At 32.5% G+C, this 110300-nt stretch overlaps 5 protein-coding genes across 19 annotated transcripts; all 5 read right to left on the reverse strand.

The window, feature by feature from the left end:
• Positions 1 to 12387: 12387 nt before the first annotated feature.
• Positions 12388 to 15974, reverse strand: LOC117927579. 2 transcript variants are annotated; one of them, XM_034847172.1, is made up of 2 exons: positions 15877 to 15974; positions 12388 to 15251 (listed from the first exon to the last, which is right to left on the reverse strand). In XM_034847172.1, the coding sequence occupies exon 2, from the start codon at positions 14261 to 14263 to the stop codon at positions 12746 to 12748; it is 1518 nt and encodes a 505-aa protein (XP_034703063.1). In that variant the 5' UTR covers positions 14264 to 15251; positions 15877 to 15974; the 3' UTR covers positions 12388 to 12745. The 2 variants fall into 2 exon arrangements, with proteins under 2 accessions (XP_034703063.1, XP_034703064.1); XM_034847173.1 differs by having other exon boundaries at positions 12388 to 15246; positions 15877 to 15961.
• LOC117927926 lies at positions 14418 to 14994 on the reverse strand. The gene is made up of 2 exons (XM_034847657.1): positions 14546 to 14994; positions 14418 to 14484 (listed from the first exon to the last, which is right to left on the reverse strand). The coding sequence occupies exons 1-2, from the start codon at positions 14992 to 14994 to the stop codon at positions 14418 to 14420; spliced, it is 516 nt and encodes a 171-aa protein (XP_034703548.1).
• Positions 15975 to 18747: 2773 nt separating the features above from the next.
• LOC117928689 (putative disease resistance RPP13-like protein 1) lies at positions 18748 to 46869 on the reverse strand. 5 transcript variants are annotated; one of them, XR_004653633.1, is made up of 8 exons: positions 43503 to 46869; positions 25469 to 26198; positions 23573 to 23813; positions 21508 to 21706; positions 20869 to 20927; positions 20263 to 20388; positions 19423 to 19555; positions 18748 to 19286 (listed from the first exon to the last, which is right to left on the reverse strand). XR_004653633.1 is itself a non-coding variant. In XM_034848668.1 (3 exons), the coding sequence occupies exons 1-2, from the start codon at positions 46846 to 46848 to the stop codon at positions 25516 to 25518; spliced, it is 4029 nt and encodes a 1342-aa protein (XP_034704559.1). In that variant the 5' UTR covers positions 46849 to 46869; the 3' UTR covers positions 22015 to 22209; positions 25469 to 25515. The 5 variants fall into 5 exon arrangements, 2 of the variants coding, with proteins under 2 accessions (XP_034704559.1, XP_034704560.1); XR_004653634.1 differs by lacking the exon at positions 20263 to 20388; XR_004653635.1 differs by lacking the exons at positions 20263 to 20388; positions 20869 to 20927.
• Positions 33114 to 60466, reverse strand: LOC117928690 (putative disease resistance RPP13-like protein 1). Its single transcript, XM_034848670.1, has 12 exons — positions 56353 to 60466; positions 54300 to 54752; positions 39342 to 39566; positions 38709 to 38926; positions 38349 to 38603; positions 37004 to 37160; positions 34537 to 34937; positions 34357 to 34428; positions 34151 to 34227; positions 33965 to 34056; positions 33731 to 33837; positions 33114 to 33625 (listed from the first exon to the last, which is right to left on the reverse strand). The coding sequence occupies exon 1, from the start codon at positions 60381 to 60383 to the stop codon at positions 56400 to 56402; it is 3984 nt and encodes a 1327-aa protein (XP_034704561.1). The 5' UTR covers positions 60384 to 60466; the 3' UTR covers positions 33114 to 33625; positions 33731 to 33837; positions 33965 to 34056; positions 34151 to 34227; positions 34357 to 34428; positions 34537 to 34937; positions 37004 to 37160; positions 38349 to 38603; positions 38709 to 38926; positions 39342 to 39566; positions 54300 to 54752; positions 56353 to 56399.
• LOC117928688 (putative disease resistance RPP13-like protein 1) lies at positions 50674 to 99291 on the reverse strand. 10 transcript variants are annotated; one of them, XR_004653630.1, is made up of 14 exons: positions 95157 to 99289; positions 93112 to 93563; positions 91689 to 91909; positions 91056 to 91273; positions 90909 to 90958; positions 90703 to 90835; positions 89679 to 89908; positions 89357 to 89513; positions 87015 to 87415; positions 86832 to 86903; positions 86626 to 86702; positions 86444 to 86531; positions 86206 to 86312; positions 85576 to 86100 (listed from the first exon to the last, which is right to left on the reverse strand). XR_004653630.1 is itself a non-coding variant. In XM_034848667.1 (3 exons), the coding sequence occupies exons 1-2, from the start codon at positions 99183 to 99185 to the stop codon at positions 78161 to 78163; spliced, it is 4044 nt and encodes a 1347-aa protein (XP_034704558.1). In that variant the 5' UTR covers positions 99186 to 99291; the 3' UTR covers positions 74723 to 74824; positions 78114 to 78160. The 10 variants fall into 10 exon arrangements, 1 of the variants encoding a protein (XP_034704558.1); XR_004653628.1 differs by having other exon boundaries at positions 86440 to 86531; XR_004653629.1 differs by having other exon boundaries at positions 86206 to 86336; positions 86440 to 86531.
• Between the last annotated feature and the right edge of the window lie 11009 nt (positions 99292 to 110300).

Consider the following 110300-nt stretch of genomic DNA (forward strand, 5'->3'; position numbering starts at 1 on the left):
TATTCCATCACCAAAAAAATATTACATAAAAAATCAAATACAATTATTAAGTTTTTGAAACATTTTATATTTCTTCGCTTCTTATACTTACACCCTGAATCACAAGTCTCTTACTCCATTGGATGTTCCTCATTTTTTCTCATTTTTTTATTCATTTTGTAGCCTTTACCAATTCATCTTCATCTCATAATTTTTTTCTTCGTAAGCTAGAATATTTATTGGTAACTTTTTGTCATAGGGTTTGACTTCATGAATTGAAACGGAAATCCGCTCCACACCTAACATATATACCATTTGATTTTCAAAAGATTGACTTAAAACAAAAAGGTAGGGGTGGTTACTGGTGAAGGTGCAACAAAACAAAAATGGGTTTAGATTGTACATAATTCTTTTCAGGATAAGTAGAAGTTAAAAGACACATGTACTAAGTACTAGGTTGATCTTTTTCTTGCTCTAGGTGAGAATTGTGAATGCTTGAGAATCTAAATTTAATTTCTAACAAAAACATTTAATCTTTATATCAAAAAGTTAGAATTGGTAAAATGAATTTGAAATAATATATAAAATTAATTTTTTAATTTTAAATATAATTTTATTTTTACTTGTTTTTTTCTTTTTACTTTTTACCTATTTTATTTTTCTCATATCTTTTCTTAAATTTTCTTAAAACCAAACATAACTTAAGTTATATTTGGTTTTCAGGAAATTTTAAATCAAATATAAGAAAAAAGATAGAGAGAAAAAATAAAATAAAATACCACCGGTAAGTTAAGATCTACTTGAAGGGGATGATAGCTTAACCTCAAAAGAGTAAATAAAATATCTTTGCTCAATTTGGTCATTTCTCTATTCTGCCAATCATATTTTTTCCCAGGAGAATTTTAATTTTGCATACAAACAAACAAACAAGAGTACTAGACCAAGATTAATTTCACGGGAAAAACCCTTCAGTGTGAAGGGAAACTAGGAGCTCAAAGAAATCTCCACTATGTGGAAATGTTAGAAATACAACAGCTTCCCCTCTAAATAAAAAAAAATAGAGGAATTTGTCTTTCATGAGAAACATCTCTTCCAAAATACAAGCATGAAGCATCTCTTCAATAAAGAGACAGTGGCTTAAGAATATGGGGACGGATGCTTGCACAAAACCCTGTGCTCTTAAGTCTGAAACAAAATATGTTCTGCCTCACCCTCCTTACCCAGAAGAACCCATTCTGAGGTTAGTGCGTGAATAAATTCCTCTGAAGTATAAAAGATACTTGGGCTGGAAGGTTGAGAAAATGGCTCAAAATTGTCATGTACTCCATAGGGCATCCCATTGAGGGGATTGTTGCAAGCTTCAGGGAAGACTTGAACCGATGCATTGATCTGATATGGTGCAGATGAAGTAACTTCAACATCCACATCTTCTTCTTGCCACAAAACCCAAATTCCATAAGTCAAGCCGGCAGGGTCTGCAGAGAAGCTAATTTCCTTGATAATACCATATGCATCAGCACCACAAGCTTTTGTGTCGATAAGTACTACGATGGAGGGCTTGTGCAGTTGGATGAGACCTTTCATTGCTTGCATGAACTTGAGGTCGCCTGCTCCTCCACAATCCCAACTCAGAAACTTCTTTGTATGAGATGCGGGGTTGGTCTTCAAGTTTTGATGGGCAGTCATGTGATTGGTCACAGTAGGAATGATGCTTATACTGGAAAACTATGGGATATTGTTCACCCTGATTTGAATGTTTGAAATAGTTGGTTCAATGTTGAAGACCACTGGAGTGCGTTTAATGCTGAAGACCATTCGACTGTCTTCACTAGTGCCCAGCTCCATTTTGCGGTCTGGGCTGCTTTTTATATCTTGCAGTTCTGTTGCGTGTTGCATCGCCTGAGAATATAGACTGAAGTTGGGAGGAGCAGCAGCCTGTTTTGGGCCTTGGTGTAAGTTCCAATTGAATGATGTGTTTACTGCTAAATCATTGTTTGGTTTTTGTGAAGAGGCAACGAAAGGGCCTTGTTGAGGTGAAGAAAAAACAAGGTCTTGTCTTGGTGCTGGATTCTTGTTGATAGTTGTCGGGGTCGGGGAAAGAGATGGGGGAGACGCCTGCCGTTGTCGTGGTTCTGAAGGTGTCCTCGAGCAACCAGAAAGGGTTTCCTCGGCTGGGGTAAATGACGTTTTTATATTCATTGCAGACGAGGATGTGCCTTCTCCGGGCTGGAGATGTTGCTTTCTCCCTATTGACTTATTGGGTCTGGAATTCTTCCCAATATGATCTGGGGACCTTGAATTCTTCCCAATATGATCTGGGAAGCTTGAATTAATCCCAATATGATCTGGGAAGCTTGAATTCATCCCAATATGATCTGGGAAGCTTGAATTCATCCCAATATGATCTGGGAAGGTTATACTGGCAGATGTAGTGGCTGGAGATTCTAATTTTGTAGCCTTGGATTCAGCTGATGGATCAAGAGGAGTCTCTTGTTCAAAGACTATAAAACCTGAACCAGATGGTGCTAGTTCATTTCCAAGGGAGCCTTTCTGATATGGTCCTGACTTTCTTTTGGTTTGGGCATGGAGTTGGCACTGGGGACAAGGGTTCTGAGGTGAAAGGTCCTGCTGCAGGTGCCCAACATGACCCTTGTATTGGATTTGCTGCTGGAGTTGGCCAATCTTTATCTAGGAAAGAAATGGACGCTTTAGATCTATTTCAACGCACAACCGGGCAAATCTAACCCTTTCACGTCTTTCAGTGATGGGGTGGATCTTGACAGGTCTACCAATAGCTGCTCCGATCCTTAACAGTGTTTCCTTATCGTAGTATTCGATGGGGAGTTCCAGGAGGTCAACCAAAACCTTTAAATGGGTGGTGGTGGCCTCTGAGGCTTGAAGTCAGGAGTCCATTGAGGAAGGGTGATATAGTGTTGATGGATCAACCAGGGACCCCCTTCAAGTATACTTTTTCACAATCCATAGGAAGTGAAAAGTTTAGCAAGAAAAAATCAGACCCAAGTTCAAAAATTTCTAGTGTTCCCTCAGGAGACCAAAGGCTAAGAAGACGATCGTAGTAGTATTGCAACCGGACCCTTTTGCCAAGGACTTTGGCAATAAGGCAGTGCTCCCATGGTGCCCTTAGAGAAGCCAATTCGGTTGAGGGAATCTTGATGTTTGGGACAGTGGAATCAGTACCATCGTCACCATTAGGACCCGAGGGGTCTGAATTACGCATGAGGGAGGTCCCATGAATGGCAGTTTTTTCACTGGTTGGCTTGGGAATAGAGACTGCAGATGAAGGTTGGGTGGTGAAGGGCTGTGGGGAAGGAGCTTCCCTGTTATGGTTGTTGTAGGGGATGGAGCTTCCATGGTCGCCTATGGAGGTGTTCTTGTGTTTTTCCATGGGGGTTTGCTAGCAAGAAAGCATAGAGAACCATCTATAATCTTAAATATTTATGGCTGACGTGACAACTTCCTTTCTAATTTAATATAAGAATCAATTAATACACCTTTTGAATGATAAGAATTAATTAATTGATTAACAAGGTCTATTCATTAATTTCATGCCAATGAGTTGGTTGTTGCATTTTGTCAATTAAGTCATGAGGAAACAACAAAGAATTTACGGATTATGGACGAGAGAATAGTCATAGTCTACATAACACCCCCACCCCCACCCTCTATAATTCAAATTTAATGGAAGTAGCGGTTGTTTTGGGGATGTTTGGGAGTTTGTTGAGTTTGGAATGATAGAATTTTAGGTCTGTGAACTTAGAAATTTGAGAGGGTTGTTTACATCAGTTGATTGTCAAAAGTTGGAGAGGAGAATGCAACAATGTGAGAGGTGAGAGAGAAATAGGATGAGCTATCTTAAAAGGAGATAATTCTAGGAGAGTGATGAAGGCTTGTGGTGAAAGAGGTTGACTGGTATGGCAGTTATGGTGGATGAAGCTTCCATGCATGGTGGCGGATGGGGGTGGTGTTGTGTTTTTCCATGGTGGATTGCTGGCAAGAGAGTGGAGAAACCAATTAATACATATATATATAGCTATCTTGATTTTAAATATTCCTGGCTGATGTCACAAAAGCTTTCTTCCCTAATGAAATGTGAGCTTGTATGATAGGCACATCATTTTTTTTTAATTATCCAAGGAAAGAACGTAGAATTTACCCATTATGCTAGAGAGAACATGTCATTGGTTTGGAACTTTGGATTTGAAGACTTTTGGGACTCGAAGAATTTTTGGGCTTGTCAGAAATTTGAAATGGTTGCTTATCTTAATCTCATCTCAATGGGCCTTCAACATTGCATATTAAACAAAGATCTTCAAAACCATTTCAAAGGTACTTACATTGGGAGGGGATTTCATCGGCAAGATACCTTAGGGTTATATTTGGTTTCCAATAAATTTGAGAGAAAATATTAAAGAAAGAAAATAGTGAAGAAAAATTGAAGGAAAAGAAAAAATGAAAAAATAAATAAATAAATAAATTTATAGTTAATGAATTATTTTTATATTATATTTTAAACCTCATTTTGCTTATTTTAACTATGATATATAAAGATCAAATAATTTGAAAATATATAAATTTTAAATTATATTTGATTTTTTTTTCATACCATAACCAAATATGAAAATATTATTTTTCTTTAACATTTTTTTTTTATTAAAACTTTCCCAAAACCATACAAAACCTATATCTATTTTAGATTGGACAAAGAGTTTAACCTCTCACTTGGAAGAACCGTTGATATTAAAATCTTGTATCAAGGGTTAAAAAATGGAAAGAAAAGAGTCCATTTCTCATTATAATTTTGACCGTCTATGATCGTTTGCATATTGTAATTAATAGAAATAAAAAATAATTATACTCAATAAGATATTATACATCATACAATAAAAAGTGAGAAAAAAAATAATATACAAAATCTTAGTGTTCGATAATTTAAAAAAAAAAAAAGAAAAAAAAGAAAATTGGAAGTCATTCTACCATCTATAATTTGGCAAGTGTTTGCTTTCTTTTTTAATCATATGAATGATTAAATTATTCAAATTTTATAAAACAAAAAATATTATTGTTAAATATGCATAATCATTTTATATATATGTATATATATAGGCTTAATCGGACGAGAATTGTACCATAAAAAAAGCAAGGAGACCAACCTCTCATCACAACATAGATTCTAATAATGCAATGTAGTTGGACTCTTGTATCTATACGAATGAATCATCTTTTTAATGAAGATAATATCTACTAGATTAGAGGATAGCAAGTTACAAATTCTGCCTCGAAAGGAACTTATCCATTTTTTTGGATCTCAAAGGGTATCAATGAATGGAGGTTTAGTTGATAGGGATGGTTACATTTTTCCAAAGAAGTTATAAGTTAAGGTACATGAATCAAACTACCAATACTCTATTAAAGAATGATTTTATACCCACTGGATGAGTTTTCTTGATTTCAATCTGTGTTTTAATAAATCAATTAATTACACATATTTTATTTTAAATTTTATTTAATTGATTACTAAAAGTAATAAAACCATCATTTATATGATAATTGAATATTAAAAATATAAATAGTATAAAAAATCATCTATAATTTTGAATGTTTTTATTTTAAAAAATTAAAAATATAAACTTAGTCAAATTTTGCTAAAATATGAAAATAATAATAATAATAATAATAATAATAATGAAGTTATAATATTTTATATGTAAATTAAAATTAATTTGCTAAGAAAAACTATTAATATAATTTTTAATTATTTAAATAAATTAATATTAATAGAAAAAATTATCCCCATATATTTGTAATAAAACTTTAGAAATCAAATTTTAAATAAAATATTTCATATAAATCAATTATAATTTTTTTATTTAAAATGTAATAAAACATGTTTTAATAAAAGTATTTTTAGATTTTTAAAATAAATAAATATAAATATATTAAAGGAATTTAAGCAATTTTTTTTTTTATAAAAATTTGATAAATAATATCTTTAATCATACTTACATCAATTACACTTATAAAATAATTTTAATATATGTATTCTTCCTTATTTTATCTTTTTTTTTTTTAAGTTTTCTAAGCAATTTTGAACCATTTCTATTCGATCAATATTTTTGTCAAAATATCCACCGATATTTCTTTGATTTATCATGAGATGGAAAACACTGTTGCCCCCGTCCTGGCTCCCCAAAACATAGAAAATCTATGGATGGAGATGGGATTCTATATTTCTAAGTCCTACATCATCCCCAGAAAGTGGGCGTACCCTTTTCAAGGTTGGTGGGCAAAGAGGCTCCTCTGGATTATAAAAATAATTTGGGCCTCAAAGTTGAGCAGATGTATGTGCACAGTGCATCATGTTGCAGTGACCGGTAAAACCAACTTCATAAAACATCCAGGCCTTAGAGAAGACTTCTACTGCTGCTTCAACCTGATCTGGTGTAGAAATGAAGTAATTTCATTTCCATATCATCATCCTAGGAGAATTTTACTTTTGCGGGAAAACAAACAAACAAGGCACCACACCAAGATTTCACGTGGAAACCCTTCTGTGAAGGGAAACCACAAAATCAAAGCAATCTGCACTACGTGAAAACAGTTCACATACAACACTTTCCCCTCTAAATCAAAAATAGAGGGACGTCCTTAACATCAAACTTCTCTCTCAAAGCACAAGTATGCTTTTCGACGGGCTTTCACCATCTAACCTCAAAACCAATCAGACCATGTTTGAAACCTGGAATAGAAAATGGGAATGTCATTCCCGCGTACCAAATACACCTTGATGTCTAGTGAGGTATGGTATTTGACCTCACATCCATGATAGGGCTATTTTTAGAGCTATCACTCTGGGGGAGCAGAGACTACATGGTTGCACCCATCTTTTGTCTCTGAAATAGAAAATCTAGTAATGGGGCGGGGATTCTGTGTTGTACCTCGTTCTCAGAAAGGGAGAATTCGCTTTCCGGGGATGATGAGTAAAGCGGCTCATTTGGATTGTAAAAATAGCCTGCTGCCCCCCAAGGTTGAGCACATGTATCTCCATAGAGCATCCAGTTCTGGGCCTTGGGGATTTCTTCAACTGCTATGTGAACCTGAGCTGATGTAGATGAAGAAACTTCAACATGGACATCCTCTTCTTTCCACAGAATCCAAATTCCATGAGCCAAACCATCAGGGACCAAGAGGTGTGACCCAGAGAAGCCAATGTCCTTGATGACCTGATTTGCATCAGCACCGGAAATCCTTGGCTCAAGAAGAAGTATGATGGAGGGTTTGTGCATTTGGATTAGCTCCTTCATTGCTGGCACGAAATTGAGGTTGCCTGCTTCAGCATGGTTCCAAACTAGGACTTTCTTTAGATAAGATGCAGGGATGGTCGCCCAAGTGTGATGCATAGTGCTACTGGTTTCTGGCTGGATGAATCTTATCTTGTGCTGATGTGCAGTTCTTGAGAAATTCACCCTGATTCCAAAGTTGGGAGTGTTTGGTTCAGTTCTGAAGACCCGTGGAGTTCTTTGAATGCTGAAGTCGTTTGGATGGTTCTCAGAGCTCAGCTCCATTTCTTCTCCTCTTTTCCTTTCTGCATCTTCTGGTTCTGAAAAGTCTTTTATTTCCAGGGAATGGAAATTGAAGTTGAGCATAGGAGAAGGTTGAGGAGAGGCAGTCTGTTTTGATGCATTAATGGCGGTAGGGAAAGAAGTGGGGAAGCAAGAGGCTTTCTGTAGTGGAGAAGCCACAAGGCCTTGTGTTGGTCTTGGATTATTGGTGACAGATGAAGTTACAATATGGTCCAAATTGGGTGAAGCTTTGGAGGTGGAGGAAGTGGGGAAGCAAGAGGCTTTCTGCTCTGGAAAAACCACTAGGCCTTGTGTTGGTCTTTGAGTGTTGCTGACAGGTGAAGCTACAATACAGTTCAAATTGGGTGAAGCTTTGGAGGTGGAAGAAGTGGGGAAGCAAGAGGCTTTCTGCGGTGGAGAAACCACAAGGCCTTGTGTTGGTCTTGGATTGTTGGTGACAGATGAAGTTACAATATGGTCCAAATTGAGTGAAGCTTTGGAGGTGGAGGAAGTGGGGAAGCAAGAGGCTTTCTGCGGTGGAGAAACCACTAGGCCTTTTGTTGGTCTTGGATTGTTGGTGACAGGTGAAGATGCAATATTGGAACAGGATTCTGTTGGGGAAGGAGGCAGGGGATAAGCCTGGTGATTCTGTGGTTGCTGCAAGGAATCTTGTGGCAATTTGGCCGACTTAGCAGACAATTTAGATGACATCTTAGGCTCTAAAGATGGAGGCAAATGACCGGTAGGAGTCTCCATGGGGCTTGGCAACTTCCCCACAGCAAGTGGCACATCCTCAGCTCTGACATATGAGGATGTACCTTCGCCAGGTTGGAGATGCCGTTTTTTCCCCAACAACTTGTTGGATTCTAAATTCATCTCAATAGAAGGAGAGGTTATACTCACAGAAGTAATTGCAGATTTCCCTCTTGGTTCTTTGAGTACTGTTGCTGGAAAAAGAGGATTTACTTGTTCAAGGCCCTTGGCCCTTAAACCTGACCTTGATCCACTGTTGGCTCTGTGACTTGGAGCCTGTGAAGATTGTGGTGAAGGAAGCTGCTGCAGTTGCCCAACATGACCCTCGTATTCAATCTTCTGCTGGAGCCCAGCAAGATCTACATGGGCAATAAGCGGGCGCCTTAGATCTACTTCAATGCATATTCTCGCAAATCTACCTTTTTCCTGTCTTTCAGTGATGGGATCAATCTTGATTGGTCTGCCAATAGCTGCTCCGATTTCAAACAGCACCTCCTTGTCGTAATATTCTATTGGGAGTTCTGGGAGGCGAGCCCAGACCCATGTGTGGGTGATGGTGGCCTCTGAAGGCTTGAAATTCTCAGACCAGGGACGAATAGCAATATAGTACCCATGGATCAACCATGGAACCCCTTTACGTACCTTCTCATAATCCAGAAATTCCGAAAATTTTAGCACGAAAAACTCACACCCAAGTTCAATGATTTTCAGACTTCCCTCAGCGGACCAAAGGCGAAGAAGATGATCACGATAGTATTGCAGCTGGAGCTTTTTTCCAAGGACCTTGGCGATGAGGCTATACTTCCATTGCTCCCTCAGACGTGCCAATTCAGTTGGGGAATACCTCAATTTGGGGCCATCACCAAGGTCTGAATTAGGACTCTGGGAGGTCCCATCAGTGGGAGCATCTTCACTGGTTGTTGGATTGGAGGGAGAGGTTGACGAAGCCATGACTCTGGTGGTGTTTCTGGTTTCAGTGGTGACTGTGGCGGTGGGGGAAGCTGTTTTTCTGGTTTCAGTGGTGAATGAGGTGGCGCTTGAACGCGTTTAGTGGTTTCGATGGTGGCTGCGGTTGTGGATGAACGCGGTTTTGACAAAAGCAAACTTAAGCACTAATTCCTAAATAATTGATTAAAAAATCAATATTTTTTTTAACTATCAGCAATTCTAAACCAACCAAAATCTTTGATAAACTTGAATATATTTTTCATTAACTTTATGGAAATGGGCTGCTTGTTTCATTTTGTCACTGAAAACTTTGAGGAAATCACAGAGGAATATGAACAAAAGAAATAATCATAGTCTAAATATTTTTGGTATGACATGGGAGACTGATAAATCTAGATAAGCAGGATTGAACTCCCATGCTTATCAGCCTAACTTACAATGAGGAAGAAAAAGAATTGAACAAAAAGAATAGTTCCACCAAGCTCATCAATCATCATTTGAGAGACTCCCGACAAAGGTATGCAAAGAATTTTAGAGTCCGTTTGGTAATGTTTTCATTTGAATTATTAGTGGTGAAAGTGTTTTATCTAAAAATGATTTTAGGAGAATCATCGATAAAGTATTTATTCAAAAAACATTATAAATAATTTTCTAATAATACAAGCAATTTTTAAAATTTTTAAAAATGTTTTTTAAATTTTATCAAACACTTATTTATTCAAGGAAACGTAGCCAAACAAACACTTACAACTGAGGAAATATTTTTGGTATGACATGGGAGACTGATAAATCCAAATAAGCAGGATTGAACTCTCATACTTATCAGCATAACTTACAACTGAGAAAGAAAAAGAATTGAACAAAAAGAATAGTTCCACCAAGCTCACCAATCCTCATTTGAAAGACTCTTGATAAAGATATGCAAAGAATTTTAGAGTCTGTTTGATAATGTTTCTATTTGAATTATTTATGGTGAAAATGTTTTCTCTAAAAGTAATTTTAGGAGAATTATCGATAAAGTATTTTTTCAAAAAACATTACAAATGATTTTCTAATAATACAAGTAATTTTTTAGATTTTTAAAAGTATTTTTAAAATTTTATCAAACACTTATTTATTCAAAGAAACATATCCAAACAAACACTTCGATTTTTGGATTGAATCGATAGTTTGTGATGATTTATTTATGTAAATCTCATTTATTAAGTTGTTGACATGCAAGTTAAAAAGGAGATTGAACATTAAATAACATTCTAGATATTTAATGTTATCCACCATCAATATCCAAATACTTTTGGTAGTTATACTCAAATTAGTGAATATTTATTCAATCCAAATATACATATACATTGATGTTTGGATAGATCTCCCTCTTTTATGATACGATAAATCCACAATGAAAGATGATTAGTTCTTGAACTTTTCCTTTTTGTTTTTTACATAGACCACAAATGGGTCTCCTTTTTTGTACTTCCTTCTTGCGAATTGCATTTTCCCCCCTCCAAATTGAAAGGTTGAGTTTGTTTTTTATTCATCGGTAAAATAAAAAAATAAAAAAAGAAAAAGAAAAAAGAAATAGGCTTTATTTAAGAAGATTTTTGAATCAGTGTAGATGATCGTTCTTTGATAAAAAATTATTATTATTAATCTACTATATAATCAAATAATTTGTTTTATTTTGAAAATTTATTATATCATGACAATGTTTATTTATTAATTTATTTTTAAAAAAAATATTTTTCAAAATTTTCTTGTAATAATAAAAATAATTATTTTAATTTTTTTAACATTATAAATATTTATATATTTTTTAAACACAAATGTTTATATATATATATATATATATATATAATTTTTTAATAAAATTTTTTGATTTATTATAATAATTTATTATAATTAAATTATGTCTTTTTGGTAATTTCTCAATATTAAAAGTATTTTTACACTTACGTCACATGACCTAAAACATTATTAAAATCATTTTTTCATATTCTAATAAAAGTATTTTTCACATAAGCACTATAAAAGAAAACACGTTCAGTAAAAATACTTCAGCTAAAAACACTATCAAACAAATTTTTAATTAATTAGGCATTGATTGGAATGTATGTCTATTTTCATTTTTATAATAAAAAAATAGTCATAACTTTCATTCAAGATAATAATTTTTTTAAACATTTTTAAAAAATTATTATGTTTTAAAAACAAGTTTTTAAAATCACTATTGAAATTTATTAAATATTATACAATAGATGATTCTCTTAAAAAATACTATCAAATCAATTTTTTTTTTTTTTATATCCGAATATTAAGCGATCGCTTTTAAAGTGTTTTTAATAAAAGCACCGCTAACAAAAACACTTTAATCATAATCAATCCCGATTTGGGATAAATGCCAGCTTTGGGGTGGATCCAGTAAACAAATGCACACTAAAGAACGTTTAAATCATCCCTTTATTGAAAACAAAGGGATTTTCACCATATACAAAGAATGCAAACCAAGCAACCAGCTTCATGAGCATCCAGAAATGGAAGCTTTGAATTTGAAGTATATTTTCAGACTAACCAAGAAGAGTCACCACTCAGTCAGGAGATGAAAAGATCCATAAACTAGTAACCAAATTCTCATTCTATTGATGATAGCCTCTCACCCACAAGCTCCAGCAATTCTCTCAGTTCATAACCCAGTAACAAAGTATGCCATCTTTTCTGTATATGATAAGAATTCTGATTATTTGAGTATGAAATGGATGGGTACTGTAGTTGCTTTGGAACTTACAAGGAATCTGGTAACTTAGAATCAAGCAATCACTTAGAAATAGCACTACTGAGAATCTTACTTTTGACTGAAAATCATGGGGGAACCTAATTATTTTTGTGAAACCATCAATGGATCGACAAATGTGTTTGCATACAGTAGGAAAACTAAAACCCGAACAGAAAAACTAATAGATCAACTTCATAGTCCTTGGGAAAAAGTTGAGTGATAGGCCAAGCATGAAGTCTAATCCATTAGGAGGGTGATGGCAGTTTAATCTTACGAATCAGGTGAATGTTTTATCTGCTAATCATATATTCTCTGAGAAGAAATTTATTCTAGCAAACAAACGACAAGACAGCAAACACGAAAATTTAACGTGGAACCCTTCAGTGTGAAGGGAAACCACAAACTCAAAGCAATCTCCATTATGCATTATGTTCCAAATACAACACTTTCCCCCCTAAAACATAAGAAAGGAAATTTAGCATGGAACCCTCGAGTGCAAAGGGTAACCACAAACTCAAAACAATATTCCATTATGCGTACATATTCGGAATACAACACTTTCCCCTCTAAATCATAACAGAGGAACTCCCTTCTTGAGAAACAATTCTTCTAAAATGCAAGCATGAAGCTTCTTCTCAATTAATTGAGAGAATGACTATGAATATGGATGGAAACTTGCAAAGCTCCAGGCAAATGGCAATGAGAAAACATAGAGCTCTTAAGCCCAAGATGAAATCTGTCCTACCTCAACTTCCTTTGAGAAAGGAACCCATTCTGAGGTTGGTGGGTACATCAGGCTCTCTGAAGTATAAAAGAAACTTGAGTCCCAATGTTGAGTAAATGGCTCAAGATTGTCATCTACTTCATATGGAATCCCATTGAGGGCATCAGTATCAGCACCAACTCCACAAAGCATACCATCGAAGGCCTCAGAGAGGACTTGAACTGACAAGTGAATCTGATGTGGGGTAGATGAAGTAACTTCAGCACGGACATCCTCTGTCTGCCACAAAATCCAAATTCCATGAGCAAAGCCCTCAGGGTCAATACGGTATTGGCCAGAGAAGCCAATTTCCTTGATGACCTGGTCTGCATCACCACCAGAAATCTTTGGTTCAAGAAGAACTACTATGGATGGCTCGTGTAGTTTGATTAGATCCTTTATAGCTCGCATGAACTTGAGCTCACCTGCTCCACGACAATTCCAACATAGAAGTTTCTTTGGATGAGGTTCAGGGATGGCTTTTGAGACGTTCTGGTATGTTCCTGCCTGTCCTTTTGGCAAAGGGTGCATATTGTGATTGGTTTTGGAGGGACTGAAGCTTATGCTGTGATGATTTGCCTTTCCAGTAGGCAAGGGTGAGATGCTCACGCTAATTTCAATGTCTGAAATAGCTGAATCAATGCTGAAGACTGTTGGACTGCTTTCAGTGCTCAGCTCCTGAAATAGTTGAACCAATCCTGGTATGCTCTTTATTTTTCGCTGTTTTGTTGAGCGCTGCATCACTTCAGAATGGAACTGGATGGTGGCATCTGGCATAGGAGAAAGCTGAGGAATGGCACTCTGTTTTGAGGGTTGTGGCTGGTTCAAACTGAGTGATGTAGGGGCTGTGCAGGATGCATTCTTCATAACTAAATTACTGCACCGGGGGGACCAGATTTCAGTGGGTGTAGAAGTGGTGCGGAAAGAAGCTGGTAGTGGCAGATAAACCTCATCATCTTGTGTTGGTTGCTGGCCCTTGCTGAAAGAGGAAGCTACAACTTTGGATGAAGATAATGTTGAGGAAAGAAGTGGGGAAGAGGTGTGGGGTTTCTGCACTTGCTTCAACGAGTCTTGTGGCTGCTTGACTGACATAGGATTACACAATCTAGACAACACTTTAGGTTCTACAGATGCCTCCACATGGTTGGAAAGGGTTTCCTCCGGCATTGACAGCTTTGTTGCCGCAATTGGCAAAGCTGCAGACAAGGATTTACCCTCTCCAGCTTTGGGACATTGCTTTTGCCCCAATTTAGATCCAATGTTCTTCCCATTGTAAGAAGAGCTTGTACTCACAGAAGTGTGCTCAGATTTCCCTTTCGAAGGCTTGGGTTCAACAGCTGGATCAAGATGATTTTCTAGTTCAAGAACACTGAACCTTGAACCTGATGATGACAATCCGGTTCCAATCATAGCTTTCTCTTTTGGGACCTTAGGACCCTGTGATCCTGAATCTGTTTTGTTTTTTGCGGGCATTTGCGCTGCCAACAGGGAACTCGAAGCCAAGTGGCATCAATGGAGGTATTTCTGTTGTTGGAGGCCACATTTTGTGAAGCATTAGGGGCTCCAAGGGGATTCGGGTGTACAAACTTTGTATGTGAAGAGGAATAAGAATGGGTTGGATTGGCAATCAGGGGCGGGCATGGAGAATAATCCTGCTGCAGTTGCTCAACATAACCCTCATATTCAATCTTCTGCTGGAGTTCACCAAGCTTAATTTGGGGAAGAAGTGAGTGCTTTAAATCTACTTCAACGCACATTCGCGCAAATCTGCCTCTTGCTTGTTTTTCAGTAATGGGGTCAATCTTGATAGTTCTGCCAATAGCTGCTCCAATCTGGAACAGCACCTCCTTGTCATAATATTCTATGGGGAGTTCAGGAAGGCGAACCCAAACCTTAGCATGAGTGATGGTGGCCTCTGAAGGCTTGAAGTTAGGAACCCATGGACGAAGAGAGATATAGTAGCCGTGGATCAGCCATGGAACCCCTTTAAACACCTTGATATAATCTGTAGGGAGCGAAAATTTTAGCAAGAAAAATCCATAGCCAAGGTCAATGATGTCCACTGTTCCCTCAAGAGACCAAAGGCGATGAAGATGAGCTTGGCAGTATTGCAACCCGACCTTTCTGCCAAGGACTTTGGCAATAAGGGAGTATTTCCATGGTGCACTTAGGTTTTCCTTTTCGGTTGAAGAAAGCTTGATCATTGGGATATTGCAACTGGTATCACCACTGCAATCATCCAAGGTATCTGATTTATGGATCGTAGGGGCCTCATGAGCAGGAGTCCCTTTGCTGGGTGGCTTGGGGGTAGGGTTGATGGAGGTTGGGTGATGCTGGCATGTGCTTTTGAAACATTAGACCAAGCCAGAGCCTTACTGTTCTCCTGCATTTCATTCTGTAAGGTAAGAGCTTCATCGTATTCACTGATCATTAAGGTGTTGACCTGCGTTCCCATGCTGACCTTATCATCAGAAGAAATGAAGAACATTAAGACAGCTTAAAAACAAAATATAACAATAAAAAAGGGAATACGAGATACTTAACAAAAACATCAATCTGGGTTAACCATCCAGCAATTCTAGATTAACAAACACAAGATAGCTGCAACTTCCATCATACCAATAACAATTTTGCCTGAGCAGAACATATCATTAACCTAAACTTCAGTAATTGAAGAAAGAAAACTCTTAAAACTCCATAAAACTCCAATCATTCACCACAATAAAGAAATCCCCAATTTCATTTGGGTGTTCCTAATGGGATCTAACCATTGAGGAATTGATTTTCAAATATTGTCACCCCACTGGGCTAAACCAAGTTGCAGTGAACAAAGAAACCCATCACAGTTGTTTTCTTCATGGATTGTGTGATAATTAAGCCACAAAAACAAACAAAAAGCACTTCAAAAAGACATGACCCGGATATGATTTCCTCATCAAAGAATGTAGTCACGCACCAACCTAGGATACCATAAATGAACATGTTAACAGATCCAACATGGTTACAAGTGCATTATGGCTGCACAGGAGAAGAAAAAGCAAGCTGGGTTTCTTTCTTGGCAACCAAACAGGAGGGTATGCACTTACCTAAGATCTTGGTGCTTTCTCTGCTTCCTCCTGATTCACCTTTCTCTTCCTCCTCTCTTATGTTTTCCTCACCATTTATTGTGGTTTATTCTTCCTTTCTCGCTCTTCGCTTTTACTAGTTTAGTCTTTTCTAGTGTCCTTTGTGTCATTAAAAAAACTGACAGTTCAAATCATTGGTTGTTTTCTTCTTGATTTAATAAATAAGAAAAACATTCATAAACAACGTTTGAATATAAAAGAGAAAAGAATTCCTCACAAAGTGAATATTAAAAATTTTATTAAAATTGTAATTTTATGGATTAATTTAATCCATTTTCTTTGAGATTTTGATTAAATATATCTAATAAAAAATAAATAAAAATAATAAAATGAATATTTAATAAAATTTCAAATTTATAATAATCAGATATATTTAATCGAAACAAAAATCTTAAAAAAGATGAATGAAATTAATCCTAATTTTAATTAAATAATTATAATATAGGTATACTCATCAGGATTATTTTAATTATTTTTTATTTTTTATTTTTATATGTATATTTTTTTATGAGTTATTATTTTTAATTTTTATTTCCATTGTTTTTATTATTTTTATTTTTAAAATTTAAAAAGGAAAAAAGAGAATAAGATATATTTATTAAAAAATGGAAATATAAAAATAAATTTCATATAAAATTATAAAAAGTTATTTAAAAGAAAAGAAAGAAAAAGGGAGAAACTTGGTCAACAAGTTTTCAAAAAAATAACAAATAAAATAATAAATAAAAACAGAAGACTTTCCTCCCTCTTTCTTATGCTTCTGTCCTACCATTCTCTCTCATGCCGTCTCTCCCCACTTTTTCTTTTTTTCCTACTCTCCCGAAGCTTTTTATAAATTATATATATATATAAAATTAAATATCTTTAAAAACATTTAAAAATATTTTTTAAAGAACACTTCATATAAATATATCAATGTTAGTCGTGAAATACTATATATCAATGCAGATGATGCATTGAACAATTTATGCCACAAATTATTGTATCTTAGGATAACTAATGCGGGATTATTTTGCTCATCAAGATCATCCGATACAACAAAATTTGAATTCAATAAATAATGAGTCACACATGCATTTAACACGTGACATATATTCAAAAGATGACACATCGCTCAATCCTAAACGGGATACATATTTACCATATCAATCAAACAATGTTAGTTATCTCTTTAAATCATTTGAAGATAATCGTGATTGATGAAGTAAATCGTGAATTTGTATTATTAAAATCATAGTCAAACATATTTAGAAATGATGTTAATTATTCTCGTACATAGATAATTGAAAATGTTACACAAATATAATTTAAGGAGAATATTTAATAAATAGCATAATTAAACACATCTCAAACAAATTCTTCTATATTCATAAGCTCCATTTAATTCTACAGAAGGATCAATAATTTAGGAAAAGTGACAAGTACCATAAAAAAAAAAAACTTGCACAAGAAGGGGGAGAAAAATCAATAATTTAGGAACATAAAACTTGCACAAGAAGGTGTATCCCAATCATCACCCATAAAGTGATGAAAAGTGGAAATGCTTTTTATCATGCATGAATTTATCCATCATCATATATGAAAAGGATCAAAGATCCTTTACCTCCATTTCATTTTGATGATGGACAAATATAATTCGAGGGTTTTTCTTTTACCAAAAAGCGATGGCATTAATTTACTTTATGTTTGTTTCTCAAGAATACACGCGGAAAAAAATAGAAGGAATGAAAAAGTAAATGTAAACAAAAAAATATGATTAAAGGTAGTAAATTATATTAGAAAATTATAATTATAGTTAATAAATTATTTTTATTTATCATTTTAAATTTGTTTTAGCACTTTGGTAAAAATATTAAATAATTTAAAAAGATTATTTTTTCCCTTTCTTTTGTATCTCTATTCAATGATCCAACTTTTGTCACACGCCTTAATATTTGGATGCTAGATATGATACCAAATTAGTGCCTTCCCATTTTCCTATAACTTATTTTTATTGAAAAAGGGAATTTTTTTTTTTTTCATTCCTCAATTTAAATATCATTGCAATTAAATGTCACTTTTTTCCATAAATACAAAATTCATATCAAAATCTTATAAAAAATTATTTGTCACAAATATATGATGTGATTAAATATACTATTTTCTATGAATATAAATTTCATCTCAAAAAAAATCTTTTTTGATATAAAAATAAATTTGTTAAAAAATCTTCTTGTGGCTAAAATTATGTTCGCAAAGTAAAATTTATTGTAGTGAATGAAACAAATGTCCTTATTGATTTTGTCAAAACACAAACTCTTGGAATGATAAATCGATTTAATAACTTCATATATATGCCTTTATAAACAATAAGGATACTTCAAATATTGTAAAGCTATCTTGAGTTCGGGAAAGTATTTAGCAAAGGAAAAAATGATTTTCTCATATTTGGTTTACTATGAAAAATGGAAAAATGTGAAATATAATTAAAATTACTAAGAAACTTTTATGTTTCTAAATTATTATTATTATTATTATTAGAAGAGTTAAATAAGTTAAATGAGTCTAAATACGATATAAAAATAATTTATTGACTTTATATCAATTTTTATTATTTTTTATTTTTTTCCTCACATTTTCTCTCAAATTTTTTGGGAATCAAATATAGTGAAAAAACATTTTATTAAATAAAAAGTTGTTTCCCCACTAATTTGAGCAAGAACAACAAAGTCCTTTCCTCTCATATAAATAATTCAATAGATCAAGGAAGTATTTGTAACATCAAGTGGTAAGTAAAATAAACATATATGAATATATTTTCAACTGCATATAAGAGGAATGAACTCAATCATATCTGCTTTGAAAGTTTGAAAACAGATCACTTCTACTGAGAATGCAACAAGTTTTAAGATTTGGAATGACCTCACAAGAAGTTGAATCTCTAAGACACTGAACATCCTACCTATCATATACAAATAGCAATATCTCATCATAAAACATCTCCCAAGAGAGAATAGAAGATGCATGGTTTGTGGGAACAACATATGTGTACATGGGAAACAGTGAAAGAAACTTGCCATCAATGGAGGTTTTCAACAACTGCAGATGTTGGAGAGATGTGAAGTGGCTGCCATTTTAGTTGACATATAAATCAGTTATGATGAGAATGACTTTCTTTCATGGGCCAAGGCTAATGCTTGCCATCTTTTCATGGGAGCTTAAAAACAAAAAACAAAACTGAATAGCTTGTTCTGATGGTCAAGTCATCCAGTTAATTGGAGTGTGCGTGATATTCTGCGCCAAATTTGTAGCAACTATGAGAACCCCAATCATTGAATTGCACATCCAAGTATTCCATGAACAAGCTGCCATATATGAGGCACATTTACAACCTAAAAATAAATAAATAAAGGAATCAGAAAGACAAGATTTCGTTGCACACAATAGAATTGAATACCCACTTCTAAAAATAATTATAGCAGAAGAATGCAAGCGTGGAAACAAGTGCAATCCAATATATATTCATACCTTATGAACAGTTGAAAGGGACATCTGAGGAATTTTGAGTTCCTAGACAGCATGGAGCAAGATATAAAACCCCAGTAAAATGGGAAATGAAGGAAGGAAAGTATTTGAGAAATCCATTGAGTTGGGCAGAAGCCTGCAAGTGATGAAGTGCAATACAATGTTCATAAACCAATGCTAAAATTCAATCTTAAAGTGAAAAAACAATTGTCTTAGGATATGCACCTCCAACAAACTGCTTTTGTTAAGGACCTACTTAATATCTTACCTACTTAATATCATTACTCCGCTTTTCCAAATTTAAAAGCATTTCTCTTAATTTTTCCTGTCAAGATTACCATGTCAGGATGTGCTGCTAGAGAAACCCGATAAAATTTCCATTTATAATAGCCTCTCATTTCCTCAAGTTAGGGATTGAGAATTAAGTTATTAGAATCAACATACATTTCAGTTTGCATGTTTGTTCTCCTTTTGGAGTCCAGTGTTGGATCAGGGTACCATGTAATGGAAGTCAACAAAAAGCATTCATTTGATGATAGGCTCTTCTACAATGATAGAAAGCAGGATTGCTTACACATGGTTTTATGGGAACAGAAGATCTTAATTAAAGGTGGCAGAAATCTATCTGAATACTACTATCCCAAGACTGAAGGCAAGGGATATACAGATCATTAGCAAAATATCAATCTAAGTTCCACCTGCATATAATTTCCAAGAAATATCAGCATGGTGCCAGTATGGATGTTCATATCATCCACTTGGATTCCAGCTAATTAACGATGAACTAATTAATAAAAAAGAAGAGAATACTCTTCCCACATCTTTCCATGCAGAATGGTGTACCTAAGTCCCATGCAAGAGAGGAGAACTTGGAAGTGTATCATTTGCTTATCTCTTCCATATGATTCCACGTCTTTATGATTCTACATCACCTTCCAACAAGCTATCTCTATTGGCAAAATCTCCATCCTAGGAACAAGTAGTTGTAATTGCATTATCATATTTCACAAAATCAAGAACCAAAAACTCCAAAACAAAATTGCATGGCAGAGTTAATTTCCTGTCTGGGATAGGTTTTAGATCCAATTTGCCACCTTTTCATTGCATTGAAATTCCAAAATTAGATTACTACTGAAATTGAGTTGTTGAAATGAAAGAAATGGTTTTGTTCAGAGAAGAGATAACAAAACTCATAATCATCTAAGACACTCTTTCAGTCTTATCATAATTATCTTGACCATCAATGCGTCTAGACACCAATGGAATAGGATGCATATGATAACCTCCATACCATACTTTAAATATAAAGCAGTCTACATAAGCAAAGAAATTTCTTCAATGTGTAAGCAAAAAGACCATCTGCTTTTATCTTGATGATTCTAATAGTTTAGTATGTGAATTTTTACTATAAGGCAAAACATGTTATTTTTCATAAAGTAGAAGAGATACCTATCGAAAGCAGGGCACTTTGCGGCGGTTAGTACATTTGTCAGAGCCTTTCATTTTATCTGAAAATTTTCAGAACACAAAAATGTAACATCTCTTATGGATGGTTTCCCTACATGAGCTTTGCTAGAAAGATCTTTCCATTTTCTCTTTGACACATCATACTAGCAGAAATTAAATATTATATCAAGTAACAAAAGAATTCAAGTGCACAACCTTCCTCTGCTAATGATATTAGTTAAAGATGCTTTAGATGCTTATTTTAGTAAATTTTGATTGTGGAATCACAAATGCATGGATATGAAGCCACTATGGATGTTCATATCAGCCACTTAAATTCCAGCTACAGAACCTGACAATCAATAGGAGAATCACTTTACATGCCTGATTAAGCTCTTCCCATACAAAAGGGCATACCAAAGTCCTATGCAAGAGAGAAGAATGGGAAAGTGTATTAACATGATCAAAGTCTCCAACCTAGGAACAAGCATGTGTAAATGTATCCACATGTTTCACAAAAAAGAGAAACAAAAAATCAAAACTAAATTATATGGAAAGGTTGATATAATTTCCTCTCTGAGATAGGTTTTAATATAAAAGTGAATTTGTGGTAGGTTAATAGAAACTATCCAATTTGCTTACCTTTTCATTGCACTGGAGTTCCAAAAGTTTAGAACCTCTGATTTAATTTTGACTTCTGAAAGGCTGATTAACCATCTTTTACTTCCCCGACAGAATGCACCCCGACATGCTTCAATGGTGCCTCCTTCAAATGAACCTCTCATTGTTATGCAGGTACAAGTACTTCTTTCAAATTCTTAAATGATGCCCAATGTGGAAGCTGCATAAGATGAAGAGGAAGACATGTTTAAAGTTTAAAGAACTTTATTAAATTATAGTTTTCACATATAGAAGAAGCTGATGAAACAATTAAATCATATGTATTACCTTTTAATTTTGGAGTTAATATTACTTTTTAATTTCATAGAGTTTAGAAATAAATTGAAAAGGAAATAGACAAAAATAAAAGAAGCAAGGATGATTTAAAATATTCGGAATGTAAAGTAGAACTAAAATTCAGAAAGGATCTAAGTAGTGTTGATGAATTGAAAGAAGTGAGTATGTTGAAAGAAATGAAAAGTATAACAATAGAAAACAATATCTCAACATTAAAATGGCTACCTTGAAGGTCAAAAGCAAGCAACAACGGAACATTTGATAATCTTTGTACCATACTTTAAAAGATAGAGCAACCTCTCATTTCTTGAAAATGTTCTACTCCATAAATAGTTGGTGAAATATATTGTAGGATATGCAAATGCATTTTGAAGGTTTAACCTTGACCTAGATGCAATAGCTTTCATTAGTTCATCAAGCACATGAACCATTTCTCTTTGTTTAGAATCTCAACAATAACAATTTTTTCCCTGTTATTTGATTCATAAGCTTATTCTCAATGATTGGAAATTTGAAGTACATAAGCAAAAATATAAGTTGAATGTGTAGGCAAAAGGATCCTCTGCTTTTCTTATGATGATTCTAACAATTCAGTATGTTTCTTTGGATATAACATAATAGTTCATCCCTTTACATAATTACTCAATCTAGAACAACAAATGCACGATGACTTTGTTAACATTAATATACCTTCCAAGAAATGGGGCACTAGCAATGACAATCCTTAAGCAAAGTACTAAACTTTTGTTTGGAGCAAGATCATGGAATCAATGCAATGACAATGCCTTATGGATTCTAGACCACTAGTAGTGACCAAAGATGCCTAGGATGGAAATATTGAGCAATGAAAAAAAAATCTGAACAAGAACAATAGACTATAAGTTGTCCTAACATTATGAGATTCAAAGCATTTGGATCCACATTTAGGTGTGGGAAGCATTCCTGGAAAAAAGATTTGTTACCCCCAATTGAAGCCCATTGTATGTGAATTCTTACTACAAGGCAAAGCATAGCATTTTTTAGAAAATAGAAGACATACCTAATCGAGAGTAAAGTAATTGCAACTACTAATACTTTTTCCAAAACCCTCCATTCCATCTAAAATTTTTCAAAACATTCAAATGTAACATCTCTAGATGAAATATATGCCTACATGTCCTTCACTGGGTAGGAAAAGTTTGTTGTTTTTGTGGTACCATACTTGCAAATATCAAGAAGTGCACAACCTTCTCTACCAATGATATTAATTGGATGCTTTAGATGCATCAATTTTCGAAAAATGAGAAGTTTGTAAAAAAATCACAACATAGAACCTATAGACACTTGTTGAGAGCAAAGTCTCAAGTAATAATAGAAAAATGATTCGTAAATTTTTTGCAAAATCCATCAAAAATTTCATAGCCACTATGTTTGGTTTATGCTTGTCAAGGCCTTATCTTATCCCATTTCCCTGATTTTGAACTCTATACTAAGTCACCGTAGCTTATCCCCACATATTCCAAGCACTGCTGAAAGAAAACATCAACACCAATCAAATTTTGATGTTGCCTAAGTTAAACATCATGCTTTTCTCCAAAAATGATCTTAATGAATTTTTTTTTAGCAAATTTAGGGAGAAACATGTTTTTTTTATTAACTTTAAGGAGTGAATTGATTCTCTAGAAGGTAGAAATTATCTTGATATGTGAACTATTACCAAAGAAAATAAATTACACCTTCAAAAAGTAGAATTGTAGAAGAAGAATGGTACCTAATTGGAAATAGGCACTTTGTTGCTATGAATACGTTTGTTGAACCCTTTGCCATATTTGAAGAATCTAAAGTGGATGTCTTGGAATTAGGAATCATTTGTCTACATGAGCTTTACGAGGATGATTTTTCCATTTGCTCCCTACATTTTGATGTGCTTGCAAAAACCAAGTAGAAAATCAAGGAAGCCAACAATTCTGGTAGACAACCTTCCTCAATCAACAACAAGATAGTAGACACTCCTGCATCCAAAAATTCTTCATGGCGTGAATAGTTTTGCAATGACTTGTTATATTTACATATGCCAACATATATAGAATTAGGAAGGGACAAGTTGTTTACAAAAGCAACTTGAAAATCAATATCCCAACAAATTATAACCAAGGAACAAGCTCACCTAGTCACTAAACTACTAAAAGTTGTTTGAGTTTATTAACACCTATATTCACATATAATACTAAACTTTCCAAAAAAATGACTATTATTGGAGAGAGTTCACTATAAGAAAGTAGTAAATATATATATTGGTACAATTTTCACAAAATTATATGATTTCAAAGAAAGTATATCGGGGCTTGTGGTCGTCTTATGAATCATAGGTATAATTGATTTTTGGGTTTAAAGGAGAACACACTTAATGGGGTTTGCCTTATCCCATTTCAATGACTTAAGCTTGATGTGGAATCACCTAAACTTCTTTTAAAAGATATTAAACATTGTCCATCAAAATCAACTCACATGTCTAATGCCCCTTTTTTAATGTACATGTTTACCTTATAATATGGATTTTTGATAAAAGTACAGTCAATTTAAAATTAATTTTTTAAAATACAACACATAAGAAAATATTTCAAATTCTATAACATTTTATGTCACATTGAAAGTTGTCTATTGAAGATATATCTTCCACAATTTTCATATCGGTCACTTGTTTTTTAAAAAATTATATTAAAGATGTTTTTTGAAAAAACACTTTCCATATTAAAACTATTAAGAATTCACAACAATTTTGACAACGCTGAAAGTTATCTCTTAAAGAAACACCTTTCACAATTTTTATATTAGCACATATTAAAAATAACTGAATTTTAATAAAAGTGTCTTTTGAAAAAACATTTTTCATATTGAAAGAATTACAAATTTATACTAAAGATGACTTTTGAAAAAAAACTTTCCATATTAAAAATATTGAGGAATTTACGACAGTTTTGGTCATGTTGGAAGTTGTCACTTAAAGAAACAATTTACACAATTTCATATTAGACACACATTGAAATTAAAAAATGAATTTATATTAAAGTTGCCTCTTGAAGTAATATTTTTAGTGATACAAGTTGTTTATCTTTAGTAAAAATTATCTAAACTTAAAAGAAAAAAAGTTCTCTTAAAGTTGTTTTTTGAACAAACAACTTCTATGCATAAGAATATTCCTTTTAAAGTAACAATTTTAATGAAACACACCTAGTAAAAACAAGAGGCTAATAAACATCAAATACAATATTTCCTGATTAAAAATGAAAAACAATATAACAAATTAATGATATAGTTGGTTGCATTTTTTTTCAAGATTAAAATTTGAAAGTGACTTTGGAAATCATTTGGTAACTATTTTTAATTTTTTATAAAATAATTGATAACAAAAAAAATAAAAAAAGAAAAGCAAAATTATAAAAATAGAGAATATAAAATTATATCCAAACTACATCTAAGTGGTGCTTTGTCTTTATTCTTTATTTGAGTGATACCCCCACAAAATATATCTGGACTATCTACTGGACCCCACTTGATGTCTCAAAAATAAGAGAATTATATAAAAGGAAAAAATTAAAGTCTTAAAATATTAGCACCATTAGACGGGGAATTGGTAAATGAAAATAAAACACAAAGCATAAAGTACCTGGGCCAATAAATGCAGAGGAGAGCAAGAGCTTCGATGCAAGGGCCTCATGATAAGATCACCTCCTCATTTTTCGTATCGTCTAAGTCGAACGCTATGCAGGGGATGTGAGAAATGTTGGGCCATTCTTTCCCTTTATCCCTTTGGCACCGTTTCTTCAGCAGAGGACAGTCATCAATTTTAAGACGAGAAAGGGAGGAGGGCAGCCCCTGTTTTGGGAAGGACTTGAGGTTTCCACATTTCGAAATCCACAGAGTTTCAAGAGAGGTGAGGTGCTGAAACCCCTTATTGTCCAGGGATTTCAGATTTGGAAAACCCCCAATTTTAAGGGAGGTGAGAGTGGAGGGCAGAAATCGCTCCTCGGGAAATCTTTCTTTCTCACATCCCTCAATCGTCAGCGTTCTAAGAAAGAGAAGCGTTTGCAAGCCCCAATCCATCTGATTGGCCACGAGTTTGTTGCACTTCCTGATGTGAAGGTCAGATAGATTAGTGGGCAAACCCCCTTCTGGAAATGAATCAATTTCTGGACAATCATCTATATACAAATGTTGAAGGGATGTAAGGAGGGTGTGCATCCCTTGGGGCAGTGACTTGAGCTTTTCGCAGTTACGTATCCAATGCAGTCTTAAATTGGGAGTGGGCAATCCTCCTCGTGGAAAAGATACCAGATTAGGGCAATCAGCTATAGTTAATGACTGGAGAGATGTGAGATCCACGTGGTGAAGTCCATCTGGAATGTAAAGGGACTCCAGATTTGTACATTCCCAAAATTGAAGCATCTCAAGCTTTGTGAAGGAGGCTAATGGAAAGGACGTGAAAGAATCACAATACCATATAGAATTGGTAAGGGAAGCGTAGTGGTTGTGCGTCATATCCTCCTGGAGTGCTAACTCCAATTTCTCACCACTGATAGAAAGTGTCTTCAATGAATCAATGTCCCTGGGCAAGGACCTCAGAGAACACAACTACAATTCCAAGTATTGCAGAGTCGTATTATTTGCATCATTCCCTCTGGTAGGGACTCCAGAATGAGACAGCTCTGATTTCAAGCCTTTCAAGCATGGGTGGCAGCCCATCTCCGAAAAGACAAGACTCTACAGAACTGGATCTCAAGTCTTTAAGAGATGTAAGTTGTGAAGAATGGGTGGCATTTCCTTTAGCTCGGACAACATACACAGACAACTTTACAAGAGAATGCAGTTGCCCAATTCATCTGGTATTTTACAAACTTCCTTATATGCAAGGAAGCCAATGAGGTGAGACTGCCCGCACTCCTAACCATCACATCATCACATTCTCCAACATCAATTCACGAATGGAGGGAGCCATTGGAAGACAACACACCAGCTGCTTGCATTCACTGATCTCAAGTTTTGTTAATTTAGGAAGGTGTTTGGGTAAATCCTTTTTCAGCTTTGGACATTTCTTGATATAAAGCTCCTTCAAACAAGAGAATTCAATTCCACGACAAACCCATTCCTCCCACTCTAACATCTCTTCAAACCTCAGAATCTCTAGGGATCCCAATGGCTTAATTGAAGTTGAACTACAATAGCTATTCCCATACAACTCTACACCTACCTTTCGCACATCAGCCATCTTCACAATACAGAGATCCTTGAGAGACTGTAACTGCCCAAGTGGCGGCAAAGACAAGCAATTTTTACAATCTCTAAGTTGTAAGAAAACTAAATTCATGAACGAAGGATCTTCTAACCATTTTGGAAATTTTATGCCATAGAAGCATTCAATGCTGAGCCTTTTCACCTTGTTATGAGGCTGAAGCTTTTCGAGAACTTTGGTTTGAATCTCCAAGTCACCAACAATCGCATTTGGATCCCATGCAAACACTAAGTCGTCAAGGTCTTCCTTTTTCATCAAATTAACTTCTGTAGCATTCTCCACATTCTCCACATTCTGCAAGTTTAAAATGGAGAGTGCTCCTTGCAGGTGTGCTAGATCTCGTAACTCCCCGAGTCTTGCACCACCATGCTTGCCAACAACAAAAGTAGTCAACATTCGAAGATCTTTTAATCCATTGATTCCCATTGGCATCCCTTCTATTTTTGTTTTAGAAATATCCAAATGACGCAAGTTGATGAGCTTTCCAATCTCGGCCGGTAACTCGGTAAGCCAACGACATTCTGACAAAATCAATGATTGCAAATTCAAAAGCATACCTATTGATATAGGTAACTTCCGAATTTTAGTGTTAGAAAGGTTCAAATACCGCAAATGTTTCAAATTTCCAAATGAATCGGGCAAATAAGTGATATTATAGTAAGATAAGGATAAAACCCGCATACATCTGAATTTCGGCAATACATCGCGTAGGACTTTATCACTGAAGTAGCAAGATGAAACATAACTAGGCTTACTTAATGGTAGGAAGGTCCGTAATTTATCAATTTCATGAAGGCGATCAAATTTCTTGGAGATTTCAAATTCTTCACGATCGTATGACAAATGTCGAGCATTCTTTGAAACATTTTTTTGCTGTCCCATTTCCAATCTGAAACAAAATTCTCCAGATACAAATTGAGCCAAATCGTGAATCAAATCATGCATCACAAACATCGACTTATTATGACCGGATTGTTGAAAGAATGACCTTGATAATAGGTTCTGAAAACATATTTCACCAACATCTTCCATCATCTCCCCTCCTTTCAAGCTACCCACTAAACCTTGCGCCACCCACAACAAAATTAACTCCTCCTTTTGAAATTCATAATCCTTTGGAAAGATGGAACAATATGCAAAGCACTGCTTCACTTTTGTAGGGAGGTAATGGTAACTCAAGTGTAGAGCCGGAAGAATTCTACTTTGTTCTGTTCGTAAATCCCATATTTCGCTGTTCAGCATATCCTTCCAAGTCTTCTCATCTTGTTTACAGCGCAACAGACCTGCCAATGTATTTGCAGCCAAAGGCAAACCGTCACATTTCTTTATTATTTTCCTACCAATAGGTTCCAAGTTTCGGCGGGCATCTGGAGTTACGTTTTCGAAGGCAATGTCTGCAAATAGTGACCAACAATCTTCATCAGAGAGTTTACTAAGATGATGGGAAGAGGTGGTGCGCATAATAGATGCAACATCTTCAAGACGAGTTGTTACCATTACCACACTGCCTTGTGCTCCATTTCTAAAAGGAGCTTGTAAGGTACTCCAGCTATTGGGGTCCTCATTCCATATATCATCCAAAACAAGGAAAAACCTTTTTCCATTCAACTTTTCCTGCAAACTATCTTGTAGTGATTGCAGGGTATTAGAAGTATAAGCTGAATGCCCAGAGACCGACTCCAAAATTGCTTTCGTTATTCCTACCAAATCAAACTGATCAGATACACACACCCAAACTCTGATATCGAAATTGTCCCCTACCCTCTTGTCGTTATAGATCATTTGAGCGAGGGTTGTTTTTCCAACCCCACCCATACCAACAATCGGAATCACCTGAACCTTATCAGCAGTAGCTATTTCATCAGATAGCAACAATCCATGATCTTCTCCTTATCACCAACCCTGCCATAAAACTCAGCCTTATCTATCAAAGAAGTAGTCAACCTTTGTTCAGTCACTGATGACACCCCTCCAACACCCTGTGTCAGATGGAGACCAGACTTTCTTTCTACAATCTCATCTAATTCCCGGGTGATTATCTTGATCTTTTGACCAATCTTCTTATTGAATATCACACCGCTAGGATGAAAAGAGGGGATAAGCTTCCGTACCTTGCTGGTGCTGGTTTGGGGCCCTTGTACCCAACTGCATCGCTTAGCCTCCATGTCAAACTCGTCCAGGACATCTTCGATGTCGTAAGCTAAAGCTTTGAGATCGTCCACCCACCTCTTCACCGCTTCCTCCCGAATCTGCCTCTGCTCAGCATCATGCAGCACTGCTTTGAGATGCAACAAAGTGTTCCTCCACTTCTGGAGCACTGCTGTGTCTACTTTGATCCGGCGTGCATAATCTAACAAAGGGGTAGCCACCAGCTTGTCCAGCACCACCTCAAACAAGGAAGACAGAAACGCCTCCACCACAGCCATCTTTTCTTTGGAATTGAAGGAATCAAAGACTCACAGAGAAATACAACCAGCACGGGAAATGAAGCTTTTGTGGGAAAAGCCTCTGCTTGTGTACAGACATGAAGTAGGGAAAAGGATGAAGAATTCATCCAGCTTTAAATACTGTTTTACCCTTGTCCATTCTTAAGCTCATGCTTACTGTATGGAAGAATGAGAAAACAGAGGAGGGTATTTCAGGAAATTTGTCAAAACTTGACGTCCAAAGCAAATGCCAAAAAAAAAATGTATAAATTGATTTGATTCCCTTGCAAGTGGGGAAAAAAATATTACAAGTGGTCGTACGTAGTAGGGAAAAAAAATAATGTGCCAAATTTGATCCAACTACGAGACACCCAAGATATTTATGCTTTTTCTTTTGTTATTTTTCTATGACTTCAATAAACCAAGGTTATGTTTGGTTCCGATAAGTATTAAGGAAATATTTTAAAAATATTAAAAGAAAATTATTTACAAATCAAATCAAAATATCACCCTTCCTCACAATGAAAGTACAAAAAAAAAAAAGAAGGGTTCTTTAAGAACTTCCACAAATTATACAATTCTAAAGAACTGTTCTACACGGTTCAATATTGAGAAGAATGGTCAATTAATATTGAAATAAGGAAAGAAAATACAATGCATGCTTTTGATATATCTTGAATGAATAAAGCAATCAGGAAAAGGGAGTGTCACATGGGTGTGTCTGCACAACAAGCAACCAAATTGCTTTATTGCTGTCCACACTGATTTTAGGTTTCAAAATTACTCAGTCCAGCTGTTATGGGGCCAATTTTTTCACACATGCTTGTCTTGGTGAAGTGATATAGAAGGAATTTTTAATTGTTTAAACCAAAATTAGTAATTTAACTTTAATGCCTCTTATCATACTTGTATATAACTATGATAATGAATTAATTAATTATATAACCAAAAAAGAGGCGACCTACTTCTTTTGTTTTTGTTTTTATTTTTTTGTTTCATTGGGTGTACATAGAGAGTGACCCATATTCTCATCATATTAAATAAGATATTTTTTTGAGTTTGAAAGACAAAAGACCCGTAAAATGTATTCTAATATATTATTCATCTAGGTTTTTTGACAAATTAATAGAAACATATTTAATAGTTGGAATGGTATATAAAAACCTGTTTGAGACTCATTCTGATGGGATTATAGTACTTCTTAATACTTGTACGTATGATTAACAAAGTTATTAAAATCACTTTTTAGAATTAAAGAATCTTTTGATTCTTAAACTAGCATTTAATATGTGTTTCTTTAAAAAATTATTTTTCTTACATAATATATTACTAAAAATGTTATAAAAAAATTTATATAAGATACAAATACCTAGTGGATTCAAACTTGATTTTTTAACATAAAATCAATCAAAATATGGAAATTCAAATATTCGTAGAGATTAAAATCTCTACGCAAGCACTTAAGCACTCCAAGCAGCAATTGAGCATTCGAGGGGTTTTAGTGATCAGGTGCTAAGGAGTTTTTAAAGTTGTTTTTAAAAACATTTTTTCTAATTTAAAACATACGATTCACACCATACTTTAACTCACTCCAATTCGCCTTTTCCATATCTTTTTATAGTTACCTATGTTATCCCAATTAATTGTACAACAATCTTAAGTCTTGAATCTTCAAAAAAGGTCTAATGATAAAAAAATTAGGAACAAAATTGTCAACTCTTAATCACTTAACCTAATATATCAACAATTCTAAGTTTTTAAATTCATAGGATCTCTTCATCATGAATTCTAGAATTTCTTTTGTTATTCTCATAACATCAAATTGATCATACAAACAAACCCAAACTCTCACACCAAAATGGTTCCCCACCCTCTCATCATTGTAGATGGTCTAAGCAAGGGTTCTTTCCAATCACATCCATGCTAACAATGGAAATTACAAAGACTCTATTATTCATAGTTGTTTCATCCAACATTAGCAATCAATAATCTTCTCCTTATTAGCATCTGTACTATAAACCTAAGTCTCATCCACCAAAGAAGTAGTTTGTAACTTTTCTTTTGTGGCAAATGAAATCCCTCATAAACCTTTCCTCAATTGAAGATCATATTAAAGGAACTATCAAAGGAAACACAAAATCAAGTGCATAAAAGGTTGGAAGACACTTCCATAAATATTTTTATAAATCTAAAAATAAATTTAAGTATTTTCAATTAAAACAACAAAATTTTGTTTAAAAAAAAATAGCTTTAAGTCAAAACCGTAGTTGGTGTCTACAGTTTTGCTTGTTTAAAACAAAATTAAAACTAAAATTACCCACTACTATTTTGTCACATTAAAAAAGGTAAAAAAATTAGGCCACATAGATGCATATGTGATTGAAAAAAACCAATTGGGAATTATTTTGGCCAAAAATCTAGGATATGGACTGTTTTTTTAAATGAATTATTTTTGCTCAAAACTCCATTCAAAAGCTAAACCTTTTCTTCTTTTCTGTCATTTCCTATCTTTTCCTAGTTTCCTTCTCTTATCCTTCATTTTCCTCAATTTTTTTACACTGAAATTAAAAAGAAAAAAAATGTTACAAGGTACATCTCCAAGCTTTAGGGCATGATCTACGATAGCACCTGCCAGTGCAGCAGTGAACAGTCATGACCAAAAAAATGGAAAAGAAACTCTGTTAGGGTTTTGAATGAGTAGATGCTGAGAGATTAACCAAGAAGGTATTTTAACCCTTTCATTTGTAAAATTTACTATTTAAAAGAAAAAAGTGAATTTGTGAAGAATTTAAGTGGATGTGTTAATAAATTCTCTTTTCCATATGCTAACAATGGGTTGAACAAGTGGGTCATGGGGTAATTGAGGACTTTATTGGCATTGCCATACCCATACATCCATCAATTTCAATATATGGGTCCCCTATATTGGACCATTCACAATAATGATTCAGAATTGGTAGATTGCATGGAAGTTCTTGGCATTGTGGAGTCCACAAAGCGCGTGAATGACTTGACTAATAGAAAAGCAAGATTGATCACTGATACCTTCTTGTTACTAAATTTCAATTTCAATGAAAAAGTATTCTTCAGTTATTTTCTCTAGAATCTTAAGAGTCTGCTCCATTCAAATTAACCATTTTATGTTCAATGTGTTTTCGAGTGTTAATGTGAAAATAATATGGAAGTTCCAAGTTTTATGCTCGAGCAGTAGCAAATACCCTCATTTTTTGAATTAGCAAAATATCAATGAAAATAATTTGCTAAATTGAATTAGCAAGTAGCCCCAATGGGATAGAACAATCATTTTTTGAATCAAGCCCTACATTGTCGTGATCTTGAGGCTTCAATACCCTCAATGGGATCACCAATTCTACTCGATGATCAGTCATGAAGTGGCAAATAGTTCTAACCACCGACTTTACAACCGAACTAATTAACCATTAATTTAGATTAAGCAGGCAATTAGCTCTAATATTAGATAAAATTCCATCAAGCAAAGGAAACAATGGCAGTCATCTACTATAAAGTGATGAAACTGAAAATGGAGGTATTTCTAACCACTTACAAAAGTAAAATGGGGGGAGAGACATGGAACATAGTTAAAAGAAGATCATTACTATTCAAAATGCAATAATTCTTAAGATTTGGAATCATATCAGTAAAGCTGAATGACTAGAAGATACTGAATAGCCCCCTATCTTGCTGAACTATAGAAATAGTACAACTTCAATAATATCTCATCATAAAACACTCCCAGGGGGGAATAGAAGGAACAACATATATTGGGAAAAATGTTTCATGTATTCAAAATTAAAAGACCTAAGAACTGTTGCCATGGAGGTTTCCAACAACTGCAAATGTTGCCATTTTAGTTGATATATGAATCAATAATGAAGAAGACGATTCCTTCCTTTCCACAATTGCCCATGTTTTAATCCCATCTATTCAATGGAGAAAAAAAAATACTGAATAGCTTGTTCTGATGCCTAGTCATTCAGTTAGTCTGAGTGCTTGTGATTCTGCACCAAATTTGCAACCAATTCTCCACTCACTGCGTGATCCATACATCATATGAACAAGCATCCGAATACAGAGCCATATTTACAACCTAAAAATGGATAAAATGAAATCAGAAAGAAACAGGTTATTATAGTCAATAACACATTTCAATACCCGCTTCAAAAAGTAAAAAGGTAAAATCTAATTTCCCCACCTTAAGAGCTACTGAAAGGTGCATGGAGGACATTGTAGTTCCATTGTAGCAAGGAGCCAGCATGAAACTCCATTAACATGGAAAACTATAGTGGTTACAGTAGAAGCCTGCAAGTGACGAATTGCAATGCACTGTCCATGAATAAAAACTTGATACCGTTTTAAGTAAAAAGAACAATCCTTGAAGTGAATTTCCAAAAAATTGCTTTTGTGAAGAACATATTCAATAGCTTACCTACATCAATGACAAATCCTTGCACATTTCAGTCTACTTCAAACAACAATACTCTGTTTTTCCAAATTTAATAACTTCTCTTTTAATTTTTCCTGTCAAGATTTTTAGACGATGTCAAGATGCACTGCACTAGATTCTCTTGCATAGCTGAAGAGCCCAATAAATTTATCTCCCATTTACTATTACCTCATTTCTCATACTTGGTTGTCCACCATTTCTTCAAGTTAGGGCATGAGAATTAAGTTATTAGGATGAACATCAACCTGTAATTCACAAACTACACCGTTAGCATGACTGTTCAAATTTTGACGACCACTGTTGGATCATAAAAAGACTTCCATTTTTGAGTGACAATAAACTCATCTACAGTGATCAAAAGGAGGATTGCTTACACATGGTTATATGGTGATAGAAGACCGTAGTTGAAGGTGGCAGAAATCTGTCTGAATACTGTTAGCCGAAGACTGAAGGTAGAGATAATACAGATTATTTTGATGATAGAGTCAGAAAAAACTTCTCATTAATAGCAAAATAGTAATCTGAATATGGATGTCGTTGATTCTACATCTTACCAGGCATAATGATGTACTTGAGTCACATTCAAGTGAGCAAAATAGAGACGGGTATCAATTGCATATCCCTTCCATATCATTTCACTTATTTGTGATTCCACATCACCTTCCCACAAGCAATCTTGTTGGTCAACATCCTAGGAGCAAGCAGTTGTAAATACATCCACAAATTTCACAAAAACTCTAAAACTAAGGTGCTAGTGTGAAAGTGCATCTATTGTAGGCACAAAAACTATCCAATTTGCGTACCTTTTTATTGTGTTGAAATTCCAAAGTTTAGAACCTACCATTTAATGTTGACTTGATAAAGGCTCATTAACCATCCTGACATGCTCCAATGAAGCCTCCATCAAATGTCTTTGCAATGGCTGCTACTTTGGTTCAAGTACCTTTTTCAAATGCTACAATGGTGCCAAATGAATAAGAAACTGATAAAACAGTTAAATCTTTTTTGTCCACTAGTAAACAGTTGAATGCTTCATTGAAGGTAAACAAATTTGTTCAATTGGAGTTTATGTTACTCTTTAATTTCATGCTAACAGTCTAAAACCAATTTGGAGGAAATCAGACAAACTAACAGGAAAAAAGACTATTCAAAGTAAAAATGAAATTGATAAAGGATCCGAGCAGTATTGTTGAAATGAAAGAAGTAATTTTGTTGAGAGAAGAGATTACCAAAATGCATAATAATGGGAAACAATGTTTCAACCCTATCCTAATTATCTTGACCATCAAAAGGAAAACCAGTGAAACAGAATGCAAACGATAACCTCTGAACCATACTTTAAAGATAGAAAGCAGCCTAATATAAGCAAAGATATATTGATAATTCTAATAGTTCAGTATTTTCTCTTGGATAGGTCATCATCTTTCAGCCTTTTACATAACTACTGAATCTAGTGCAACACATGGAGAATGCTTTGCTAATATTAAAGGTTGGTCTGGCCTTGGGTTTGCTCCCCAATGGTCACCAGTTCGAGTCCCCTCAAGGCCACTAGGGGTTTACCCGATCGTTAACTTCAGGGCCCCATGGGATTAGTCGAGGTACGGGTAAGCTCGCCCGGACATCCACGGTTATAAAAATAATAATAATAATAATATAGTTTACATTTATAGAAGTAAGAAATGAAAATAGGTTGTAGGACATCAAAATAAATCTCTTCTACCTTAAAAGAGACAACCTATAGTTTTTCACAATTGCTTGTATTTAATAGTAGTAAAGAAAACTCAAGCATTTTATAGAAAAACGGGTCAATGCAAATTAAAGCTAGTAACATCATATGATGTTCAAAACTAAATAATAGAAATGAAATGCCAAAACAAAAAATCTAGGTAGAATTTCTACCTAGATTATGTCAACCAAATTAATGAGTGACAACCAAATATTATATCAACCAAAGTGTAAATTAATAAACAAAACACCAAATCACATGAGCTACAACTCTTGACAAGTAGTGCTACCTTCCAAAGAATGGAGCACTCACAATTACAATCCTTCCGCAGATGAGTAAAAAACTTTTCTTTGGAGCAAGATCATGGAATAAATGTAAATGCATGCATTTGTCTAAAGGATTCTTGACTGCTAGCAGCAACTAAAACTCCTAGGATGGCAATCTTCAGTGGTCAAAACACCAACAATAGCATAGAACAAGTTGTCTTCACAGTATGAGGTTCAAATCATTTGAATCCACCATATAGGTGCGACATTCCTAGAAATAGGATATAGATAAGGGGGACATTCCTAGAAATAGGATACAAATAAGGTTATCTCCAATTGAAATTCATTGTGTGAATTCTCAGTATGAGGCAAAACAAATTTTTTTTCAAAAAGTAAAAGACATACCTAAAATGAAAGGATATTTTGATAGTGAAAGTGAAAGTGACATTTTGATCTTGCTTATAAGACATAAATACCTCTTCCAAACTCTTCATAGCATGAATGGGAATCTAGGTCTAAGGGTAACCACATAATACAGACTTACAATACTTCACTAAAACAATGTAGATTGAATTTTTATAGATTGTAATACTCAATAACCAAACAAATGACGTAAGGATAGTCATTCCCATATTATTAAATTCAAAGCATTTAGAAAAAGTAGATATTATGTTTGATGATTATAATTTTAATACTTTTATTAAAGATGAGGGTGTAAAAGATTTAATTGAACTTTTATTAAAGGAAAAATAAAGATGTTTGTATTTTTAGGTAAATTATACTGAGAAAGTGTAAGGTCTAGTTTAATAATTCTATCTAATGTCATCAAAAGTTGAATTTGACCTTCAAATCTTGTTTTTAGCATTTAAGAAGTTTTTCCAAACATAGATTCAATAAATAAAATATTATAAAAATTACTTACAAATGATTTAGGGAAACAGAAGAGTATAAGAAGATGGCAGGAATAGGTTTGAATACTTGAATTCAAGCTTTAAACCTAATAACCAAGAGGAGAATCAGTCTGCATACCTGATTAAGCTCTTCCTATACAGAATGGCATATCCAAGACCTATTGAAGAGAGAAGAATGGGAAAGTGGATTAATTGGTTATTGTCTCTATTTAATTCCATGTCCTCATGATTCCACATTATAGTCTAACCAGCAAATCTTGACCAGAATCTCCATCCTGGGATCAGGCATGTGTAAATGCATCCACATGTTTCCAAAAATCAAAAAACAAAAAACTCAAAACTAAATTATAAGGCAGGGATTGATTTAATTTTCTCTCTTAGACAGGTTTTAGTATAAAAGTGCATTTGTGAAAGGCATAGAAGCTATCCAATTTTCGTATCTTTTTATTGCATTGAAATTCCCAATGTTTAGGACTTGTCATTTATGGTTGACATCAGTAGAATGCACCTTGACATGCTCCAATGGTGTCTCCATCAAATATCCCTCCTGTGGCAGTTATGCAAGTACAAGTACAGTACTCTTTGTAAAATGTTTCAATGATGCCCAGTGTAGAAGCAGAATAACATGAAGTGGGAGACATGTTTAAACAGCTAACACATATAGAAGAAACTGATGTAACAATTAAATCTTCTTTATCCAGCAGTACTTAGTTGAATACTTCATTAAAGTTAAACAGAGCTGTTCAATTTTGGAGTTTATATTAATCTTAAATTCATACTAGGAGTTTAAAAACAATTTCATAGGGAAACTGACAAATGTAACAGAAACGAGGATGATTTAAAATATTCGGAATGTAAAGCAATCTAAGTGTTGTTAGTGAAATGGAAGAAGTGATTCTATTGAAACAAGAGATGGCAAAATGCATAATAATAGAGAACACTATCATAGCTACCTTGAACATCAAATGCAGACAACAATGGAACAAAATGCATTTGATTAACCTCTGTACCGTACTTTAAAAAGACCGAGCAGCCTATCATTTCTCAAAGTTGTCTAATCAGGTATCATAATGTGAAATTGAAAATGTTTTATTCCATAAATAGTTGGTGAAATATACAGTAGGCTTTGCAACTATATTTTTGATGGTTTAACCCAGACCTAGGTGCAACAACTTCCTTTAGTTCATCAAGCACATGAACCATTTCTATTCACTTAGAATCTCAACAACAAGAACTTTTTTACTTGTTCTTTGATTCATTAGCTTATACTCAATGATTGGAAATTTGAAAAATATAAGCAAAAATATGTGTTGAATGCATAAGCAAAAGGATCCTTTGTTTTTTTCATGATGATTCTAACAGTTCATCATTTTTTGTTGGATATAACACAATAGTTCAGCCTTTTACATAATTATTGAGTCCAAAACAACAAATGGACAGTGCTTTTGTTTACATAAACATACCTTTCAAGGAATGGAGCAGCCACAATGGCAATCCTTAAGCAGAGTACTAAACTTTTGTTTGGAGCAAGATCATGGAATCAATGCAATGACATGCCTTCAGGATTCTGGACTGGTAGCAGTGATCAGAAATGCCTAAGATTGAAATCCTGAGCAGTGAAAAACAATCTCTTGACAAGAACAACAACAAACTAGATGTTGTCCTCACATTATGAGATTCACAGAATTTGAATCCACATTCAGGTGTGGCCATCATTCCTAATAAAAACATTAGTTATCTCTTATTAAAACTCATTGTATGTGAATTCTTACTACAAGGCAAAGTATAGAATTTTTCAGAAAATAGAAGATACAACTATATACCTAATTGAGGGCAAGGTACCTTGCAGCTGCTAATACATTTTCCAAAACACTCCATTCTATCTGAACTTTTTCAAAACATTCTCTTATGGATGATATGCCCACATGTCCTTCATCGGGTAGGAAAATTTTGCTCCCTTCATGGCATCATACATGCAGATATCAAAAATTGCACAATCTTTCTCTACCAATGATATTAGTCGGATGTTTTAGACGCATAGCTGTTTCAAAAATGAGAAGTTTGTTAAAAGGTCACACCATAAAACCTACAAATACTTGTTGAGAACAAAGTCTAAAGTAACAAAGAAAATGGTAATCATAAAAATTTTGCAAAATCCATAACAAATTTCAGTCATCATGTTTTGTTTATGTTTGTCAAGGCCCTACCTTATCCCACTTCTATGATCTTAAACTCCATGTTGAGTCACCTAAAGCTATTCCAGCAAATTTCAAGCATTGTTGAAAGCAAACATCAACATCAATCAAATTTGATGTTGTCTTAGTTAAACATCATGTATTAACATTGGGGAGTCAAATTGATTCTTTGCAAGGTAGAAATTATCTCATAATGTGAATTATTGCTAAAGAAAATAAATTATACCTTCAAAAAGCAGAACAATAGAAGAAGAATGGTACCCGATTAGAATCTATGAATACATTTGTTGAATCCTTTGACATATCTGAAGAATCTAAGTCGTAATGTCTGGGAAGGAATGATTTGTCTGCATGGGCTTTACCACCTAGATTTTTCCATTTGTTCCCCACATTTTGATGTGCTTGCAAAAACCAAGTAGTGAATCAAGTAAACTGACAATTCTGGTGGACAACCTTCCTCCATCAATAAGATGATAGTAGATACTCCTGCATCCAAAATTCTTCATGACATGAATAGTTTTGCAATGAATTGTGATATTTACATATGTGAGCATATGTAGAATTAGAAAAAGGTTAGTTGTGTACACAAGCAATTTGAAAACCAATATCCCAACAAACTATAACCAAGGATTGACTTATATGATTTCACACATAATAGTTGTTTGAGTTTATTAACACTTATATTCACACATAATACAAAACTACTCAAAAAATGGTTGTTACTGCAGAGAGTTTACAATAAGAAAGCTGTAAATATACATATTGGTACAATTTTCACAAAATTATATGATTTCAAAGTAGGCATATTGGGCTTGTGGTCGTCTTATGAATCATAGGTATAGTTGATTTTTGGGCTCAAAGGAGAACATATTTACTAAGGTTTTACTTTATCCCATTTCAATGACTTATGCTTCATGTGGAATGACTTAAACTTCCGTTAATAGATATTATGTTTTTTCCATCAAAGTCACACATGGAAATCAACAAACTCTCATGCCTAATGCCCTTTTCTTAGTGTGTTTACCTCCTAAAATTTCTTCATAGGAAAAAAAATTAGGCTATATTTGGTTGCTAAAAAGTACTAAAGAAAAATAAGGAAAATAATTTTCTCACATTTGCTTTATCATGGAAAATATGAAAAGGAAAATCATTTTTTTGCAAAGTGCATTAGTAAACAATTTAGTTTTTTCTTCACATTTTCCTCTCTAATTTCTTTCCCTAAAACTTAAGCTATTTGAGAAAGAAAATTTTAATCCATGCATATATTATTAAATGAGCAAAAAGATCTACTCCAATAGCATTGGTGAAACAAATTCAATGGGTAGAACCGTTCTTGAGGCCTCTTTGTTAAGCCCTTTCAAAAAATTTGCACTTACCATTAGCTCATGAAAAATAAAATTTCAAGTAAAAAGCATAAAAAATAAAATAAAATAAAATAAAAAAGATAAAACAGAAAATGTAGCAACAATAGAAAAAAAAATTAAATGATATGTTGTGGTAGTGGAAAAGAAATTCGAAATCACAAGAGGAAGGAGCTTTTATAGTCGTATGCAATTCTTAATTGAAAACTAAACCTACAAGATATTCACAGAGCCAAATACAATGTTTCTTGATTAAACAGGAAAAATAAAATAATATAACAAAGCATAGTTATAAATGGGAATGAAAATATGGAACACAAAGCAGAAAGTACTTGGGCTAATAAACGCAAAGAAGAGCAAGAGCTTGGATCAAAGGCCTTCATGATAAAATCACCTCATCTTCCCAATCGTATGTTATGCAGGGGATGTGAGAAATCTTGAGCCATTCTTTACCTTTATCCCTCCTCAGTAGAGGACAGTCATCAATATCAAGATGAGAAAGGGAGGAAAGCAACCCCTGTTTTGGGAAGGACTTGAGGTTTCCACATTTCGAAATCTCCAGAGTTTCAAGAGAGGTGAGGTGCTGAAGCCCCTTATTGTCCACGAATTTCAGATTTGGAAAACCCCTAATTTCAAGGGAGGTGAGAGTGGAGGGCAGAAATCGCTCCTCGGAAATCTTTCTTTCTCACATCCCTCAATCCCCGACATTCTAAGAAAGGGAAGCGTTTGCAAGCCCCACTCCATCCGATTGGCCACAGTTTGTTGCAATTCCTGATGTGAAGCTCAAATAACTTAGTGGGCAAACCCCCTTCTGGAAATGAATCAATTTCTGGACAATTATCTCACCTAGTCGCTAAACTAAACTAATAGTTGTTTGAGTTTATTAACATCTATATTCACATATGATATTAAACTTTCCAAAAAAAATGACTATTATTGTAGAGAGTTCACAATAAGAAAGTAGTAAATATATATATATATATTGGTACAATTTTCACAAAATTATATGATTTCAAAGTAACTATATCAGGGCTTGTGGTCGTCTTATGAATCATAAGTATAATTGATTTTTGGGCTCAAAGGAGAACATACTTAATGGGGTTTGCCTTATCCCATTTCAATGACTTAAGCTTGATGTGGAATCACCTGAACTTCTTTTAAAAGATATTAAGCATTGTCCATCAAAATCACATGAAAATCAACAAGCTCACATATCTAATGCCCCTGTTTTAATGTACGTGTTTACCTCATAATAAGGATTTTTGATATTCAAATTCTACGGCATTTTATGTCATATTGAAAGTTGTCTATTGAAGATATATCTTCCACGATTTTCATATTGGTTACTTATTTTTTTTAAAAATTATATGAAAGATGTTTTTTGAAAAAACACTTTCCATATTAAAACTATTAAGAATTCACAACAATTTTGACAACGCTAGAAGTTATCCCTTAAAGAGACACATTTCACAATTTTTATATTAGGCACATATTAAAAATAATTGAATTTATAATAAAAGTGTCTTTTGAAAAAACACTTTCCATATTGAAAGAAATATAAATTTATATTAAAGATGACTTTTGAAAAAAACAATTTCCATATTAAAAATATTAAGGAATTTACAACAGTTTTGGTCATGTTGGAAGTTGTCACTTAAAAAAACAATTTCCACAATTTCATATTAGACACACATTGAAATTAAAAAATGAATTTCTATTAAAGTTACCTTTTGAAGTTGTTTATCTTTAATAAAAATTATCTAAACTTAAAAGAAAAAGAAGTTCTCTTAAAGTTGTTTTTTGAACAAACAACTTCTATGCATAAGAATATTGTCTTTTAAAGTAATAATTTTAATGAAATACACCAAGTAAAAGCAAGAGGCTAATAAACATCAAATACAATATTTCCTAATTAAAAATGAAAAAACAATATAACAAATTAACGATATAGTTAATTGCATTTTTTTTCAAGATTAAAAATTTGAAAGTGACTTTGGAAATCATTTGGTAACTATTTTTAATTTTTTTTTAAAAAAATTTGATAACAAAAAGAATGAAAAAAGAAAAGCAAAGTTATAAAAATAGAGAATATAAAATTATATCCAAACTACATCTAAGTGGTGCTTTGCCTTTATTCTTTATTTGAGTGATACCCCCACAAATTATATCTGGACTATCTACTGGGCACCACTTGATGTCTCAAAAATAAAAGAATTATATAAAAGGAAAAAAATAAAGTCTTAAAATATTAGCACCATTAGGTAGCACAGTCTGGATGCTAGAGCAGTTATAAACTTGCTGACTCACGGGGAATTGGTAAATGAAAATAAAACACAAAGCATAAAGTACCTGAGCCAATAAATGCAAAGGAGAGCAAGAGCTTCGATGGAAGGGCCTCATGATAAGATCACCTCATTATCGAACGCTATGCAGGGGATGTGAGAAATGTTGGGCCATTCTTTCCCTTTATCCCTTTGGCACCGTTTTTTCAGGAGAGGACACTCTGCAATATAAAGACGTGAAAGGGAGGAGGGCAGCCCTTGTTTTGGGAAGGACTTGAGGTTTCCACATTTCCCAATCCGCAGAGTTTCAAGAGAGGTGAGGTGCCGAAACCCCTTATTGTCCAGGGATTTCAAATTTGGAAAACCCATAATTTCAAGGGAGGTGAGAGTGGAGGGCAGAAATCCCTCCTCGGGAAATCTTTCTTTCTCATATCCTTCAATCCCCAACGTTCTAAGAAAGGGAAGCGTTTGCAAGCCCCACTCCATCTGATTGGCCACGAGTTTGCTGCAATTCCCGATCTCAAGCTTAGATAGATTAGTGGGCAATCCCCCTTCTGGAAATGAATCAATTTCTGGACAATCATATATATACAAATCTTGAAGGGATGTAAGGAGGGTGTGCATCCCTTGGGGCAGTGACTTAAGCTTTTCGCAGTCATGTATCCAAAGCTGTCTTAAATTGGGAGTGGGCAATCCTCCTCGTGGAAAAGATACCAGATTAGGGCAATTACATATTTCCAATGATTGGAGAGATGTGAGATCCACGTGGTGAAGTCCATCTGGAATGTAAAGGGACTCCAGATTTCCACAATTTTCGATAAGAAGATACTCAAGCTTTGTGAAGGAGGCTAATGGAAAGGACGTGAGAGAATCACAACTATCAGTTATGCTGAATTTGGTAAGGGAAGCGTAGTGGTTGTGCGTCATATCCTCCTGGAATGCTAACTCCAATTTCTTACAGTCGAAGATTGAAAGTGTCTTCAATGAATCAATGTCCCTGGGCAAGGACCTCAGAGAATCACAATCCATGAAGAACAAGTGTTGCAGAGTCGTATTATTTTGCATCATTCCCTCTGGTAGGGACTCCAGAATGGGACAGTATCTGATTTGAAGCCTTTCAAGCATGGTTGGCAGCGCCATCTCCGGAAAAGATGCAAGACTCTCACATTGCAGGATGTTCAAGTTTTTAAGAGAGGTAAGGCTGTGAAGAATGGGTGGCATTTCCTTTAGCTCGGGACAACAACGCACAGACAACTGTACAAGAGAATGCAGTTGGCCCAATTCATCTGGTATTTTACAAACATTGCTTATATCCAAAGAAGCCAACGAGGTGAGACTGCTCGCACTCCTAACAACCACATCATCACATTCCTCCAACATCAATTCACGCATGGAGGGAGCCATTGGAAGACGACACACCAGCTGCCCGCATTTACTAATCTCAAGTTTTGTTAATTTAGGAAGGTGTTTGGGTAAATCCTTTTTCAGCTTTGGACATTTCTTGATATAAAGCTCCTTCAAACAAGGGAATTCAACTCCACGACAAACCCATTCCTCCCACTCTAACATCTCTTCAAACCTCAGAATCTCTAGGGATCCAAATGGCTTAATTGAAGTTGAACTACAATAGCTATTCCCATACAACTCTACACCTACCTTTCGCACATCAGCCATCTTCACAATACAGAGATCCTTGAGAGACTGTAAGTGCCCAAGTGGCGGCAAAGACAAGCAATTTTTACAATCTCTAAGTTGTAAGAAAACTAAATTCATGAACGAAGGATCCTCTAACCATTTTGGAAATTTTATGCCATAGAAGCATTCAATGCTGAGCCTTTTCACCTTGTTATGAGGCTGAAGCTTTTCGAGAACTTTGGTTTGAATCTCCAAGTCACCAACAATCGCATTTGGATCCCATGCAAACACTAAGTCCTGAAGGTCTTCCTTTTTCATCAAATTAACTTCTGTAGCATTCTCCACATTCTCCACATTCTGTAAGTTTAAAATGGAGAGTACTCCTTGCAGGTGTGCAAGATCTCGTAACTCCCCGAGTCTTGCACCACCATGCTTGCCAACAACAAAAGTAGTCAACATTCGAAGATCTTTTAATCCATTGATTCCCATTGGCATCCCTTCTATTTTTGTTCTAGAGATATCCAAATGACGCAAGTTGATGAGCTTTCCAATCTCGGCCGGTAACTCGGTAAGCCAACGACATTCTGACAAAATCAATGATCGCAAATTCAAAAGCATACCTATTGATTTAGGTAACTTCCGAATTTCAGTGTTAGAAAGGTTCAAATACCACAAATGTTTCAAATTTCCAAATGAATCGGGCAAATAAGTGATATTATAGTAAGATAAGGATAAAACCCGCATACATCTGAATTTCGGCAATACATCGTGTAGAATTTTATCACTTAAGTAGCAATGTAATTCATAACCAGGCTTACTTAATGGTAGGAAGGTCCGTAATTTATCAATTTCATGAAGACGATCAAATTTCTTGGAGATTTCAAATTCTTCACGATCGTATGACAAATGTCGAGCATTCTTTGAAACATTTTTTTGCTGTCCCATTTCCAATCTGAAACAAAATTCTCCGGATACAAATTGAGCCAAATCGTGAATCAAATCATGCATCACAAACATCGACTTATTATGACCGGATTGTTGAAAGAATGACCTTGATAATAGGTTCTGAAAACATATTTCACCAACATCTTCCATCATCTCCCCTCCTTTCAAGCTACCCACTAAACCTTGCGCCACCCACAACAAAATTAACTCCTCCTTTTGAAATTCATAATCCTTTGGAAAGATGGAACAATATGCAAAGCACTGCTTCACTTTTGTAGGGAGGTAATGGTAACTCAAGTGTAGAGCCGGAAGAATTCTACTTTGTTCTGTTCGTAAATCCCATATTTCGCTGTTCAGCATATCCTTCCAAGTCTTCTCATCTTGTTTACAGCGCAACAGACCTGCCAATGTATTTGCAGCCAAAGGCAAACCGTCACATTTCTTTATTATTTTCCTACCAATAGGTTCCAAGTTTTGGCGGGCATCTGGAGTTACGTTTTCGAAGGCAATGCCTGCAAATAGTGACCAACAATCTTCATCAGAGAGTTTACTAAGATGATGGGAAGAGGTGGTGCGCATAATAGATGCAACATCTTCAAGACGAGTTGTTACCATTACCACACTGCCTTGTGCTCCATTTCTAAAAGGAGCTTGTAAGGTACTCCAGCTATTGGGGTCCTCCTTCCATATATCATCCAAAACAAGGAAAAACCTTTTTCCATTCAACTTTTTCTGCAAACTATCTTGTAGTGATTGCAGTGTATTAGAAGTATCAGATGAATGCTCAGAGACCGACTCTAAAATTGCTTTCGTTATCCCTACCAAATCAAACTGATCAGATACACACACCCAAACTCTGATATCGAAATTGTCCCCAATCCTCTCGTCGTTATAGATCATTTGAGCGAGGGTTGTTTTTCCAACCCCACCCATACCAACAATCGGAATCACCTGAACCTTATCAGCAGTAGCTATTTCATCAGATAGCAACAATCCCATGATCTTCTCCTTATCACCATCCCTACCATAAAACTCAGCCTTATCTATCAAAGAAGTAGTCAACCTTTGTTCAGTCACTGATGACACCCCTCCAACACTCTGTGTCAGATGGAGATCAGACTTTCTTTTTACAATCGCATCTAATTCCTGGGTGATTATCTTGATCTTTTGACCAATCTTCTTATTGAATATCACACCGCTAGGATGAAAAGAGGGGATAAGCTTCCGTACCTTGCTGGTGCTGGTTTGGGGCCCTTGTACCCAACTGCATCGCTTAGCCTCCATGTCAAACTCGTCCAGGACATCTTCGATGTCGTAAGCTAAAGCTTTGAGATCGTCCACCCACCTCTTCACCGCTTCCTCCCGAATCTGCCTCTGCTCAGCATCATGCAGCACTGCTTGGAGATGCAACAAAGTGTTCCTCCACTCCTGGAGCACTGCTGTGTCTACTTTGATCCGGCGTGCATAATCTAACAAAGGGGTAGCCACCAGCTTGTCCAGCACCACCTCAAACAAGGAAGACAGAAACGCCTCCACCACAACCATCTTTTCTTCCGAAATGAAGCTTTTGTGGGAAAAGCGTCTGCTTGTGTACAGACATGAAGTAGGGAAAAGGATGAAGAATTCATCCAGCTTTAAATACTGTTTTACCCTTGTCCATTCTTAAGCTCATGCTTACTGTATGGAAGAATGAGAAAACAGAGGAGGGTATTTCAGGAAATTTGTCAAAACTTGACGTCCAAAGCAAATGCCAAAAAAAAAAAATTGTATAAATTGACTTGATTCCCTTGCAAGTGGTCGTACGTGGTAGGGAAAAAAAAATAATGTGCCAAATTTGATCCAACTACGAGACACCCAAGATATTTATGTTTTTTCTTTTGTTATTTTTCTATGACTTCAATAAACCAAGGTCATGTTTGGTTCCTATTAGTATTAAGGAAATATTTTATAAATATTAAAAGAAAATTATTGACAAATCAAATCAAAATATTACCCTTCCTCACAATGAAAGTACAAAAAAAAGAAGGGTTCTTTAAAAACTTCCACAAATTATACAATTCTAAAGAACTGTTCTACACGGTTCAATATTGAGAAGAATGGTCAATTAATACTGAAATAAGGAAAGAAAATACAATGCATGCTTTTGATATATCTTGAATGAATAAAGCAATCAGGAAAAGGGAGTGTCACATGGGTGTGTCTGCACAACAAGCAACCAAATTGCATTATTGCTGTCCACACTGATTTTAGGTTTGAAAATTACCCAGTCCAGCTGTTATGGGGCCAATTTTTTCAAGATCGACTCTACCTTGAGATATCTCTAACTAAAGTTTCACACATGCTTGTCTTGGTGAAGTGATATAGAAGGAATTTTTAATTGTTTAAACCAAAATTAGTAATTTAACTTTAATGCCTCTGATCATACTTGTATATAACTATGATAATGAATTAATTAATTATATAACCAAAAAAGAGGCGACCTACTTCTTTTGTTTTTATTTTTATTTTTTTGTTTCATTGGGTGTACATTGAGAGTGACCCATATTCTCATCATATTAAATAAGATAATTTTTAGAGTTTGAAAGACGAAAGACTCATAAAATGTATTCTAATATATTATTCATCTAGGTTTTTTGACAGATTAATAGAAACATATTTAATAGTTGGAATGGTATATAAAAACCTGTTTGAGACTCATTCCGATGGAATTATAGTACTTCTTACTACTTGTGAGTATGATTAACAAAGTTATTAAAATCACTTTATAGAATTAAAGAATCTTTTGACTCTTAAACTAGCATTTAATATGTGTTTCTTTAAAAAATTACTTTTCTTACATAATATATTACTAAAAATGTTATAAAAAAATTTATATATGATACAAATACCTAATGGATTCAAACTTGATTTTTTAATATAAAATCAATCAAAATATGGAAATTCAAATATTCGTAGAGATTAAAATCTCTACGCAAGCACTTAAGTACTCCAAGTAGCAATTGAGCGCTCGAGGGGTTTTAGTGATCAGGTACTAAGGAGTTTTTAAAGTTGTTTTTAAAAACATTTTTTCTAGTTTAAAACATATGATTCACACCATACTTTAACTCACTCCAATTCGCCTTTTCCAAATCTTTTTATAGTTACCTATGTTATCCCAATTAATTGTACAACAACCTTAAGTCTTGAATCTTCAATGAAAAGTAAGACAATTTAAAAAGGTCTAATGATAAAAAAAAATTAGGAACAAAATTGTCAACTCTTAATCACTTAACCTAATATATCAACAATTCTAAGTTTTTAAATTCATAGGATCTCTTCATCATGAATTCTAGAATTTCTTTTGTTATTCTCATAACATCAAATTGATCATACAACAAACCCAAACTCTCACACCAAAATGGCTCCCCACCCTCTCATCATTGTAGATGGTCTAAGCAAGGGTTCTTTCCAATCACATCCATGCTAACAATGGAAATTACAAAGACTCTATTATTCATAGTTGCTTCATCCAACATTAGCAATCAATAATTTTCTCCTTATTAGCATCTGTACTATAAACCTAGGTCTCATCCACCAAAGAAGCAGTTTGTAACTTTTCTTTTGTGGCAAATGAAATCCCTCCGATACCTTTCCTCAATTGAAGATCATATTAAAGGAACTATCAAAGGAGACACAAAATCAAGTGCATAAAAGGTTGGAAGACACTTCCATAAATATTTTTATAAATCTAAAAATAAATTTAAACATTTTCAACTAAAACAACAAAATTTTGTTTAAAAAAAAAATAGCTTTAAGTTAAAACCGTAGTTGGTGTCTACAGTTTTGCTTGTTTAAAATAAAATTAAAACTAATATTTTGTCACATTAAAAAAGGTAAAAAAAATTAGGCCACATAGATGCATATGTGGTTGAAAAAAACCAATTGGGAATTATTTTGGCCAAAAATCTAGGATATGGACTGTTTTTTAAAATGAATTATTTTTGCTCACAACTCCATTCAAAAGCTAAACATTTTCTTCTTTTCTCTTATTTCCTATCTTTTCCTAGTTTCCTTCTCTTATCCTTTATTTTCCTCAAATGTTTTACACTGAAATTAAAAGGAAAAAAAAATGTTACAAGGTGCATCTCCAAGCTTTAGGGCATGATCTATGATAGCACCTGCCAGTGCAGCAGTGAACGGTCATGACCAAAAAAATGGAAAAGAAACTCTGTTAGGGTTTTGAATGAGTAGATGCTGAGAGATTAACCAAGAAGGTATTTTAACCCTTTCATTTGTAAAATTTACTATTTAAAAGAAAAAAATGAATTTGTGAAGAATTTAAGTGGATGTGTTAATAAATTCTCTTTTCCATATGTTAACAATGGGTTGAACAAGTGGGTCATGGGGTAATTGAGGACTTTATTGGCATTGCCATACCCATACATCCATCAATTTCAATATATGGGTCCCCCTATATTGGACCACTCACAATAATGATTCAGAATTGGTAGATTGCATGGAAGTTCTTAGCATTGTGGAGTCCACAAAGCGCGTGAATGACTTGACTAATAGAAAAGCAAGATCGATCCCTGATACCTTCTTGTTACTAAATTTCAATTTCAATGAAAAAGTATTCTTCAATCATTTTCTCTAGAATCTTAAGAGTCTACTCCATTCAAATTAACCATTTTATGTTCAATGTGTTTTCAATTGTTAATGTGAAAATAATTTGGAAGTTCCAATTTTTATGGTTAAGAAGTAGCTAATACCCTCATTTTTTGAATTAGCAAAATATCAATGAAAATAATTTGCTAAATTGAATTAGCAAGTAGCCCCAATGGGATAGAACAATCATTTTTTGAATCAATCCCTACATTGTCGTGATCTTGAGGCCTCAATACCCTCAATGGGATCACCAATTCTACTCGATGATCAGTCATGAAATGGCAAATAGTTCTAACCACTGACTTTACAACCGAACTAATTAACCATTAATTTAGATTAAGCGGACAATTAGCTCTAATATTAGATAAAATTCCATCATGCAAAGGAAACAATGGCAGTCATCTACTATAAAGTGATGAAATTGAAAATGGAGGTATTTCTAACCACTTACAAAAGTAAAATGGGAGGAGAGACATGGAACATAGTTAAAAGAAGATCATTACTATTCAAAATGCAATAATTCCTAAGATTTGGAATCATATCAGTAAAGCTGAATGACTAAAAGATGCTGAATAGCCCCCTATCATGCTGAACTATAGAAATAGTACAACTTCATAATATCTCATCATAAAACACTCCTAGGGAGAAATAGAAGGAACAACATATATTGGGAAAAATGTTTCATGTATTCAAAATTAAAAGACCTAAGAACTGTTGTCATGTAGGTTTCCAACAGCTGCAAATGTTGCCATTTTCGTTGATATATGAATCAATAATGAAGAAGGCGGTTCCTTTCTTTCCACAATTGTTCATGTTTTAATTCCATCTATTCAATGGAGAAAAAAAAATACTGAATAGCTTGTTCTGATGCCTAGTCATCCAGTAGTCTGAGTGCTTGTGATTCTGCACCAAATTTGCAACAACTATGAGAACCAATTCTCCACTCGCCGCATCTATACATCATATGAACAAGCATCCATATACGGAGCCATATTTACAACCTAAAAAAGGATAAAATGAAATCAGAAAGAAACAGGTTATTATAGTCAATAACACATTTTAATACCCGCTTCTAAAAGTAAAAAGGTAAAATCTAATTTCCCCACCTTAAGAGTTACTGAAAGGTGCATGGAGGACATTATAGTTCCATTGTAGCAAGGAGCCAACATGAAACTCCATTAACATGGAAAACTATAGTCGTTACAGTAGAAGCCTGCAAGTGACGAATTGCAATGCACTGTCCATGAATAAAAACTTGATACCATTTTAAGTAAAAAGAACAATCCTTGAAGTGAATTTCCAAAAAATTGCTTTTGTGAAGAACATATTCAATAGCCTACCTACATCAATGACAAATCCTTGCACATTTCAGTCTACTTCAAACAACAATACTCTGTTTTTCCAAATTTAATAACTTCTCTTTTATTTTTTCCTGTCAAGATTTTTAGACGATGTCAAGATGCACTGCACTAGATTCTCTTGCATAGCTAAAGAGCCCAATAAATTTATCTTCCATTTACTATTACCTCATTTCTCATACTTGGTTGTCCGTCATTTCTTCAAGTTAGGGCATGAGAATTAAGTTATTAGGATGAACATCAACCTGTAATTCACAAACTACACCGTTAGCATGACTGTTCAAATTTTGACGACCACTGTTGGATCATAAAAAGACTTTCATTTTTGAGTGACAATAAACTCATCTGCAGTGATCAAAAGGAGGATTGCTTACACATGGTTATATGGTGACAGAAGACCGCAGTTGAAGGTGGCAGAAATCTGTCTGAATACTATTAGCCAAAGACTGAAGGTAGAGATAATACAGATTATTTTGATGATAGAGTCAGAAAAAACTTCTCATTAATAGCAAAATAGTAATCTGAGTATGGATGTCGTTGATTCTACATCTTACCATGCATAATGATCTACTTGAGTCACATTCAAGTGAGCAGAATAGGGACGGGTATCAATTGCATATCCCTTCCATATCATTTCACTTATTTGTGATTCCACGTCAGCTTCCAACAAGCAATCTTATTGGTCAACATCCTACGAGCAAGCAGTTGTAAATGCATCCACAAATTTCACAAAAACTCTAAAACTAAGGTGCTAGTGTGAAAGTGCATCTGCTGTAAGCACGGAAACTATCCAATTTGCCAACCTTTTTATTGTGTTGAAATTCCAAAGTTTAGAACCTACCATTTAATATTGACCTGTGAAAGGCTCATTAACCATCCTGACATGCTCCAATGAAGCCTCCATCAAATGTCTTTGCAATGGCTGCTACTTTGGTTCAACTACCTTTTTCAAATGCTACAATGGTGCCAAACAAAGAAGAAACTGATAAAACAATTAAATATTTTTTATCCACTAGTAAACAGTTGAATGCTTCATTGAAGGTAAACAAATTTGTTCAATTGGAGTTTATGTTACTCTTTAATTTCATGCTAACAGTCTAAAACCAATTTGGAGGAAAACAGACAAACTAACAGGAAAAAAAACTATTCAAAGTAAAAGTGAAATTGATAAAGGATCTGAGCAGTATTGTTGAAATGAAAGAAGTAATTTTGTTGAGAGAAGAGATTACCAAAATGCATAATAATGGGAAACAATGTTTCAGCCCTATCCTAATTATCTTGACCATCAAAATGGAAACCAGTGAAACAGAACGCATACGATAACCTCTGAACCATACTTCAAAGATAGAGAGCAGCCTAATATAAGCAAAGATATATTGATAATTCTAATAGTTCAGTATTTTCTCTTGGATAGGTCATCATCTTTCAGCCTTTTACATAACTACTGAATCTAGTGCAACACATGGAGAATGCTTTGCTAATATTAACATTTATGTTTCATTTGTACTATTAAAGATTAAGAAATAATATAGTTTACATTTATAGAAGTAAGAAATGAAAATAGGTTGTAGGACATCAAAATAAATCTCTTCTACCTTAAAAGAGACAACCTATAGTTTTTCACAATTGCTTGTATTTAATAGTAGTAAAGAAAACTCAAGCATTTTATAGAAAAGCGGGTCAATGCAAATTAAAGCTAGTAACATCATATGATGTTCAAAACTAAATAATAGAAATGAAATGCCAAAACAAAAAATCTAGGTAGAATTTCTACCTAGATTATGTCAACCAAATTAATGAGTGACAACCAAATATTATATCAACCGAAGTGTAAATTAATAAACAGAACACCAAATCACATGAGCTACAACTCTTGACAAGTAGTGCTACCTTCCAAAGAATGGAGCACTCACAATTACAATCCTTCCGCAGATGAATAAAAAACTTTTCTTTGGAGCAAGATCATGGAATAAATGTAAATGCATGCATTTGTCTAAAGGATTCTTGACTGCTAGCAGCGACTAAAACTCCTAGGATGGCAATCTTCAGTGGTCAAAACACCAACAATAGCATAGGACAAGTTGTCTTCACATTATGAGGTTCAAATCATTTGAATCCACCATATGGGTGTGACATTCCTAGAAATAGGATATAGATAAGGAGGACATTCCTAGAAATAGGATACAAATAAGGTTATCTCCAATTGAAATTCATTGTGTGAATTCTCAGTATAAGGCAAAACAAAATATTTTTTCAGAAAGTAGAAGACATACCTAAAAGAAAAGGATATTTTGATAGTGAAAGTGAAAGAGACATTTTGATCATACTTATGCGACATAAATACCTCTTCCAAACTCTTCATAGCATGAATGGGAATCTAGGTCTAAGGGTAACCACATAATCCACACTTACAGTACTTCATTAAAACAATGTAGATTGAATTTTTATAAACTGTAATCCTCAATAACCAAACAAATGACGTAGGATAGTCATTCCCATATTATTAAATTCAAAGCATTTAGCAAAAGTAGATATTATGTTTGATGATTATAATTTTAATACTTTTATTAAATATGAGGGTGTAAAAGATTTAATTGAACTTTTATTAAAGGAAAAATAAAGATGTTTGTATTTTTAGGTAAATTATACTGAGAAAGTGTAAGGTTTAGTTTAATAATTCTATCTAATGTCATCAAAAGTTGAATTTGACCTTCAAATCTTGTTTTTAGCATTTAAGAAGTTTTTCCAAACATAGATTCAATAAATAAAATATTATAAAAATTAAATGATATGTTGTGGTAGTGGAAAAGAAATTAAAAATCACAAGAGGAAGGAGCTTTTACAGTCGTATGCAATTCTTAATTGAAAACTAAACCTACAAGATATTCACAAAGCCAAATACAATGTTTCTTGATTAAACAGGAAAAATAAAATAATATAACAAAGCATAGTTATAAATGGAAATGAAAATATGGAACACAAAACAGAAAGTACCTGGGCTAATAAACGCAGAGAAGAGCAAGAGCTTGGATCGAAGGCCTTCATGATAAAATCACCTCATCTTCCCAATCGTATGTTATGCAGGGGATGTGAGAAATCTTGGGCCATTCTTTCCCTTTATCCCTTTGGCATCGTTTCCTCAGTAGAGGACAGTCATCAATATCAAGACGAGAAAGGGAGGAGGGCAGCCCCTGTTTTGGGAAGGACTTGAGGTTTCCACATTTCCAAATCTCCAGAGTTTCAAGAAAGGCGAGGTGCTGAAGCCCCTTATTGTCCAGGAATTTAAGATTTGGAAAACCCCTAATTTCAAGGGAGGTGAGAGTGGAGAACAGAAATCGCTCCTCGGGAAATCTTTCTTTCTCACATCCCTCAATCCCCAACGTTCTAAGAAAGGGAAGCGTTTGCAAGCCCCACTCCATCCGATTGGCCACAAGTTTGTTGCCATTCCTGATGTGAAGCTCAGATAAATTAGTGGGCAAACCCCCTTCTGGAAATGAATCAATTTCTGGACAATTATCTCACCTAGTCACTAAACTAAACTAATAGTTGTTTGAGTTTATTAACACCTATATTCACATATGATACTAAACTTTCCAAAAAAAATGACTATTATTGTAGAGAGTTCACAATAAGAAAGTAGTAAATATATATATATATTGATACAATTTTCACAAAATTATATGATTTCAAAGTAAGTATATCAAGGCTTGTGGTTGTCTTATGAATCATAAGTATAATTGATTTTTGTGGTTGCCTTATCCCATTTCAATGACTCAAGCTTGATGTGGAATCACCTAAACTTCTTTTAAAAGATATTAAGCATTGTCCATCAAAATCACACGAAAATCAACAAGCTCACATATCTAATACCCTTTTTTTAATGTACGTGTTTACCTCATAATACGGATTTTTGATAAAAGTACAATCAATTTAAAATTAATTTTTTAAAATACAACACATTAAAAAATATTTCAAATTCTACAGCATTTTATGTCATATTGAAAGTTGTCTATTGAAGATATATCTTCCACGATTTTCATATCGGTCACTTATTTTTAAAAAAAATTATATGAAAGATGTTTTTTGAAAAAACACTTTCCATATTAAAACTATTAAGAATTCACAACAATTTTGACAATGCTGGAAGTTATCCCTTAAAAAGACACATTTCACAATTTTTATATTAGACACATAATAAAAATAACTGAATTTATAATAAAAGTGTCTTTTGAAAAAACACTTTCCATATTGAAAGAATTACAAATTTATACTAAAGATGACTTTTGAAAAAAACCCTTTCCATATTGAAAATATTAAGGAATTTACAACAGTTTTGGTCATGTTGGAAGTTGTCACTTAAAGAAACAATTTCCACAATTTCATATTAGACACACATTGAAATTAAAAAATGAATTTACATTAAAGTTGCCTTTTGAAGTTGTTTATCTTTAGTAAAAATTAACTAAACTTAAAAGAAAAAGAAGTTCTCTTAAAGTTGTTTTTTGAACAAACAACTTCTATGCGTAAGAATGTTGTCTTTTAAAGTAACAATTTTACTGAAACACACCAAGTAAAAGCAAGAGGCTAATAAACATCGAATACAATATTTTCTGATTAAAAATGAAAAAACAATATAACAAATTAATGATATAGTTAGTTGCATTTTTTTTCAAGATTAAAAATTTGAAAGTGACTTTGGAAATCATTTGGTAACTATTTTTTATTTAAAAAAAAAAATTGATAACAAAAAAAATGAAAAAGGAAAAGCAAAATTATAAAAATAGAGAATATAAAATTATATCCAAACTACATCTAAGTGGTGCTTTGCCTTTATTCTTTATTTGAGTGATACCCCCACAAATTATATCTGGACTCTCTACTGGACCCACTTGATGTCTCAAAAATAAAAGAATTATATAAAAGGAAAAAAATAAAGTCTTAAAATATTAGCACCATTAGGTAGCAGAGTCTGGATGCTAGAGTAGTTATAAACTTGTTAATTGACGGGGAATTGGTAAATGAAAATAAAACACAAAGCATAAAGTACCTGGGCCAATAAATGCAGAGGAGAGCAAGAGCTTCAATGGAAGGGCCTCATGATAAGATCACCTCCGTATTTTTCTTATCGTATCTGTCGAACACTATGCAGGGGATGTGAGAAATGTTGGGCCATTCTTTCCCTTCATCCCTTTGGCACCGTTTCTTCAGCAGAGGACACCTTCTAATATAAAGACGAGAAAGGGAGGAGGGCAGCCCTTGTTTTGGGAAGGACTTGAGCTTTCCACATTTCCAAATCTCCAGGGTTTCAAGAGAGGTGAGGTGCTGAAGCCCCTTATTGTCCAGGGATTTCAGATTTGGAAAACCCCTAATTTGAAGGAAGGTGAGAGTGGAGGGCAGAAATCGCTCCTCGGGAAATCTTTCTTTCTCATATCCTTCAATCTCCAACGTTCTAAGAAAGGGTAGCGTTTGCAAGCCCCACTCCATCGGACAAGCCAAGAGTTTGTTGCAATTCCCGATGTGAAGGTCAGATAAATTAGTGGGCAAACCTCCTTCTGGAAATGAATCAATTTCTGGACAACTAGATATATGCAAATATTCAAGGGATGTAAGGAGGGCGTGCATCCCTTGGGGCAGTGACTTAAGTTTTTCGCAGTTACGTATACAAAGCCGTCTTAAATTGGAAGTGGGCAATCCTCCTCGTGGAAAAGATACCAGATTAGGGCAATTAGATATTTCCAATGACTGGAGAGATGTGAGATCCACGTGGTGAAGTCCATCTGGAATGTAAAGGGACTCCAGATTTCCACAATTTGTGATATGAAGATACTCAAGCTTTGTGAAGAAAGCTAAAGGAAAGGACGTGAGAGAATCACAAATTTCAAATATATTTAATTGAGTAAGGAAAGCGTAGTGGTTGTGCGTCATATCCTCAGGCAATGATAACTCCAATTTTTTACAGCACGAGATGTACAATTGTTGGAGAGTAGTATTATTTTGTATCATTCCCTCTGATAGGGACTTCAGAATGGGACAGTGAACAATTTGAAACCTTTCAAGCATTGGTGGTAGCCCCATCTCCGAACAAGACAAAAGACTGTCACAGTACCGGATATCCAAGTGTTTAAGAGATGTCAAGTTGTGAAGAATGGGTGGCATTTCCTTTAGCTCGGGACAACGATACACAGACAACTTTACAAGAGAATTCAGTTGTCCTAATTCATCTGGTATTTTACAAACATTGCGTATATCCAAGGAAGCCAATGAGGTGAGACTGCCCGCACTCCTAACGACCACATCATCACATTCCACCAACATCAATTCACGAATGGAGGGAGCCATTGGAAGACAGCACACCAGCTGCCCGCATTCTCTAATCTCAAGTTTTGTTAATTTAGGAAGGTGTTTGGGTAAATCCTTTTTCAGCTTTGGACATATCTTGATATAAAGCTCCTTCAAACAAGGGAATTCAATTTCACGACAAACCCATTCCTCCCACTCTAACATCTTTTCAAACCTCAGAATCTCTAGGGCTTCAAATGGCTTAAACGAAGAAGACCCAATATTCCCATAGAACTCTTGTCCCACCTTCTGCACTCCATCAATCCTCATAATAGAGAGCTCCTTGAGAGATCCAAGTTGCCCTAGCGATGGCAAGGATGAGCAATTTTTACAATCGTGGAGTTGCATGGACACCATATTAGTAAATGAATGTTCGCCTAACCAGTTAGGAAATTTTTCACCACAATAGTGCTCGATGGTCAGCTCTTTCAAATTGTTATGAGGTTGTAGCTTTTCAAGCACAGTTGTTTCCTTCTGCAAATCACGAGCAGTAGCATCGCCATCCCACTGCATTACTAACTCATCAAGACGCTCCTTGCCTTTCAAATTAGCCTCGAAGACATCCATAGCATCCACCACATTCTGCAACTTGGAAATGCAAAGTCTGCCACCAAGGTGTGACATGTCCCTCAACTCTTTAATTTTTGCCCCTCTATCCTCACCAACAGCAAAAGCAGTCAATGTTCGAAGACGTTTCAACCCTTCCATTCCCATTGGCATCTCCTTTAAGCTAGTGTCACTAATATCAAGATGACGCAAGTTGATTAGTTTCCCCATTTTTGTGGGCAAACGAGTAAGAGAATGACAATTTGACAACATCAATGTCTGCAAGTTGAAAAGGTTGGTTATTGATTCAGGGAGCCTTCTAATTGAAGTACGAGAAAGATCTAAGTAGCGTAGGTGTTTCAAAGTTCCAATTGAGCGAGGCAACTCCACAATATGATAATGAGCTAAAGAGAGAACCCGTAAGCATTTCAGTGTTGGCAATAAAAGATTTGAGATCTTCTTGCTTAAAAAGATACGACGAGATTGATGACCTGTATGTACAGGAAGAAAGGTCCGCAAATTATGAGCTTCATAAAATGGATTAAATTTCATGGAGAGTTCAAATTCCTTTGCAATAATATAAGAAGAATGTCTGGTCTGCTTAGAAATTTGATTTTTCTTTCCATCATCCAACCAAGAACAAAATTTCCCCGATACAAATTGTGCTAAATCATGAATTAAATCATGCATCATAAATAGTGATTCATCATCAATGGATCGTTGGAAAAAAGATCTTGAAAGTAAATTTTCAAAGCATGTGTTACCAAAATCTTCTATAATTTTCTCCCCGTTAGAGCCACCTAATAAGCCTTCTGCCATCCATAACAACACTAATTTCCTTTTTTCAAATTTATAGTCCTTGGGGAATATGGAGCAATATGCAAAACATCGTTTCAAATTTGGTGGAAGATAATGGTAACTCAAGTATAAAGCTGGAAGAATGTCACTTTGTTCAATTGGAAAATCCCATATGTCATTATTCAGTACTTCATTCCAAGCATTTTCATCTTGTTTAGTGTGTAATAGACTTCCAAGCGACTTTGCAGCCAAAGGCAAGCCTCTGCATTTTCTTACTATCTTCTCACCAATTGGTTCCAACTTTTGGCGGATGTTTGTATTCATATGTGCAAAGGCGTGTTTTGCAAATAATAGCCGACACTCTTCATAGGATAGCACATCAAGGTGATGAGAAGAGGCAGTAGTGCGCATAATCGATGCAACATCTTCATTACGAGTTGTTACTACGATCATACTGCCTTGTGCACCAGCCCTAAAAGGAGCCTTTAAGGCATCCCAGTTTTGGGGCTTCTCGTTCCACACATCATCTAGAACGAGGAAGAATCTTTTCCCATTCAATCCATTCTTCAGGCTATTTTGTAATGATTCTAAGTTCTTAGAATCAGTTGAACTATGAGTGACGGACTCTAGAATTGCTTTGGTTATCCCTGTCACATCAAATCGATCCGATACACAAACCCAAATCCTGGTATCAAAGTGGCTCTCCACCCTCTTATCATTGTAGATAATTTGAGCCAGGGTTGTTTTACCAACCCCACCCATACCTACGATGGGAACTACAGAAACTCCATTATCACCATTATCCCTGGAGGCTTTCTCGGATAAGAGAAATTGAATGATAGCCTCCTTCTTAGCATCCCTACCATAAATGCTAGACTCATCTACCAAGGAAGTGGTTTGTAACCTTTCTTCCATCTCAAACGACAACCCTCCAACACCCTCCCTTAAATGAAAGTCATGCTTTCGTTTTGCAACAGCATCCAACTCCCTTGTAATTTTCTTTATCTTTCCACCAACCTTTGCATTAAATATGACGGATGTAGGATGACAAGCAGCAAAACAAGTTGGGATGAGCTTGTGTACCTGGCTGGTGCTAGCTTGGGGTCCATGTATCAGGATCTGCCGATTAGCTTCAGTGTTGAACTCGTCCAGAACATCTTCCATGTCGTAAGCGAAAGATTTGAGATCATCCAACCAAAGCTTAACAGCTCTGTCCCTTATCTGCTTCTGCTCAGCATCAGTCAGCACAGCTTCAATATGTAACAAAATCCTCTTCCATTTTTGGAGAGTGGCCTCAACATTCTGACTGCGTGCATACTCCAACAAAGGGGCAGCCACCAACTTCTCAAGCACCACATCAAAGATGGAAGACACAGCCGCCTCCGCCACAAACATGTTTTCAGCAAAATTCAAACTCTCGAATAACCAAAGCAAATTAGCGAGAGTAGCAGTTGCTGTGAAAGCCTTTGCAGTAGTCTTTCAAGCCTTGTGAAAGCGCAGGAAAATGGTCCGTACATTGAATTGAAGTTTCAGGCATTGTGGAGCCCACAAAGCGCGTGAATGACTTGACTGATTAAAAACAAAGACCCGAGCATCAATCAACGCCATTGGGTTGCATGATTGCACCCTTCAATCCTTATTTTCATATTTGGGTAACTTCAAGTGAAATAGTTGAATATTCACAATATTTTTTTATATTTTCATTGAAATAGTCATAAGGTCATGACTTAGAGATGCTGATAATACTGAAAAGGGAACAGACCGGAAAAATAATTTCAACAATTTTTTGGGTTGGAAGATGGAAAACAACTAAAGAAATTTGTAATTACCTTTAGAAAAGATTGTAAAATGCATAATTGCATTTAGAGTTTATTTATTTAAAAAATCGGATAATAATAATTATATGAAAAAAAAAATAGAGTTGTTCTAAATCAATTTTTGTCCGTAAACTTTTAGTATTAATTGGTTCACTATTTAAGTTTTAAGTTATTTTTAAAAATTACTATACTCGTTGATGAAGTTAAGACATTTAGTCTTGTTTAATTTGGAGTCCATTTGCATAATAGAAAAAAATATAAGAAAATAATAATTCTACATAGAAAATAAAAAATAGTCATTTGAAATCAATTTTTATTTATAAATTAATGGTATTAATTAGATAATTATTTGAGTTTTAAATTTTTTTTAAAAATTATTAAATTCATTAATGAATTCAACATATAAAATCTTGATTAATTTTGAGTTTATTTGTTTAGTGAAAAAAATTATAAAAATATGTTGTATGTGAAGAAGAAACTAACCAAGTTATTTAAAATAAATTTTGACCTATGAATTTATAATATTATTGTGTTTTTACTTTTTAATACTAATTAAATTGGTTTTTGAGTTTCAAATTAATTTTAAAAATTAATAAATTTTATAGTTTTTCCAAATTTATTTACTTGATGAAAAATTTAAGAAAAGTTAAAAGAAAGCTAGAAAACCACATGCAATTAAAGAAAAATAATATTTCAAGATTTTTTTGTATTAGGATTAGATTGTGGAGAGAGAAAAAATGGTTTTTTATGTTTTTTTATTTTTAAAAATAAAAATATAACAACTTCTGTACGTTCTTTAAAAATTGTTTGAAATTTTATTTTATTTCTAAAAATTAGAAATAAATAACAATGACCCCACAATATTATGAAATTTTAAAAACAAATTTTTGTTTTTAAAAACATAAAACCGTTTTTTAACCACAAGATTGCTTGGAAGTTTTGATCGCAGGTACTTTTCTTAGTTGATTATGGGACTATGGACTTTATTGTCATTTCCATACATCAATAGTTTTCATTGTAGGCATTGGACCATTCACTCGGTGTTGACTATTGGGTGGATAAGAAGTGGTGCAGAAAAATAGTTTGGTAGGCATTGTGGAGCCCACAAAATGCGTGAATGACTTGACTAATTAAAACTTGAAACTGAGCTTTGACCCAGTACATTTAAAAAAAAATTCTAAAAAACTAAACTTGTTTCCAAAATAATATCCAATTTAGCGCGTGTGTGCCACATAGGGTATCATGTCATAAAACTATAATTGATGATTATGGTTTTATTTTTCAAAAATAGTTAGAAACCGCAATTACTAACCACGGTTTTAACTTTAAGTTTAAAGCCGTAGTTGATGACTACGATTTTGACTTTTTTTAAAAATGGTCAAAACTGTAATCATCAACTACGACTTTAACTTTATATATATATTTATATATAATTTTTAAATAAAAATATTATATTATTTTGATTTTAAATATACTTATTTCATTATTTAAAAAATAATAATATATGAAATTAAATAATTGATATTTTTAATTTGATATAAAAATATATTTTTAATTTTATTAAAACAATAGGCATTATATTTAATATAAATATAATTAGTTAATTAAAATAAAATATAATAAATTATATTTATTTAAAATAAATAAATTATAAATGCCTATTTAGAAATAAATAAATAATATAAATTATTATATTAATTAATAATTTTTTATATATTATATGTAAGAGGTATATAATATCTCACACACACACACACATATATATATATATATATATATATATATATATATATATATATAAAAGTTTAATGTAAGTTTAAAATTTATCACATTTTTATTTAAATATATAAATAAATTTTATTAAAACAATTGACACTATATTTAATATAAATATAATTAGTTAATTAAAATTAAATATAAATAAAATATAATAAATTATATTTATTTAAAATAAATAAATTATAAATGCCTATTTAGAAAAAAATATATAAATTATTATATTAATTAATATTTTATATATATTATATGTAAATGGTATATAATATCACACACACACACATATATATATATATATATATATATATATAAAAGTTTAATGTAAGTTTAAAATTTATCACATTTTTATTTAAATATATAAATAAATTATTATCATAGATATGATATTATGAACTTAAATTAAAATATGATAAATTTTAAACTTAATTGAACTTATATACATGTGATATTATATACCATATAGTATACAAAAAATTATTAATTAATATAATAATTTATATTATTTGTTTTTTAATAGGCTTTCATAATTTATTATATTTTATTTATATTTAAATATAATTAACTAAATATATTTATATTAAATATAGTGCCTATTATTGTAATAAAATTAAAAAATATATTTTTATATCAAATTAAAAATTTTAATTATTTAATTTCATATATTATTATTTTTTAAATAATGAAATAAGTATATTTAAAATCAAAATAATATAATATTTTTATTTAAAAAATTAAAATTATATATAAATATATATAAAGTTAAAGTCGCAGTTGATGACTACGGCTTTGACCATTTTAAAAAAAAGTCAAAACCGTAGTCACCAACTATCACTTTAAACTTAAAGTTAAAATTGTGGTTGGTGACTACGGTTTCAAACCATTTTAGAAAAATAAAACCGTAGTCATCAACTACAGTTTTATGACATGACAGCTTATGTGACACAGACGCACTAGATTGGACATTATTTTGTAAATAAGTTTAGTTTTTGGAATTTTTTTTTTTAAATGTACCATCTTGGGTCAAAGCTCCTTGAAACTATAAGGAAAATCCTAAATTTTATAAATTAATTTTATTTTCATTCATTTAAAAATATTTTAAAATATATATATTTTTCATAAATCAATTCATTTTTTGAAATCACATCTTATTTATTTTATTCAACAACATTAAATAAAATTATCAAATAATAAGAAAATTTTAAAATTCAAAATTAAATTAAAACAAAAAAAATTAAAATATTCACTTTCACTTCACATAAAATAAAAAATATAGATATTAAGAAAGATATATAAATATATTGAGAGTCAATATTTTTTTAAAATTTTTAATTATATTTAATTTTTAATTATTTTAGTCTTAATTGTATTTAAAAAAATTTAAATATTTTATTTTATTGTTGTTGTTCGATGATCCAATGTTTGTTTTTAGAGAGAGAAAAAATTATAATCAAGTATCACAATTAAAAAAGAAAATCATAACTAAGGTGGTGATTGTATTTTTTGCTGAATAAAAAAAACTATAACTAAAAGTAATCTATTGACATCCTCTAACATAATTAAAGTGAATCTATTAAAATGTGTTCACTTATTAATTGATGTTAATTATTATAATAAGTAAAAAAAAGTCATTTTATAAAATAATTATTTAATTATATGTATATTTTAAAAGAAAAAAGTAAAATAACTATAAGGAAAATCCTAAATTAAAAAAAATTATTTTTTTTTTAAACCGTGAATCATAACTCACTTTTTACCGCATCAACTAGTGTGATTGGGTTGTTTAAACAATTTTTCTAAGTTGAAAGATGGGAAAACAAAAGTTGTAAAGAAATTTCTCTATTTGGATAATTCGTTTGCTCTTCTTTCTCTGGTTCTAAGTTGCAACGAAGGCAACTAATTAGGAAAATTACTGGAAGTTTCATGGCAGGTACCAGACAGCTCTTCTTGGTTATGGAGTACGCACTGCCATTGCCATAAACTGGTGCAGAAAAATGGTTGGTACATTGCATTCAAGTTTCAGACATTGTGGAGCCCACAAAGCGCGTGAATGACTTGGCTAATTTAAAAGCAAGGGCTGGCTCGTGTGTTCTTATTTTTATCGGGTATTTTACTACATAGCTTTATCCAAATTTAGTATTAATAATAATCATATTAAAATCATAAATTCAAATATTATCTGATTATTAACCCATTTAACTCATTTAATAATTAGATTTTTTTTATTAATAATTAAGTTAAATTGAATCTTATAAATATCCATGTAATTAATGTCTCAATCAAACATGTTTTTGAATCAATCCACCTATTTATTTAAAAACAAATTTAAAATGAGTTAGATAATTCAAATATATAATTAGGTGAATAACGGGATTATTAAATTAGTTAACATGGGTCAGATTCGTATTATACAAGTTGACCCAAAAATTACCTATTTATTAAAAGAATTATAAAGGTAATTTAACCCAAATTGGTTGCATCCTTCAATCTTTTTTTATATTTGGGTAACTTTATTTTTACTGATAAGTGAAATAGTTGCTATCAAGGAGTTTGATGAGAATATTCACGATATTTTTTATATTTTCATTCAAATAGTTGCTATCAATGATAAGGAAAAATCATTTAAACAATTTTTCTCGATTCAAATATGAGAAACCAACTAAAGAAATTTATAATTTGCCTTTTGAAAAATATTGTAAAATTTATTTTGAATTACCTTATTTTCTTAAAGATAAGGTTTGTTTCATCATATTTTCTAATACTTATTTTTAAAAACTATTTTAAAATTAAAAAACAAAAGACACAAATAATAGAGTCATAATGAACCGAATTTAATCTATAAAGTTCTTAGATGAATGAGTTTATTATTTGAGAGTACCAAATAGTACTTTTTGGGTACCCTACTAAAAAATACCACTTGATATGTTGCACTCTAATGTGATCACAAGTATTGGTTTTGTAGCTTAGCATTTTCCAACTTAAATTAATCAAAACATTACTTGTTACATGTTATAAAGATTTTGTTTTATATCAACTTGGTATTAAAAAAAACTTTTCTAAATGGATATATTAATGAACATGCGTAATGACTTTCCAAATCCTGTCTTTAAATTAAAAAAAAAAAAAAAAAGTCTATGGTTTAAAGCAAGTTGCAAAAGCTTTGTATGAAAAATTAAAAATATATTTGGTTCTCATAAATTTTAAAAGAAAATAAAAGGAAAAGAAGACAGAGAAGAAAAATAGAAAAAAAAATTAAAATTAATAAATTAATTTTATATATTATTTTAAATTTATTTAACTTATTTTAATTTTTCTATATAAAGGTTGAATAATTTAAAAATATATAAGTTGTAGCTCCACCATTGACATCTCTTTAAATGCTATTGCAATACCAATCTCTACGGTAAAGAGAATAATAAAAAATATAAGATTTATTTGAAAACTATTTTCAAAAACTGTTTTCTATAATTAAGAATAAGAAAATATGAAAACAGTTTGATAAAAAAAAGCCGGTTTTTCAAATCTTTGAATCCACATATTCTGCTTCTTTTTAAAAATACACATAGTACTCAAAAGAAAAGAAGAAAGGAGAGTGAATGAGAGTGAGAGAGGCGCATATGAAGCTCACTTTTGTTGATCCTGTTCAATAAAAGAAAAGCAAGCCTAAATAGTTTGCAAGTTATAACAGGCCCAATTCCAAATCAAATTAACCAATCTCAAATAAACTAAATGAAAGCCCTAAGCCCAAATCAAATAACCTATATAGAAGGTCCAAATCAAATAACCAAGCCCATACCAAAACAGATTCAAAACAATTATAAAGCCCAAGCCCAAAGTAATACACAATGCCCACAATCAAACTAAAACCCAAAACAATAGACCATTCCTAAATCACAAACAAGCACAAGCACAAGCACAAGCACAAACACAAAGTCCAATTTAACAAATCAATAGGCCAAAGTGAAATAATCCGACCAGGGGCTCAAATAAGAATTAAGCAAGGTCCAAACTACATATTAAAAGTGAAGCCCAAAAGCCAATGTTAAATATTACTTCCAAATTAAGAAACAAAAAATCCAAGACCCAAAGCCAAATCAAATATCAATCCAAACCAAAGCCCAAAACAACAAATTAAATGATCAAAACTAGGCCAAATCAGAGAACCCAAAGCCAAAAATAATCTCAGCCCGTAGCCCACATCACATAATTGAAGCCTCGATCAAATGAATTATTAGTGTACCCAAATAAAATTATAAATGCCCAAAATGCAACAAGCCCAAAATCAAATGAAACAACTAAAACCCAAGATCTAATCCTAATAGCCCAAGATCCAATTAAAAAAATCAAAGTCTTTAAAAGCATAACATGATTTAACAAAGTAAAATTTCATAATAGATTTATAATATGATTTTTGTTTCCACTATTTTCCATTATTTACATTAATATTTATTTGAACATTCAGGTATACATCACTTGCATTGCATATGATTTGAGTATATTTTAGGAATTGTACGAAAGATACAAGTTATAGGTTACTTGCAAGTTGATGAATTGTTTACAACCAATTCATAAAAACTTAGACAATCAACCTAAGGTTTTAGCACACTACTTAATTTGAGGGATGACATGTTTTAGTTATCAGAATGAGTTTATATAGTGAGTGTACTCATATGTATGGTTATACATTTGATAAAACTTACAGTGAGTCGTGACATTAATTATTGGATAGTCATGACTTCACCAAGCCACTATGTTATATGAGTTCTCAACCTTCAAAGAATATTGAATTAGTGTTGAAAGCTTCAATGACTTTGACCTATAAGTAAAACTCTAAAATAGTCATATATTCCTTATAAATCGAGTCACTATTAATTAAGGCAAATGACAATAAATATTTTTAATATAGACACCATGATATCTTATTGTTTTGAGACAATATGTTTTTTTAAGTAATTATAAGGACTTATGATTATGAAATCTGTAACCCGCAATAATTCTTTTAGGGAAATTTAACATATGTTCTTAATGAATTAGAGTATATTAGTTGATCATATAGTATGAAGATCTAAGACTCAAGGATGGTAAAAATAATCTTGAAAGGTTGATAGTTTATGTCTCATTAGATTATGGACACTATTTCAAAGGGAGCCCAACATGCAATGAATACTATGTTAAAGACTTGAGAAATTGATTAAATTGAACTTAATAGATTTTATTATATTGATGTAACATCATAAGGTATTTGATTACTTTTGCAAGGAAAGCTGTGTCATGCTAGTTTAAGTTACAAAAATATGTTGCTATATACACAATACAAGTTGAATATAATTGTTACTAAAGTAACGAAGGAGACATTATGGTTAAAGATAGGGGTGACAAAATTTGATATGATTCGTTAATACGACTTGAATCCAACATGCTTTTAGTAGGTTTGAATTTAAGTTTGGGTGAAATTCGTTCAACCTGTATAACTCGTTTAATAAATAAAATAGTTTTGATCAACTTGCATAATACAAATTTGACATGAAATGACCCATTTAATAATCTCGTTGATTAACCTAATTATAAATTTAAACTATTTAACTTGACTTATTATTGAGGAATTGATTTTCAAATATTGCCACCCCAACCGGGCTTAACCAAGTTGCAGTGAACAAAGAAACCCATCACAGTTGTTTTCTTCATAGATTGTGTGATAATTAAGCCACAAAAATAAACAAAAAGCACTTCAAAAAGACATGACCCAGATATGATTTCCTCATCAAAGAATGCAGTCATGCACCAACCTAGGATACCTAAAATGAACATGTTAACAGATCCAACATGGTTACAAGTGCATTATGGCTGCACAAGAGAAGAAAAAGCAAGCTGGGTTTCTTTCTTTAGCAACCAAACAGGAGGGTAAACACTTACCTAAGATCTTGGTGCTTTGTCTGCTTCCTCCTGAATCACCTTTCTCCTCCTCCTTTCTTATGTTTTCCTCACCATTTATTGTGGTTATTCTTCCTTTCTCGCTCTTTGCTTTTACTAGTTTAGTCTTTTCCAGTGTCCTTTGTGTCATTAAAAAGACTAACAGTTCAAATCATTGGTTTTTTTTTCTTCTTGATTTAATAAATAAGAAAAACATTGATAAACAGTGTTTGAATAAAAAAGAGAAAAGAATTCCTCAGAAAGTGAATATTAAAAATTTTGTTAAAATTTTAATTTTATGGATTAATTTCATCCAAAAATAATAAAATAAAAATTTAATAAAATTTAAACTTATAAAAATTAAATGTATTTAATCGAAACAAAAACCTTAAAGAAAATAAATAAAATTAACCCTAATTTTAATTAAATCACTATAATATAGGTCTACTCATGATGATTATTTTAATTATTTTTTAATTTATATATATTTTATTTTATATGTATATTTTTTATTAGTTATTATTTTTAATTTTTATTTCCATTATTTTTATTATTTTCATTTTTAAAATTTAAAAAGGAAAGAGAGAATAAGATATTATTATTAAAAAATGGAAAAATAAAAATAAATTTCATATAAAATTACAAAAAGTATTTAAATGAAAAGAAAGAAAAAAGAGTAATTTGGTCAACAAGTTTTCAAAGCAATAACAAATAAAAAACAAAAGACTTTCCTCCCTCTTTCTCATGCTTCTGTCCCCATATTCTCTCCCATGCCCTCTCTCCCCACATTTTCTTTTTTCCTAGTCTCCCAAAGCTTTTTATAAATTATATATATATAATAAAAAAAAATTTTAAAATGCCTTTAAAAATTGAAAAAAAAATATATTTTTTTAAAGAAACACTTCATATAGATATATTAATGTTTTTAATAAAAATTTGAAATTAATATGAACTTATTTTCTATTAAAGAAAAAAAACACTTAGCCCTAAAATACCATATATCGATGCAAATGATGCATTGATCAATTTATCCAACAAATTGTTGTATCTTGGGATAACTAATGTGGGATTATTTTGCTCACCAAGATCAAAATAAACCCTGTTTATAAATTCATATGTTAGGTTTTTTGATACAACAAAATATATATTTACCACATCAATCAAACAATGTTAGTTATCTCTTTAAATCATTTAAAAATACTCATGATTGATGAAGTAAATTGTGAATTTGTATGATTAAGATCATGGTCCAACATATTTAGAAATGATGCTAACTATTCTTGTACACAAATAATTGAAAATGTTATATGAATATAATTTAAGGAAAATATTTAACAAGTAGCATAATTAAACACATCTCTCGCAAATTCTTCAATATTCATGAGCTCCGTTTAGTTCTATAGAAGGATCAATAATTTAGAAAAAGTGACAACTAGTTGTACCATAAAAAAACTTGCACAAGAAGGGGGGAGAAGAATCAGTAATTTAGGAACATAAAACGTGCACAAGAAGGGGTATACCAATCATCACCTATAAAGCGATGAAAAGTAGAAATGCTTTTTATCATGCATGAATTTATCCATCATCATATATAAAAATGATCAAAGATCCTTTACCTTCATTTCATTTTGATGATGGACTAATATAATTCGAGGATTTTTCTTTTACCAAAAAGCGATGACATTAATTTACCTTATGTTTGTTTCTCAAGAATATATGTGGGAAATAATAGAAGAAATAAAAAAGTAAATGTAAACAAAAAAAAATATGATTAAAATTAATAAATTATATTAGAAAATTATAATTATAGTTAATAAATTATTTTTATTTATCATTTTAAATTTATTTTAGCACTTTGGGATAAAGATTAAATAATTTAAAAAGATTAATTTTTTTCCCTTTCTTTTGTATCTCTATTCAATGATCCAACTTTTGTCGCATACCTTAGTATTTGGATGCTAGATATGATACCAAATTAGTGCCATCCAATTTTCCTATAACTTATTTTTATTGAAAAAGGGAATTTTTTTTTTCATTCCTCGATTTAAATATCATTGCAATTAAATGTCACTTTTTGCCATAAATACAAAATTCATATCAAAATCTTATAAAAAATTATTTGTCACAAATATATGATGTGATTTAATATACTATTTTGCTATGAATATAAATTTCATCTCAAAAAAATCTTTTTTGCTATAAAAATAAAATTTGTTCAAAAAATCTTCTTTGTGGCTAAAATTATGGTAGCAAATGTAAAATTTGTTGTAGTGAATCAAGCAAATGTCCTTATTGATTTTGCCAAAACACAAACTCTTGGAATGATAAATCAATTTAATACTTTATATATATGCCTTTATAAACAATAAGGATACTTCAACTATTGTAAGGCTATCTTGGCTTCAGGAAAGTATTTAGCAAAGGAAAAAATGTTAAGAAAAATTATTTTCTCATGTTTAATTTTACTATGAAAAATACGAAAAATGTTAAATATAATTAAAATTACTAAGAAACTTTTATGTTTTTAAATTATTATTATTATTATTTTTTTTGTAGAAGAGTTAAACAAGTTAAATGAGTCTGAAATATGATATAAAATAATTTATTGACTTTATATCAATTTTTTTTTATTTTTTTTTTCCTCACATTTTCTCTCAAATTTTTTGGGGATCAAACATAGCGAAAAAACATTTTATTAAATAAAAAGTTGTTTCCCCACTAATTTTGAGCAAGAACAACAGAGTCCCTTCCTCTCATATAAATAATTCAATAGATCAAGGAAGTATTTGTAACATCAAGTGGTAAGTAAAAATAAACATATATGAATATATTTTCAACTGCATATAAGAGTAATGAACTCAATTATATATGCTTTGAAAGTTTGAAAACAGATCACTTCTATTGAGAATGCAACAACTTTTAAGATTTGGAATGACCTCACAAGAAGTTGAATCTCTAAGACACTGAACATCCTACCTATCATATACAAATAGCAATATCTCATCATTAAACATCTCCCGAGAGAGAATAGAGGATGCATGGTTTGTGGGAACAACATATGTATACATGGGAAACACTAAAAGAAACTTGCCATCGATGGAGGTTTCCAACAGCTGCAGATGTTGAAGAGATGTTAAGTGGCTGCCATTTTAGTTGACATATAAATCAGTTATTTCTTTCATGGGCCATGGCTAATGCTTGCCATCTATTCCTGGGAACTAAAAAACAAAAAACAAAACTGAATAGCTTGCTCTGATGGTCTAGTCATCCTGTTCATTGGAGTGTGTGTGATATTCTGCACCAAATTTGTAGCAACTATGAGAACCCCAATTATTGAATTGCACATCCAAGTATTCCATGAACAAGCTTCCATATATGAGGCACATTTACAACCTAAAAAAAATAAAGGAATCAGAAAGACAAAGGATTTCGTTGCACACAATAGAATTGAATACCCATTTCTAAAAATAATTATAGCAGAAGAATGCAAGTGTGGAAATAGGTGAAATCTAGTATATATCCATACCTTATGAACAGCTAAAAGGGACATCTGAGGAATTTTGAGTTCCTTGATGGCATGGAGCAAGATATAAAACCCTAGTAAAATGGGAAAATGTGGCAGAGAAAGTATTTGAGAAATCCAATGAGTTGGGCAGACGTCTGCAAGTGATGAAGTGCAATGCAATGTTCTTAAACCAATGCTAAAATTCAATCTTAAAGTGAAAAAACAATTGTCTTAGGATATGCACCTCCAACAAACTGTTTTTGTTAAGGACCTACTCAATATCTTACCCACATTAAAGACAGACGAAAACCTCAAACATATCTGTCAACTTCAAACAGCATTACTCCGCTTTTCCAAATTTAAAAGCATTTCTCCTAATTTTTCCCGTCAAGATTTTCAGACCATGTCAGGATGTGCTGCTAGAGAAACCCGATAAAATTTCCATTTATTATTGCCTCTCATTTCCTCAAGTTAGGGATTGAGAATTAAGTTATTAGAATCAACATACATTTCAGTTTGCATGTTTGTTCTCCTTTTGGAGTCTAGTGTTAGATCAGGGTACCATGTAATGGAAGTCAACAAAAAGCATTCATTTGATGATAGGCTCTTCTGCAGTGATAGAAAGCAGGATTGCTTACACATGGTTTTATGGGAACAGAAGATCTTAATTAAAGGTGTCAGAAATCTATCTGAATACTGCTATCCCAAGACTGAAGGCAGGGGATATACAGATCATTAGCAAAATATCAATCTAAGTTCCACCCGCAGATAATTTCCAAGAAATATCATAATGGTGGCAGTATGGATGTTCATATCATCCACTTGGATTCCAGCTAATTAATAATGAACTAATTAATAAAAAAGAAGAGAATCACTCTTCCCACATCTTTCCATGCAGAATGGTGTACCTGAGTCCCATGCAAGAGAGGAGAACTTGGAAGTGTATCATTTGCTTATCTCTTCCATATGATTCCACATCTTTATGATTCCACATCACCTTCCAACAGCTATCTCTATTGCAAATCTCCATCCTAGGAACAAGTAGTTATAATTGCATTATCATATTTCACAAAATCAAGAACCAAAAAATCCAAAACAAAATTGCATGGCAGAGTTAATTTCCTGTCTGGGATAGGTTTTAGATCCAATTACCTTTTCATTGCATTGAAATTCCAAAATTAGATTACTATTGAAATTGAGTTGTTGAAATGAAAGAAATGGTTTTGTTCAGAGAAGAGATAACAAAACTCATAATCATCTAAGACACTCTTTCAGCCTTATCATAATCATCTTGACCATCAATGTAGACACCAATGGAATAGGATGCATATGATAACCTCCATACCATACTTTAAATATAAAGCAGTCTACATAAGCAAAGAAATTTCTTCAATGTGTAAGCAAAAAGACCATCTGCTTTTATCTCGATGATTCTAATAGTTTAGTATGTGAATTTTTACTATAAGGCAAAACATGTTATTTTTCATAAAGTACAAGACATACCTATCGAAAGCAGGGCACTTTGCGGCGGTTAGTACATTTGTCAGAGCCCTTCATTCTATCTGAAAATTTTCAGAACACAAAATGTAACATCTCTTATGGATGGTTTCCCTACATGAGCTTTGCTAGAAAGATCTTTCCATTTTCTCTTTGTCACATCATACTAGCAGAAATTAAATATTATATCGAGTAACAAAATAATTCAAGTGCACAACCTTCCTCTGCTAATGATATTAGTTAAAGATGCTTTAGATGCTTATTTTAGTAAATTTTGATTGTGGAATCACAAATGCATGGATATGAAGCCACTATGGATGTTCATATCAGCCACTTAAATTCCAGCTACAGAACCTGATAATCAATTAGGGAATCACTCTGCATGCTTGATTAAGCTCTTCCCATACAAAAGGGCATACCAAAGTCCTATGCAAGAGAGAAGAATGGGAAAGTGTATTAACTTGATCAAAGTCTCCAACCTAGGAACAAGCATGCATAAATGTATCCACATGTTTCACAAAAAAAGAGAAACAAAAAATCAAAACTAAATTATATGGAAAGGTTGATATAATTTCCTCTCTGAGATAGGTTTTAATATAAAAGTGAATTTGTGGTAGGTTAATAGAAACTATTCAATTTGCTTACCTTTTCATTGCACTGGAGTTCCAAAAGTTTAGAACCTCTGATTTAATTTTGACTTCTGAAAGGCTGATTAACCATCTTTTACTTCCTCGACAGAATACACCCCGACATGCTTCAATGGTGCCTCCTTCAAATGAACCTCTCATTGTTATGCAGGTACAAGTACTTCTTTCAAATTCTTAAATGATGCCTAATGTGGAAGCTGCATAAGATGAAGAGGAAGACATGTTTAAAGTTTAAAGAACTTTATTAAATTATAGTTTTCACATATAGAAGAAGCTGATGAAATAATTAAATCATATGTATTACCTTTTAATTTTGGAGTTAATATTACTTTTTAATTTCATAGAGTTTAGAAATAAATTGAAAAGGAAATAGACAAAAATAAAAGAAGCAAGGATGATTTAAAATATTTGGAATGTAAAGTAGAACTAAAATTCAAAAAGGATCTAAGTAGTGTTGTTGAACTAAAAGAAATGAGTATGTTGAAAGAAATGAAAAGTATAACAATAGAAAACAATATCTCAACATTAAAATGGCTAACACAAGCAACAACGGAACATTTGATAATCTTTGTACCATAGTTTAAAAGATAGAGCAACCTCTCATTTCTTGAAAATGTTCTACTCCATAAATAGTTGGTGAAATATATTGTAGGATATGCAAATGCATTTTGAAGGTTTAACCTTGACCTGGATGCAATAGCTTTCATTAGTTCATCAAGCAATGAACCATTTCTCTTTGTTTAGAATCTCAACAATAACAATTTTTTCCCTGTTATTTGATTCATAAGCTTATTCTCAATTATTGGAAATTTGAAGTACATAAGCAAAAATATAAGTTGAATGTGTAGGCAAAAGGATCCTCTGCTTTTCTTATGATGATTCTAACAATTCAGTATGTTTCTTTGGATATAACATAATAGTTCATCCCTTTACATAATTACTCAATCTAGAACAACAAATGCACAATGACTTTGTTAACATTAATATACCTTCCAAGAAATGGGGCACTAGCAATGACAATCCTTAAGCAAAGTACTAAACTTTTGTTTGGAGCAAGATCATGGAATCAATGCAATGACAGTGCCTTATGGATTCTAGACCACTAGTAGTGACCAAAGACGCCTAGGATGGAAATATTGAGCAATGAAAAAAAAAATCTGAACAAGAACAATAGGCTATAAGTTGTCCTAACATTATGAGATTCAAAGCATTTGGATCCACATTTAGGTGTGGGAAGCATTCCTGGAAAAAAGATTTGATACCCCCAATTGAAACCCATTGTATGTGAATTCTCACTACAAGGCAAAGCATAACATTTTTTAGAAAATAGAAGACATACCTAATCGAGAGTAAAGTAATTACAACTGCTAATACTTTTTCCAAAACCCTCCATTCCATCTAAGATTTTTCAAAACATTCAAATGTAACATCTCTAGATGGAAGATATGCCTACATGTCCTTCATTGGGTAGGAAAAGTTTGTTGTTTTTGTAGTAGCATACTTGCAAATATCAAGAAGTGCACAACCTTCTCTACCAATGATATTAATTGGATGCATCAATGTTCGAAAAATGAGAAGTTTGTAAAAAAATCACAACATAGAACCTATAGACACTTGTTGAGAGCAAAGTCTCAAGTAATAATAGAAAAAGGATTCGTAAAAATTTTGCAAAATCCATCAAAAATTTCATAGCCACTATGTTTGGTTTATGTTTCTCAAGGCCTTATCTTATCCCATTTCCATGATTTTGAACTCTATACTAAGTCACCTTAGCTTATCCCCATAGATTCCAAGCACTGCTAAAAGCAAACATCAACACCAATCAAATTTTGATGTTGCCTAAGTTAAACATCATGCTTTTCTCCAAAAATGATCTTAATGATTTTTTTTTTAGCAATTTTAGGGAGAAACATGTTTTTTTATTAACTTTAAGGAGTGAAATTGATTCTCTAGAAGGTAGAAATTATCTTGATATGTGAACTATTACCAAAGAAAATAAATTACGCCTTCAAAAAGTAGAATTGTAGAAGAAGAATGGTACCTAATTGGAAATAGGCACTTTGTTGCTATGAATACGTTTGTTAAACCCTTTGCCATATTTGAAGAATCTAAAGTGGATGTCTTGGAATTAGGATTCATTTGTCTACATGAGCTTTACGAGGTTGATTTTTCCATTTGCTCCCTACATTTTGATGTGCTTGCAAAAACCAAGTAGAAAATCAAGGAAGCCAACAATTCTAGTAGACAACCTTCCTCAATCAACAACAAGATAGTAGACGCTCCTGCATCCAAAAATTCTTCATGGCGTGAATAGTTTTGCAATGAATTGTTATATTTACATATGCCAACATATATAGAATTAGGAAGGGACAAGTTGTTTACAAAAGCAACTTGAAAATCAATATCCCAACAAATTATAACCAAGGAACAAGCTCACCTAGTCACTAAACTACTAATAGTTGTTTGAGTTTATTAACACCTATATTCACATATAATACTAAACTTTCCAAAAAAAAATGACTATTATTGGAGAGAGTTCACTATAAGAAAGTAGTAAATATATATATATTGGTACAATTTTCACAAAATTATATGATTTCAAAGTAAGTATATCGGGGCTTGTGGTCGTCTTATGAATCATAGGTATAATTGATTTTTGGGCTCAAAGGAGAACACACTTAATGGGGTTTGCCTTATCCCATTTCAATGACTTAAGCTTGATGTGGAATCACCTAAACTTCTTTTAAAAGATATTAAACATTGTCCATCAAAATCACACATGTCTAATGCCCCTTTTTTAATGTACATGTTTACCTTATAATATGGATTTTTGATAAAAGTACAATCAATTTAAAATTAATCTTTTAAAATACAACACATAAGAAAATATTTCAAATTCTACAACATTTTATGTCACATTGAAAGTTGTCTATTGAAGATATATCTTCCACGATTTTCATATCGGTCACTTATTTTTTTAAAAAAATTATATTAAAGATGTTTTTTGAAAAAAAAACTTTCCATATTAAAACTATTAAAAATTCATAACAATTTTGACAACGCTGGAAGTTATCTCTTAAAAAGACACCTTTTACAATTTTTATATTAGGCACATATTAAAAATAACTGAATTTATAATAAAAATGTCTTTTGAAAAAACATTTTCCATATTGAAAGAATTACAAATTTATACTAAAGATGACTTTTGAAAAAAACACTTTCCATATTAAAAATATTGAGGAATTTACTACAATTTTGGTCATGTTGGAAGTTGTCACTTAAAAAATAATTTCCACAATTTCATATTAGACACACATTGAAATTAAAAAATGAATTTACATTAAAGTTGCCTCTTGAAGTAATATTTTTATGTGATACAAGTTGTTTATCTTTGGTAAAAATTATCTAAACTTAAAAGAAAAAGAAGTTCTATTAAAGTTGTTTTTTGAACAAACAACTTCTATGCATAAGAATGTTGTCTTTTAAAGTAACAATTTTAATGAAACACTCCAAGTAAAAGTAAGAGGCTAATAAACATCAAATACAAGATTAAAAATGAAAAAACAATATAACAAATTAATGATATAGTTAGTTGCATTTTTTTTCAAGATTAAAAATTTGAAAGTGACTTTGGAAATCATTTGGTAATTAATTTTTTTTATAAAAAAAATTGATAACAAAAAAAAAATGAAAAAAGAAAAGCAAAATTATAAAAATAGAGAATATAAAATTATATCCAAACTACATCTAAGTGGTGCTTTGCCTTTATTCTTTATTTGAGTGATACCCCCACAAAATATATAGTTGGACTATCTACTGGACCCCCACTTGATGTCTCAAAAATAAGAGAATTATAAAATAAAGTCTTAAAAATATTAGCACCATTAGGTAGCAGAGTCTGGATGCTAGAGTAGTTATAAACTTGCTGACTCACGGGGAATTGGTAAATGAAAATAAAACACAAAGCATAAAGTACCTGGGCCAATAAATGCAGAGGAGAGCAAGAGCTTCGATGCAAGGGCCTCATGATAAGATCACCTCCTGATTTTCCGTGTATCTATCCAACGCTATGCAGGGGATGTGAGAAATATTGGGCCATTCTTTCCCTTTATCCCTTTGGCACCGTTTCTTCAGCAGAGGACACTGTTCAATATAAAGACTTGAAAGGGAGGAGGGCAGCCCCTGTTTTGGGAAGGACTTGAGGTTTCCACATCCCCAAATCCGCAGAGTTTCAAGAGAGGTGAGGTGCTGAAGCCCCTTATTGTCCAGGGATTTCAGATTTGGAAAACCCCTAATTTGAAGGGAGGTGAGAGTGGAGGGCAGAAATCGCTCCTCGGGAAATCTTTTTTTTTCACATCCACCAATCATCAGGCTTCTAAGAAAGGGAAGCGTTTGCAAGCCCCACTCCATCGGATTGGCCACGAGTTTGTTGCAACTTATGATGTAGAGCTCAGATAGATTAGTGGGCAAACCCCCTTCTGGAAATGAATCAATTTCTGGACAATCACCTATATACAAACCTTGAAGGGATGTAAGGCGGGTGTGCATCCCTTGGGGCAGTGACTTAAGTTTTTCGCAGTTACGTATACAAAGCCGTCTTAAATTGGAAGTGGGCAATCCTCCTCGTGGAAAAGATACCAGATTAGGGCAAGCACATATTTCCAATGACTGGAGAGATGTGAGATCCACGTGGTGAAGTCCATCTGTAATGTAAAGGGACTCCAGATTTCCACAATTTTTTATATCTAGATCCTCAAGCTTTGTGAAGGAGGCTAATGGAAAGGACGTGAGAGAATCACAACTACCAATTATCTTGAATTGGGTAAGGGAAGCGTAGTGGTTGTGCGTCATATCCTCCTGGAGTGCTAACTCCAATTTCTCGCACCACTGGATAGAAAGTGTCTTCAATGAATCAATGTCCCTGGGCAAGGACCTCAGAGAACTACAACTACAAATTTCCAAGTATTGCAGAGTCGTATTATTTTGCATCATTCCCTCTGGTAGGGACTCCAGAATGGGACAGTCTCTGATTTCAAGCCTTTCAAGCATGGGTGGTAGCCCCATCTCCGAACAAGACAAAAGACTGTAACAGAACTGGATCCTCAAGTCTTTAAGAGATGTCAAGTTGTGAAGAATGGGTGGCATTTCCTTTAGCTCAGGACAACCATACACAGACAACTTTACAAGAGAATGCAGTTGGCCCAATTCATCTGGTATTTTACAAACTTCCCTTATATGCAAGGAAGCCAATGAGGTGAGACTGCCCGCACTCCTAACCATCACATCATCACATTCCTCCAACATCAATTCACGAATGGAGGGAGCCATTGGAAGACAACACACCAGCTGCTTGCATTCACTGATCTCAAGTTTTGTTAATTTAGGAAGGTGTTTGGGTAAACCCTTTTTCAGCTTTGGACATTTCTTGATATAAAGCTCCTTCAAACAAGGGAATTCAATTTCACGACAAACCCATTCCTCCCACTCTAACATCTCTTTGAACCTCAGAATCTCTAGGGATCCAAATGGCTTAATTGAAGTTGAACTACAATAGCTATTCCCATACAACTCTACACCTACCTTTCGCACATCAGCCATCTTCACAATACAGAGATCCTTGAGAGACTGTAACTGCCCAAGTGGCGGCAAAGACAAGCAATTTTTACAATCTCTAAGTTGTAAGAAAACTAAATTCATGAACGAAGGATCTTCTAACCATTTTGGAAATTTTATGCCATAGAAGCATTCAATGTTGAGCCTTTTCACCTTGTTATGAGGCTGAAGCTTTTCGAGAACTTTGGTTTGAATCTCCAAGTCACCAACAATCGCATTTGGATCCCATGCAAACACAAAGTCGTCAAGGTCTTCCTTTTTCATCAAATTAACTTCTGTAGCATTCTCCACATTCTCCACATTCTGCAAGTTTAAAATGGAGAGTGCTCCTTGCAGGTGTGCAAGATCTCGTAACTCCCCGAGTCTTGCACCACCATGCTTGCCAACAACAAAAGTAGTCAACATTCGAAGATCTTTTAATCCATTGATTCCCATTGGCATCCCTTCTATTTTTGTTCTAGAAATATCCAAATGACGCAAGGTGATGAGCTTTCTAATCTCGGCCGGTAACTCGGTAAGCCAATGACATTTTGACAAAATCAATGATTGCAAATTCAAAAGCATACCTATTGATTTAGGTAACTTCCGAATGTCAGTGTTAGAAAGGTTCAAATACCGCAAATGTTTCAAATTTCCAAATGAATCGGGCAAATAAGTGATATTATAGCAAGCTAAGGATAAAACCCGCATACATCTGAATTTCGGCAATACATCGTGTAGGACTTTATCACTTAAGTAGCAAACGAAATTATAACCAGGCTTACTTAATGGTAGGAAGGTCCGTAATTTATCAATGTCATGAAGGGGATCAAATTTCTTGGAGATGTCAAATTGTTCACGATCGTATGACAAATGTCTAGCATTCTTTGAAACATTTTTTTGCTGTCCCATTTCCAATCTGAAACAAAATTCTCCAGATACAAATTGAGCCAAATCGTGAATCAAATCATGCATCACAAACATTGACTTATTATGACCGGATTGTTGAAAGAATGACCTTGATAATAGGTTCTGAAAACATATTTCACCAACATCTTCCATCGTCTCCCCTCCTTTCAAGCTACCCACTAAACCTTGCGCCACCCACAACAAAATTAACTCCTCCTTTTGAAATTCATAATCCTTTGGAAAGATGGAACAATATGCAAAGCACTGCTTCACTTTTGTAGGGAGGTAATGGTAACTCAAGTGTAGAGCCGGAAGAATTCTACTTTGTTCTGTTCGTAAATCCCATATTTCGCTGTTCAGCATATCCTTCCAAGTCTTCTCATCTTGTTTACAGCGCAACAGACCTGCCAATGTATTTGCAGCCAAAGGCAAACCGTCACATTTCTTTATTATTTTCCTACCAATAGGTTCCAAGTTTTGGCGGGCATCTGGAGTTACGTTTTCGAAGGCAATGCCTGCAAATAGTGACCAACAATCTTCATCAGAGAGTTTACTAAGATGATGGGATGAGGTGGTGCGCATAATAGATGCAACATCTTCAAGACGAGTTGTTACCATTACCACACTGCCTTGTGCTCCATTTCTAAAAGGAGCTTGTAAGGTACTCCAGCTATTGGGGTCCTCATTCCATATATCATCCAAAACAAGGAAAAACCTTTTTCCATTCAACTTTTCCTGCAAACTATCTTGTAGTGATTGCAGGGTATTAGAAGTATAAGATGAATGCCCAGAGACCGACTCCAAAATTGCTTTCGTTATTCCTACCAAATCAAACTGATCAGATACACACACCCAAACTCTGATATCGAAATTGTCCCCAACCCTCTCGTCGTTATAGATCATTTGAGCGATGGTTGTTTTTCCAACCCCACCCATACCAACAATCGGAATCACCTGAACCTTATCAGCACTAGCTATTTCATCAGATAGCAACAATCCCATGATCTTCTCCTTATCACCATCCCTACCATAAAACTCAGCCTTATCTATCAAAGAAGTAGTCAACCTTTGTTCAGTCACTGATGACACCCCTCCAACACTCTGAGTCAGATGGAGATCAGACTTTCTTTTTACAATCGCATCTAATTCCCGGGTGATTATCTTGATCTTTCGACCAATCTTCTTATTGAAAATCATACCGCTAGGATGAAAAGAGGGGATAAGCTTCCGTACCTTGCTGGTGCTGGTTTGGGGCCCTTGTACCCAACTGCATCGCTTAGCCTCCATGTCAAACTCGTCCAGGACATCTTCGATGTCGTAAGCTAAAGCTTTGAGATCGTCCACCCACCTCTTCACCGCTTCCTCCCGAATCTGCCTCTGCTCAGCATCATGCAGCACTGCTTGGAGATGCAACAAAGTGTTCCTCCACTCCTGGAGCACTGCTGTGTCTACTTTGATCCGGCGTGCATAATCTAACAAAGGGGTAGCCACCAGCTTGTCCAGCACCACCTCAAACAAGGAAGACAGAAACGCCTCCACCACAACCATCTTTTCTTCCGAAATGAAGCTTTTGTGGGAAAAGCCTCTGCTTGTGTACAGACATATGAAGTAGGGAAAAGGATGAAGAATTCATCCAGCTTTAAATACTGTTTTACCCTTGTCCATTCTTAAGCTCATGCTTACTGTATGGAAGAATGAGAAAACAGAGGAGGGTATTTCAGGAAATTTGTCAAAACTTGACGTCCAAAGCAAATGCCAAAAAAAAAAATGTATAAATTGACTTCATTCCCTTGCAAGTGGGGGAAAAAATATTACAAGTGGTCGTACGTAGTAGGGAAAAAAAATAATGTGCCAAATTTGATCCAACAACGAGACACCCAAGATATTTATGCTTTTTCTTTTGTTATTTTTCTATGACTTCAATAAACCAAGGTCTTGGTTCCGATAAGTATTAAGGAAATATTTTAAAAATATTAAAAGAAAATTATTTACAAATCAAATCAAAATATCACCCTTCCTCACAATGAAAGTACAAAAAAAAACAACAGAAGGGTTCTTTAAGAACTTCCCCAAATTATACAATTTTAAAGAATTGTTCTACACGGTTGAATATTGAGAAGAATGGTCAATTAATATTGAAATAAGGAAAGAAAATACAATGCATGCTTTTGATATATCTTGAATGAATAAAGCAATCAGGAAAAGGGAGTGTCACATGGGTGTGTCTGCACAACAAGCAACCAAATTGCTTTATTGCTGTCCACACTGATTTTAGGTTTCAAAATTACTCAGTCCAGCTGTCATGGGGCCAATTTTTTCAAGATCGACTCTACCTTGAGATATCTCTAACTAAAGTTTCACACATGCTTCTCATCATATTAAATAAGATATTTTTTAGAGTTTGAAAGACGAAAGACTCATAAAATGTATTATAATATATCATCTAGGTTTTTTGACAGATTAATAGAAACATATTTAATAATTGGAATGGTATATAAAAACCTGTTTGAGACTCATTCCAATAGGATTATAGTACTTCTTAATACCTGTAAGTATGATTAACAAAGTTATTAAAATCACTTTATAGAATTAAAGAATCTTTTGATTCTTAAACTAGCATTTAATATGTGTTTCTTTAAAAAATTACTTTTCTTACATAATATGTTACTAAAAATGTTATAAAAAAATTATATAACATACAAATACCTAGTGGATTCAAACTTGATTTTTTAACATAAAATTAATCAAAATATGGAAATTCAAATATTCGTAGAGAGTAAAATCTCTACGCAAGCACTTAAGCACTCCAAGCAGCAATTGAGCGCTCGAGGGGTTTTAGTGATTAGGTGCTAAGGAGTTTTTAAAATTGTTTTTAAAAACATTTTTTTCTAGTTTAAAATATACGATTCACACCATACTTTAATTCACTCCAATTCGCCTTTTCCATATCTTTTTATAGTTACCTATGTTATCCCAATTAATTGTACAACAACCTTAAGTCTTGAATCTTCAAAAAAGGTCTAATGATAAAAAAAATTAGGAACAAAATTGTCAACTCTTAATCACATAACCTAACATATCAACAATTCTAAGTTTTTAAATTCATAGGATCTCTTCATCATGAATTCTAGAATTTCTTTTGTTATTCTCATAACATCAAATTGATCATACAAACAAACCCAAACTCTCACACCAAAATGGTTCCCCACCCTCTCATCATTGTAGATGGTCTAAGCAAGGGTTCTTTCCAATCACATCCATGCTAACAATGGAAATTACAAAGACTCTATTATTCATAGTTGTTTCATCCAACATTAGCAATCAATAATCTTCTCCTTATTAGCATCTGTACTATAAACCTAAGTCTCATCCACCAAAGAAGTAGTTTGTAACTTTTCTTTTGTGGCAAATGAAATCCCTCCGAAACCTTTCCTCAATTGAAGATCATATTAAAGGAACTATCAAAGGAGACACAAAATCAAGTGCATAAAAGGTTGGAAGACACTTCCATAAATATTTTTATAAATCTAAAAATAAATTTATACATTTTCAACTAAAACAACAAAATTTTGTTTAAAAAAAAAAGGCTTTAAGTCAAAACCGTAGTTGGTGTCTACAGTTTTGCTTGTTTAAAACAAAATTAAAACTAAAATTACCCACTACAATTTTGTCACATTAAAAAATGTAAAAAAATTAGGCCACATAGATGCATATGTGATTGAAAAAAACGAATTGGGAATTATTTTGGCCAAAAATCTAGGATATGGACTGTTTTTTAAAATGAATTATTTTTGCTCAAAACTCCATTCAAAAGCTAAACCTTTTCTTCTTTTCTCTCATTTCCTATCTTTTCCTAGTTTCCTTCTCTTATCCTTCATTTTCCTCAATTTTTTTACACTGAAATTAAAAAGAAAAAAAATGTTACAAGGTGCATCTCCAAGCTTTAGTGCATGATCTACGATAGCACCTGCCAGTGCAGCAGTGAAAGGTCATGACCAAAAAAATGGAAAAGAAACTCTGTTAGGGTTTTGAATGAGTAGATGCTGAGAGATTAACCAAGAAGGTATTTTAACCCTTTCATTTGTAAAATTTACTATTTAAAAGAAAAAAGTGAATTTGTGAAGAATTTAAGTGGATGTGTTAATAAATTCTCTTTTCCATATGTTAACAATGGGTTGAACAAGTGGGTCATAGGGTAATTGAGGACTTAATTGGCATTGCCATACCCATACATCCATCAATTTCAATATATGGGTCCCCTATATTGGACCATTCACAATAATGATTCAGAATTGGTAGATTGCATGGAAGTTCTTAGCATTGTGGAGTCCACAAAGCGCATGAATGACTTGACTAATAGAAAAGCAAGATTGATCGCTGATACCTTCTTGTTAGTAAATTTCAATTTCAATGAAAAAGTATTCTTCAGTCCTTTTCTCTAGAATCTTAAGGAGTCTGCTCCATTCAAATTAACCATTTTATGTTAATGTGTTTTCGAGTGTTAATGTGAAAATAATTTGGAAGTTCCAATTTTTATGCTCGAGCAGTAGCAAATACCCTCATTTTTTGAATTAGCAAAATATCAATGAAAATAATTTGCTAAATTGAATTAGCAAGTAGCCCCAATGGGATAGAACAATCATTTTTTGAATCAAACCCTACATTGTCGTGATCTTGAGGCCTCAATACCCTCAATGGGATCACCAATTCTACTCGATGATCAGTCATGAAGTGGCAAATAGTTCTAACCACTGACTTTACAACTGAACTAATTAACCATTAATTTAGATTAAGCAGACAATTAGCTCTAATATTAGATAAAAAATTCCATCAAGGAAAGGAAACAATGGCAGTCATCTACTATAAAGTGATGAAACTGAAAATGGAGGTATTTCTAACCACTTACAAAAGTAAAATGGGAGGAGAGACATGGAACATAGTTAAAAGAAGATCATTACTATTCAGAATGCAATAATTCTTAAGATTTGGAATCATATCAGTAAAGCTTAATGACTAGAAGATACTGAATAGCCCCCTATCATGCTGAACTATAGAAATAGTACAACTTCAATAATATCTCATCATAAAACACTCCCAGGGGAGAATAGAAGGAACAACATATATTGGGAAAAATGTTTCATGTATTCAAAATTAAAAGACCTAAGAACTGTTGCCATGGAGGTTTCCAACAACTGCAAATGTTGCCATTTTAGTTGATATATGAATCAATAATGAAGAAGACGATTCCTTCCTTTCCACAATTGCCCATGTTTTAATCCCATCTATTCAATGGAGAAAAAAAAAATACTGAATAGCTTGTTTTGATGCCTAGTCATTCAGTTAGTCTGAGTGCTTGTGATTCTGCACCAAATTTGCAGCAACTATGAGAACCAATTCTCCACTCACTGCGTGATCCATACATCATATGAACAAGCATCCGTATACGGAGCCATATTTACCACCTAAAAATGGATAAAATGAAATCAGAAAGAAATAGGTTATTATAGTCAATAACACATTTCAATACCCACTTCAAAAAGTAAAAAGGTAAAATCTAATTTCCCCACCTTAAGAGCTACTAAAAGGTGCATGGAGGACATTGTAGTTCCATTGTAGCAAGGAGCCAACATGAAACTCCATTAACATGGAAAACTATAGTGGTTACAGTAGAAGCCTGCAAGTGACGAATTGCAATGCACTATCCATGAATAAAAACTCAATACCGTTTTAAGTAAAAATAACAATTCTTGAAGTGCATTTCCAACAAATTGCTTTTGTGAAGAACATATTCAATGGCTTACCTACATCAATGAAAAATCCTTGCACATTTCAGTCTACTTCAAACAGCAATACTCTGCTTTTCCAAATTTAATAGCTTCTCTTTTAATTTTTCCTGTCAAGATTTTTAGACCATGTCAAGATGCATTGCACTAGATTCTCTTGCACATCTAAAGAACCCAATAAATTTATCTTCCATTTACTATTACCTCATTTCTCATACTTGGTTGTCCATCATTTCTTCAAGTTAGGGCATGAGAATTAAGTTATTAGGACGAACATTAACCTATAATTCACAAACTACACCGTTAGCATGACTGTTCAAATTTTGACGAACACTGTTGGATCACAAAAAGACTTTCCTTTTTGAGTGACAATAAACTCATCTGCAGTGATCAAAAGGAGGATTGCTTACACATGGTTATATGGTGACAGAAGACCATAGTTGAAAGTGGCAGAAATCTGTCTGAATACTGTTAGCCGAAGACTGAAGGTAGAGATAATACAGATTATTTTGATGATGATAGAGTCAGAAAAAACTTCTCATTAATAGCAAAATAGTAATCTGAGTATGGATGTCGTTGATTCTACATCTTACCATGCATAATGATGTACTTGAGTCACATTCAAGTGAGCAGAATAGGAATGGGTATCAATTGCATATCCCTTCCATATCATTTCACTTCTTTGTGATTCGACATCACCTTCCCACAAGCAATCTTGTTGGTCAACATCCTAGGAGCAAGCAGTGGTAAATACATCCACAAATTTCACAAAAACTCTAAAACTAAGGTGCTAGTGTGAAAGTGCATCTGTTGTAGGCACAAAAACTATCCAATTTGCGTACCTTTTTATTGTGTTGAAATTCCAAAGTTTAGAACCTACCATTTAATGTTGACTTGAGAAAGGCTCATTAACCATCATGACATGCTCCAATGAAGCCTCCATCAAATGTCTTTGCAATGGCTGCTACTTTGGTTCAACTACCTTTTTCAAATGCTACAATGGTGCCAAATGAATAAGAAACTGATAAAACAGTTAAATATTTTTTATCCACCAATAAACAGTTGAATGCTTCATTGAAGGTAAACAAATTTGTTCAATTGGAGTTTATGTTACTCTTTAATTTCATGCTAACAGTCTAAAACCAATTTGGAGGAAAATAGACAAACTAACAGGAAAAAAGACTATTCAAAGTAAAAGTGAAATTGATAAAGGATCTGAGCAGTATTGTTGAAATGAAAGAAGTAATTTTGTTGAGAGAAGAGATTACCAAAATGCATAATAATGGGAAACAATGTTTCAGCCCTATCCTAATTATCTTGACCATCAAAATGGAAACCAGTGAAACATAATGCATACGATAACCTCTGAACCATACTTTAAAGATATAGCAGCCTAATATAAGAAAAGATATATTGATAATTCTAATAGTTCAGTATTTTCTCTTGGATAGGTCATCATCTTTCAGCCTTTTACATAACTACTGAATCTAGTGCAACACGTGGAGAATGCTTTGCCAATATTAACATTTATGTTTCATTTGTACTATTAAAGATTAAGAAATAATATAGTTTACATTTATAGAAGTAAGAAATGAAAATAGGTTGTAGGACATCAAAATAAATCTCTTCTACCTTAAAAGAGACAACCTATAGTTTTTCACAATTGCTTGTATTTAATAGTAGTAAAGAAAACTCAAGCATTTTATAGAAAAGCGGGTCAATGCAAAATAAAGCTAGTAACATCATATGATCTTCAGTACTAAATAATAGAAATGAAATGCCATAACAAAAAAACTAGGTAGAATTTCTACCTAGATTATGTCAACCAAATTAATGAGTGACAACCAAATATTATATCAACCGAAGTGTAAATTAATAAACAGAACACCAAATCACATGAGCTACAACTCTTGACAAGTAGTGCTACCTTCCAAAGAATGGAGCACTCACAATTACAATCCTTCTGCAGATGAGTAGAAAAACTTTTATTTGGAGCAAGATCATGGAATAAATGTAAATGCATGCATTTGTCTAAAGGATTCTTGACTGCTAGCAGCGACTCAAACTCCTAGGACGGCAATCTTCAGTGGTCAAAACACCAACAATAGCATAGGACAAGTTGCCTTCACATTATGAGGTTCAAATCATTTGAATCCACCATATAGGTGTGACATTCCTAGAAATTGGATATAGATAAGGAGGACATGCCTAGAAATAGGATACAAATAAGGTTATCTCCAATTGAAATTCATTGTGTGAATTCTCAGTATAAGGCAAAACAAAATATTTTTTCCGAAAGTAGAACACATACCTAAAAGAAAAGGATATTTTGATAGTGAAAGTGAAAGAGACATTTTGATCTTGCTTATGCAACATAAATACCTCTTCCAAACTCTTCATAGCATGAATGGGAATCTAGGTGTAAGGGTAACCACATGATACAGATTTACAGTACTTCACTAAAACAATGTAGATTGAATTTTTATAGACTGTAATCCTCAATAACCAAACAAATGAGGTAGGATGGTCATTCCCATATTATTAAATTCAAAGCATTTAGCAAAAGTAGATATTATGTTTGATGATTATAATTTTAATACTTTTATTAAAGATGAGGGTGTAAAAGATTTAATTGAACTTTTATTAAAGGAAAAATAAAGATGTTTGTATTTTTAGGTAAATTATACTGAGAAAGTGTAAGGTCTAGTTTAATAATTCTATCTAATGTCATCAAAAGTTGAATTTGACCTTCAAATCTTGTTTTTAGCATTTAAGAAGTTTTTCCAAACATAGATTCAATAAATAAAATATTATAAAAATTACTTACAAATGATTTAGGGAAACAGAAGAGTATAAGAAGATGGCAGGAATAGGTTTGAATACTTGAATTCAAGCTACTAAACCTAATAACCAAGAGGAGAATCAGTCTGCATACCTGATTAAGCTCTTCCTATATAGAATGGCATGTCCAAGACCTATTGAAGAGAGAAGAATGGGAAAGTGGATTAATTGCTTATTGTCTCTATTTAATTCCATGTCCTCATGATTCCACATTATAGTCTAACCAGCAAATCTTGATCAGAATCTCCATCCTGGGATTAGGCATGTGTAAATGCATCCACATGTTTCCAAAAATCAAAAAACAAAAAACTCAAAACTAAATTGTAGGGCAGGGATTGATTTAATTTCCTCTCTTAGACAGGTTTTAGTATAAAAGTGCATTTGTGAAAGACATAGAAGCTATCCAATTTTCGTACCTTTTTATTGCATTGAAATTCCCAATGTTTAGGACCTATCATTTATGGTTGACATCAGTAGAATGCACCTTGACATGCTCCAATGGTGTCTCCTTCAAATATCCCTCCTGTGGTAGTTATGCAGGTACAAGTACAGTACCCTTTTTAAAATGCTTCAATGATGCCCGGTGTAGAAGCAGAATAACATGAAGTGGGAGACATGTTTAAACAGCTAACACATATAGAAGAAACTGATGTAACGATTAAATCTTCTTTATCCAGCAGTACTTAGTTGAATACTTCATTAAAGTTAAACAGAGCTGTTCAATTTTGGAGTTTATATTAATCTTAATTTCATACTAGGAGTTTAAAAACAATTTCATAGGGAAACTGATAAATGTAACAGAAGCGATGATGATTTAAAATATTCGGGATGTAAAGCAATCTAAGTGTTGTTATTGAAATGGAAGAAGTGATTCTATTGAGACAAGAAATGGCAAAATGCATAATAATAGAGAACACTATCATAGATACCTTGAACGTCAAATGCAGACAACAATGGAACAAAATGCATTTGATTAACCTCTATACTGTACTTTAAAAAGACCGAGTAGCCTATCATTTCTCAAAGTTGTCTAATCAGGTATCATAATGTGAAATTGAAAATGTTTTATTCCATAAATAGTTGGTGAAATATACAGTAGGCTTTGCAACTATATTTTTGATGGTTTAACCCAGACCTAGGTGCAACAACTTCCTTTAGTTCATCAAGCACATGAACCATTTCTATTCATTTAGAATCTCAACAACAAGAACTTTTTTACTTGTTCTTTGATTCATTAGCTCATACTCAATGATTGGAAATTTGAAAAATATAAGCAAAAATATGTGTTGAATGCGTAAGCAAAAAGGATCCTCTGCTTTTTTCATGATGATTCTAACAGTTCATCATTTTTCGTTGGATATAACACGATAGTTCAGCCTTCTACATAATTATTGAGTCTAAAACAACAAATGGATAGTGCTTTTGTTTACATAAACATACCTTTCAAGGAATGGAGCAGCCACAATGGCAATCCTTAAGCAGAGTACTAAACTTTTGTTTGGAGCAAGATCATGGAATCAATGCAATGACATTGCCTTCAGGATTCTGGACTGGTAGCAGTGATCAGAAATGCCTAAGATTGAAATCTTGATCAGTGAAAAACAATCTCTTGACAAGAACAATAACAAACTAGATGTTGTCCTCACATTATGAGATTCAGAGCATTTGAATCCACATTCAAGTACGACCATCAATCCTAGTAAAAAGATTAGTTATCTCTTATTAAAACTCATTGTATGTGAATTCTTACTACAAGGCAAAGCATAGAATTTTTCAGAAAATAGAAGATATACCTAATTGAGGGCAAGGTACCTTGCAGCTGCTAATACATTTTCCAAAACACTCCATTCTATCTGAACTTTTTCAAAACATTCTCTTATGGATGATATGCCCACATGTCCTTCATCGGGTAGGAAAATTTTGCTCCCTTTGTGGCATCATACATGCAGATATCAAAAAGTGCACAATCTTTCTCTACCAATGATATTAGTCGGACGCTTTAGACGCATAGCTGTTTCAAAAATGAGAAGTTTGTTAAAAGGTCACACCATAAAACCTACAAATACTTGTTGAGAACAAAGTCTAAAGTAACAAAGAAAATGGTAATCATAAAAATTTTGCAAAATCCATAAAAAATTTCAGTCATCATGTTTTGTTTATGTTTCTCAAGGCCCTGCCTTATCCCATTTCTATGATCTTAAACTCCATGTTGAGTCACCTTAGGCTATCCTAGCAAATTTCAAGCATTGTTGAAAGTAAACATCAACATCAATCAAATTTGATGTTGTCTTAGTTAAACATCATGTATTAACATTGGGGAGTCAAATCGATTCTTTGCAAGGTAGAAATTATCTCATAATGTGAATTATTGCCAAAGAAAATAAATTGCACCTTCAAAAAGTAGAACGATAGAAGAAGAATGGTACCTAATTAGAATCTATGAATACATTTGTTGAATCCTTTGACATATCTGAAGAATCTAAATCGTAATGTCTGGGAAGGAATGATTTGTCTACATGGGCTTTACCACGTAGATTTTTCCACTTGTTCCCTACATTTTGATATGCTTGCAAAAACCAAGTAGTGAATCGAGTAAACTGACAATTCTGGTGGACAACCTTCATCAATAAGATGATAGTAGATGCTCCTACATCCAAAATTCTTCATGACATGAATAGTTTTGCAATGAATTGTGATATTTACATATGTGAGCATATGTAGAATTAGAAAAAGGTTAGTTGTGTACACAAGCAATTTGAAAACCAATATCCCAACAAACTATAACCAAGGAATGACTTATATGATTTCACACATAATAGTTGTTTGAGTTTATTAACACTTATATTCACACATAATACAAAACTACTCAAAAAATGGTTGTTACTGCAGAGAGTTTACAATAAGAAAGCTGTAAATATACATATTGGTACAATTTTCACAAAATTATATGATTTCAAAGTATGTATATTGGGCTTGTGGTCGTCTTATGAATCATAGGTATAGTTGATTTTTGGGCTCAAAAGAGAACATATTTACTAAGGTTTTACTTTATCCCATTTCAATGACTTATGCTTCATGTGGAATGACTTAAACTTCCGTTAACAGATATTAAGTTTTTTCCGTCAAAGTCGCACATGGAAATCAACAAACTCTCATGCCTAATGCCCTTTTTTTAGTGTGTTTACCTCCTAAAATTTCTTCATAGGAAAAAAAATTAGGCTATATTTGGTTGCTAAAAAGTACTAAAGAATAAAGAAAAAAAAGGAAAATAATTTTCTCACATTTGCTTTATCATGCAAAATATGAAAAAGAAAATCATTTTTTTGCAAAGTGCATTACTTAACAATTTAGTTTTTTCTTCACATTTTCCTCTCTAATTTCTTTCCCTAAAACTTAAGCTATTTGAGAAAGAAAATTTTAATCCATACATATATTACTAAATGAGCAACAAGATCTACTCCAATAGCATTGGTGAAACAAATTCAATGGGTAGAACCGTTCTTGAGGCCTCTTTGTTAAGCCCATTCAAAAAATTTGCACTTACCATTAGCTCATGAAAAATGAAATTTCAAGTAAAAAGCATAAAAAAAAAAAAGATAAAACAGAAAATGTAGCAACAACAGAAAAAAAAAAAATTTAAATAATATGTTGTGGTAGTGGAAAAGAAATTCAAAATCACAAGAGGAAGGAGCTTTTACAGTCGTATGCAATTCTTAATTGAAAACTAAACCTACAAGATATTCACAGAGCCAAATACAATGCTTCTTGATTAAACAAGAAAAATAAAATAATATAACAAAGCATAGTTATAAATGGGAATGAAAATATGGAACACAAAGCAGAAAGTACCTAGGCTAATAAACGCAGAGAAGAACAAGATCTTGGATCGAAGGCCTTCATGATAAAATCACCTCATCTTCCCAATCGTATGTTATGCAGGGGATGTGAGAAATCTTGGGCCATTCTTTCCCTTTATCCCTTTGGCATCGTTTCCTCAGCAGAGGACAGTCATCAATATCAAGATGAGAAAGGGAGGAGGGCAGCCCCTGTTTTGGGAAGGACTTGAGGTTTCCACATTTCCAAATCTCCAGAGTTTTAAGAGAGGTGAGGTGCTGAAGCCCCTTATTGTCCAGGAATTTCAGATTTGGAAAACCCCTAATTTCAAGGGAGGTGAGAGTGGAGGGCAGAAATCGCTCCTCGGAAATCTTTCTTTCTCACATCCCTCAATCCCCAACGTTCTAAGAAAGGGAAGCGTTTGCAAGCCCCACTCCATCCGATTGGCCACGAGTTTGTTGCAATTCCTGATGTGAAGCTCAAATAAATTAGTGGGCAAACCCCCTTTTGGAAATGAATCAATTTCTGGAACAATTATCTCACCTAGTCACTAAACAAAACTAATAGTTGTTTGAGTTTATTACACCTATATTCACATATGTTACTAAACTTTCCAAAAAAATGACTATTATTTTCACAAAATTATATGATTTCAAAGTAAGTATATCAGGGCTTGTGGTCGTCTTATGAATCATAAGTATAATTGATTTTTGGGCTCAAAGGAGAACATACTTAATGGGGTTTGCCTTATCCCATTTCAATGACTCAAGCTTGATGTGGAATCACCTAAACTTCTTTTAAAAGATATTAAGCATTGTCCATCAAAATCACACGAAAATCAACAAGCTCACATATCTAATGCCCCTTTTTTAAATGTATGTGTTTACCTCATAATACGGATTTTTGATAAAAGTACAATCAATTTAAAATTAATTTTTTAAAATACAACACATTAAAAAATATTTCAAATTCTAAGGCATTTTATGTCATATTGAAAGTTGTCTATTGAAGATATATCTTTCATAATTTTCATATCAATAGCTTATTTTTAAAAAAAATTATACTAAAGGTGTTTTTTGAAAAAACACTTTCCATATTAAAACTTATAAGAATTCACAACAATTTTGACCACGCTCGAAGTTGTCTCTTAAAAAGACATTTTTCATAATTTTCATATTAGGCACATATTAGTAAAAAAAAAAACTGAATTTATAATAAAAGTGTATTTTGAGAAAACACTTTTCATATTGAAAATATTAGAAATTTATACTAAAGATGAGTTTTGAAAAAAAAACACTTTCCATGTTAAAAATATTGAGGAATTTACAACAGTTTTGGTCATGTTGAAAGTTGTCACTTAAAGAAACATTTTCCACAATTTTATATTAGACACACATTGAAATTAAAAAATGAATTTATGTTAAAGTTGTCTGTAATATTTTTAGGTGATACAAGTTGTTTATCTTTAGTAAAAATTATCTAAACTTAAAAGAAAAAGAAGTTCTCTTAAAGTTGTTTTTTAAACAAATAACTTCTATGCATAAGAATGTTGTCTTTTAAAGTAACAATTTTAATGAAACACACCAAGTAAAAGCAAGAAAGGCTAATAAACATCAAATACAATATTTCCTGATTAAAAATGAAAAAACAATATAACAAATTAATGATATAGTTAGTTGCATTTTTTTTCAAGATTAAAAATTTGAAAGTGACTTTGGAAATCATTTGGTAACTATTTTTAATTTTAAAAAAAAAATTGATAACAAAAAAAATAAAAAAAGAAAAGCAAAATTATAAAAATAGAGAATATAAAATTATATCCAAACTCCATCTAAGTGGTGCTTTGCCTTTATTCTTTATTTGAGTGATACCCCCACAAAATATATAGTTGGACTATCTACTGGACCCCCACTTGATGTCTCAAAAATAAGAGAATTATAAAATAAAGTCTTAAAAATATTAGCACCATTAGGTAGCAGAGTCTGGATGCTAGAGTAGTTATAAACTTGCTGACTCACGGGGAATTGGTAAATGAAAATAAAACACAAAGCATAAAGTACCTGGGCCAATAAATGCAGAGGAGAGCAAGAGCTTCGATGCAAGGGCCTCATGATAAGATCACCTCCTCATTTTTCGTATCGTATAAGTCGAACACTATGTAGGGGATGTGAGAAATGTTGGGCCATTCTTTCCCTTTATCCCTTTGGCATCGTTTCCTCAGCAGAGGACAGTCATCAATTTTAAGACAAGAAAGGGAGGAGGGCAGCCCCTGTTTTGGGAAGGACTTGAGCTTTTCACATTTCGAAATCTCCAGAGTTTCAAGAGAGGTAAGATGCTGAAGCCCCTTATTGTCCAGGGATTTCAAATTTGGAAAACCACTAATTTTAAGGAGGTGAGAGTGGAGGGCAGAAATCGCTCCTCAGGAAATCTTTCTTTCTCATATCCTGCAATCAGCAACGTTCTAAGAAAGGGAAGCGTTTGTAAGCCCCACTCCATCCGAGAAGCCAAGAGTTTGTTGCAATTCACAATGTAAAGGCTAGATAAATTAGTGGGCAAACCCCCTTCTGGAAATGAATCAATTTCTGGACAATTAGATATATCCAAATCTTGAAGGGATGTAAGGAGGGTGTGCATCCCTTGGGGCAGTGACTCAAGCTTTTCGCAGTTATATATCCCAAGCCGTCTTAAATTGGGAGTGGGCAATCTTCCTCGTGGAAAAGATACCAGATTAGGGCAATAATATATGTTCAATGACCGGAGAGATGTGAGATCCACGTGGTGAAGTCCATCTGGAATGTAAAGGGACTCCAGATTTCCACAATGTTCGACACGAAGATGCTCAAGCTTTGTGAAGGAGGCTAATGGAAAGGACGTGAGAGAATCACAACTAGCAGTTACGCTGAATTGGGTAAGGGAAGCGTAGTGGTTGTGCGTCATATCCTCAGGCAATGATAACTCCAATTTTTTACAGTACCAGATGGACAATTGTTGGAGAGTAGTATTATTTTGTATCATTCCCTCTGATAGGGACTTCAGAATGGGACACTGAACAATTTCAAGCCTTTCAAGCATTGGTGGTAGCCCCATCTCCGAACAAGACAAAAGACTGTCACAGAACCAGATCTCCAAGTGTTTAAGAGATGTCAAGTTGTGAAGAATGGGTGGCATTTCCTTTAGCTCGGGACAATGATACACAGACAACTTTACAAGAGAATTCAGTTGTCCTAATTCATCTGGTATTTTACAAACATTGTTTATATACAAGGAAGCCAATGAGGTGAGACTGCCCGCACTCCTAACCACCACATCATCACATTCCTTCAACTCAATTCACGAATGGAGGGAGCCATTGGAAGACAACACACCAGCTGCTTGCATTTTCTAATCTTAAGTTTTGTTAATTTAGGAAGGTGTTTCGGTAAATCCTTTTTCAGCTTTGGACATTTCTTGATATAAAGCTCCTTCAAACAAGGGAATTCAATTTCACGACAAACCCATTCCTCCCACTCTAACATCTCTTCAAACCTCAGAATCTCTAGGGATCCAAATGGCTTAAACAAAGAAGACCCAATATTCCCATAGAACTCTTGTCCCACCTTCTGCACTCCATCAATCCCCATAATAGAGAGCTCCTTGAGAGATCCTAGTTGCCCTAGCGATGACAGGGATGAGCAATTTTTACAATTGTGGAGTTTCATGGACACCATATTAGTAAATGAATATTCGCCCAACCAGTCAGGAAATTTTTCACCGCAATAGTACTCGATGGTCAGCTCTTTCAAATTGTTATGAGGTTGTAGCTTTTCAAGCACAGTTGTTTCCTTTTGCAAATCACGAGCAGTAGCATTGGCATCCCACTGCATCACTAACCCATCAAGATGCTTCTTACCTTTCAAATTAGCCTCTAAGACATCCATAGCATCCACCACATTCTGCAACTTGGAAATGCAAAGTCTGCCACCAAGGTGTGACATGTCCCTCAACTCTTTAATTTTTGCCCCTCTATCCTCACCAATAACAAAAGCAGTCAATGTTCGAAGACGTTTCAACCCTTTCATTCCCATTGGCATCTCCTTTAAGCTAGTGTCACTAATATCAAGATGACGCAAGTTGATTAGTTTCCCCATTTTTGTGGGCAAATGAGTAAGAGAATGACAATTTGACAACATCAATGTCTGCAAGTTGAAAAGGTTGGTTATTGATTCAGGGAGCCTTCTAATTGAAGTACGAGAAAGATCTAAGTAGCGTAGGTGTTTCAAAGTTCCAATTGAGTGAGGCAACTCCACAATATGATAATGAGCTAAAGAGAGAACCCGTAAGCATTTCAGTGTTGGCAATAAAAGATCTGAGATCTCCTTGCTTAAAAAGATACGATCATCTTGATAACCTGTCTGTACAGGAAGAAAGGTCCGCAAATTATGAGCTTCATAAAATGGATCAAATTTCTTGGAGAGTTCAAATCGCACTGCCCTAACGTAAGAAGAATGTCGAGTCTGTTTGGAAATTTGACTTTTCTTTTCATCATCCAACGAAGAGCAGAATTTTCCCGATACAAATTGTGCTAAATCATGGATCAAATCATGCATCAAAAATATTGATTCATCATCACTAGCTTGTTGGAAGAAAGATCTTGAAAGTAGATTGTCAAAACACATGTTACCATAATCTTCTATAGTTTCCTCTCTTTTGGAGCCACCTAATAAGCCTTCGGCCATCCATAACAGCACTAAGTTCCTTTTTTCAAATTTATAGTCCTTGGGGAATATGGAGCAATATGCAAAACATCGTTTCAAATTTGTTGGAAGATAATGGTAACTCAAGTATAAAGCCGGAAGAATGTCACTTTGTTCAATTTGAAAATCCCATATGCCATTATTCAGTACTTCATTCCAAGCATTTTCATCTTGTTTAGTGTGTAATAGACTTCCAAGCGACTTTGCAGCCAAAGGCAAGCCTCTGCATTTTCTTACTATCTTCTCACCAATTGGTTCCAACTTTTGGCGGATGTTTGTATTCATATGTGCAAAGGCGTGTTTTGCAAATAATAGCCGACACTCTTCATAGGATAGCACGTCAAGGTGATGAGAAGAGGCAGTAGTGCGCATAATCGATGCAACATCTTCATTACGAGTTGTTACTATGATCATACTGCCTTGTGCACCAGCCCTAAAAGGAGCCTTTAAGGCATCCCAGTTTTGGGGCTTCTCGTTCCACACATCATCTAGAACGAGGAAGAATCTTTTCCCATTCAATCCATCCTTCAGGCTATTTTGTAATGATTCTAAGTTCTTAGAATCAGTTGAACTGTGAGTGACGGACTCTAGAATTGCTTTGGTTATCCCTGTCACATCAAATCGATCCGATACACAAACCCAAATCCTGGTATCAAAGTGGCTCTCCACCCTCTTATCATGGTAGATAATTTGAGCCAGGGTTGTTTTACCAACCCCACCCATACCTACGATGGGAACTACAGAAACTCCATTATCACCATTATCCCTGGAGGCTTTCTCGGATAAGAGAAATTGAATGATAGCCTCCTTCTTAGCATCCCTACCATAAATGCTAGACTCATCTACCAAGGAAGTGGTTTGTAACCTTTCTTCCATCTCAAACGACAACCCTCCAACACCCTTCATTAAATCAAAGTCATGTTTTCGTTTTGCAACAGCATCCAACTCCCTTGTAATTTTCTCTATCTTTTCCCCAATCTTTGCATTAAATTTCACAGATGTAGGATGACAAGCAGCAAAACAAGTTGGGATGAGCTTGTGTACCTTACTGGTGCTAGCTTGGGGTCCATGCATCAGGATCTGCAGATTAGCTTCAGTGTTGAACTCGTCCAGAACATCTTCCATGTCGTAAGCCAAAGATTTGAGATCATCCAACCAAAGCTTAACAGCTATCTCCCTTGTCTGCTTCTGCTCAGCATCAGTCAGCACAGCTTCAATATGCAACAAAGTCGTCCTCCATTCTTGGAGGGTGGCCTCAACATTCTGCCTGCGTGCATACTCCAACAAAGGGGCAGCCACCAACTTCTCAAGGACTAGATCAAAGATGGAAGACACAGCCGCCTCCGCCACAAACATGTTTTCAGCAAAATTCAAACTCTCGAATAACCAAAGCAAATTAGCGAGAGTAGCAGTTGCTGTGAAAGCCTTTGCAGTAGTCTTTCAAGCCTTGTGAAAGCGCAGGAAAATGGTCTGTACATTGAATTGAAGTTTCAGGCATTGTGGAGCCCACAAAGCGCGTGAATGACTTGACTAATTAAAAACAAAGACCCGAGCATCAATCAATGCCATTGGGTTGCATGATTGCACCCTTCAATCCTTTTTTTCATATTTGGGTAACTTCAAGTGAAATAGTTGAATATTCACAATATTCTTTTATATTTTCATTGAAATAGTCATAAGTTCATGACTTAGAGATGCTGATAATACTGAAAAAGGGAACAGTCCGGAAAAATAATTTCAACAATTTTTTGGGTTGGAAGATGGAAAACAACTAAAGAAATTTGTAATTACCTTTAGAAAAGATTGTAAAATGCATAATTGCATTTAGAGTTTATTTATTTAAAAAATCAGATAATAATAATTATATGAAGAAAAAAAAATAGAGTTGTTTTAAATCAATTTTTATCCGTAAACTTTTAATATTAATTGGTTCATTATTTAAATTTTAAGTTATTTTTAAAAATTACTAAACTCGTTGATGAAGTTAAGACATTAAGTCTTGTTTAATTTGGAATTCATTTGCATAATAGAAAAAAATATAAGAAAATAATAATTCTACATAGAAAATAAAAAATAGTCATTTGAAATCAATTTTTATTTATAAATTGATGGTATTAATTAGATAATTATTTGAGTTTTAAATTTTTTAAAAAAAATTATTAAACTCATTAATGAATTCAACATATAAAATCTTGATTAATTTTGAGTTTATTTGTTTAGTGAAAAAAATTATAAAAATATGTTATATGTGAAGAAGAAATTAACCAAGTTATTTAAAATAAATTTTGACCTATGAATTTATAATATTGTTGTGTTTTTTACTTTTTAGTACTAATTAAATTGGTTTTTGGGTTTAAATTAATTTTAAAAATTAATCAATTTTATGTATAAGGTATAGTTTGATTCCAAATTTATTTACTTAATGAAAAAATTTGAGAGAAGTTAAAAGAAAGCTAGAAAACCACATGCAATTTAAAGAAAAATAATATTTCAAGATTTTTTATATTAGGATTAGATCGTGGAGAAAGAAAAAATTGGTTTTCTATTTTTTTTATTTTTAAAAATAAAATAAAACAACTTCTATGCGTTTTTTTAAAATTGTTTAATATTTTACTTTATTTCTAAAAAATAGAAATAAAGAACAATAACCCAACAATATTATGAAGTTTTAAAAACAATTTTTTGTTTTTAAAAACATAAAACTGTTTTTTAACCACAAGATTATGGGAGTATGGTCTTTATTGTCATTTCCCTACATCAATCATTTTCATTGTAGGCACTAGGCATTAGACCATTCACTCGGTGTTGACTGTTGGGTGGATAAGCAGTGGTGCAGAAAAATAGTTTGGTAGGCATTGTGGAGCCCACAAAACGCGTGAATGACTTGACTAATTAATAATTAAAAAGCAAGACCCAACATGAAAAGTGGGTATTATCTCACTCACTTGCACTTTTTTTTTTCTCCTTTTTTCCGACATCTTTAATTATATTTAATATGTGATTCGTAACCTTAATCAACTATAATTTAGGTTTAATATATTAAGAAAAGTTTCGAGAGAGTTCTTGATTAAAAAGGGTACATATAAAAAAAAATATGATAAAAAAGTATTACGTTCAGCAAAAGGGATATTACGAAGAACAACCCTCTTATTAATTGGTGTTAATTAGTACGAGTAAAAAAATCATTTTATAAAATAATTATTTAATTATATATTTTTTAAAATATTTTTAAACTAAGAAAGATAAAATTAATATTTAAATTTTATATTTTTTTAAACCAGTGAATCATAACTCACTTTTTCCTGCATCAATCAGTGTCATTGGGTTGTTTAAACAATTTTTCTCAGTTGAGAGATGGGGAAAACAATTTTAGATCATTCGTTTGCTCTTCTTCTCTGGTTCTAAGTTGCAACGAAGGCGACTAATTAGGAAAATTATATGAAGTTTCATGGCAGGTACCAGACAGCTCTTCTTGGTTGAGTATGGAGTACGGACTGCCACATTCATTTTCGGGCTTTTTTAACTTTTACGGTCATTTTAAAAAATAATTCTTAAAAAATAGTACTTTGTAAAATAATTCTTAAAATATGGTAATTTGAAAAATAATTCTAAATCTATGGCACTTTTTGCTATTTTAAAATGTGTTTCTTGAAGAGACATATTCTATATTTTTCATATTAATCATAAATGTTAAAAAAAAAAATTGAATTTACACTAAAGGTGTCTCTTGAAGAAACACCGTCCATAATTCTATAAAATTGAATTTACATTGAAGGTGTCTTTTCAATAGACACTTTTCACAATTTTTATATCAATAATACACATTAAAAAATTTGAATTTACATTAAAAGTCTCTCTTCAAGAGACACCTTTTATAATTCTACAAAACCAAATTTATATTAAAAGTGTATTTTAAATAGACATGTTTCACAGTTTTCGTATCAGTTTCATAATAAAAAAATTGAATTTATACTAAAAATGTCTTCTTAAAACACATTTTCTATAATTTCATAAAATTAAATTATATCAATGATCCATTAAAATAATTGAATTTATACTAAAAGTGTATTTTCAAAAGACACATTCCATAATTTTATAAAATTAAATTTATATTGAAATGTTTTCCTTTAAAAAATATTTTTAGTATAAATTTAATTTTTTTGATAGGTGACTAATGTAAAAATCGTGGAAAGTGTTTTTTTTAAAAGACACATTTAGTATAAATTCAATTTTGTGGAATTATATAAACTCTTTCAATGTAAATTCAATTTTTTTCACTATGTGACTGATATGAAAATTATCAATGATGTTTCTTTTAAAAACACCTTTAGTATTAATTTGATTTTATGGTATTATAGAAATGATATTTCTTTAGTATAAATTATATTTTTTTTAATGTGTATGACTAATAAAAAAAATATGAAAAAATGTATTTTGAAGAGACACCTTTAATATAAATTCAATTTCATAGAATTATGGAAGGTGTCTCTTCAAGAGACACGTTTAGTATAAATTCAATTTTTTTTTAACATTTATAGATGATATAAAAAAATATAAAAGATGTCTCTTTAAGAAACACCTTTCAAAGTGGCAAAAAATGTTGTAGATCTGGAATTATTTTTCAAAGTACCATATTTTAAGAATTATTTTGAAAAGTAGCATTTTTTAGGAATTATTTTTTAAAATAGCCGTAAAAGTTAAAAAAAGTCCATTTTCATTGTAAGCATTGGACCATTCACTCGGTGTTGGAAAGATAACCAGTGGTGCAGAAAAATGGTTGGTACATTGCATTCAAGTTTCAGACATTGTGGAGCCCACAAAGCGCGTGAATGAGTTGACTAATTTAAAAGCAAGGCTGGCTCGTGTGTTGTTCTTATTGATCGGTAGCTTAATCCAAATTTAGCATTAATAATAATCATAAATTCAAATATTATCCAATTATTAAACAAGTATCTTAGCATTTTCCAACTTAAATTAATCAAAACATTACTTGTTACATGTTATAAAGATTTTGTTTTATTTCAACTTGGTATTAAAAAAAACTTTTCTAAATGGATATATTAATGAACGTGCGTAATGACTTTCCAAATCCTGTCTTTAAATTAAAAAAAAAAAAAAAAAAGTCTATGGTTTAAAGCAAGTTGCAAAAGCTTTGTATGAAAAATTAAAAATATATTTGGTTCTCATCTAGATGAAAATATCGATAATTACAGATATATCGGTACTTTGATTTTACAGATATATCAAATATATCGGAGATATATTGACGAATATTTTGGAAAAAAATATCGATAAGTCTAAAATTGATAAAAAATTATAAAAATACAAGAAAATTTTCATAAAAATGTAATTAGAAGTATAATATATATTTTAATGTTGTTTTATTAAAGAATTTGATATATGTGTAATACGATTTATCATATTTGATCATAATATCGTATGCATCGATAAAAATATGAATTTTATAAATGTACATTTATTATTAAAAATTACTAGACTCGTTGATGAAGTTAAGACATTAAGTCTTGTTTAATTTGGAGTCCATTTGCATAATAGAAAAAATATAAGAAAATAATAATTCTACATAGAAAATAAAAAATAGTCATTTGAAATCAATTTTTATTTATAAATTGATGGTATTAATTAGATAATTATTTGAGTTTTAATTTTTTTTAAAAAATTATTAAACTCATTAATGAATTCAACATATAAAATCTTGATTAATTTTGAGTTTATTTGTTTAGTGAAAAAAATTATAAAAATATGTTATATGTGAAGAAGAAACTAACCAAGTTATTTTGAAAATAAATTTTGACCTATGAATTTATAATATTGTTGTGTTTTTTACTTTTTAGTACTAATAAAATTGGTTTTTGAGTTTCAAATTAATTTTAAAAATTAATCAATTCTACGTATAAGGTATAGTTTGATTCCAAATTTATTTACTTAATGAAAAATTTGAGAGAAGTTAAAAGAAAGCTAGAAAACCACATGCATTTTAAAGAAAAATAATATTTCAAGATTTTTTATATTAGGATTAGATCGTGGAGGGAGAAAAAAATTGGTTTTCTATGTTTTTTTATTTTTAAAAATAAAATAAAACAACTTCTCTGCGTTTTTTAAAAATTGTTTAATATTTTACTTTATTTCTAAAAAATAGAAATAAGGAACAATGACCCAACAATATTATGAAGTTTTAAAAACAATTTTTTGTTTTTAAAAACATAAAACTGTTTTTTAACCACAAGATTATGGGACTATGGTCTTTATTGTCATTTCCCGACATCAATCATTTTCATTGTAGGCATTGGACCATTCACTCGGTGTTGACTATTGGGTGGATAAGCAGTGGTGCACTTGGTAGGCATTGTGGAGCCCACAAAACGCGTGAATGACTTGACTAATTAAAAAGCAAGACCCAACATGAAAAGTGGGTATTATCTCCCTCACTCAGGGAGGAAAAAATCGGTAAAAACCGTCGACACGACACAGAGATAAGTCGGGCGAAAAATCGCCCAAAATCGGCGATATATCGCGTGGTCAACGCGGGTCAACTCCGCTACAGTAGCTAGCGGACCTCTCCATTTGTGGATGCCGGGGGATTTGAAGGGTTTGGGGTTCACCCACTTACCACCTGGGCTAAGCCCTCTTTTGATATATAATATGCAACAACTATATATATACTTAAATTCATTATATAAAGAAAATATAAGAATATTTTAAATAGCAAATTAATTATAATTATTTTATAATTAAATGCAAAGTCTTTTAATTAATTACCAAAAATATAAAAATTATATAATTTTCTTCATAATGTTTTTAATATCATTAATAATTAATTAAATATTAAAAAATTATATATATATATATATATATCATTATTCATTTTATATTGTTTAATACAATTGAATTAAATGGATAATATTTTAATACTAATATATATTTTAAAATTAGACATATTATAATCAAATATCATAATATTAGGTGTAATTTAATAATAAATGTACACTTATAAAATTCATATTTTTATCGATGTATACGATATTATTATCAAATATGATAAATCATGTTATACATATATCAAAATTTTCAATAAAATAACTTTAAAATGTCTATTATACTTCTAATTATATTATTATGAGATTTTTCTTGCATTTCCATGAGTTTTTAACAATTTTAAGCCTACCAATAATATCCACCGATATATCTCCGATATATCCAAAAATATCTCCGATATATCCGTAAAATCAAATTACCGATATATCCGTGATTACCGATATTTTCATCCTTGCCCTCACTTGAAACTGTACGGAAAATCATATATTTTATAAATTAATTTTACCTTCTTTCACAGTAAATATTTTAAAATTCAAATTTTATAAATTAATTTTATTTTTATTCATTTAAAAAAATATATATTTTTCATAAATCAAGTCATTTTTTGAAATCACCTCTTATTTAATTTTTATTCGATAACATTAAATAAAATTATCAAATAATAAGAAATTTAAAAAATTTAAAATTAAATTAAAACAAATAAATTTAAAAGATAAAAATATAAAAATAACATATTGACTTTTCTATTAAAAACTAAAAAAGTATCACAGTTAAAAAAGAAAAAACACAATTAAGACATATCGTTTTTTTATAATTAAGCACTACGTGTCCACTTATTAATCTCAATTGCTATTGGCAACACCATTTTTACTAATGTAATATTTTATATTTTTAAACTACTCTCTTTTATTCCTTCCTTTCTTTCCTCTCCCCTCTCTCCTTTCCAACCTCACGTCCCAATTATACTTTTTTTTTTATTTTTTTTTCCAACTTCTTTAATTATATTTAGTATGTGATTCATAACCTTAATCAATTAGAATTTAGGTTTAATATGTTGAAAGGAGGTTTGAGTGAGTTATTGATTAAAAAGGTTACATATGAAAAAAAATATGATAAAAAAGTGTTAAGTTTAGTAAAAGATATATTACAAATAACAACTCTTTTATTAATTGGTGTTAATTAGTATGATGAGTAAAAAATATCATTTTATAAAATAATTATTTAATTATATATTTTTTAAAATATTTTTAAACTAAAAAAGATAAAATTAATTTATAAATTTTATATTTTTTTAAACCAGTGAACCATAACTCACTTTTTCCTGCATCAATCAGTGTCATTGGGTTGTTTAAACAATTTTTCTCAGTTAAAAGATGGGGAAAACAATTTTAGATCATTCGTTTGCTCTTCTTCTCTGGTTCTAAGTTGCAACGAAGGTACCTGACAGCTCTTCTTGGTTGAGTATGGAGTACGGACTGCCACATTCATTTTCATTGTAAGCATTGGACCATTCACTCGGTGTTGGAAAGATAACCAGTGGTGCAGAAAAATGGCTGGTACATTGCATTCAAGTTTCAGACATTGTGGAGCCCACAAAGCGCGTGAATGACTTGGCTAATTTAAAAGCAAGGGCTGGCTCGTTTGTTGTTCTTATTGATCGGCATTTTACTACATAGTTTAATCCAAATTTAGCATTAATAATAATCATAAATTCAAATATTATCCAATTATTAAACAAGTATCGGTTTTGTAGCTTAGCATTTTCCAACTTAAATTAATCAAAACATTACTTGTTACATGTTATAAAGATTTTGTTTTATTTCAACTTGGTATTAAAAAAACTTTTCTAAATGGATATATTAATGAATATGTGTAATGACTTTACAAATCGTGTCTTTAAATTTTTTTAAAAAAAATATTATGGTTTAAAGCAAATTCCAAAAGCTTTGTATGAAAATTAAAAATATATTTGGTTCTCATCTAGATGAAAATATCAGTAATTACGGATATATCGGTATTTTGATTTTACGCCTATATCAAATATATCGAAAATATATCGACGAATATTTTGAAAAAAAATATCAATAAAAATATGAAATTTATAAATGTACATTTATTATTAAATTACATCAAATATTATTTCATAATAATATTATGATATTTGATTATAATATGTTTAACTTAAAAGATACATATTAATATTAAAATAAAAGAGAAAGAAAACATAGAAAAAAATGAAAAAAAAAATTAAAGTTAATAAATGATTTTTATATATTATTTTAAATTCATTTAACTTATTTCAATTTTTCTATATAAATATTGAATAATTTATAAATATATAAGTTGTAGCTCGACTCCTTGGCATATCTTCAAATGCTATTGCAATACCAATCTCTTTGATATAGAGAGTAATAAAAAATACAAGATATATTTGAAAACTATTTTCAAAAACCATTTTTTTTTTATTTAAGAATAAGAAAAAACGAAAACTGTTTGATAAAAAAGAAAAAAGAAAAAAAAAACCAGTTTAGGTGTTTTTTGAAAACATATATTAATTGTTTTAAGTTATTTTCATTTGTTTTTTTTTCTTTTTATGATTGCTTTAAGAAATATATATCATATAGTTATTTTTGGAAAATATTTAAAAACATAAAAACGATTAAAATTAATTTTTAAAAACTAATTTTCAAAACTTTGATTGCACGTATTCTGTCACGCCCCAAGACCCACTCCAAGGGCATGACGGTCATTTCATACTTTAAACCCGAAGGTTTATAATGTAACTTAACCCAAACAATTATCTTGTAATCGGAAGTTATCAATTACCAAATACTTGTTCAGAGTAACGGAACAAAATCTAAAATCCTCAAAATTCAATTCCAAAACTAAAACATCCACTATCCAAAATCCATTGTCCAAATATTTGCAAACTTAAACAATTCAAGTATTAAAACAAATTTCAAAATCTCCAAAACTCAACTTTGAACTAACATAAAATTTAAAGGATCAATATTCAAATAGCTTCCAAATACCAAAAGATCCAAATGAACATAACTAACAATTAAATAAAAACCAACATAAAATTTTAAGTTAAATCCTAATGATAACCATTCCTCAGTCTAGCCATCATTCTTCACCCGAACTAAGGGTACCTGAAAAGTAGTCAACAAATAGGAATGAGCTCACAGCCCAATAAGGAACATTAATGCAGTCCATGGATCAAATATTTCAAATTTACTTGCAAAATAGGAGACATTATAATCAATCATTTCCATAAACCTGTGAGTTTTTTTTTTTTTTTGCCAATACATTCAAAATTTCTAACTGTATGCATTTATTTTTTATTCAAACATTTTCATATCAAATCCAGTCAAAACATTCCAATAATTTATTTACTCTGGTCATCAAACATTAAAGGGTGCCTAGTTAGGTGGGACTTTTCAAATAGGTGGCTAGCCTCAAATTGTTCCTTTAAAGTGGACGGAACCAAACACTACTAGTACTAGTAACCTTTAACCAAACCCCTAGATGTTGAGGTCAAAATCAATTACATTTCCCATCAAGAAATAACCAAACCCTTAGAGGCTGAGGTCCAAATCAATTACATTTCTCACCAAGAAATGTAAATATCAACTATTATATCTCGTTGACAAAGGCCAAATAAATCAGAGTCAAACACTTATTTCAATTCTTCGAATTTACAAAATATAATATTTCCACACTTATATGTTGTAAATAAAATAATATTTAGTTAATGAAAAAATTTGAGAGAAGTTAAAAGAAAGCTAGAAGACCACATGCAATTTAAAGAAAAATAATATTTTAAGATTTTTTATATTAGGATTAGATCGTGGAGAGAGAAAAAATTGGTTTTCTATGTTTTTTTATTTTTAAAAATAAAATAAAACAACTTCTATGCGTTTTTTAAAAATTGTTTAATATTTTACTTTATTTCTAAAAAATAGAAATAAAGAACAATGACCCAACGATATTACGAAGTTTTAAAAACAATTTTTTGTTTTTAAAAACATAAAACTGTTTTTTAACCACAAGATTATGGGACTATGGTCTTTATTGTCATTTCCCTACGTCAATCATTTTCATTGTAGGCACTAGGCATTAGACCATTCACTCGGTGTTGACTGTTGGGTGGATAAGCAGTGGTGCAGAAAAATAGTTTGGTAGGCATTGTGGAGCCCACAAAACGCGTGAATGACTTGACTAATTAAAAAGCAAGACCCAACATGAAAAGTGGGTATTATCTCACTCACTTGAAACTGTACGGAAAATCATATATTTTATAAATTAATTTTACCTTCTTTCACAGTAAATATTTTAAAATTCAAATTTTATAAATTAATTTTATTTTCGTTCATTTCAAAAAATATATATTTTTCATAAATCAAGTCATTTTTTGAAATCACCTCTTATTTAATTTTTATTCGATAACATTAAATAAAATTATCAAATAATAAGAAATTTTAAAATTTTAAAATTAAATTAAAACAAATAAATTTAAAAGATAAAAATATAAAAATAAAATATTGACTTTCCTATTAAAAACTAAAAAAGTATCATAGTTAAAAAAGAAAAAACACAATTAAGAGAGATCGTTTTTTTACAATTAAGCACTATGTGTCTACTTATTAATCTCAATTGCTATTCGCAACACTATTTTTATTAATATCGTATTTTACATTCTTAAACTACCATCCTTTATTCCTTCCCTTCTCTCCTCTTCCCTCTCTCATTTTCAACCTCACGTCCCAATTGCACATTTTTTTTTATTTTTTATTTTCAACTTCTTTAATTATATTTAGTATGTGATTCGTAACCTTAATCAATTAGAATTTAGGTTTAATATGTTGAGAAGAGGTTTGAGAGAGTTCTTGATTAAAAAGGGTATATATGAAAAAAAAAATATGATAAAAAAATGTTACGTTTAGTAAAAGGAACGTTATGAACAACAATCATCTTATTAATTGGTGTTAATTAGTATGATGGGTAAAAAAATCATTTTATAAAATAATTATTTAATTATATATATTTTAAAATATTTTTAAACTAAAAAAGATAAAATTAATTTTTATATTTTATATTTTTTTAAACCGGTGAATCATAACTCACTTTTTCCCGGATCAATCGGTGTCATTGGGTTGTAGTTGAAAAATGGGAAAACAAAAGTTGTAAAGAAATTTCTCTAGTTAGGTCATTCGTCTGCTCTTCTTCTCAGGTTCTAAGTTGCAACGAAGGCAACTAATTAGGAAAATTATTTGAAGTTTCATGGCAGGTACCAGACAGCTCTTCTTGGCTGGTTATGGAGTACGGACTGCCATTGCCATAAACTGGTGCAGAAAAATGGTGGGTACATTGCATTCAAGTTTCAGACATTGTGGAGCCCACAAAGCGCAGTATGGAGTACGGACTGTCATTGCCATTGCCATACATCATTCATTTTCATTGTATGCATTGGACCATTCACTCGGTGTTGGAAGGATAAAACCAGTGGTGCAGAAAAATGGTTGGTACATTGCATTGAAGTTTCAGACATTGTGGAGCCCACAAAGCGCGTGAATGACTTGGCTAATTTAAAAGCAAGGGCTGGCTCGTGTGTTGTTCTTATCCATCGGGCAT

The sequence above is a fragment of the Vitis riparia genome, chromosome 13 (assembly GCF_004353265.1).
Source record: "Vitis riparia cultivar Riparia Gloire de Montpellier isolate 1030 chromosome 13, EGFV_Vit.rip_1.0, whole genome shotgun sequence".
NCBI classification, from domain to species: domain Eukaryota; kingdom Viridiplantae; phylum Streptophyta; class Magnoliopsida; order Vitales; family Vitaceae; genus Vitis; species Vitis riparia.

Excerpts from the sequence above, each read along its gene's own strand:
- LOC117927579 (XM_034847172.1), bottom strand. The coding sequence starts at position 14,263 with ATGCCCGCAAAAAACAAAACAGATTCAGGATCACAGGGTCCTAAGGTC.
- LOC117928690 (XM_034848670.1), bottom strand. The coding sequence starts at position 60,383 with ATGTTTGTGGCGGAGGCGGCTGTGTCTTCCATCTTTGATGTGGTGCTT.
- LOC117928689 (XM_034848668.1), bottom strand. The coding sequence starts at position 46,848 with ATGGTTGTGGTGGAGGCGTTTCTGTCTTCCTTGTTTGAGGTGGTGCTG. Across the intron at positions 26,199-43,502 it reads GGAGTCCCTTTACATTCCAG|ATGGACTTCACCACGTGGAT; the intron begins ATGGACTTCACC and ends TTTACATTCCAG.
- LOC117927926 (XM_034847657.1), bottom strand. The coding sequence starts at position 14,994 with ATGATCAAGCTTTCTTCAACCGAAAAGGAAAACCTAAGTGCACCATGG. Across the intron at positions 14,485-14,545 it reads AGAGGCAGATTTGCGCGAAT|CAGAAGATTGAATATGAGGG; the intron begins GTGCGTTGAAGT and ends GGTGAACTCCAG.
- LOC117928688 (XM_034848667.1), bottom strand. The coding sequence starts at position 99,185 with ATGTTTGTGGCGGAGGCGGCTGTGTCTTCCATCTTTGATCTAGTCCTT. Across the intron at positions 79,631-96,611 it reads AGATTCTGAGGTTTGAAGAG|ATGTTAGAGTGGGAGGAATG; the intron begins ATGTTAGAGTGG and ends AGGTTCAAAGAG.